This window comes from Rhinopithecus roxellana, chromosome 8 (genome assembly GCF_007565055.1).
Source record: "Rhinopithecus roxellana isolate Shanxi Qingling chromosome 8, ASM756505v1, whole genome shotgun sequence".
In the NCBI taxonomy this organism is placed as follows: Eukaryota; Metazoa; Chordata; class Mammalia; order Primates; family Cercopithecidae; genus Rhinopithecus; species Rhinopithecus roxellana.
In genome coordinates, this window is record NC_044556.1 from 30737731 (window position 1) to 30881909 (window position 144179).

Consider the following 144179-nt stretch of genomic DNA (forward strand, 5'->3'; position numbering starts at 1 on the left):
TTGAGTAAATCCCTGCAACTTCACCTCTGTGGCTGACTGGAGCTATAGGCACACTTCTTCCAACGCAGCTGAAAAACGGGTACAAATTCGGTTAAGAATTTGCAGATATGATAGCGGAAAGATGAAGGAGGCCCATAAGATGGCTTCCATGTCTTCAGTGAAGAATGAAGCATGTGGTAAAAGTGAGGATGTAAGGATGTGAAGGAGAGAGGATCAGAAAGACAGGATGTGAGGACCAGAAGTTTGAAGGGATTTGAAGAAGGTATAGCATCATTTTTATGGAGACTAGGAGACTATGTTACCAGAGAAACTGGGCACTATGAGCACCAATTTGCAATCACGATTTTTTAGGATATCAATTCGTGGAACTTGCAGTGCATCAAGTAGCTCACAATTGAGCACACTGATCTTATGTAGCTTTAGTGGACCATTACATCAGAACCTTTTGTCAGAGTATACCAGCCTCCACTATGCTATAACATGCAGTTATTCTAATCTACAATCCCAGAGGCTCTGTGCCGATCTATTCCTCTTAGTGTACAGAGTTTAGGCATTAGGAGCCGAACAACAGAGGGATCCAGGATCCTGATGACTATGGAAACTTCATGTCATCCTGGATTACATAGGTTTATGTGTGACAGAAATAAACTCGGATTGGACCTTAAGCCACTAGTATTTCAGGTTTTCTCCACCACCCCCAGCTGATTGTAAATCTAACTAATAAAAAGCTCCAATGAATAAAGTACAACTATTCAGAGTAACAGATCACCACAAAAATGCCCATGTTAAACCACAGTGAAAACCCTATCAATATAGGGTTTGAAACTGTTAATTAAATTGAAGTGAAAATAACTTTCACATTTATATGAAATCAAGAGATTAGAAATATCTGTTTTACTAACTTTTATAAGTCCACATAGTAATGATATTTACGAAATAAAAAACTTTGTAAAAATGATAAATGAAGACAGCAATAATTGTGCAAATTACCTCAGCGTTTCATTTAGCCAACATTTATTGAGTATATACACAGTGCTACACAGTATGTTGGCTGCTAGGGATATGAATATAAAATAGTCTGTAACTTCCATTAAGGAGCTAACAGAGACGTAAACAGATAACTTTCTCTCTGTTTATTTTCAGTATGGTTTTTTATTTATGAACAGATTTTACAGATTTAGCAAATGGACAAAAAAATATTTTTTTAGCCTTGGAAAAGGTACCAATTTTGGTGGGGAAAAAGGCTAAATGTAATTTGTCTCACTGATCAGTAGAGGGTGATAGAACATCAAAATGGCAGCTTAAGAATGCCTTCAGACCACATGGTAAGTATTTTTCTATTGACAATTCATTCAATTAATATTTTTCCATAAACTCAATGACATATTTAACTATGAATATAAAAGTACATGAGGAAATTATAAATAAAATGCACTCATAATTTGGAAAAAGCAAGGTGAAAAAAAGAGCAATTTTCACTTATTCCTGTTTTACTCATTATTCTTTATTACATTTTTTTCCTCCATGTTACAATATCAGGAAAGCTCATCAACCAAGGAAATACATTGCATCAGTTTTTTCTCATAAGTGTTACAAATACAGGTTGTCTTATTGGTATCTTTCACGTTAAGGGTCAAGTTAATGAAAGCCAATGTGATGGGTGCATGGCGACAGCTATGGCTGTTGACAAAAAGAATGATAAAAATCTTTATATCTGTGGGTAGCATCTTTTTGAAGCATGAAATTTAATAACCCTCATTTATGCCATTCTTTTGACAGTAATATTTCATATATAATATTCACATGATAAAACTTTAAAATGCAACTACAGCAAAGTGGCGTTTCCTCATCAGAATATATTTTGTTTAAAATTATTGTGAAAGTGCCTCTTATTTATGTTATTATAGTATATTTTCTACAAAAAGAGAAAGTGGTTTTTCTTCATCCGAATATATTTTGCTTACAATTATTGTGAAAGTGCCTCTTATTTATGTCATTATAGACAATTAACTCTCCCTTTTCAAGGGTATAAATTAGCAGTTATTTGTGGAGAACACACTAGGTGCTCAATTTATGTATGTTGAGAGGAAGAGATTTTTGAAACTTTGAGTTAGGCTAGTATGCTGTTTTAGTTTCCTAGGACTGACTTAACAAATTACTAGAAACTGGGTGGCTTAAAACAATAAGAATTTAGTCTCTCACAGTTCAGGAGGCCAGAAGACCAAAATCAAAGTTTTGGCAGGGTTGGTTCCTTCCAGAGGTTCTAAGGGAAAATCTGTTCCCTGCTTCATTCCTGGTTGCCAGCAATCCTTGGCATTCCTTGGCTTGTGGCTGCATCACTCTAGTTTCTGCCTCCACCATACATGGCATTCTCTGTGGGTGTCTGTGAGTTTTTTTACATATACTTTAAGCTCTGGGATACATGTGCAGAATGTGCAGGTTTGTTACATAGGTATACATGTGCCATGGTGGTTTGCTGCACTTACCAACCCATCATCTAAGTTTTAAGCGCTGCAAGCATTAGGTATTTCTCCTAATGCTACCCCTATCCCTTGCCCCTACCCGCTGACGGGCCCTAGTATGTAATGTTCCCCTCCCTGTGTCCATGTGTTCTCATTGTTCAACTCCCACTTATGAGTGAGAACATGTGGTGTTTGGTTTTCTGTTCCTATGTTAGTTTGCTGAGAATGATGGTTTCCAGCTTCATCCATGTCCCTGCAAAGAACACGAACTCATTCTTTTTTATGGCTGCAAAGTATTCCACGGTGTATATGTGCCACATTTTCTTTATCCAGTCTATCACTGATGGGCATTTGGGTTGGTTCCAAGTCTTTGCTATTGTAAATAGTCTTGCAATAAACATACATGTGCATGTGTCTTCATACTAGAATCATTTATAATCCTTTGGGTATATACCCAGTAATGGGATTGCTGGGTCAAATGGCATTTCTGGTTCTAGATCCTTGAGGAATTGCCATACTGTCTTCCACAGTGGTGGAACTAATTTATACTCCCACCAACAGTGTAAAAGCATTCCTATTCTCTATATCCTCTGCACCATCTGTTGTTTCCTCACTTTTTAATGATCATTATTCTAACTGGCATGAGATGGTATCTCATTGTGGTTTTGATTTGCATTTCTCTAATGACCAGGGATGATGATTTTTTTTTCATATGTTTGTTGGCCACATGAATGTCTTCTTTTGAGAAGTGTCTGTTCATATTCTTTGCCCACTTTTTGATGGGGTTGTTTGTCTTTTTCTTATAAATATGTTGAAGTTCCTTGTAGATTCTGGATATTAGCCCTTGGTCAGATGGATAGATTGCAAAAATTTTCTCCCATTCTGTAGGTTGCCTGTTCACTTTGATGATAGTTTCTTTTGCTGTGCAGAAGCTCTTTAATTTAATTAATCCCATTTGTCAATTTTGGCTTTTGTTGCCATTGCTTTTGGTGTTTTAGTCATGAAGTCTTTGCCAGTGCCTATGTCCTGAATGGTATTGCCTAGGTTTTCTTCTAGGGTTTTTATGGTTTTAGGCCTTACGTTTAAGTCTTTAATCCATCTCAAGTTAATTTTCATATAAGGTGTAAGGAAGGGGTCCAGTTTCAGTTTTCTTCATATGGCTAGCCAGTTTTCCCAACACCATTTATTAAATAGGGAATCCTTTTTCCATTGCTTGTTTTTGTCAGGTTTGTCAAAGATCAGATGGTTGCAGATGTGTGGTGTTATTTCTGAGGCCTCTGTTCTGTTCCATTGGTCTATATATCTGTTTTAGTACCAGTACCATGCTGTTTTGGTTACTATAGCCTTGCAGTATAGTTTGAAGTCAGATACTGTGATGCCTCCACCTTTGTTCCTCTGATTTAGGTTTCTCCTGGCTATACAGGCTCCTGTTTGGTTCCATGTGAAATTTGAAGTAGTTTTTTCTAATTCTGTGAAGAAAGTCAATGATAGCTTGATGGGAACAACATTGAATCTATATATTACTTTGGGAAGTATGGCCATTTTCACTATATTGATTCTTCCTATCCATGAGCATGGAATGTGTTTCCATTTGTTTATGTCCTCTCTTATTTCCTTGAGCAATGGTTTGTAGTTCTACTTAAAGAGGTCCTTCACATCCCTTGTAAGTTGGATTCCAAGGTATTTTGTTCTCTTGGTAGCGATTGTGAATGGGAGTTCACTCACGATTTGGCTCTCTGTTTGTCTATTATTGGTGTTTCGGCATGCTTGTGAATTTTACACATTGATTTTGTATCCTGAGACTTTGCTGAAGTTGCTTATCAGCTTTAAAAGATTTTGGGCTGAGACAATGGGGTTTTCTAAATATACAATCATGTCATCTGTAAACAGAGACAATTTAACTTCTTATCTTCCTGTTTAAATATGCTTTATTTCTTTCTCTTGCCTGATTGCCCTGGCCAGAACTTCCAATACTTTGTTCAATAAGAGTGGTAAGAGAGGGCCTCCTTGTCTTGTGCTGGTTTTCAAAAAGAATGCTTCCAGTTTTTGCCCATTCAATATGATATTGGCTGTGGGTTTGTCATAAATAGTTCCTATTATTTTGAGGTATGTTCCACCAATACCTAGTTTATTGAGTGTTTTTAGCATGAAGGGCTCTTGAATTTTATCGAAGGCCTTTTCTGCATCTATTGAAATAATCATGTGGTTTTTGTCATTGGTTCTGTTTAAGCGATAGATTACGTTTATTGATTTGTGTATGTTGAACCAGACTTGCATCTCAGTAATGAAGCTAATGAAGCTGACTTAATCATGGCGGATAAGCTTTTTGATGTGCTGCTGGATTCAGTTTGCCAGTATTTTATTGAGGATTTTCATAACGATGTTCATCAGGGATATTGGCCTGAAATTTTCTTTTTTTGTTGTGTCTCTGCCAGGTTTTGGCATCAGGATGATGCTGGCCTCATAAAATGAGTTACGGGGGAGTCCATCTTTTTCTATTGTTTGGGATACTTTCAGAAGGAATGGTATCAGCTCTTCTTTGTACTTCTTGTAGAATTCGGCTGTGAATCCATCTGGTCCTGGACTTTTTCTGGTTGGTAGGCTATTAATTACTGCATCAATTTCAGAACTTGCTATTGGTCTATTCAGGGATTCGACTTCTTCCTAGTTAAGACTTGGTAGGGTATATGTGTCCAGGAATTTAACTATTTCTTCTAGATTTTCTAGTTTATTTGCATAGAGGTGTTTACAGTATTCTCTGATGGTAGTTTGTATTTCTGTGGGAAGAGTGGTGACGTCTTGTTTATCATTTTTTATTGTGTCTGTTTGATTCTTCTGTCTTATATTCTTTATTAGTGTGGCTAGTGGTCTATCTATTTTGTTAATCTTTTCAAAAAGTTAGCTGCTGGATCCATTGATTTTTTTGGAGGGTTTTTCATGTCTCTATCTCCTTCAGTTCTGCTCTGATCTCAGGTATTTCTTGCCTTCTGCTAGCCTTCGAATTTGTTTGCTCTTGCTTCTCTAGTTCTTTTAATTGTGATGTTAGGGTGTCAATTTTAGACCTTTCCTGCTTTCTCTTGTGGGCATTTAGTGCTATAAATTTCCCTCTAAACACTGCTTTAGCTGTGTCCCAGAGATTCTGGTACATTGTGTCTTTGTTCTCATTGGTTTCAAATAACTTATATATTTCAGCCTTAATTTCATTATGTACCCAGTAGTCATTCAGGAGCAGCTTGTTCAGTTTCCATGTAGTTGCATGGTTTTGAGTGAGTTTCTTAATCCCGATTACTAATTGGATTGCACTGTGTTCTGAGAGACTGCTTGTTATGATTTCTGTTCCTTTACATTTGCTGAGGAGTGTTTTACTTCCAATTATGTGGTCACTTTTGGAATGAATGCTATGTGGTGCTGAGAAGAATGTATATTCTGTTGATTTGTGGTGGAGAGTTCTGTAGATGTCTATTAGGTCTGCTTGGTCCAGAGCTGAGTTGAAGTCCTGAATATCCTTGTTAATTTTCCGTTTCATTGATCTAATATTGACAGTGGGGTGTTAAAGTCTGCCACTATTATTGTATAGGAGTCTAAGTCTCTTTGTAGGTCTCTAAGAACTTGCTTTATGAATCTGGGTGCTCCTGTATTGGGTGAATATATATTTAGGATAGTTAGCTCTTCTTGGTGCATTGATCCCTTTACCATTATATAATGCCCTTCTTTGTTTTTTTTAATCTTTGTTGGTTTAAAGTCTGTTTTATCAGAGACTAGAATGGCAACCCCTGCCTTTTTTTTTTTTTTCTTTCCATTTGCTTGGTAAATATTCCTCCATCCCTTTATTTTGAGCCTATGTTGGTCTGCACATGAGATGGGTCTCAATAATACAACACACTGATGAGTCCTGACTCTTTATCCGATTTGCCAGTCTGTGTCTTTTAATTGGGGCATTTAGCCCATTTACATTTAAGGTTAATGTTGTTATGTGTGAATTTGATTCTGTCATCATGACGCTAGCTGGCTATTTTGCACATTCACTGATGCAGTTTCTTCGTAGTGTCATTAGTCTTTATATTTTCATATGTTTTTTAGCAGTGGCTGGTACCAATTTGTCCTTTTCATATTTAGTGCTTCCTTCAGGAGCTCTTATAAAGCAGGCCTGGTAGTAATAAAATCCCTCAGCATTTGCTTGTTTGTAAAGGATTTTATTTCTTCTTTGCTTATGAAGCTTAGTTTGGCTGGACATGAAATCCTGGGTTGAAAATTCTTTTCTTTAAGAATATTGTATATTGGCCCCCAACTCTCTTCTGGCTTGTAGGCTTTCTGCAGAGAGATTCACTGTTGGTCTGATGGGCTTCCCTTTATGGATAACCTGATCTTTCTCTCCGGCTGCCCTTAATGTTTTTTCCTTCATTTCAACCTTGGTGAATCTGCCTATTATGTGTCTTGGGGTTGCTCTTCTTAAAGAGTATCTTAGTGGTGGTGTCTGTATTTCGGGAATTTGAATGTTGGCCTCTCTTGCTAGGTTGGGGAAGTTCTCCTGGATAATATCCTGAAGTGTGTTTTCCAACTTGGTTCCATTCTCCCTGTCAGTTTCAGGTACACCAATCAATCGTAGGTTTGGTCTTTTCACATAGTCCCAAATTTCTCGGAGGCTTTGTTTGTTCCTTTTCAGTCTTTTTAATCTAATCTTGTCTTCATGCTTTATTTCATGAAGTTGATCTTCAATCTCTGATATCCTTTCTTCTGCTTGATCAATTTGGCTATTGATACTTGTGTATGCTTCACGAAGTTCTCATGCTGTGTTTTTCAGCTCCGTTGGGTCATTTATGTTCTTCTCTAAACTGGTTATTCTAGTTAGCAGTTCCTGTAACCTCCTATCGAAGTTCTTAGCTTCCTTGCATTGGGTTAGAATATGCTCCTTTACCTAGGAGGAGTTTATTATTACCCACCTTCTGAAACCTCCTTCAGTCAATTCATCAAACTCATTCCCTGTCCAGTTTTGTTCCCTTGCTGGCAAGGAGTTCTGATCCTTTGGAGAAGAGGCATTCTGGTTTTCGGAATTTTCAGCATTTTTGTGTGGTTTTTCCTCATCTTCGTGGATTTATCTACCTCTGATCTTTGATGATGATGACTTTTGGATGGGGTTTTTGCTTGGGTGTCTTTTTTATTGATATTGATATTATTGCTTTCTGTTTGTTAGTTTCCCTTTTTAACAGTCAGGCCCCTCTTCTCCAGGTATGCTGGAGTTTGCTGGAGATCCACCCCAGACCCTGTTTGCCTTGGTAACACCAGCAGAAGCTGCAGAACAGCAAAGATTGCTGCCTGCTTCTTCCTCTGGAAGCTTCATTCCAGAGGGTCAACCAACAGATGCCAGCCAGAGCTCTCCTGTATGAGGTGTCTGTTGACCCTTGCTGGGAGGTGTCCCCCAGTCAGGAGGCAAGGGGGTCAGGGACCCACTTGAGGAGGCAGTCTGTCCCTTAGCAGAGCTCGAGCACTGTGCTGGGATTTCCACTGCTCTCTTCAGAGCCTGCAGGTAGGAACGTTTACATCTTCTGAAGCTGCGCCCATAGCTGCCCCTTCCCCCAGGTGCTCTGTCCAAGGGAGAGGGGAGTTTTATCTATAAGGCCCTGACTGGGGCTGCTGCCTTTCTTTCAGAGGTGCCCAGAGAGGAGGAATCTAGAGAGGCGGTCTGGCTACAGTGGCTTTGCCACACTGCAGTGGGCTCTGCCCAGTCTGCACTTTCCAGCAGCTTTGTTTACACTGTGAGGAGAAAACCACCTACTCAAGTGTCAGTGATGGTGGATGCTCCTCCCCACATCAAGCTTGAGTGTCCCAGGTTGACTTCAGACTGCTGTGCTGGCAGCGAGAATTTCCAGCCAGTGGATCTTAGATTGCTGGGCTCCATGGGGTGGGACCAGCTAAGCAAGACCACTTGGCTCCCTGGCTTCAGCCCCCTTTCCAGGGGAGTGAATGGTTCTCTCTCACTGGTGTTCCAGGTGCCACTCAGGTACCAAAGAAAACTCCTGCAGCTAGCTCAGTGTCTGCTCGAGTGGCCACCCAGTTTTGTGCATGAAACCCAGGACCCTCATGGTGTAGGTACCTGAGGGAATCTCCTGGTCTGTGGGTTGTAAAAACCATGGGGAAAATGTAGTATCTGGACCGAATAGCACCATCTCTCATGGCACAGTCTGTCACTGCTTCCCTTGGATAGGTGAGGGAGTTCCTCAAACCACCCCCTGCACTTTCCGGGTGAGGCAACACCCCACCCTGCTTCAGCTCACCCTCCGTGGGCTGCACTCACTGTCTAACCAGTCCCAGTGAGATGAACCGGGTACCTCGGTTGGAAATGCAGAAGTCACCCACCTTCTGCATTAGTCTCACTGGGAGTTGCAAACCAGACCTGTTCGTATTCAGCCATCTTGCCCAGAACCCCTGTCTGTGTCTTTATATAGCCTTCTTATAAGGATACCAGTCATGGATTTAGGGCCCACTCTAACCTAATATGACCACATCTTAATGAATTATATCTGCAAAGACCCTATTTCCAAATAAGTTCACATTCTGAGGTTCCAGATGAATATGAATTTGGGGGGACATTGTTCAACCCAGTAGAAATATAGTAATGGTATTTAGTATGTCTTCAAATAAATTGTAAAAAGGAAGAAAATTCCTTTATGGAAATATAATATGAATACTGAATATGTTATATTTAGAATAGACACATCCCAAAGTACATTCAACTGAGTCTTTTTATTTTATTTTACATTATTTTTACATTTATGTATATTTATGCTTACATTTTAAATATTTATATTTATACCTTGCCTTGTTCTATGAGGGTTTTGGGGTGTCTTACAACAAAAAGACTTAGTTTATAATATACGTAGCATAAAATGTATGCTGCTCATTGTCAATAGTGTATAGTTTTTATTAACACTATAAAATTAGAGATTCAGTAATAAAGGAAGATACAGTAAAATCCTTACTATACGTGCAGTCTAAAAAGTTTAATCACATAAAATCCATGTCTACATTATTGCAAAGTTAAAAAAAAACCGCTCAATTAGTCTTCCAGTTAATGCGTGCTTTATTTGTTTTCATTTATGATCTGTGTAAGAAATAGACCAATTATTACAAAATATATAGCATACACTGAGTTGAGAAAGCCCCAAATTATCACAAAGTAGTCACTTCCTGACTCTTCACCACGCAGAACATAATACCTTTAGCTGGTCTTCATTTGAGAATTGCACCCAGGTAAAGAAGAGGAGCCAATTGCCAGTTGAATTCCATCTGAATTTACATTATCTCAGAGACATTATCACAGTTTTAACACAGTCAAGACCAGAGAATGCTGAAATAGAGATGATAGAGGGAAATACAGTCTGTTGCACAATTCTCATTATCAGAAAAAAGAGAATGCATCAGCTCCTTTGGAAAGGCCAAGCTTTGCTATGAGTTGTTTAAAAATGTCTTGCTGAGTGATGAAGGGAGTAGATAATGTCCTTTTAAAATTGCTAAAGTAATTGCAAAATCAGCTTTAAAAGACTGCTTCTTATCAATTGTTTTGTTATAGTGGAGGCCATAATGCTAAAACACAACTTGGTCAAGGCAGTTATGGGAAGGGCCAAGATAACACAAGCCAATGTTCCAGCTTATTCCAAGAATACAAGTTAAAGTAACTGGATTGTAACTAAAACAAACACGTTTCAAACTCACCTCCCCAAATATCACCTTCCCACCTAGGCATTTGTTAGGTATGGGATAGTAGACTCTACCTTCCTGTGCTCACTGATAAGAACACAGAAAGCCAATATTCAGAGCTGCTAAAATCTATACATGCTTTAAAAACAAGTGAACTGACAGATAAATTACATATTTCTTTAAATTTTACATGTGGGGGTACATGTTCCAGTTTGTCACATGAATATATTATGTAGTGGTAATGTTTGGGTTTCTAATGAACCAACCAGCAATAGTGAATATTGTACCCAATAGGTAATTTTTGAGCCCTCATCCTCCTCCCATTATCCCCTTTTTTGTAGTGCTCAGTGTCTGTTATTTCCATTTTTATGTCCCTGTGTTCCTATTGTATAGTTCTCACTTACAAGTGAAAACATGCATAATTTGATTTTCTGTTTCAGAGTTATTTCACTTATGGCCTCCAGTTCCATCCATGTTGCTGCAGATGACATGATTTTATTCATTTTTATGGTTGCATAGTATTCTAATATATATATTAGATATATATGACATATTCTATATGTCATATATATAAATATGACATATTATAAATATATATGTCTCATATATATGACATTTTCTTTACCCAATCAACCATTGATGTACACTTGACTTTCCTATTGTGAATAGTGCTATGATAAACATATGAGTGCAGGTCTTTTTGATATAACAATTTCTTTTCCTTTGGGTAGATACCCTACAGATTGCTGAGTTCAATGACAGTTCTATGTTTAGCTCTTTGAGAAATCTCTATACTGTTTTCCACAAGAGCTGTACTAATTTTTATTTCCATCAATCGTGTATAAGCATTCCCTTTTCTCTGCATCCTTGCCAACATCTGTTATTTTTTGACTTTTTAATAATAGCCATTCTGACTGATGTGACATGGTTTCTCATTTGTTGTTTACTTTGCATTTCGCTGATGATTCATGATGTTGAACATTTTTTCAGTTTGTTTCACGTTTGTTGGCTACTTTGTATTTTGAGAAATGTCTGTTCTCGTCCTTTGCCCACTTTTTTATGGGGTTGCTTTTTTCTTGTTGATTTGTTTGGGTTCCTTATAGATTCTGGATATCAGTCCTTTGTTGAATGCATAGTAAGTAAACATTTTTTCCCTATATTAGTCTGTTCTCACACTGCTACAAAAAACTGCCCAAGACTTATAAAGGAAACAGGTTCAATTGACTCATAGTTCCACGTGACTGGGAGGCCTCAGGAAACTTATAATCATGGCAGATGGGGAGGCAAACATGTCCTTCTGTACAAGGCAGCAGGAGAGAGAAGTGTGGCACGAAGGAGGAAGAGCCCCTTATAAAACCATCAGACCTTGTGAGAACTCACTCACTATCATGAGAACAGCATGGGGGATACCACCCCCCATGATCTAATCACCTCCCACCTGGTTCCTCCCTTGACACGTGGGGATTATGGGGATTACAATTCGAGATGAGATTTGGGTGGGGACACAGAGCCAAACCATATCACTCCCATTCTGTAGGTTGTCTTAATTTATTCTGTTGTTTCTTTTGCTGTGCAGAAGCTCATTCATTTAATTATTTGTCTATTTTTGTTTTCATTGTATTTGCTTTTGAGTTCTTAGTCATAAATTCTTTGCCTAGACCAATATCCAGAAGAGTTTTTCAAAGTTTTCTGCTAGGATTTTTGTAGTTTCAGATCTTACTTTTAAGCCTTTAATCCATCTTGAGTTAATTTTTATATATAGTTAGAGATAAGGGTCCGGTTTGATTTTTCTGCATGTGGTTAGTCAGTTTTCCCAGCACCATTTATTGAATGGGGAGTCCTTTCTCCATTGTTTATTTCTGTCAACTTTGTTCAAGATCAGATGGTTATAGCTATATGGCTTTATTTCTGGGTTATCTATTATGTTCCATTCATCTGTGTCTATTCTTGCACCAGTATCATGCTGTTTTGGTGACTATAGCCTAGTAGCATAGTTTGAAGTCAGGTAATGTGATGTCTCTGGCTTTATTCTTTTTGCTTAGGATGCTTTTGCTATGTGGGCTCTTTTTTGGTTCCATATGAATTTTAGAATTGTTTAGAAAAGTTACATTTCTAAGACAATGAAATAAAAATGCAGCCTGGGCAACATAGTGAGATCCTGCCTCTACAAAAGAAAAATGAAGTCACTAGCCTGTTAAAATACAACTCTAGACAAATACCTGAATGGTTCCTGCAGGGAAACTTGGGATTTCCTCATGAAAAGGTTCTGGGTAAACTAGTTCAACCATTATGGAAAACAGTATGGCGATTCCTCAAGGATCTAGAACTAGATGTACCATATGACCCAGCCATCCCACTACTGGGTATATACCCAAAGGATTATAAATCATGCTGCTCTAAAGACACATGCACACGTATGTTTATTGCGGCACTATTCACAATAGCAAAGACTTGGAATCAACCCAAATGTCCATCTGTGACAGACTGGATTAAGAAAATGTGGCACATATACACCATGGAATATTATGCAGCCATAAAAAAGGATGAGTTTGCGTCCTTTGTAGGGACATGGATGCAGCTGGAAACCATCATTCTTAGCAAACTATCACAAGAACAGAAAACCAAACACCGCATGTTCTCACTCATAGGTGGGAACTGAACAATGAGATCACTTGGACTCGGGAAGGGGAACATCACACACCGGGGCCTATCAAGGCGGGCGGGGGAGGAATTGCATTGGGAGTTATACCTGATATAAATGATGAATTGAGGGGTGCTGACGAGTTGATGGGTGCAGCACACTAACATGGCACAAGTATACATATGTAACAAACCTGCACGTTAAGCACATGTACCCTAGAACTTAAAGTATAATTAAAAAAAAAAAAAAAGAAAGAAAAGGTTCTGGGGCCTTCAAGTCCAATACAGTAGACCCAGCACAAAGCTTTTTCTTCTCTACCTTCTGAGACCTAAGGATAACATACAGGTTAACTCAGAACAGTAAAGAGAACAGTAAGAGGGTCACCAGTGGATGAGAGTTTAAAACAACGGAAGACAGAAAGAGACTAGAAGTCTATGGCTAGATAAGAGAGAACCAGCAGCCTAGAATGTGCAGGAAGGGATTTTAATGTCAGAGTGGGTCTGTCTCTATGGCAGAAACCCACAAAAGCTGAGCTGGCAGGTGCCTCAGAGGGCAGGGGCAGAGGAGAGGTAAAAATAGAAGGGTTAATTGAAAGTGTGCCTAGTGCACAGTCTACACCAGACACCTACCTACACTCCCAACCCTCCTCTCCCACTCCTAAATACACACAATACCAACTAGTATAGAATCCTGACCACTAAAAAAAAAAAAAAAAAAAGTTTCTTTTCTTGAAAAATTGAGTAAACTGGTTTGTAACACCATTCCTCCCCACAAAAACTAAAAGGCTCCAGCATTCTAACCCTAAAATAAACACGACTAGTGGATAAGTCTATTTTCAAAAGCAATGGCTAGAAGTGAGTGACAAAAATTTGTGTTCCTCATTCCTTACCGTGATGCCTCTTGTGGGAGGTAACTTCCAGGCCAGTGACTATATTTTCCAGCCTCTCTTGCACTCCAATGTAGTCATTTAACTACATGGGATATAAGTAGAAGTGATATGTATCACTTCCAGGCCAGGGCTTTTAAGAAAGTAGATGTGCCTTTGCACTTTCTTTTTTTTTTTTTTTTTTTTTTTTGAGACGGAGTCTCGCTCTGTCACCCAGGCTGGAGTGCAGTGGCCGGATCTCAGCTCACTGCAAGCTCCGCCTCCCGGGTTCACGCCATTCTCCTGCCTCAGCCTCCCAGGTAGCTGGGACTACAGGCGCCGCCACCTCACCTGGCTAGTTTTTTGTAGTTTTTAGTAGAGACGGGGTTTCACCGTGTTAGCCAGGATGGTCTCGATCTCCTGACCTCGCAATCCGCCCGTCTCGGCCTCCCAAAGTGCTAGGATTACAGGCTTGAGCCACCGCGCCCGGCCTGCACTTTCTTATTTACTCTTCTGCCAGCCAGAGGCAGAAGGCACCAAAGCCTGCAGAGATGCTAGTAGTGCCAGGGGAAAGAGCCTGGGTCTCTGAATCACCACATGCAAGAAGCCACCTGCCAATCAAGCACTGGACCACAATACAGATGAGAAACAAACATCTATTATGTAAAGCCATTGAAATTTATATAACTAGCATTACCACAATCAGTTATCCGCACCAATCCCCCCGCCACCCCGGGCCCACCGTCCATGTACACAGAGCTCCCAACTACTGGCAGATATCCCATGGGAAAACAGACTTGTACATATCACAGTAAGAAACTCCTAAAAGTTACTTAGAAGTCTCATTCTGAAATATGATGGACAACTAAAGATCACAAGAAAGAAAACAAGCAACATAAAAGAGAAAGACCAAGATAAACAGTATTCATCCTAACAAAAGAACAGAGATTATCTATGGAATAGAAAAAAATAAATTTGTAATTAGTGATCTCAGAGACATTTGAAAAGATACTGCTTCCAAGAAACTACGACTGGATACTCCTACACCCTATCCTGACTTCACACACACAAACCAAAATAAAAATCCAAAAGAAGAAAGAGTTCTTGGAAATTAAGCATATAATTGCTGACATTTTAAAAATCAGAAGGGTTGAAAGACAGCCTAGAACCTCTCCTACAACATAAAGGAAAAGATGAAAAGAGAAAATGTCAGAAGAAAGATGAAACAAAGAGAATAAATCCAGAAGATCCTATATCCAGGAAATAGAAGTTCCAAAAAGAAAAAAACAAGGAATGAAATATCCTTTAAAGCTATAGTATGTATGTGGGTATACACACACACACACACACACACACATATATATGTGTGTGTGTGTGTGTATGTATGTATATATGTCTCATCAAGAGTTAAAGAAAGATGTAACTATTCCCAGTGAAGGGCGTAAATGAGTGCCAGGCAAAATGAATGAAAAAAAGATCAACTAGACACCACATTATGAAATCTGGGAATATTAAATATTAAGAGATAAGAGATTTTTAAGTTAATTAATTAATTTATTTACTGTGGTAAGAACACATGAGACCTACCTTCTGAAAAAAAATTAAGTTTACAGTACTATTAACTGTAAACACAATGCTATACAGCAGATCTCTAGAACTTAATCATCTTGCATAACTGAACCTTTACACCCACTGGACAGCCCTCTCCATTTCCCCCTCCCTCAGTCCCTGGCAGCTACCATTCTACTCCCTGCCATAGAAATGGACAACTAGCTTATTTCACTTAGCGTAATGTCCTCCAGATTCATCCATGTTGTCACGAATGACTGGATTTCCTTTTTTTATGACTGAATAATATTCCATGTCATGTATATACCAAAGTTTCTTGATCCATTTATCTATCAATGGACATGTAGGTTGTTTCCACATCTAGGTTATTGTGAATAGTGTTGCAATGAACATGGGAAGACTCTAGAGAGGAAGAGAATAAAGGTCACCTACCAAGGAACAATAATACACCAGCATCAAGCTGCTGCTTCTTTTTATTTTTTCTTCCAAGACAGGGTCTTGCTCACCTCAGCCTCCTGCGTAGCTAGGACTACAAGCATGAGCCACAACACCCAGTTTTGGTATTTTTTGTAAAGACAGGATTTTGCCATGTTGCCCAGGCTGGTTGTGAACTCCTGGGCTCAAGTGATCCTTTCACCTCAGTCTCCCAAAGTGCTGGGATTATAGGCGTGAGCCACCGTGCTCGGCCCAAGCTTCTTATTAGTAATACTCCATGCTAAAGACAGTGGAACAATTCCTTCACAGCTCTTAAGGGAAAAAAATGTTTGAATATAGAATGTTGTACTCCACCTAACTATAAATCAATGTGAAGGCATACTAAAGACATTTTCAGATTTTCAAGTACTCAGAAATTTCATCTCCCATCTGTTTTTTCTGATGAAGATACTTTTGGAGATATTCCAGAGAAGTGAAGTGCAAACCAACAAAAAGGAAGATATGGAATACAAGAAAGAGTAGAACTTGCCCAGGAGTAGAATGAAAAGTCATTTCGGAGTGACAGCTGTGCATGGGGTTTACAGAACAATCTAAATCAGAAGAGGGAGTCAGTGGGTCTCAAGTATAACACTGATACTATCTTCAGGAAGAAAAATGAAATGTAGTTTATACAAAAAAATAGAATGACCATGGAAATAGATGGTATCAGTGACATGGCGAAGAAAACATGTTTCTTCTCTCAGCAAGATAAAAGAAAGATAATTGGAAATTCCAGGGAAAAAAAAACAACAAGAATTATATAGAAAAGTCGAGATACAAATATGAAGCCAGCTAAAATGTGGCACAATTTTCAGCAATTTCTGTAATTACAAAAGAGAATTTATTTAATTTAGACTCTAGGATATCCTTCTTCAAAGAGCCCAGAGGTCATGGTCTTAGACCTATAAAAAAGAAAATGTAATTTTGGCACATTATTTGCCTATGCAATGAATATTAATAGTCATAATAACATAAATTGGGGGGTTATGTTGATTTTTAACTCCCAGAATCAAACTAAGCAACACATAAAAAGATGGGTTACAATAAAGAAAGAAGTTAGCATTAACTCTGAAAACAAAAACAGAAGTCTAGGCCAGACCTGATGGCTCATGCCTGGAATCCCAACACTTTGGGAGGCCAGGGTGGGCGGATCACTTGAGCTCAGGAGTTCAAGACCAGCCTGGGCAACATGCTGAAACCTCATCTCTACACAAAATACAAAAATTAGCCAGGCATGGTGGAACTTGCCTGTAGTCCCAGCTATTTGGGAAGCTGAGGCAGGAGGATTGCTTGAGCCCAGGAGTTGGAGGTTGCAGTAAGCCAAGATCATGCCACTGTACTCCAGCCTGGGTAATAGAGCAAGACCCTGTTTCAAAAGAAAAAAATATATATATATACTTGACAGAATATCAAGGTGTAATAGAAGTAGGTGTAAGGGTAGAAGGTGGAAGAAAGGAGAAAAGGGCCAATAGTCTCATCAGCGTATCTCCAGAATGTGACCTCTTCTCACCAACTCCACAAGTACCTCCTGATCAGTACTACCCATATCTCTGTCTTGACAACTGTAAGAGCCTCCCGACTACTCCCCTACCTCCCCATATGCCTTCCTACAGTTCTCAGCATGGAAGCTACACAAATCCACAAGTCAGACCGTGTCACTCCTCTGCTCAAAACCTTGCAATGGCTTCTCATTGTATCCAAAGTAAAAGCAAAAATTCTTTATATTGATCCACATGGCCCTATATCATCTCACCCTGTTATCTCTCTGACCTCATCCTCCACCACGCTGCCCGTTGCTCACTCCATTCTAGCCCTACTAGCCACCTCCAATCCTTGAGTGTGCCAGGCACACTCTTTCCTTGGGGCCTTTGCTGTTGCCTCTGCCTGGAACTCTCTTCCCTAAAATGCTCACATGAATAATATCCTCCCTGCCTTTACGTCTCCTCAAATGTCATCTCTCAGTGAAGCTAAATCTGACCACCTGATTTAAAATTATTATCCCCACTTTCCAGACTCCTGAACTATCTTTTGCTGTCTTACATTTTTTCTATATTGAATGTATCAATGTCTACTATATAATTTCTCTATTTGAACAACCCTACCCCCAACTACCATGTAAGTGCCAATGAGCCTGAGAGCTCTGTTTTGTTCACTGAGCACTTAGAACAGTGCCTGTCACCACAGTTAAGTACACAATAAATAATCATGATTATATAAATATAGCTTGGGAGTCAAGAGGTATTATATATGGCTGATGGGACAAAAACTAGAGGTTTAAGTGTATTATTTAAAGGTATAAAAGCAACCAAGAATAAAACTATAATAATAACTATCAAAAACTAGGAGAGGGTAGCTAAATCCTTGTTTTTATTACAGAGAATAAGTACAACACACAGAAATAAAGTCTTGAAAGATACACACCAAATTACTTGCAGTTGTAACTTTGCAGGAGGCAGTTTAAAGGAATAAAGGGATAAAAATCAGTTATTAAAATTTTAATCTTGGCCAGGCACAGTGGCTCATGCCTATAATCCTGGCACTTTGGGAGGCAGAAGTGGGAGGATCGCTTGAACCCAGGAGTTCAAGACCAGCCTAGGCAACACAGTGAAACCGTGTGTCTACAAAAAATGAAAAAATCAGCCAGGCACAGGGGCACACTCCTGTAGTCCCAGTACCCAGAAGGCCGAGGTGGGAGGATCCATTGAGCTTGGAAGGTCAAGGGTACAGTGAGCCATGGTCACACTACTGCACTCCAGTCTGGGCAACAGAGTAAAACCCTGTCTCAAAAAAAAATGCAATTTTTTTTTTTTTTATCAAAAAAGGGAGGTGGTTTTCCTCTGAAAAGTGGGATTGGGAAGTGTGGCAGACAGCTGTTGTTTTTCAGTATAAACTCCTCAGCACTACCTTATTTTTACTATGTATACATATTACTTTGATGAAAATTAAAAGACAATAAATTTTATTTCTTTTTTTTGCTAATCAGCTGACTTTAGAAAATACATTTTTAAAGAAGCAAAGGAATAAGCAGTTCTAGGTTCACTCTAGTACGTAAACAAATATCCAATAGATTCACCAAAGTACCATACCTCATAACTGAGATGACGTTGGCCTTGGAAATTTTCAAAGCTGATGTTACCAGTTGATCACTATGGCTATAAAAATAAAAGGAGATAAAATAACATTAAACATTTGGTTTTAGGCACTTTAACTCCCTGATATGTACCTGTATGGATTTCAAATTTTTCCTCTATTATCTAAGATAGTCACTGTTTGAAAGCCAAGGCCTCCTCTCCCATCCATCTGTTATCTGCTAGGGGATTAATATAGTATTTTAACATTTGATCTTATTTTCTCCCTTCTGGATCATGTGGATTGGCTTCGCCATTGTATGAGTTTGCCAAAAGCAAGAGAAACATGCCAAACCAAACATCTGTCACTAAACTGCAGATTTATTATTTTTACCTAAAAGAATACTTGCTACATCAAGAATACTGTAGTCATTAAGCCAGATGAGGCCCCAGGCCAGGTGGATGGTGTGACCATGGACACCAAGGTCTCAGAGAACACCCTGCTCTTCCCAATCACAGAGCCGTGAAGGACCCAGCCTTTCCTAGTGGAATGCTGTCAAAAAAGACAACTAAGAGGAAAGTTCTGATGAGGGGATATGCAAGTCTACAAAGAGTTATTTGAGTCACTTTTATAGTTTCCACAAAATTTAAAGAGTGAGACTAAAAATGGCCCTCAGCCACTTATTCATTGGTCAGCCCTAGCATCTAATATAAATGCTCTTCCACAACCCCTAGCAAGCCAGGGGTGGGTGGGTAATAAAGACAGCTTTTGGCAAGACCTCAGGTGAAAGAGAAATTCTGATTCTCAACACTCTATCCCAGGAGGGTAGGGAAGAAAACAGGGAATTAATACCAAAGGACAGTGTTTCTATATCTCCACAGCGTATCTTTAGGATGGGAATCAGGCTGTTACCTAGTTTCAAAGATCAACTTATAATAGCAAAGGTAAGGTGACAAGCCCTTCAAGGTATTTAAAACATAAGTACTAAAATTTTATCCGTACATTTATGTGTGTGCTTTTGAAAAAAAAAAAAGGCCTGTATTGCAGTCCCCACTGTATAAATATATTTTTTACTAAATTTATTAGACATACAACAATTTTAGAAGACATCTGTCAAATACAATAACTTTAGTTTTAGAACTGTTAACATTATGCCATTTGTTTTCTAATAGTGTTTATTATGCAAGGACTGATTGCCTATAATTACCTAGACTCCCCCCACACCATTATCTAAAAGAGTGGGACAAAGGATCAGAAGGTGACCAAGCAAAACAAGTACTTTGTTTTAGAGCCTTTACATTTCAGAAAAATCACTCCCGTGATGCTCAGAGCTTTCAATGCTATTAAACCACAGACTTTTGGCCAGGCACAGTGGCTCATGCCTGTAATTCCAACACTTTGGAAGGCCGAGGCGGGAGGATGGCTTGAGGCCAGAAGTTCAAGACTAGCCTGGCAACATAGAGAGAACCCATCTCTACAATTTAAAAAATGCAAAAATTAGCCAGACATGTGCATATACCGGTAGTCCCAGCTACTCTAGAGGCTGAGGTGGCAGGATCACTTGAGCCCAGGAGCTTGAGGCTGCAGTGAACTATGATTGCATCACTACACTCCAGCCCAGATAACAGTGAGACCCTGTCTCTAAAAAATAAAATAAAATGCATAGTTTTTAAAGCATCAGTAACCAGGAATCTCTATTAAGATTGTATACCATTCTTGTCCTCCTCAACCTCAGTCATCTCAATTCCATCCAGACATCCAAACCGGAACCCTGGGAGCGATTCTTGTCCTCTCCCTCTGCCTCAGTCTCCTTATCAAATCACCCCCCACAAAGCCCTGTTGAATATCATTCTAAAATACATCAGAAGCTTTTTCACGCTCTCTGGTTAAAGGTAGTCCAAGTCAACACTGTCTTACATTGGGGCTTACATTGGGGCTTACAATGCTACAATCAGAATTTTTAAATAAAAATAGTAGCAAACACCTTATAATCCTTATTATGGATCAGGTACCCCTCTAAGTGCTTTAAATGCATTAGCTGATTTATTCTTCTCAATAACCCTATAAAGCATTCTAGCACCACTTTAAGATAAAGAAACTGATGCACAGAGAATTTAACTGACTTTCCCAACATCACACAGCTAGGAAGTGGAGGAGCCAGCTGTCCCCTCCTCACTGACCCTTTGTATTCACACCTGCCATCCTCTGGTCTGATTTCTACACAGCAACCAGTGTGATTGTTTAAACAAGTAACTTGTACAGAACCAGAAACCTTGAAGTGAGAACAGAAAACAACTTCTATTCTTTTCTTCCCGACAGCATGATCAAACCGGCTCTGCAGGACAGGTTCTTTCCTGGTGCCTGGGGCAAGTCCCTCCACATTTTTTTGGCACTCTCAGTTAATACAAATTCTCTTTTAGTCGCAAATAGTCTCATTTCAATAATAAAAATGTCCAGTTCAACGTGTTGGTTGAACTTCTGAACTTCATTACAGTTAATACTTTCTCCCCACCACCAATCCAAACCCCAAACCTGCTTGGGCTGGCAGCCTTTGTGGTGGGGTTGGCTCCTCTCTCCTGGCCTCCTCTTCATTGTCTCAGCCCCTTCAGCCAGCCAAGGTTGGCTGTGGCAGTGGCAGGTGTTTAAAGCTGACTCTTGCTCTCAGGACTTTTTTTTTTTTTTTTAGACTCTGGCCGTTGCAGATGGCCGTGGCAGGTGGCAGGTGTTTAAAGCTGACTCTTGCTCTCAGGACTTTTTTTTTTTAGACAGAGTCTCGCTTTGTCACCCAGGCTGGAGTGCAGTGGCGCATCGGCTCACTGCAAGCTCTGCCTCCTGGGTTCGTGCCATTCTCCTGCCTCAGCCTCCCAAGTAGCTGGGACTACAGGCTCCCGCTACCATGCCCAGCTAATTTTTTGTATTTTTTAGTAGAGATGGGGTTTCACCGTGTCAACCAGGACGGTCTCGATCTCCTTTTTTTTTTTTTTTTAAACGCACCCTAGATAGTCCCTGTAAGTTCCTCTGATTGGAGCTCATTGAAATAGGCAAAGCCTCGACCTTAGCTGGATGCTTACACATCCACTCCAGCCCCACCTTCAGCTTGACACGTGGACTGAATCTGAAGACATCTCCAGCCTCTTTCTGCTAAGGTTGTCTAGTATGGGCAGAAGGTCTCTTAAGCATGATTCCCTTTTAAATGACCACATGTATATATATTCCTGCAAAGGATTTCATACCTTGGAGCTGCCAATGAAACTCTCAATACCAGTTAACTTCCCAAATGCAGATCCTTACTTTGATGACAGTAAGCTATTTACCAAGTATTTCTGTGACCCATGGACTCCACAGGCTACAAATCAAACCTTCCATATGGTCTCCTTGGAGCTTCCCTCACTAGCACACCTGAGGCAAGGTAAAAATACCTGTCCTACCAATCTTTCATGGGGTTGTAGGGAAGACACAATGCCTTGGAGATTCTTTCAATGAGAATTTCCAAATCTCAACTATCTCCTTGGCCTTTTCAATTTTCGTTCCTATATAGCCTTAAGATAGGCAAAGGGGTGAAGATCCACAGAAGTGGTTTCAGCACCTCTTCTATAATTCTGCTATAGATGATCCGACTCACTGCACTTTGAAATGTGGGGGTAATTAGGCCCTCAGCTGCAGTGAGTCAGGAAGAGTCCTATTTTAACATTCTGTTAGAAATACTAACCATATCATGCCTTTCCATTGCCATTAGCATTAAATGATTAAAAAAAACACTAATCATACTATGTCCTTCCACTGCTATTGCTATTAAATGCTAACTCTTTACCATGTTCTATGGAGCACTACATGATATGGGCCTTGCCTACCTGTCTAGCCTTGTTTCATAACTCTCTTTTCCAGGTTGAGCTGCACGGGTCTTCTTGCAGGTCCTTGGATTCTCTAAGCTCTTTCCTACCTCAGGACCTTCATACATGCCTAGAACATTCTTTCTCCTACCACTCTTGTCCTCATTTGTTAGGTCTCAGCTTAAATATTATCTCATAGCAAGGACTTTCCTGAAGTATTATAGCTCTCCACACCCAGCCAACTATTCTCATTCATGTATATTATTTTACTTTACAGCATTTACCACAAATTGTAAATGTGTGATTGTGTATTTTCAAGTTTATGGCCATATGGCCAGAAACTGCTTAACGATTTACCAAATTATTTCTGTTTTCCTCCTGGACATACAGTTGAACTACATATCCCAGCCTCCCTTGCAGTTAGGTACAGCCATCTGACTGTTGTAGTCAATGGAATGTAGGTAGAAAAAGAACACTTCTAGGCCTGGCCTATAAAATCTTGCCATGTCTGATCCCCTATTCTTTTTTTCCATTCACCAACTTAATAGAGAAGATTCAAAAGACCCAGAAGACCATAGAATCACAAGAGGAAAGTGATCTGAGTTAGTGCTTGGAGGGGAGAGTCCAGTATAGTCAAGACATCAGCAGCAGCCTCACTGGACTATTGTTTGAGCAAAAAAACAAACTTTTATTAGGTTAAGTCATTGAATTTTCTCTTATAGTAGTATTCCAGCAAGTAAATTGAAGAAAGAATGACAGAATTAGATTACCACTATATTAAACCCTAATGAATTCACGAATCTAGACAATGATCATCAACGGCTATTATTTGTGATAGGAAGAGGAAGCTTTGAGAATATTCACAGATATTAAATATATTTCATTGCATCCTGGGCTCTCTTTTCTTTCTTTTGTTTTTTCAGTTTTTATTTTAGATTCCAGGGTACACACACAGGTTTGTTAGAAAGGCATATTGCATGATGCTGGGGTTTGGAGTATGATTAAACCCATCACCCAGGAAGTGAGCATAGAACCCAATAGGTATTTTTTCAACCCTTGCCCCCCTCCTTTCCCATTCTTGTATTTCCAAGTGTCTATTGTTCTCCTCTTTATGTCCATGTGTACCCCATGTTTAGCTCCCACTTGTAAGTGAGAACATGTGTTATTTGATTTTCTGTTTCTGCATTACTTCAGCTGCATCCATGTTGCTGTAAAGAACATGGTTTCATTCTTTTTTATGGCTGCATAGTACTCCATGGTATATTAGTATTAATGCCACATTTTCTTTATCCAATCCACTGCTGACGGGCACCTGGGTGGGGTCCATGTCTTTGCTATTGTGAACAGTGCTGCAAGGAACACACAGGTGCATGTGTCTTTTTGGCAGAATGATTTATTTTCCTTTGGGTATAAACTCAGTAATGTGATTGCTTGGTTGAACAGTAGTTCAACTCTTATTTCTTTGAGAAATCTCCAAACTGCTCTCCCCAGAGGCTGAACAAATTTGCGTTCCCAGCAACAATGTAAAAGCATTCCCTTTTTTCCATAGCCCCACCAATATCTGGTATTTTTTGGCATTTTAACCAAGCCCATTCTGACAGGTGTGAGATGGTATCTCATCGTAGATTTGATTTGCATTTCTCTGATATTAGTGATAAGCATTTTTTCATGTTCATTGGCTGCTTGTATATATTTTTTAAGAAGTGTCTGTTCATGTCTTTTGCCCATTTTTAATGGGGTTGTTTTTTGCTTGTTGATTTAAGTTCCTTATAGATTCTGAATGTTAGACCTTTGTCAGATACATAGCTTGCAAATATTTTCTGCCATTCTCTAGGTCGTCTATTTACTCTGTTGTTAGTTTCTCTTGCTATTCAGAAGTTCCTCAGTTTAATTAGGTCCCGCTTGTCAATTTTTGTTTTCATTGCAATTGCTTTTGAGGACTTAGCCATAAATTCTTTGCCAAGGCTGATGTTGAGAAGGATATTTCCTAGGTTTTCTTCTATAATAGTTTCAGGTCTTACATTTAAGTCTTTAATCCATCTTGAGTTAATCTTTGTATATGGTAAGAGATAGGGGTCCAGATTCATTCTTCTGCATATGGACAGCCAGTTATCCCAACACCATTTATTGAATAGAGTCCTTTTCCCATTGCTTACTAGCTGTAGATGTGTGGCTTTATTTCTGGGTTCTCTATTCTGTTCCTTCCATTGGCGATTTTCTATTTTTGTACCAGTATCATGCTTTTTTTAGTTACCATAGCCTTGCAGTACAGTTTGAAGTCAGGTAATGTGATGTCTCTGGCTTTGTTCTTTTTGCTTAGGATGCTTTGGCTATGTGAGCTCTTTTCTGGTTCCATACAAATTTTAGAATAACTTTTTTTATTTCTGTGAAAAATGAAGTTAGTAGTTTGATAGGCATAGTGGACTCTCCTTTCTATTTATATTCACCTCCAGATGATCACATTTGGTCCCAGGCTTTTAATACATCCATCCATTGACAACTTCCACATTTTTATCTCCAGAGCTATTAATTCCAGTGAAGTTCTGGATTTCTATATTCAACTGCCTCCTCAAAGGCTCTACTTGGCTGTCTAAAAATTCCTTAAGTTTAACATGTACACAACAGAACTCTTTATTTCTCTCCAAAAAACCTCCTCCCACAGTCTTCCACATGTGAGCAGATGAATCTAAGCCACCATCATACCTCATCCAGTGACAGCTGATGTCCATATAATGAGTTCTTCACACAACATCTAGGGTGAGTGAACTTTTTAAAATTCAAATCAAATAATGCCACTTCCCTGTTTAAAACCTTTGTACACTCCGATACACTCAAAAAAATTCAAACATTTTTTCATGGCCTCTTGCTTCTTGGCTGCTCTGACTTCATTTTCTACCACACTTTCCATTGCACACTCTTCTCAAATCTTCTTATTGTTCCTTGAAAGAAGCAAGCTCATTCCTGCCTCAGGGCCTTTGTATTTGCTATTTCCCTGCTTGGAACTCTGTTCTACCATCTACTTATGGCTTTGTGCTACACTTCATTCAGACATCCTTGAGAAGGCTTGTCCAATCTATCAAAAATAGCACCTTGCCTCCTCCCACTGTCCCTGCCCTGACTCTTACTCTATTTTATTTTTTTCATTGAAGTTATTACTATTTGATATCATATATTTGCTTCTTTGTTTAAATATCATCTCACTTGCCAGAATGGAAGCTTCATGAATGCAGGAATTTTGTTTGCCTTGTCCATTGCTGTTTCTTCAGTGCATAGAAGAGTCATTACCAATGAGTGGGAACTCAATACATATTTGTTAAATAAACAAATTGATTAATGGATTATAAACAAGTGACCATAAAACCTTCCAAGTTCGACTCAATCACAGTTATGAGCCACATTTAGGAAACCCTGACATACAAGCATTCTGTCATTTATTGACTGGGTAACCTTGGGAGAGATGCCTGATCTCTCTGTGCCTCCGTTTTTTCATCTGTATAATGGAAGAATGATATCATCTGTTTCATAGAGTGCGAGGCTTAAATAAATGAATACATGAAGTTCTTAGACTAGAACAATGCATAGTATAATACATTGTAGGTACTCAATAAATGTTTGCTACATTATTATTATTACAGAATTCCAGATTTTCAGTGTTTTAAGAAAGTAGAGGAGGCCGGGCGCGGTGGCTCAAGCCTGTAATCCCAGCACTTTGGGAGGCCGAGACGGGCGGATCATGAGGTCAGGAGATCGAGACCATCCTGGCTAATACGGTGAAACCCCGTCTCTACTAAAAAATACAAAAAACTAGCTGGGCGACGAGGTGGGCGCCCGTAGTCCCAGCTACTCGGGAGGCTGAGACAGGAGAATGGCGTGAACCCGGGAGGCGGAGCTTGCAGTGAGCTGAGAGCCGGCCACTGCACCACTCCAGTCTGCGTGGCAGAGCAAGACTCCATCTCAAAAAAAAAAAAAAGAAAGTAGAGGAAAGGGCCGTTTTTCACATCAAAGGAATTTTTAAAGTCATAACCAATAAATATGTATTGGTATTTACAAAGCAGACCTTAACTGCATGAGAGGTAAGAAATAACAGAGAAACTCAGAATGAAAGTATTAAAAACCGCTTTCAATTACAAATCAATATGAAATACAAATAATTCTGAAAATATGATGTAGTCATTCAGATTTGACTAACAACCAAAATAAATCAGTTTATACACAACTTTTCAGGAATACACCTACAGGGTAAATTAAAGGACAGCTGAATTCTTCAATACTTAACGTCACTATAATCAGCAAAGACAGATGGAGGAGACCTTTCCTCCTGCCCTTGCCCCCTCTACTCCACATAACCACTATATCCCTCTCTTACTAACAACTTCTATCTTGAAGGCAGCAACATGATTCATACTATAGCCCAGGCTTATCATATTAGGGCAAGACCAAAATACTTAGCCTGAAAACGGGGTTCCACAAATGAAGGTGCTTGATTAGCTAAGCTACATGTTAAGAAATCACTTCTGCACTAAAAGTAAAGCCAAAAATTGAAGCCAAACATTGAATAATTTTGATAAAACTTGCTTTTAAGTAAGTTGTTTCTGCATTTATCTCAGCTTCATTTCCTACACGTCACTGAGAGGAATTTTTCCTCTTTTTATCATCCACAATTATTGTTCTGGCATTTTGTTGTTGTGTTGGTTTGTCTGTTCATTTGCTTTCTTGCTTTACTTGCATCCTGATGTATTAAAAGCATCAGGGTGAGATTCTGCTACAATCTCCTTTGGCCAAACTTACTTGCCAAGCATGCAGCAGTCTTCCTGTTTTCACATAGCAACCTCCCATCTTTTCTTAGTATTTGGAAGCATGCCAAAGCAAGAAAATGATACTGGGTGTCTCAACATACCTTAAGATTTGGCCCTCCTGTCCCTCAAACAACCTAACAAGCAAAACATAGCCTTTTACAGAGCCCACCACAGCTCAGCAAGGCCTACTGCCTCTGTTGATTCCACCTCTGGGAGCAGGCCATAGCTGAACAAAAGGCAGCAGAAACTTCTGCAGACTTAAACATCCCTGTCTGACAACTCTGAAGAGAGCAATGGTTCTCCCAGCATGGCGTATGAGCTCTGAGAACAGACAGACTGCCTCCTAAAATGGGTCCCTAACCCCTGTGTAGCCTAACCGGGAGACACCTCCCAGTAGGGGCCAACTGACACCTCATAAAGGCAGGTTACCCTCTGGGACGAAGCTTCCAGATGAAGAATAAGGCAGCAATATTTGCTGTTCTGCGATATTTGCTGTTCTGTAGCCTCTGCTGGTGATACCCAGGCAAACAGGGTCTGGAGTGGACCTCCAGCAAACTCCAACAGACCTGCAGCTGAGGGACCTGACTGTTAGAAGGAAAACTAACAAACAGAAAGGAATAGCATCAACATCAACAAAAAGGACATCCACCAAAACCCCATCTGTAGGTCACAACATCAAAGACCAAAGGTAGATAAAACCACAAAAATGGGGAGAAACCAGAGCAGAAAAGCTGAAAATTCTGAAAACCAGAGCACCTCTTCTCCTCCAAAGGATTGCAGCTCCTCTCCAGCAACAAAACAAAGCTGGACAGAGAATGACTTTGACAAGTTGACAGAATTAGGCTTCAGAAGGTTGGTAATAACAAACTTTTCTGAGCTAAACAAAGATGTTTGAACCCACTGCAATGAAGCTAAAAACCTTGAAAAAAAAGATTAGACGAATGGCTAACTAGAATAAACAGTGTTAAGAAGACCTTCAATTACCTAATGGAGCTGAAAACCATGGCACGAGAACTATGTGACTCATCCACAAGCTTCAGTAGCCAATTCGATCAAGTGGAAGAAAGAGTATCAGTGATTGAAGATCAAATTAATGAAATAAAGCAAGAAGAGAAGTTTAGAGAAAAAAGTAAAAAGAAATGAACAAAGCCTCCAAGAAATATGGGACTATGTGAAAAGACCAAATCTACATCTGATTGGTGTACCTGAAAATGATGGGGAGAATGGAACCAAGCTGGAAAACACTCTTAAGGATATTATCCAGGAGAGATTCCCCAGCCTAGCAAGGCAGGCCAACATTCACATTCAGAAAAAACAGAGAATACCACAAAGATACTCCTCGAGAAGAGCAACCCCAAGACATGTAATTGTCAGATTCACCAAGGTTGAAATGAAGGAAAAAATGTTAAGGGCAGCCGGAGAGAAAGGTCAGGTTACCCACAAAGGAAAGCCCATCAGATTAACAGTAGAAACTCTATAAGCCAGAAGAGAGTGGGGGCCAATATTCAACATTCTTAAAGAAAAGAATTTTCAACCCAGAATTTCATATCCAGCCAAACTAAGTTTCATAAGTGAAGGAGAAATAAAATCCCTTACGGACAAGCAAATGCTGAGAGATTTTGTCACCACCAGGCCTGCCTTACAAGAGTTCCTAAAGGAAGCACTAAACGTGGAAAGGAACAACTGGTACCAGCCACTGCAAAAACATGCCAAATTGTAAAGACCATCGATGGTAGGAAGAAACTGCATAAACTAATGGGCAAAATAACCAGCTAACATAATGTCAAGATCAAATTCACACATAACAATATTAACCTTAAATGTAAATGGGCTAAATGCCCCAATTAAAAGACACAGACTGGCAAATTGGATAAAGAGTCAAGATCCATCAGTGTGCTGTATTCTGGAGACCCATGTCACATGCAGAGACACACACAGGCTCAAAATAAAGGGATGGAGGAAGATATACCAAGCAAATGGAAAGCAACAAAAAGCAGGGGTTGCAATCCTAGTCTCTGATAAAACAGACTTTACACCAACAAAGATCAAAAGAGACAGAAAGGCCATTAAATAATGGCAAAGGGACCAATTCAACAAGAAAAGCTAACTATCCTAAATATATATGCACCCAACACAGGAGAACCCAGATTCATAAAGTAAGTCCTTAGAGATCTACAAAGAGACTTAGACTCCTATACAATAATAATGGGAGAATTTAACACCCCACTGTCAAGATTAGACAGGTCAATGAGACAGAAGGTTAGCAAGGATATCCAGGACTTGAACTCAGCTCTGCACCAAGTGGACCTAATAGACATCTACAGAACTCTCCACCCCAAATCAACAGAATATACATTCTTCTCAGCACCACACCACACTTATTCCAAAATTGACCACACAGTTGGAAGTAAAACACTCCTCAGCAAATGTAAAAGAACAGAAATCACAACAAACTGTCTCTCAGACCACACTGCAATCAAATTAGAACTCAGGATTAAGAAACTCATTCAAAACCACACAACTACATGGAAACTGAACAACCGGCTTCTGAATGACCACTGGGTAAACCACGAAATGAAGGCAGAAATAAAGATGTTCTTTGAAACCAATGAGAACAAAGACACAATGTACCAGAATTTCTGGGACACTTTAAAAGCCGTGTATAGAGGGAAATTTATAGCACTAGATGCCCACAAGAGAAAGCAGGAAAGGTCTAAAATCGACACCTTAACATCATAATTAAAAGAACTAGAGAAGCAAGAGCAAACAAATACAAAGGCTAGCAGAAGGCAAGAAATACCTAAGATCAGAGCAGAACTGAAGGAGATAGAGAAACAAAAAAAACCCTCAAAAAATCAACGAATCCAGGAGGTGGTTTTTTGAAAAGATCAAGAAAATTTGGTAGACCGCTAGCAAGACTAATAAAGAAGAAAAGAGAGAAGAATCAAACAGATGCAATAAAAAATGATAAAGGGGATATCACCACTGGTTCCACAGAAATACAAACTACCATCAGAGAATAATGTAAACACCTCTACACAAATAAAGTAGAAAATCTAGAAGAAATTGATAAATTCCTGGACACATACACCCTCCCAAGACTAAATGAGGAAGAAGTTGAATCTCTGAATACACCAATAACAGGCTCTGAAATTGAGGCAATAATCAATAGCCTACCAACCAAAAAAAGTCCAGGATCAGACAGATTCACAGTCGAATTCTACCAGAGGTACAAAGAAGAGCTGGTACCATTCCTTCTGAAACTATTCTAATCAATAGAAAAAGAGGGAATCCTCCCTAACTCATTTTATGAGGTCAGCATCATCCTGATACCAAAGCCTGGCAGAGACACAACAAAAGAAGAGAATTTTAGACCAATATCCCTGATGAACATTGGTATGAAAATCCTCCATAAAATACTGGCAAACCGAATCCAGCAGCACATCAAAAAGCTTATCCACCACGATCCAGTCAGCTTTATCCCTGGGATGCAAAGCTGGTTAAACATACACAAATCAATAAAGGTAATCCATCACATAAACAGAATCAATGACAAAAAAACCACATGATTATCTCAATAGATGCAGAAAAAGCCTTTGACAAAATTCAACAGCCCTTCATGCTAAAAAGTCTCAATAAACTAGGTATTGATAGAACATATCTCAAAATAATAAGAGCTATTTATGACAAACCCACAGCCAACATCATACTGAATTGGCAAAAGCTGGAAGCATTCCCTTTGAAAACTGGCACAAGACAGGGATGCCCTCTCTCACCACTCCTATTCAACATAGTGCTGGAAGTTCTGGCCAGGGAAATCAGGCAACCAAAAAAGAGCCCGCATTGCCAAGACAATCCTAAGTAAAAAGAACAAAGCTGGAGGCATCACAGTATCTGACTTCAAACTATACTACAAGGCTATAGTAACCAAAACAGCATGGTACTAGTACCAAAACAGATATAGACCAATGGAACAGAACAGAGGCCTCAGAAATAACACCACACATCCACAACCATCTGATCTTTGACAAACATGACAAAAATAACAAATGGGGAAAGGATTCCCTATTTAATAAATGGTGTTGGGAAAATAGGCTAGCCATACATAGAAAGCTGAAACTGGATCCCCTCCATGCACCTTATACAAAAATTAATTCAAGATGGATTAAAGACTTAAATGTTAGACCTAAAACCATAAAAACCCTAGAAGAAAACTTAGGCAATACCATTCAGGACATAGGCATGGGCAAGGACTTCATGACTAAAACACCAAAATGCGGAGGCGAGCGGAGCCGGAGATGAGACCAGAGGCCAAACTCGGGTTCTGACAAGATGGCCGGGCTGCCCCGCAGGATCATCAAGGAAACCCAGCGTTTGCTGGCAGAACCAGTTCCTGGCATCAAAGCAGAACCAGATGAGAGCAACGCCCGTTATTTTCATGTGGTCATTGCTGGCCCTCAAGATTCTCCCTTTGAGGGAGGGACTTTTAAACTTGAACTATTCCTTCCTGAAGAATACCCAAAGGCAGCCCCTAAAGTACGTTTCATGACCAAAATTTATCATCCTAATGTAGACAACTTGGGAAGAATATGTTTAGATATTTTGAAAGATAAGTGGTCCCCAGCACTGCAGATCCGCACAGTTCTGCTATTGATCCAGGCCTTGTTAAGTGCTCCCAATCCAGATGATCCATTAGCAAATGATGTAGCGGAGCAGTGGAAGACCAACGAAGCCCAAGCCATAGAAACAGCTAGAGCATGGACTAGGCTATATGCCATGAATAATATTTAAATTGATCCGATCATCAAGTGTGCATCACTTCTCCTGTTCTGCCAAGACTTCCTCCTTTTTGTTTGCATTTAATGGACACAGTCTTAGAAACATTACAGAATAAAAAAGCCCAGACATCTTGAGTCCTTTGGTGATTAAATGCACATTAGCAAATCTATGTCTTGTCCTGATTCACTGTCATAAAGCATGAACAGAGGCTAGAAGTATCATCTGGATTGTTGTGAAACGTTTAAAAGCAGTGGCCCCTCCCTGCTTTTATTCATTTCCCCCATCCTGGTTTAAGTATAAAGCACTGTGAATGAAGGTAGTTGTCAGGTTAGCTGCAGGGGTGTGGGTGTTTTTCTTTATTTTATTTTATTTTTTTTGAGGGGGGAGGTAGTTTTATTTTTAATTTTATGGGCTCCTTTCCCCTTTTTTTTGGTGATCTAATTGCATTGGTTAAAAGCAGCTAACCAGGTCTTTAGAATATCCTCTCTAGCCAAGTCTAACTTTATTTAGACGCTGTAGATGGACAAGCTTGATTGTTTGAACCAAAATGGGAACATTAAACAAACATCACAGCCCTCACTAATAACATTGCTGTCAAGTGTAGATTCCCCCCTTCAAAAAAAGCTTGTGACCATTTTGTATGGCTTGTCTGGAAACTTCTGTAAATCTTATGTTTTAGTAAAATATTTTTTGTTATTCTAAAAAAAAAAAAAAAAAAAAAAAACACCAAATGCAACGGCAACAAAAGCCAAAATAGACAAATGGGATCTAATTAAACTAAAGAGCTTCTGCACAGCAAAAGAAATGACCATCAGAGTGAATAGGCAACCTACAGAATGGGAGAACATTTTTGCAATCTACCCATCTAACAAAGGGCTAATATCCAGAATCTACAAAGAACTTAAACAAATTTACAAGAAAAAAAACAACCCCCTCAAAAAGTGGGTGAAGGATATGAACAGACACTTCTCTAAAGAAGACATTTATGCAGCCAACAGACACGTGAAAAAATGCTCATCATCACTGGTCATCAGAGAAATGCAAATCAAAACCACAATGAGATACCATCTCACACCAGTTAGAATGGCGATCATCAAAAAGCCAGGAAACAACAGATGCTGGAGAGGATGTGGAGAAATAGGAATGCTTTTACACTGTTGGTTAGAATGTAAACTAGTTCAACCATTGTGGAAGACAGTGTGGTGATTCCTCAAGGATCTAGAACTAGAAATACCACTTGACCCAGCCATCCCATTACTGGGTATATACCCAAAGGATTATAAATCATGTGACTATAAAGACACATGTACATGTATGTTTATTGCAGCACTACTCACAATAGCAAAGACTTTGAACCAACCCAAATGTCCATCAATGATAGACTGGATTAAGAAAATGTGGCACATATACACCATGGAATACTATACAGCCATAAAAAAGGATGAGTTCATGTGCTTTGCAGGGACATGGATGAAGCTGGAAACCATCATTCTGAACAAACTATCACAAGGACAGAAAACCAAACACCGCATGTTCTCATTCATAGGTGGAAATTGAACAATGAGAATACTTGGACACAGGGCGGGGAACATCACACACCGGGGCCTGTCATAGGGTGGGGGACTGGGGGAGGGATAGCATTAGAAGAAATACCTAATGTAAATGATGAGTTAATGGGTGCAGCAAACCAACAGGGCACATGTATACCTATGTAACAAACCTGCATGTTGTGCAGTTGTGCACATGCACCCTAGAACTTAAAAGTGTACATATATATATATGGCCTTTTAGAAAGATGGCTCTTAAGATATAAAGGAGAGTTAAAAATTAGTAAAGTTAAATATGGCATTATAATTATCATACTAAATAGGCCTACTGCATATTCCTACTGTAATTCTTTTTAGATTGAAAATGAAAAACCATAGATGTGGAGTAAAGTACTGCTTGAGACATTATGTCTTTTATGGACTCACTGGTAATAACAAATCTTCTCTATCCACCTATTGGAGAAAATGCTCCAGTAAAACAATTGTTAAACCCTTAAAAAAATTGTTTTAACCAATTCTGCTGTAACCTGAATGTTCCTTCTTAGAAAGTTTGAATAAAAATTATGCTTTCCAATTGAGAAATTATATTTCATTTTATGACGGTAATTGTCTGCAGGCTATTTGTTTTAAATATATTAACCACATCAGATTTAATCTAGACAGCTCTTCAATTTAAGTGTTCAAAAAGCGTGTAAGCTAAAAGCTTAAATCAAGGCCATCCATGGATGGAAACTTTTTGTTGTTAAAGATAAAGATCTTTTGTGCTATTTTAAGAATCTCCTTGTTGAAATATCTTGAATGCAGTAAGAAAATCTATATACCTCGGACACTTGGCTAAACCAAGGTCAGGTTAAGGTTACAAGAGGGATTTATCCAACTCATCAGAGAACATAAATATACTTAAATAATAAAAGACACAACGTTGAATATAAGTAACCCAGCTACTCAGATTACTATCATAGTGCAAAAATTCAAGATATCTCCAGTGCACTTCACATTTTCATCACTAGCATCAGTTAAAGTTAGTTGAATATATATATACATATTCAACCAGAATGTAAAATATTTTTCTTCCTTACAGAGTATATTTTCTACATCAATCTAAATCTGTTTCTCTTCCTCCTCTTTTATGAAGATGTACAATATTGGAGACATTTTACTTCTTCTTTTCCTTATTCTGTCACTATATGCCATAAGTTGCCAGGTCTTATTGATTCTACTTTTACAATAACCCCTCGTGAGCCCCCTCCTCTCTAATCTCCTGGTAGTATCCTAATTCAGGGCCTCATAGCAACCTATCATCTGCACGGCTGTAATAACTAGCCTAATAACTGGTCCCTGCATTTAGCCTCTCCCTACCCCAACATAACTTAAATACTTCTGCCAGATTAGTTTTCCTAATGAACAACTCTGATTTTTCATCTCCTTGCGCAAACGCCTTACATAAAGTCTAGACTCCCCAGCCTAGCATTTAAAAGCAGGATCTAGCCACAAACTATGTTTAAAATCAGATTTTCCTCTACTTTTTCACAGCTATTTTTTCCTTTGTTTTAACTCACATTCTTCTCCTCCCTAATTTCGTGCTTTCCTGCTTCGGAAATGGCCTTTCCTTCCTTCTCTGCTGTTGCAGATTCTACACTTCCTTCAAGGCTCAAGGTCTAGCTCAGTGCCACATCCCCTGCAAAGCCTTTTCTTAATGTCTCATTTGGAAGTAACTGCTTCCACCTTCAAAGTACTCTGGAGGACATTTTGAAAATGCCTCTTTCTGAACTTTCTTCTGTTTCTTATTTTCTTTACCAACTCCTTAAGAAGACAATCCAACTCTTATTTGCTTTTGTATTCTCTAACTGAATAGCACTCTGATAGTGCAAAATAGCACAGCAATATTTGCATGCTGGTCAACTAAATAAATAATAGTTGAAGAAATAAATATGTGTATATCCAACAAACAAGAGACAACATCGCATCAGTTTTATGTAAAAGAAGACATGATCTAACACATAGAAAACTACTGTACTTGATACTGTAGCTAGACATCAGCAAAAAACAAGTACATTGAAAAGGAATAAATATTTATACCTAGGTAACAGTATAAAAGAATCTTTTCCAAGAAAGATCTCAGAATATTTACCTTAATCAATATATTCTATTGTAAAGCATGTGCATAGTTTTTAATGACCAAATATACCCAATTCTTTCATTTTCACTTTATTTATTACTAATACTAGGAAATGCTGATGATTTGGCTCTAGAAAGTTGAAATAACATTTGAAACATCATCAATTTTAAATATGGCCAAAGTGAACCCAGAATCTGGTAATTCATTTCCTGAAAAATAGAGTTAAAGTTGATGTTTCACTATGAACCTTGGAAATCATCATAAAATTCATTTTTTTTCATGTGTGCCTAATGAAGTGCTTGGTACATAAACACTCACCGAATATTAAATGAATCAATCAATAAATCAACAAGAGTGCTGATAGGAGTGTAGCTACTACCCTCTGAGTGATAATCCTGCACCAATACATTGAGCTGATAAACAGCTGCACAAAAACAGGTGCTCAGTAAATTTTTGTTGAGTTTAATTCATATAATTTTAGAGCTGGCCAGTCACAGTGGTTCATGCCTCTAATCCCAGCACTTTGGGAGGCTGAGGCAGGAGAATCACTTGAAGCCCCAAGTTCAAGACCAGCCTGGGCAATATAGTGAGACCTCCTTCTCTAATTTTAAAAATAGATAGATAGATAGATAGATAGATAGATAGATAGATAGATAGATAGATATGATGGATATCAGGTACATAGAGATTCATAAATACATATAAATGTTAAAATATATATTTGAATGTATAAATTTATATATTTATATATTAAATGTATAAATATATAAATATATATGGATGTATCTACCTCTGTATCTTTTAATATATACAGAGTTCAAGACTATTTATGAATATATTCATAAATACATATGGATATACCTCTGCTATACAATATTTTAATATATAAATAGGTTTAAATATATAAATATATGAATATATATAAATATATATTAAAATATACAGAGATAGATACATATGTACATATGTATATCTATGTATATATTTTAGATAGATCTATCTAAAATATATACATAGATATAGATACACATAGATATGTATATATATCTATCTCTATACATTTTAATATATACTTACATTTATATATTCATATATGTATATATTTAAATATATTTATATATTAGAATATTGGATAGCAGAGGTATATTCATAGACGTTTATGAATATATATCCATTTAAATCTATCTAAATATGTATCTATCTAATATATATATAGATATACATATATAGATATAGATCTGTAGATATATAGATACATATATATCTATAGTTATTTAATTTTAGAGCTGGAGAGGACCTTAGAGATGATATACCTTCTGGTTATTGCTCTCTCCTCTATGAGCACACAGAGCTTTTTGCATATGCTTATTGAAGCACAGGTACCAGCAAGTACTTAGTTTTCTTCAGGTTAACTCCTTCAAGACAAAGATGTTGTGACGTCCTTTCCCACCTAGCCAGATGCTTGCTTGGTAGATTGTAGGCACTTGAATGCTTGCTAAGTGAGTGAATGAGTGTGAGTCTAGACCTCTGCTATCCAATATAGCCATTAGCCACATGTGGCTATTTAAATTAATTAGAATTAAACAAAATTTTAAATTCAGTTATTTAGTCACACCTATTGCATTTCAAGTGTTCAGTCACTACATGTGGCTAGTGACTACCATATTGGACAGAGCAGAGAATATTCCATTATTGCAGAAAGTTCTAATGGACAGTGTTGATCTAGACTATTTCCCTCACTTTGCAGAACAGAATGAGCTCAGGGAAGTTGTCAATTGCTCAAAATTAAACCATCAGAAGCAGAACTAAGATTAAAACTGGGAACTCCTAGATCAATATCCACTGTTGTTGAGTCATACCTCTGATTCATTTCAGAATTCTAACTGTATGTAGCCTTAACTTAAAGCTCCATATGAGCTTATGGTATGATACTAGGGAAAACGTCGTCTTTGTCTTATGATTATCATAGAAGCAATTTTATTTTTGTATTTTACTTGATCAATTTGCATATTTGATAAAAATATACATAACAGGTATAAAAATGTAGCTGGAACTTCTGTACCTCTGGTATAAAAAGAAAAAAATAATGCTAACTTTGAAAATACTTTCCAGGTATCTAGCTAAATAAAATATTATAGTATTCTGGTCTTGTGACAATTTACTTAGAAAATGCATAGCGTAGGCTCTGGTTGAATGTGCTTTCTGCTTGGGTTTTTTAAAAGCATTCCTCTTTGGTTTATTAATTTTTGAAAATTATTTGGATCCAAATCAACAGGTTACTTTTTTCAAAAAACAAAGGGGATTTTTTAAAATTGAAAACAAAGGCCGTATTTCAATACAACATCACCAGATATGTGAGTGCATACCAAAGAACTGCAAGAAAATTGGTTTTAAAAAAGAAAAAAGTACAATGACAGAAAACATGATATAGTGCACCCCTAAGGAGATGGGAACCAGACTAACTGGAAAAAAACACACACCTCCCAACCATTTCCACATACACATATGTACAGGTTATATAAGCAAAGTAAATCAACAAATTACTAAGATTTTCCAGATTTGGAATTTAAGGTGGGTTTGGTTTAAATTCTTAAAAGATTTTCGCAACTGTTTTAGAAAGCATCAGTATTTTCTAAAATGCTCTTTCTTAGAGAAAGAGCCTTATTTTCTACAACTTCCATAAATGTGTGTGTTTATAAAATTAGTATTTAGTATTTCCCAGAAAGAGAAATCCAGTTCTGCCTGGTGGGACAGGAATAATTATATGAGGTCAGGAAGTGATCATCCCCATAGCTATCCTAACATTAGAATGTGAAGGAGGCAAGGAAGGGGGCACAAAATCGGAGTTGAGATCACCTGCATGCTATCAGACTAGGGTTCTTAGGGACATTACAATTGCTCAAAGAACACTTTTTGATCCACTCTAGATATGTCTTGACTGGAAAGAAGTTATTGAATAAATATTGTGGTTTCTGATAGAAAAGTATATAATCTTGTGTTACTTTTAAGAATTACAAAGGCAATTTGCCATCTTTCCATAGAAATTTGAAAATTAGATGAAAAAGAACTAGTTATGAAAGAGATCAAGTTTTAGAATTAAAGGAGGTGCCTCAGAAAGTAACTGGTTCTTTCCTTGAAAGCCTTTATTCTCCTGTCAGACAGACTAGTAATCAAGATGATAAAATGTCAGTACTTAGGTATCAATAGCATCCCTATTCAACCACAGGACAAAGAGAGAAGTTTTTGTTGTTGTTGCTGCTGTTTTTTTTAACTGTCATATTTCCTTTGATGTAAACTAAAAAACTTTTTGCTTGGCTGAGAATGTAATTATTCAAGCTCCTTCTCTGATAATCAATCCTCAACAACTCTAGTCAAGTTTGGTTTTAGGCAATGGAAAATTAAAGCAAGTACTTGATTCAATTTTCTTAGAATACATGCATTTTTAAACAACCCAATATAGCAGTTTTTCCCAAAAATAAATGATGTAAAAAGTCATGGACTCCTGATGTTGATTTAAATTATTGTAATTACAATGTTACCTAAATGTATATTACACATAAAATTAAACATCTTGTAACTTTTATATCATTATAAAACAATATAAATTTATAAATTAAATACAATGTAATGTCCTAAACATACGTATCAAATTAACAATATTTGAATGTTCACTTACTCAGTAAACATTTTTTTGAGGATCTACTCTTTTCTAGGCACACAGTATGTAATTCTAGCTGTTACAACAAACACATCCCAAATTTCAGTGGTTTAAAAGATTAAATGTTTAAGTGAATAAGCCAGTTACAGAAGGACAAATATTGTGTGATTCCATTCATAGAGACTCAAGGTAAAAGAGTGGTTTCCAGGGAATGGGGAGTTATTGTTAAATGGGTACAGAATCTCAGTTTTGCAAGATGAAAACAGTTCTGGAGAAGGATGGTGGTGATGGTTGCACAACAGTGTGACTATACTTAATGCCACAGAACTGTGCACTTAAAAATGGTTAACACGGTCAATTTTATGTCACATGTATTTTTCCGCAATCTTTTAAAATAGTAATGTTTAAAATCACACACAGCAAATTAAATGCTAATTTCTCACTTACCCCACAGACCGATTTCCTGGTTATAAATTGCCAGTAGGGACCCAAGCAGGTGGAAGCTTCTCCATCTTCCACATCTGGCGTCCAGCATCATCCTTGACGTCAACACCCAGCTATCAGATGGGAGAAGAATGAAAGGGTCACATGCAAGAGGTTTTTATGGGCCAGGCCTGGAAGTTACACACATTCTACTGGCTGGAACTCAGTCTTGCAGCAGCACCTAATTACAAGGGAGACTGGAAAAGATAGTGGAACTGTGTACTCAAGAAAACAGGTTTGGTGATGACCTAGTAATCTATGCCATAGTCCATCCATTTGGTCACCAAAAAAAGCCATTTCACTCTTCTTCCCAAATAAACAATACACTCATTATCGTCACCAAATGAGATAACCTAAAATCCACCCAGTCACTGCTTCAAGTTCAAAGTGCAGGATTTCCACGTAATGCACAGAATTCTCCGTCAGATCTGAATATAATTTCCACAATGTCCTGTGACCCAGTTATTCTCAACTAAGAATGATTTTGTCCTCCAGGAGATATTAGGCAATGTCTGAAGATATTTTCGATCGACACAACTGGGAGTGAGGGGGATGATACTGGCAACTAATGGGTATGGGCCAGGGAAACTGCTAAACCTTGTACAATACACAGGACAGCTCCACTGCAAAGAATTGTCCAGTTTAACATTTCAATTAGAGCTGTGGCCTATGAACTGATAAAATATCTTCCCTCACTCACATCCAATATATAGTGATATAACAAATATAGTAAATACTTCCAGGTAGGAAAGGGGGAAAAGTGGGACCCTGGCCCATCACAAAAATGAAATTTTGCAGGGAGGCATTGTGATGGCTCTGAGTTGGCAGTGGGAGCTGTTTCTCAGTTAGATCCTGTTTCCATTCTCTGTGAGGAATCTGCTTATCTGTTGTCCTCTGTGGTCCCTGGCTCTGCCCTCTGGAAATTTCCCCTCTAAGCCCACATTTAAAATGAGTGTTGAGGAACGTGACTTTCTTGAGGAGAGTACAACTTTTAATGCCAGCTCACGATTTCTTTAGCAAAACAGTACCTCAAAAACTGAAATGTCTTTGATCTTTCTGCTTCCAGTCAGTTCCATATGCCAGCAACACTAAGGTTTCCTAGAGATAATTCTCAATCCTGATTATTTCTTTGCTTCTTCACTCCATGCCTCTCTTCCTTTCAATTTAAAGAGGCTTCTTCGAGACCATCAGACTTAAATGTGAAGACCACACCCTAAATATAACCTTTGTTTCATGGCTGAGTCTTAATGGGTCCTTGTTGCTTAAGGCCTTTTTCAATCTTATTTCCTATTCTTTGAGGTATAGAGCAGTTAGTTTTTCCAATCCCTTGAGGCTCCAAATTTCTGTACTGTCTATATTCCTTTTAATTTATGCTTACAAACCTCCTAATTATTGAATGAGTTCATCTTATGTTTCCAATATCTTACTGAAAGCAGTCAACAAATATAACCTACTAACATTCCATTTTTCAACCTCTTATAGAACTAAGGGTTTTATAGGTATCTTACTTTCTTTACAAATTATCGTAGGTATAAGGTTGATGGGAAAGCTTCGCTTCTGCCTTCTGAAGCTTTGCTGAAATGACTGACAATAGACAGATTAATAGGAGAAAAGGCATACAAATTTATTAGTGCACATGGACAGAGTAGTCCTGCAAATATGAGACTCAAAGAAAGACCAGAGGGTTGAGACTTAAATATCCTTTTTGTAGGTGATAGGTAAAGGGGGAGTGTACGAAATTTTAAGGGGTAGTAAATGCTTTTCAAGGGAATTGAATAAGCCTATAAGAACTGTCACACCTCTGGCAGCAAGCAGTCTATTCACTCTACTGTTTTACCTGAGAGTTAAAACACTTAGGATAGGCCTATAAATTCAGATCATTTCAAGAAACATGTATTGAATACCCACTAGGTACTGAGCTATTTAGAAAAGATACAAAGATGATCAGCAAACCACCCCTGCCTTTGAGAAACTTGCATTGTAAGTACTGGAGTAGATACTTAGACCTGCTGCCTCAACATTCATTCCACCATCCTGTCTGAAGAAGTTGGAAAGCTGAAAATTACATTTCTCAGACTCCCTTGACACTCAATTTTTGGGTGCAAATAAGTCCTGTCAAATAAAAGTCCATATGAAAACACAGGTGCAAGTGAAATGGAGGCTCTCTTCTTGCTGCTATGTCACTTGCAAGCAAGATGTGATGACATGTCTGTGGCATTCAGACTCCTGATAGTCTTAACGGGTGTGAGAGCCATTGGTGCTGGCAGCAGCAGTAGCAGTGTTCTAGTGTCAGCTTCCCATCCCAGCTACAGTGTATGTTAGTCAGAATAAACTAGCCTTATGCTGTAGTCACAAGCATCCCCCAAAATCTCAGTGGCTTAATATAATAAAAGTTTCTTTCTCACAGACAAAATGTTTCCTGCAGGTGTGGGCAGTTGCTCTCCATGTGCTGACTTAAGAGATTTGGGCTGCTTCAATCTTGTGGTTGCTACATCTTAACCCAAGGTCTCCTCTATAACTATTGCGGCAGGGAAGAGGTAGTCTAGAGAACTGCCCAAAGGCTTTTACTGTCTCATCCTGGAAGTGACATGTTACTTCTTGCGTTGTATTGGCTAGAACTCATCACAAGGCCCCCACCTAACTGCAAGGGAACTGGGAACTGTAAACTCCCATATGCTCAGAAGTCAAGGAGGACCAGATACTAGTGAATACTAGTAATGTTCACCACAAAGCATGTGACTTTGAATTCAACAGCCTGCTGACCTCAAATCCTCCAGCCCTTCCACAGATTTCAGAAGCAGTGAATTGCTTGGATGAAAGCCCTTTGTTTTTTGTTTGTTTGTTTGTTTTTTAAATATCCAGAGTGGTTTCAGCTTCCTACAGTGAACCCTGCCTGTATCATTTGTGTGCTGGTGGCTTTCCATCCCCTTACCTCCATCCATTCTCTACCTTTCGGTGCCCTACTTTGTGCCCCAGGAGTCTGTCCTCTATGAACAGCATGTTCCAGGCCCCTCTACCCTCTGGCCTTGGTTGGTTTTTGGATCATGGGAGGCACCATCAAGAGATCAGAAAGTAGGAGGTGAGAGAAATCAGGATATGTACCCTTCTTCCTTTCAACTTCTCACCAGACTGTGGGTCCCTTACCCTGTCAACTCTGTGAAGAGTCCTTTCATTAAACTTTCGTCATTTAAACACATTGAACATGATATCTGTTTCCTGTCTTGCCTATGAGTCCTATCAGATGTTTAATAATAAACCATGAGTCTAAAAAAGAGTAACAGACTGTCTCCTATCTTCCATTTTATAAAGTAGAAGAGTTTTATAAAATGCAAATCTGAATATATCATTCCTCTGCTTTAAAACTTCAATGGCTCTTTGTTAACCCCTGTCACTGTACCCGACTCTAAGCTGCAGCCAGACAGAACTAATTTCAGTTCCCTCTGCAACATGGTCTCCTTTCCTCTGAGCCTCTGCACAGGCACTACCTCCTTCCTGGAAACTGCTCCCCACCCATGCTCATTATTCAGGCCTCAGCTCAAAGGCCTGAATTTAGGCTTCAATTACCCCAGAAAGCATTCCATAAACCTACTACTTATCCCTGTTAGATGCTTTTATAGTCTCCCATAGCAGCCTCCATTCACCATCACACACAGAGAGCACTCAGTGTTACATTGTACTGCAACTGCCTGCTTACTTCTCTGTGTCCTTCAGTAGACCATGAGATCTAAGACAGGGACTGCATCTCAGATCCAAAGGACCTATTAAGGTGCTTGGCACCTAATAGACACTCAATAAATATTGGATAGTTTCTGAATGTTATTGAAAAAGCTTGAACTGTCCTCCTCTGGTCACCATTCTCTCTCTCTCTTTTCATTCACTGACAAAAAAGTCAGAAAAATATTAATAAAAATATAATTTTTATTTACCCACCTTACTTTGTCACTATCGTACTTTTCACTATCATCTTTTCACTTACTTTGTCACTTTTCATCTCACTTTGTCACTATCTTTTATGATGACTTCTCTTGCCAAGATTACCAGTGACCTCCTAGACCTTCAATTCAGTAGCTTCTTTTCAGTCCAAATCCTCTGGGACTGCTCTGCAGCACTCTCTCGAAATGATCCTCTATCCTGCATGGATCACGGATCGCCCGCTCGCACTCTCTCTCTCTCTCACTCTGTCTCTCTCTCTCACACACACACACACACACACACGCACACACTTCAGTTGATCTGTTTGCATATCTCTGTTTTTCTCCATTCCTTTATAAGCCCCTATGTCTTATTCATTTGCATCTCTAGCACCCAGCATAGTGCCTGGCACACAACGGAACTTTGTAACTACGAATGTTACATGATTAAAACTCTCTGGGCTTCCAGGCCATCTCTTTCTTCATCTCCTTTTTCTCTTGACTGCTTGTTCTTAGGCACCTTCACGACCTCCTCTTTGTCTACCCTTTAAATATTCTTCAGAGGAACTCATCCTTATCTACCTTTTGGGCTTCAGCTATCAGTGATTACCTCAATTTCCAAATGTGTATTTTCAATTCCCAATGCATTTTTATGAGCTAAGGCTGCCTCTCTCTCTCTACATGTACTGCAAGCAAATCCCATAAAGACTCATTATCTTCCATTCCCAACCTGCCCTCCTCCTGCTTTCAATGTTCAGTCAATGAAATTAACATTCATCCAGCGCTCTAAATGACAAACCTCAAAGTCCCCTAATGCATCTCACTGTCTTTGCCCCCTGTCCTGCAGGGTAAGAAGCTTTATCCATTACCAAATCCCCACCCCTGAACCTGCCTCTGAGTCTTTTTGCCTCTGAGTCTTTATTTTTTTATTTCTTTCTCCTGGAACACCTTACCCCACTTTGTCCCAAATCATTTTCATCCTTTGAAATTCAAAAAACTGATTAATTTCAATTAATTGTTTCTCTGAGTGCTACATAACTTGGTGCTATGTTTTGTTTTTTTAATGATCTATCTAAACATATCTTCCTCACTAGATTGTAAAATTCTTGAGGGCAGTTACTGGCTTTTGGTTATTGGGTCTAGCCAATGATTGACATTTTAGGCAATTTTTTAAATTTTTTATATGAATGAATGAGTAAATGAGTAAACTGAGAAAGAAAATCTTTTCAGTTAAACCCTTTCAGAGATTACTGTGACAGAATCTTAACGAAAATGACAATAATTCAGTTTAAAAACATGAACATCACGTAACCAACTTTATAACATTCATTGTAACAATATATGCATGATTATAGAAGGCAGGTAATTGTTATTCATCTAAGGAGGTTTTTGGGTGTGTGTGTGTGTGTGTGTGTTTTTAAGCCTGCCCTGATGATTTTGTTTTGTGTTTAAGACCGGGTCTCGTTCTGCTGCCCAAGCTACAGTGCAGTGGTGTGATATCAGATGACTGCAAGCTCTGCTTCCCCGGCTCAGGCTAACCTCCCTCCTCAGCCTCCCGAGTAGCTGGGACTACAGGCGCGCGACACCACGCCAGGTTCCCTGCAGAATTTGATTTTAAGCATTTCAGTTCTCAGTATAGACAGACAAATTTTTAAAGGGATGGTATTATTTTAAGTACTTCTTTGCTCTTTTATCTTTTGTCCTGGGTGACAGGAACTAGCTAAGCTATACCCGAAAGAAAGCGCCTGCAGCAGTACGGTGCCTGGGCACTTGATAGGCCCTCAATACATCATTTTCCCTTTTCTTACCTTATCTTCCTTTTATATTTGAAAGCTCGTGAATTTGGAGTACCTAAAGGAAATTTTAGTTTTAGGATTTCAATTTGACCAAAACAACGCTGAGATTTTAATTGCCTCTATTAACCCATGGCTCTCAACCCCAAAGGAAAGAAACTACTGGAGGGGGTGGGGGAGAAAGGAGGCGGTGCAAAAACTCAAAAGAAAGCCGGAGAGGAAGCGGTAGAAGGAAGCTTTCTCTGTCGGGTTTGTCTTTTTTTAACCCCAGAAAGGCGTGACGTGCTAACTGCCGTCGCGGGTTAGAGTCCGCGGCCAAGCCGGCGCCCGCCCACAAAGTCCCCGCCCGTCCTCCCGCTTCCGCCCCGCCGTGCGCTGCAGGCCGCGGCCGCTGGGGGCGCCCCCGACCCCCGAGGCGCTGAGGCGGCGGTTCCTCGAGTCTCGCCTCTCCCGACTCCCAGACGGGAGGCAGCGGCGGCGGAGGCGGCGGCGAGCTGCGCACCGAAAGGACGCTCACCTCTCCGGGCGAGCTGCAGTACGACCGCTCCCCGCGGGCGGTCGGGGTCCGCGCCGCAGCTGCCGCCGCGCTCCGGCCCAGGCTGCCGCGAGAGGCGGCGGCAGCGGCCCCGGCCGCGGCCGGCCTGCGGCGCCCCCCGGCCGCGCCCCCGCGCGCAGCTCGCGGCCCTGGCCATGGGGCTGGGCGGATCCAGGGCTCGGCCAAGCTGAGGCGGCGGCGCCCGGCCGTGCGCCCAGCTTGCAGGCGCCTGGCTCTCACGATGATGAAGAAGAAGAAGTTTAAGTTTAAGGTGGACTTCGAGCTCGAGGAGCTCTCCTCAGTGCCCTTCGTCAATGGGGTCCTCTTCTGCAAGATGCGGCTGCTGGACGGCGGCAGCTTCACCGCCGAGTCCTCCAGGTAACTCGCCTCCCGCGCCTCCTCGCCCGGGTCTGCTTGGCCAGGGCTTGTTGGATAGGCAGCATCTCTCCTTGGCCCATTTGCTCGCCTTTCCCTAGGGACCGCTCTGAAATCAGTCGAATTTACTGATCTGCAAAGTGCTTTGCAAATGGGTTCTTCTCAGCTGGCCTTGGCTCCTGCGCTCCTGACTCCAGATGGTGCCTGGTATCTGCTCTTCCCTCCCAAATCCTCTAGAAATGGGAGCAATGGCCGGAGGGAGAGGATGCTTCTGGTTTCTCTTAAGACATGTCCATATTTGTGAAATGCAAAGTAGAACTTGAGCTGTTAAAAACAAAAATAACACAAACTGCTGGAGTTCCGAGAGCCCAGCTCTGAACAGAAACCTAAGCTTAGCACAATTCTTTCTCCCTTGTAGATTACACGGGGACTTGGCCACCCAGTCTGAGACTGGGGTAGGCCTGGCCGGGCTTGACTTGAGTCAAGTGCTCCTGGCAGACGAGACAACGGTCTGTGCCTCATCAGAGAGCGGCGTCTCCAGTTAGACGCTAATGCTGGATGAATTAGTCTTGAAGCGGCCACTAGTGGATCTCCTTGTGGAGAGCTTAGAGCCAGACGGGTTGCCCAGGCCCAGCCCTCATTTTAAAATGCTCGAGCCCCTGGGCACTCCCAGAGAGAGGCATTAGCAGGTTACAGAATGAAGCTATTAAATAATAGGTGTGGCATTAATAATAGGTGTGGCAGTGTTTCTTGAGTAATTTCAGAGCTACTCACAGGTTGACAGATGTACCCTAAGGTGCTTTCTTTAAATATGTATATAGAGAGAAAACAATTTTTTTAATGAACTTTTGAGTTCCTGAGATCAAGAAGGGTTAAAAGCTAATGTTTATTTTGCCCATATATACTGGTCTTAGACTTTATTTTTGCCCTAAAAATATTCTACTTAAAAAAAATTCAGTCATCCCGTTTATAATGTAAAGAAAATAATGTCACTGGATTGTGGAATTGGGGCCAGAAACTTGTCTTCTGGGCCATATTGAAGGCTATGGAAGCCAGAAAATGCCTAGTTGGCTAAACCAAAGGATATATGAAATTAATAGTTTGCTGAAGACAGTTTTTAAAATTAAACTGTGGTGACACGTCAGTGGATATTCCGCTAAGTATTTTAAACACCTGTTAGAGAAGAATGTAACCTATTTTGGTGCAAAAAAAAAAATATTGGACCGTCCTTTAGTTGTGAAAAAGCCTAAGCCAATTCGTGGAGGTCCTGTTGGTGCAGGTGACAGTCTTACCCTGAGGCCTAGACTGTTTTTCTGCAGGGTCCCACCCCCGATGTCAGGCAGTTAGACTGGCGCTCCTGGGCCAGTGGTGACACCTGGTGGTCAGGGCATTTGTCTACGGGGCTTCCTTCCTACCTCAGTTATGTTGATTTGACTTACTTCCCACAAGTCAGTTATTCTTTTGTTGTAGGCAGTCATTTATTCAGCCAATATATGTTGGCTTCTAAATATATTATCTTATTTAATTCTCACAGCAAGTCTATAAGGTAGGGGTCCCATTTTGTAGATAAATAAACTGAGGCTCAGAAAGCATAACTCACTTTCCTAAGGTCCCCTCAGCTGGTAAGTGCGATGCCAAGATTCTGATCAGGTCTGTGTAACTTCAAACAGGGTGGTGCCAGATAAAGGAGTAAATCGTGTGCCATATATGAAAGTTTCTGAATAGGGAGCTTCCTAATGACTTTAATGAGCAAAAAGTATACTCTGCAAGACTTAGAAATGAGAAAGTTGAGTATCTTGGGTTAAACTCACCCCTTTTTCTTCCAACTAAAATCTGACTTTGATCAGTTTGATTTTAAGTAAGATTAGGAATAGTGCTCTGTATAGCCAAACCACAAAGACATATAGTGTGAGGGAAATGACTCATAATAAGGAGCCTGTGCCTTTGACATTAGGTAGAGATAGTTGCTGTAAAGCTAAGAACAAGGGTTTGGAATGTGGTGGGTCTAAGCTTAAACCCCAGTTCCACTGTGGTAAACCTGGATGGGTTACTTAGAGTCCCAAAACTTCTGTATGTGAAATAGAAACCATCGCTGACATGTGGTGGTGTGAGGATTTAGTGAGACGATGTGCCCAAAACACCTAAACAGTGCTTTAGCATCCAGTTGGCATTTAAAGAGGAGACCAGGAACTTCTCCAAGAAGGCCCAATTGCTTTAGATGTTATATTTGATTCCTTTATCCTAACAACAACAAAATTGTTGGTTTGAGAAGGAGGCCTCATTTTACAAGAAAGAAAGGAAGGAAGGAAGGAAGGAAGGAAGGAAGGAAGGAAGGGAAGGGAAGGAACGAAGGAAGGAAGGAAGGAAGGAAAGAAAGAAAGAAAAGAAAGAAGAAAGAAAGAAAATCTGAAATATCTAAAGGAAGTGAATTATTTCAAAATCACAGAACTTTTAATTAGCGGGTGCCAGTCAAGGCAGTGCATCTCTAATTGAACGCTAGATTTTAACTTTTAAAAAATTGCTCTATGTGCCCCTTAAAAGTCAGGTATAGTTAACACTGTAACATTTCTCCTGTAAAAATATGAAATGAATTACATAGAAAAGAGGTAACATAGCAGGCTCAAGACTGCTATTCTTAGAAAGGCCTATGTACATGGCTGGCCCTTGGCTGGCATCTGGGAGCTTGAATGGTAAATGGTTCCATACATGATATAAAACTTTACCTAAGTGATAAGAGTGACTCACAGTGCCTAGACTATACAGAGTGATTTATGCTAAATTCCGTCTGGAATTTTGGTTCTTGCTAGGCAGCCTGCATGACCGGCCCTAATACGAATTTTGGGCGTTGAGTCTCTTATGAGTTTCCCTGTTAGACAGCACATCACAATTTAATGCTAGGGAAATTAAGTGTGTGATGATTCGACTTTGTATCTTTACATTGTAGTAAATCTTAGCCATGAGTAGGACTGTATGCTGAGTCCTGTGAGTCCTAATGAATCACCATATTCAGGATTAGTCTTGGAGACTCCCCGATGGATGAACCTGTATAAAATAATACTCATCTTGCTACAGAAAAGCCTTAGAGGCACACAGAAAATTACATATATAGATATAGATATAAATAGAGAGACCCAAATATATATAGGTCATATGCATTTGATATATATATATTAATATATTTGGCTTTGTACAACAACTAAACATGCAGATCATTTATTGTTCACCAAATATTAGTTGAGCATTTACCAGGTTTCTATTAATAGCTCTCCATCTGGGATTGTGAGAAGTACAACAAATATAAGGATCCACAAGGGAATTAATTCTAATGAAATTAGATCATAGCTGTATAATTGCTTGACAGTAGAAGACAGTGTGACTTAGTGCCCAATCAATGGATCAGACAATATATGAGTGTTGTTGAAATTCTAAAGCAAAAGGGTTTATTTACAACTGTAATGGTTACTGACAACCACATTGGCATTTCAGTGGAGCACGCTGGGAGGATGAATTTGCATTGACAAAGTGAGGGTGGGAGGACAGCTTGAGCAAGTCATTAATAGGAGTTGATGATAGATCAGCCTGATTGCAGAGCCTTCACGTTAAACAGAAGAAGATCAGATTAGAGAAACACTTTGAATACCATCGTAAAGAGTTTCTTTCTACTCTCTACAAATGAGAGTTGCTTTCTACTGCTCATAGGGTAAAATTAAACCCAAGATTCTTGAACTGACTTGTGTGATTAAAGTGGTGTTTAACCTGGCTGATAGGCTGATGCTATTTGTATTCAAGGTTGGGTGGGGGGAAATTAGAGATAGGGAGACAAATTAGGAAGCTATTAAAATAACCCAAGCAGGAGCTAATGAGAACCTGAACTCGGAGTTGTCTCATATAAGTGACTGATAAATGATAATGTTATGACAGATGCCTTGATGCCACGACAGAAGTAAAGAAGTCAGGAAAATAATTTGTTTTGTTTAAGGGGAATATTGCATATGGTGGTGGAAGATATGGTGGGTTAAGTTGCATGCTTAGCACTCTACATTTGAGGTGACAGTGAGCCTGATGAGTAGTTGGAGGCATTTATTACGGTATGTAGATTTCTTAGATGTTGTCTATTGGAGCCATATAGGACTGCTTACTAAACTTATTTAGAATTTCCTTACATTGTTTTTACCCTTTTAAAGATTATTACTGAAAAAAGGCCAGGCATAGTGGCTCATGCCTGTAAATCCCAGCACTTTGGGAGGCTGAGGCAGGCAGATTCGTTGAGCTCAGGAGTTTGAGACCAGCCTGGGCAACATGGCAAAACCCCATTTCTACAAAAAAATACCAAAAAATTAGCTAGATGTGGTGGTGGGCACCTGTAGTGCCAGCTACTCAGGAGGCTGAGGTAGGAGGATCACTTGAACCCGGGAGGTAGAGGTTGCAGTGAGCCGAGATCACCGCCACTGCACTCCAGCCTGGGCAACAGAGTAAGACCCTATCTCAAAAATAAATAAATAAAAATAAAGATCATTAGTGAAAATTAATTTTAGAATCCAGTTTTTCTCAGTATTGTTTTCAATGAAGAGGTTAGAAAAATATAAAGACTAAAAGGTAATTATTTGTGATAAATGTTATTAAAATTATCAGGGTAAATTGTCAGATTTTTACATGCCATAGTTAATAAAATATTTGGAAAATACATTGTACAATTATAGTGGTCTATTCAACTGAGGCTAAATTGTTGCCTAATAAAATATAGTCATGTATCCCTTAACAATGAGGATCTGTTCTGAGGAGCGCATCCTTAGGCGATTTCATCATTGTGCAAAAGTCATAGAGTGTACTTACACAAACCTAGATGGTATAGTCTACTACGTGCTTAGGCTATGTCGTATAGCCTGTTGCTCTGCCCACATTGTATATTTGGTCTGTTGTTGACCAAAATGTCCTCATGCAGTACATGACTATATTTCTGAAGATGTTTCAAAAGGACAATATTATTTTATTTAAATATTTTCACAGTACTTCCTCTGCAAAAGCATTTAAATCACTTTTGAGGTTTATTAAAACTGTCAGGGCAGGTTTGATTCTGGCCTACTTAAAGGAATAATTGGAAGACATTTTTCCTATATCTTTTAGAATTCCCTAGTTTGCCTTATTTTGTTCATCTTTTTTTGTGCTGATAGCCAAATAGGTTTCTAAGTTTCACATGAGGCTGTGGCAGAAACACATGTGAATTTGGGGAGTGTCCGGGAAGCTGATGAGCACATCTGTGTACTGGACCTTTTACTTTGTAAACAAGCGGAAAGAATTTTATTCTTTTGGCCAGAGTACATCCTTCTGTTTTCAAGATTTTAGTTCACTGCACATTGTGTATTTCTTTTTAGTAAACATTTCTTATTGAAAAAGTGATACAGATTCATGTGGAAATTTTAGAAAATAGAAAGGCAAAAAGAAAGGAACACTTGCAGTGAGCTGAGATCCGGCCACTGCACTCCAGCCTGGGTGACAGAGCGAGACTCCGTCTCAAAAAAAAAAAAAAAAAGAAAGGAACAAAAATTGCCCATAAATGAACCACCCAGGGATAATCACTATTATAAATATTTTAGTATAGAAATGAGCCTTTATTGATCCGTATACATACATGTATACCCACACTCCCCCACACGACTATCACATATCCTTTTTAAGCCAAAATGAGATTATACTATACTTAGTATGGTTTTTTACTTCATATATCTTTTCATATCATTAAATATTCAATTACAAAATTATTTTAATAGATGCATATTATTCTATTGTATGAATTTCCATCATTTATTGAACCAAGTCACTTTTAAAGTCTTTCTCCTTTCCTTTTTTATTAATAGTTTTATAAATAAACTATAATAAACATCCTTATAACCAAGTTTGGTATACATCCATTATTATTTATTTAGGATTAACACTTAGAAATGGAATTATAGAGTCACAGGGCATGCAGATTTTTAAGGGTTTTGATATATATTTTCAACTTGCTCTTCAGTGCATTAAATTGATTTTTTAAGATCAGTAATCACTAACAAGCAGCAAATTATCAAAAGCTACTAGCAGTAGAAAGTACTATCTGACCATATGGCACAGAATTCTTTATACCCTAGATCCAGCGACCCCTCTCCTAGGTATACATTTGAAGGAATTGAAATCAGTATGTTGAAGAGAATTCTGTGCTCTCATTGTCTTTGCAGCACTATTTACAATAGCCAAGTTATTGAAACAGCCTGAGTGTCTGTAAACAGATGGATGGATGAAGAACATGTGGTATATACAATGGAAATTATTCAGCCTTTAAAAAAAAAAAAAGGAAATCATGTCATTTATGACAACATGGATGAACCTGGAGGGCTTTTTTTTTAAAGTGAAATAAGCCAGGCACAGAAAGACAAATACTGCATCATCTCACATATATGTGGGATATAAAAAAGGTGAACTCATAGTGGGTGAGGGAACAGAGAGATGGGGAGGGAACTATTGGTCATAGGGCACAGATGGGATGGATGTGTTCAGATCCGTTGTACAAACTGCTAACTATAGTTAATAACAATGTGTTATACTTGAAAATTGCTAAGAGAATAGATCATAAGTGTTCTCCAACAGCAAAAAAATAAGTGTGTGAGTTGATGGATATGTTAATTGGCTTGATTTAAAATTTTCACAATATATACACATATCAAAACATTACACAGTACACAGTGAGTATATATAATTTTTGTCAACTGTATTTTAATACAGATAAGTAATTAAAATTTAAAAATTTTAATTAAAAAAATTCCTTATACCCTGACCAGAAATGGAGTCATCAATTCACATTATTAAAATACCAGGAATAATAGCAACTGACATTTATTTGAGCACTTTCCCAGTGCATCAGGAACTTTTCTAAGCCTTTACATTTAATCGTCAAGATATTCCTGTGAGGAAGGTGCTATTATTACGTCATTATCATTATTAGTACCCTTGCCATTATTATTGCTGCTATTACTCTCATTTTATACCTGGGGGAACAGAAGCACAAAGAGATGCTGAAAGTTACTCAGCTAGTAAGTGGTAGAGCTAGGAGGCATTCTAGCTCCAAGGACCACTGTTAATCACTAAATTCTACTGCCTTTCAGGCTTTGTGTTGTATGCTTTCTCATTTTTATGTTTTATGAAAGTGGTAGATAAATATATAGATATACTATAACTTTTTCTGAATGTCAGTTTCAGAAAACTGGTTCCAATATGTGACATCATTAAACAGGTTACAAGACCTGGCCCCTTTAGATTTGAGGCAGTTGTATATGAAAGGTCAGTAAAGTGCAGCTGGGCATTTTTATGGGCTCATGCCTGTCATCCCAGCACTTTGGAAGACTGAAGCAGGAGGGCGACTTGAGCCCAGAAATTCAAGAACAGCCTGGGCAACGTAGTGAGACCCTGTCTTTGAAGAAAATTTAAAAATTAGCTGGGTGTCGTGGCATGCACCTGTGTTCCCAGCTACTCAGGGAGAATGAGGTGGGAGAATCGCTTGAGCTTGTGAGATTGACGCTGCAGTGAGCCATGATTGCATCAGTGCACTCCAGCCTGAGTGATGGAGCAGGACTCTGTCTCAAAAAAAAAGAAAAAAGAAAAGAAAAATGGTACTCATTCTACTTTTTTTTTCAAGATGTGGCTTTGTACAACCAAGTTCACAAAATTTAGTCACATTATTGGATAGTCATATCTTATAAAAATAGTATTAATGCCATTTTACACCAGTAAGTTAATATTCACGATTGTGTCACTGAGCCTTACATAGCAGGCATTTTGTAAATATTGAAAGAAAGCAAATATTTGGAGAAAAGATCTGTTGTAGTTTTGCTAAAGATGACACATATACAGAGATCACTAAATTAAATATATAGGGAAAGTATATCCTGTTTTATCTACACAGCTTATGAAAAATTATGTTCAGTTTGAGGTATATGCCTTTGAGGGTTATCAAATGGAAGTCCAAGGAAGGTATTGGGATTCTTAAGAATCTTGAGTTATGCTAATAGCAGAGGACTGGGGTTAGTCTTGAGAGAAGATAATGGTCTTCAAATACTAAAAAATTGACTTGTATGTATGTATATTTTACATTCCTAATTTGATTTGATTCTTACAAAACCCCTTTAATAGAAGTAGAAAACCATTGTCACCTGTTTTTGGTTTAGGATGAATGTCAGGTACTATAACAAGGTATTTTTAAAAAGTAACAAGTGGCTTAACCAAGATAGAAGTTTACTTCTTTTTCATATGAAGTCCAAGCTAGTGTGGTAGCTGTGCTCTGTCCAGTTGTGAGGGGCCTGAACTCTTTTTGTCTTGTTGCTCTCAGGATATTGTTGTCATCCACAGGGGCTAACTTGGCTTACCCCACATCCAAATTCCAGCCACCGGGAAGGAGGAGAGGGGAAGGGGAGGTCGCTTGTGCTCACAGTCCATTGACCAGAACATCAGCACCATGCCACATCCAGCCCCAAGGTTGAGAAATGTAGTCTTTGCTGGGTGCCTATATGCCTAGCAAAACACTCAATTAGAATAAAGGGAGGAGAGGACAGATATCAGGATAATTAGCCTCTGTCATACCGCTCTTTTAGACATGAGAAAGTTGATCCTTAAAAAATAATTTGTTCAAAGTCACATATCAACTAATGAAAGATATTTGAAAAATTGTCCCATAAAGAGGGAATAGACTTATGCTGGGTGCAGCTGAGGAGAGAACTAGGACCAGTGGGGAGATGTTAAAGAAGGCATGTTTCTATTCAGATAATATTAAAACAAGTACGTTAGAACATTCAGGAGAGTACAATAGTGAGTAGGCTACCTCAGTACTACTAACAGTTGAATGACCTCACCCTTTTGTCAGGAATGTTATTCATCATTAGGAGGATGGGTCATCTAGATGATGATGCTGATTATTCTTTTTACAGACAGAGTCTTACTCTGTTGCCCAGGCTAGATAGGCTTGAGTGCAGTGGCACGATCATAGCTCACTGCAGCCTTGAATACCTGGGCTCAAGTGATCCTCTCTCCTCAGCCTCCCAAGTAGCTGGGGCTACAGGTATGTGCCACAGGAACATGCTAAATTTTCTATTTTTGTAGAGATGTGGTCTTGCTATGTTGCCCAGGCTGGTCTCAAATTCCTGGCCTCAAGCAATCCTCCTTCCTCGGCCACCTAAAGTGCTGGGATTACAGGTGTAAGTCACTGTACCTAGCCTCACCTAAATGATTCTTAAGGCCCTTTCTAACTCCAAAATTCTATGATTAAGCTTTCAATTTTGTCTTTTAATACTACTCTTCCTAATCCTTTCATTATAGCTGGGTCTGAACAGCTTATATCAGCCAATTATATATGCATTTGTGTCTCCTTGATATCCTCTCCTTCACCCTTCTTTTAGTCAATCTATATTTCAGCCATTCTTTAAGATCTAAATCAGATATCTTCTCAGTTTTATACGCATACGTGTCCAACCTACAGTCCACCCACTGCTCCTAACATTACTATACATACTGTACCCTTAATTAATGTTCATTACTTGCTGAATGAATGAAAACTTTTCTCACCATCCCACTGTGATTTCACTTCTCACTCAGTTCTTACAGTTCTTGTTGCTACCAGTCATTTCACACCAAATTTACTCTTTCGGTTACCTTCATGAAAAATTACCATACGGTGTACAATTTGCAGTAATAAAAACAAATTCAAGAATAGGTAGAAAGGTAAAAGTGTTTAACTGGGAGTTTTTTTGTGGGGGTGGGGTCAGGGGAAGTGTCATGAAAGAGAATTCCTTAGCAGGGTTTTTTTAAAAGTCTAGCTGGAGGGGAAAACGGAATGATAAAGGGAACAGAAGACACGGTGACATGAAGCAGTGTTGTGTTGAGGGCACAGTGGGTAGAGTGGTGTATAACTGCTGCCACATAGAGGGAGGGAGAGGAAGTGGTCATTTCAAGGAGCCTAGACTTGGTTCTGTGCTGTAGTTTAGGGAGCCAAAAGCAGGGAGTGATATGCAAAGTTAGTGGTTTGGTTTAGGGTTGGAATTGAAGAGAATTCTCATCTGACACATGAACTTAGCTTTCTCAGTAGCAACCAAGAAAGGTAGAGTAAGGGATATGAGGATAATGATGAAAGATCAGAAAAGCTTCCACAAGGAATGGGAGAGGAAGCTGACCAAAGACAAGTCCAAAAGTCCCAACCGAAATTTAAAAACATGAATTTTAATGATGGCAGTATACGCGTTCATGCAGTTTTCTCCAGCAGGGCTTGTACGTTAGGGATAGGAGGCAGTGGGTAGTAGAATTGATTCAGGAGGTTTGGAGGTTTATAGGTATGTGGAAAGGCCTAAGGCAATTGGGAGTACTGGTGAAAAAGGGAATCTAAAGAATCGGTAATGGAGTCCAGATTTCATAAGGAGCAAAACCAGGCCAGGAATAAATAAGGAAAATATGGAACAGTTGGAAGATGAAGGCCTCAGTGATGTTAAAGGAAGATATGTGTGGAAGGAAAGGCGCTATGCAGAATTAGGTGATGAGGAGGGGCTGTGCTCAGAGTGGGATATTAATGCTTGTGATTATTTCAGTAGAGCAGTCCACAGTTGGGTGTTGGTATGGATGTTGCTGAGATGGTGTGAAGAATGGCATAGGGCAAAGAACCCTGAGTCTAGGGCGTGTTGTTTGCATGGTATTAAGATAGCCCGAATTATTGCAGGTGTTGGATTGAAGAGAGAAAGACTGCAAAACAGCTACTTCAGTGTCACATCAACCTGGAAGGGAAGAGTGTGACATAAGCCACACATCATGTGCCTCAAGCTTTTAAGCCCTAAGCTTAAAACTAGAAGAGTTACAGCCTGCATGTGGCAATGAATTGTTCGGAGAGTGCTGGCACTGCCTCTGGACCTGTGGAAGATGGGGGTGGAGAATAAACATCGCCTCTGCTGTAGGGGATACAATACAGCTAGTGTCCTCGTGAGATAGCCGGGTTTCAGTTAGGCAATAAGAGGAGTGTTCTGTGAAGAGGCTGAGAGTATGAGGGTTTGTTTAATCCTGGAACAGAGGTTTCAGGTGGTATCATGGAATGAGTTGGGAGAGAGAGGAGCAAGAGAATGAGTCAGAGTGAGGAAGAACAGAACAGTAGGACAGAGCAGATTGAGGATTTAGGGAGAATAAGTGACCAAGACTTTCATCTTAGATTTTTCGTACAGATTCCAGGAATGAAAGGTATAATTGGAACTGACTGGCCTTAAAATTTTCAGTTTTCAATTAAAAGTGATACAAGACAGTTTCTCTGGCTGCTACTTCTTGGAGTGTAAAAATGAGGTTGCGTTAGGTCCTGCCACCCACCGCCTAGGAAGTTGTGCCTTCTTTTATTGTCTGTCCCTCTTTCTTACTGTCTCACACCCCTCTACTGACAAACTTAATCTTCATCCTCACCAATCTTTTAACTATCATTTCAGAGGATGAACTATTCTTCCTCCTGTTCCTTGCCATTTCTCTGTATCTTTGATCCTATCCTTGTTTACCTTCGTTCACCTTCTCTATGCAATTCTGATACAAACTTCATGAGAAAAATATCTACATTTCCTGTCTCTTAAGCATTCGTGCTCTCCCCTCAATCCTGTACTCTGACTGCTGATCCAGCACTCAACTAAAACTGTTTTTGCTACCAGTCATCCCTGATTGCCATGTCTAGTCAGTATTTTCTCATTTGTACCTTTGTACTCTGTTTGAAACACTCTGAATATTACCTGTTTTTTGAAACTTGACTATCTTGACTTCCATGAATCCTATTCTTCACATCTCTAATTCCTTCTCTGAATTGCTTGAAGGCACTTCTTCTGCCTGCCCTTTTTTTATAGACTTTATTTTCAGAGCAAAATTGAATGGAAAATACACAGAGTTTCCATATGCCCACTGCCTCCTGCTCACATAGCCTCCCCCACTAGCAACATCCTGCACACAGTCATACATTTTTGCCAGTAGAGAACCTACATTGACACGTCATTATCACCCAAAGTTCACAGCCTACATTAGGGTTTACTCTTGGTGTTGTACATTCTAGGGGGTTGGCAAGTATCTAATAACATGTATTCACCAATCTAGTGTCATACAGAATAGTTTCACAGCCCTAAAAATCTTCTGTGTTCCACCTTTTCATTCCTCTTTCTCCTCTAATCCTTGATTTATTTTATTTATTTATTTTTTATTATTATTATTATTATTTTTTTTTTTTTTTTTGAGACGGAGTCTTGCCCTGTCGCCCAGGCTGGAGTGCAGTGGCACGATCTCGGCTCACTGCAACCTCTGCCTTCCGGGTTCAAGCGATTCTCCTGCCTCAGCCTCCCAAGTAGCTGGGATTACAGGAGCACACCACCACACCCAGCTAATTTTTTTGTGTGTCTTTAGTACAGATGGGCTTTCACCATGGTTTTGCCTTTTCCAGAATGTCATATAGTTGGAATCATCCAGTATGTAACTTTTTCATATTGGCTTCTTTTGCTTAGTAATATGCATTTAAGGTTCCTCTTCCTTCATGGCCTCGTAATTCATTTCTTTTTAGCACTGAACAATAGTAATTATCTGGATATACTATGGTCTATCCATTCATCTACATATCTTAGTTGCTTCCAAGTTTTGGCAATTATGAATAAAGTTGCCATACACATGTGTGTGCATGTTTTTGTGTGGACATAAGCTTTCACCTCATTTGGTTAAACACTGAGGAGCATGACTGCTGGGTCATATTAGAAGAGTATTGCCCACCCATCTTTAAAGGCTTTACAGGATCTGTGAGACAAGGAGGGCAATTATTAGGATTCTACTTAGCAAATTTTTTTGAGACTCTGTCTCAAAAAAAAAAAAAGATCAGAAAAGGCAAATGATTTACCCAACATTATACTAGTAGTAAGTGATAGAGCAGGTCTAAAATTCAAGATTCCTGCTGACTCATCCAAGACTTTTTCATTATCTTATGTGACCTCTTTATTACATAACAGAGAAATAGAGTTTAGATTTCTCACCTGGAGGTCCAGGCCAAAAACTTCTACACAATCCTTGAAAAACTACAGTACCTCGTATAGCCTTGGCTGGGAAAGGGAATAGGCTGGAAAAGTAACTATAGTCTTTGCTAGGGCCTTTAGTGATGAGGATATTAGAGTCTCCCATAAATCCAAGAATTTGTTTGTATTTACAATGTATTAGGCCAAGAGTGAAAAGGCAACTCAGAAAATATTTGCAAATCATGTACTTCATAAGGGATTGATATCAAGAACAAAGAACTCCTACAACTCAGTAACAACAAAAACACCAAACAACCCAATAAAAAGTGGACAAAGGACTTGAATAGACATTTCTCCAGAGAAGTTATACAAATGGCCAAAAGCACAAGAAAAGGTACACAACATCACTTATAGGGAAATGCAAATCAAAACCACAGTGAGGTGTCACCTCTCACTCATTAGGATGGCAACTATCAAAAACAAAAAACAAAAACAAAAAAAACAAGTATTGGCAATGATGTGGAAAAATTAGAACCCTTTTGCATTGTTGGGAATGTAAAATGGGGCAGCCATTGTGGAAAACAGTATGGTGGTCCCTCAAAAAACTTTAAAACAGCAATTCTTCTGGATGTATACCCAAAGAATTAAAAGCAGGGACTTAAATATTTGGATACCCATGTTCATAGCAGCATTATTCTAAGTAACTGAAAGGTAGAAGAAAACTAAGTGTCCATCACAGGATGAATGGATAAACAAAATGTGGTATATACATACAGTGGAATATTATTCAGCCTTAAAAAATGAAGGAAATGCCAACACATGCTACAACATGGGTGAAGGTTGAGGACATTATGCTAAATAAGCCAATCACAAAAAAAAAAAAACACAAATACTCTATAATTCTGCTTAAATGAGGTACCAAAAGTAATCAGAGTCATAGAGATAGAAAATAGAATGGTGGTTGCCAGGGGCTGGGGTAGGGAGAAATGAAGAGTGTAATGGATATGGAGTTTTGGTTTTGCAAGATAAAAAGAGGTCTGGAGATTGGATGCACAACAATGTGAATGTGCTTAACACTACTGAACTGTACACTTAAAAATGATTAAGATGGGCCGGGCGTGGTGGCTCATGCCTGTAATCCCAGCACTTTGGGAGTCCAAGGCGGGCGGATCGCCTCAGGTCTGGAGTTCAAGACCAGCCTGGCCAACATGGTGAAACCCCATCTCTACTAAAAATACAGAAATTAGTTGGGCGGTGGTGGGCGCCTGTAATCCCAGCTATTTGGGAGGCTGAGGGAGGAGAGCCGCTTGAACCCAGGAGGCAGAGGTTGCAGTGAGCCAAGATCACACCACTGCACTCCAGCCTGGACGCCAAAAGCTAGACTTCGTCTCAAACAAAAAGGGGGTGGAGGGTTAAATGGTCAATTTTATGAGTATTTTACCACAATTTTTTAAATGAATAAATATTTCACCCCCCCCAAATTTTTATTAAGCCAAACCAATTATTTGTACATTAATATATTCAACTAATATAGACTTGTATTTAAAAAAAAGTTTTCTGTTTTTTAAACTTCATAATTTAGGAACATTTTGTTATGAATTTTTCTGCAGTAGCAATGATGAGTTCATGCAATCATTCTACTAACTAATGTGATTTAGTAGAATATACACATATGGGCTTAAACAGTAATTGATTTTTATTTAACAGTTTTAGAAAAATCCCTCTGTCAGATGATAACTGTTTACCATCAGAGGAATTGCCAGACTGTTTTTCAAAGAGGCTACACTGCGAAATGCTTTCCTGATGAAGATTCAGGGTTGCTATAGCACTCTTTAAAGTGGTTTTTCACAATAAGTACAAGTCAAAATGTTATTAGAGTCAAAATGTCTGACATTCTATTATCCCATTTTCCCCTTCCTGGTTAAGTCCTACTAATCCTTTAAAGCTCATAGATGCCATCTCTTCTAAGGAGTCTTCTCAGCTAAAATTAATAGCTCCGTTCCTTCTGGGAACTTTCAGGGATTGGTGGGACTTAAACAGAAAAGGGAAACAGTTACCATATGACTCAGCAATTCCACTCCTAGGTGGAATGAAATTCTGTATTCAAGAGAAAAGAAAATATGTCACACAAAAATGTGTACATGAATTTTCTTAGCACCATTGTTCATAACAGCCAAAAAGTGGAAACAACCCCAGTGTCCATCAACTGATGAATGGATAAATGAAACGTGATATATCCATAGCATGGAATGTTACTCAGCGATAAGATGAAATGAAGTACTGCTAGATGCAACAACATGGATGAAGCTTGAAAACATCATGATCAGTAAGGAAGCCAGTCACAAAAAAACACATATTCTATGATTCAATTGATATAAAACATCTGGAATAAGCAAAATCTACAGAGACAGAAAGTAGATTAGTGGTTGGCTAGGACTGAGGGACTGGAGAGAAATGGGCAGTGACTGCTAGTGGATATGAGGTTTCTTTTGGAGGTGATGAAAATGTTCTAAAATTGACTGTGGCGATGGTGTCACAAACTGAATATACTAAAAGCAATGGATTTGTACACTTAAAATGAGATACGATATGTGGATGATGTATGTGAATTATATCTCAATAAAGCAGGCTTTTCCATTTTAATGTTATTTGTTTTGTGTATGTGTGTGTGTGAGATGGAGGTGTCATTATTTGCCCAGACTGTTCTCAAACTCCTGGGTTCAAGCAATCTGCTCGCCTCAGCTTCCCAAGTGGCTGGGACCACATGCACGCACCACTGTGCCTGGCTCCTAATAAAGCTTTTTTAAAAAAGCATTTTTTGACAAAATTCCCCTAAACTAATACAATTCCTGGGCAAATTCATTTTTTAATTTAGCAAATACCTGCCTAGGTAATATATTGTTTTATTCTGCTTCTATACTGAGTAGCTGAGACTATAGGTGGATGCCACCACCCCCAGATAATTTTTCATTTTTCTGTTGAGACAAGGTCTTGCTATGTTGCCTGGGCTGGTCTCGAGCACTTGGCCTCAAGCCATCCTCTCACCTAAGCCTCCCAAAGTGCTGAGATTACAAAGTGTGAGCCACCGTGCCTGGCTCAGTGCTATTTTTCCAACAGCATAAGCTCACTTCGTATCTCTAGGCCACTTTTTGGTAGTTTTCACAGCATTTCAAACTTTCTCATTATTGTTATAGCTCTTGTGATGATCTGTGATTAGTGATCTTTGATGTTACTGTTGTAATTGTTTTGGGGAGCCATGAACTGCACCCAGAGAAGGTGGTAAACTTAGTAAGTGTTGTGTGTGCTCTGACTGCTCTACTCACTGGCCATTCCCTCACCTCTCTTCCCCTTCTGAGACCTCCCTATTCCCCGAGACAAAAGAATATTAAAATTAGGCTAATTAACCCTACAGTGGCCTCTAAATGTTCAAGTGAAAGGAAGAGTTGCACATCTCTCACTTTAATTCAAAAGCTAGCAATGATTAGGCTTAGTGAGGAAGGCATGTCAAAAGCTGAGATAGGCCAAGAGCTAGGCCTCTTGCACCAAACATTTAGCCAAGCTGTGAATGCAAAGGAAAAGTTCTTGAAGGAAATTAAAAGTGCTACTCTAGTGAACACATGAATGATAAGAAAGTGAAATAGCCTTATTGCTGATATGGAGAAAATTTTAGTGGTTGGACAGAAGGTCACACCAGCCACAATATTTCCTTAAACCAAAACCTACTCCCTGACTCTCCTCAATTCTGTGAAGTCTAAAAGGTGAGGGAAATGCAAAAGAAAAGTTTGAAGCTGGCATAGGTTGATTCACGGGATTTAAGGAAAGAAGCCATTTCCATAACATAAAAGTGCAAGGGGAAGCAGCAAATGCTAAAGTAAAAGCGCAGCAACTTATCCAGAAGATCTTGCTAAGATCTTTGATGAAGGGGGCTATGCTAAACAACAGCTTTTCAATGTAGACAAAACAGCCTTCTATTGGAAGGAGATGCCATCTAAGACTTTCATAGCTAGAGAGAAGTCAGTGCCTGGCTTCAGAACTTCAAATGACAGGCTCACTCTCTTGTTAGGAGCTAATGCAACTAGTGACTTTCAGTTGAAGTCAGTGGTCACTTATCAGTGTGAAAATCCTAGGGCCCTTAAGAATGATGCTAAGTCTACTCTGCCTGTGCTCTATAAGTGGAAGAACAAAGCCTGGATGACAGCACATCTATTTACAGCATAGTTTACTGAATATTTTAAGCCCACTGTTGAGACCTACTGCTCAGGAAAAAAAAAAAAAGATTCCTTTCAAAATACTACTGCTCGTTGGCAGTACACCTAGTCCCCAAGAGCTCTAATGAACATGTATAAGGTAAATACTGTTTTCACACCTGCTAAAACAACATCCATTCTGCAGCCCGTGGGTCAAAAAGTAATTTCAACTTTCAAGTCTTGTTATTTAAGAAATACATTTTGTAAGGCTGTTGCTGCCTTAGATAGTGATTCCTCTGATGGACCTGAAAAAATTAAATTGAAAACCTTCTGGAAAGGATTTACCATTCTAGATGCCATTAAGCATGTTTGTGATTTATGGGAGGAGGTCAAAATACCAACATTAACGGAGTTTGGAAGAAGTTGATTTCAGCCCTCATGGATGACTTTGAGGGGTTCAAGACTTCACTGGCTGCAGATGTGGTGAAAATAGCAAGGGAACAAGAATTAGAATTGGAGCCTGAAGATGTGACTGAATTGCTGCAATCTCATGATAAAACTTGAATGGACAATGAGGTGCTTCTCTACATATGAGCAAACAACGTGGTTTATTGAGATGGTATCTATTCCTAGTGAAGATATTGTAAAAATTGTTAAACTCACAGCAAAGGATTTAGAATAGTTCATAAACCATAAACTTAGTTAATAAAGCAGCAGGGTTTGAGAGGATTTTTAATTTTGAGAGAAGTTTTACTGTGGGTAAAATCCTGTCAAACATCACATGCTACAGAGAAATATTTTATGAAAGGAAGTCAATTGATGCAGCAAACTTCCTTGTTCTCTTATTTTAAGAAATTGCCACAGCCACCCCAACCCTTAACAACCACCACCCTGTCAGTCAGCAACCATCAACATCGAGGTTTGCTACCAAAAAAAGATTACTACTCACTTAAAGCTGAGATGGTTGTTGGCATTTTTTAGCAATAAAGTATTTTTAAATTAAGGTATATACATTTTTTAGACGTAATGCTGTTATACACTTAATAGACTACAATATAGTATAGACATAACTTTTTTATGCACTGGGAAACCAGAAAATTAATGTGACTCACTTTATTGTGATATTTGCTTCATTGGGGTGGTCTGGAAGCGAGCCCATAATATCCCTGACCTATGCCTGTATTCCAGGCCATTGAACTATTTATATTATTCTTCACTGCAATTTTTTTATATTATGAGATTTTTTTTGGTGTTTATTATCTTATCTGCACAAAGTATAAAGATTGTAATATCTATCCTAATTTGTATTAATCTGCCATAATATATATGATGGCTATAATTTTTATTAAATTCAGTTTTTCAGGACTAGATTTTACATATCTAAATTCTGTTAAGAATTTTTAATTTTTTGTGGCAATTTATAGTCAAGAGCAAATGCTATCATGTCATTTTAGCCAGTGAGTTTTATGTTTGTTATTACTACCAATAATAATCATCATGGATTGGATAAAAGACTTACAGAATTTTTTTCTTTCTTAAGCAAATCCAAGAGAGAATTTTGAGCATTGCCCTCCAGCTCTGTAGCAGGGTTTAGGCAGCATATTCAGGATAGAAATGTCCTGCTTTGGGGTAGGACAGAAACAGACTTGAAAAGCACATGGAAAGATACATTGCAGAGAATATAGTGGCTGAGTGGGGGAGCAGAGTAGAGCATATTTGGGGGATACAGTGAAGGACAAGACTGGAAAAGTCCATTGGGAACCAGAATTTGGCAGGCCTTGGATGCTATCACATGAAGGCCTTGGATGCTATCACATGAAGATTGGATTTTATTCTCTAAGTAATATGATTTGAATCCCCACACACACACTTTTTCCTGATCAGCATACAAAATGTAGAAAATACATAAAATTAGAAGAAAATGTTGCCTATCAGAGGTAATCACTGCTAATATCTTGGAATATAGCTTTCCAGTTTCTTGGAGTTGGTGTTTTACACAGTTGAAACCACATCACATACATAATTTTTTATCCTGCTTTTTTTTTTTTTTTTTTTTTTTTTTGCTGAGACAGGATCTCACTCTGTCATCCAGACTGGAGTGCAGTTGCACAGTCATAGCTCACTGCACCCTTGTCCTCCCTGGGCTTAGGTGATCCTCCTGAGTAGCTAAGACTACAGGTGCACACCACCACACCTGCTAATACTGTATTTTTTGTAGAGATGGAGTTTCGCCACGTTGCCCAGGCTGAACTCCTGAGCTCAAGCAATCCACCTACCTTGGCCTCCCAAAGTGCTGGGATAGGAATGAGCCATTGTGTCCAACCCTCCTGCTTTTTTTTTTTTTAAACTGAACACTGTAATATAAGCATGTCCCATGTTACTAAAAACTTTAGTATATTTATTTCAATAATACTATACATATTCTTTCATGGATGCAGTGTGAATTAAGTAACGGTTCTTCTGTTTTGGTTATTACTGTTGTTTCCTGTGTATTCCCTTTATTGCTAATTCTGAACTGTTTCCCTTAAACATTTGAGTATAAGAAGCAAGGTATATGACAGTATGTGGTAGGTGGCTGAAAATTTAAGTCTGAAAACCGACATAAACTGTTAGGATTGCAGAATAGTTAGGGTTGCAGACCTAGATTTTAAGAAAATCCACCAGGACAAGATAATAAAGCCAAGGATAGTATGCAGAACAAAACACAAGGGCCAGAGGACAGAACCTTGGTAGAAAAGACCTAATTGGGGCCAATGAGACCAAACAATGGGGAGGTATGTGGTATCGCAGAAGCTAACTATGGAAAGTACGTTAGAGGAGAGGGTGTTCAGCTCTGCCATAGTGTGGAGAGATGGGGTAATATGAGAGATGCTCTGTTTATTTGGCAATCAGCAAAGCTAACTATGGAAAGTACATTAGAGGAGAGGGTGTTCAGCTCTGCCATAGTGTGGAGAGATGGGATAATATGAGAGATGCTGTGTTTATTTGGCAATCAGCAAGTCTTCAGTGAATTCTGAGAGAAAAGTTTCAATGGAGTTGTAGGAGCAGAAACCAGGTTTTAAGGGGTTAGAGAGTGAGCAGGTGGTGAAGGAGCAGAAGCATGGAGTGTAACTTCTTTTGGAAGCCTTGTTAATGAAGAAAATGAGAAAAATGCAATTGGGTAAAAGAGACAAGAATAAACAGCAATATTTTATTTATTTTTAGGAGAGGGACTTGAACTTGATTATATGTTGAGGCAAAGGATTACTGTAAATGAAAATAGTGATACAAATATTAAAAACAAACTCATGATTGAGAGTCTGTATGCTTTCTTAAAAAAATATTTTTTTTCTGTCTTAAAACCTGATTACTAGTTTAAGAAGAAATTCCCAGGCTTTTCCTAATCAAATGCTATTTCCAAGCATTGTGGCTTAAAAACTGGCTTATACCCGAGACTTATTTTATCTTACTGAAATGAGGAACTACCCATAGTATTGATTTTGGGCTTTGCATGTTTGCTTTGTTTTATTTAAGTGAGTCATCGCTAGCATAGCATGAGAATAAACGCATTTAGTGACATTTTATTTCTAGTTAACATGTTCTGTATTTCCTTATTCACAGATTGCAACCACTTTTCAATGGCAATTTCTGAGAATTCTCTAGTGCTGGTGTCTAAATATAAAGTTATTAACAGTTTATCTTCTGTTATTACCTTTTTGAGGCCAGTTCAGGTTACCATAAGGTTTTGTATTGTTAAAATATCACCTCTCTATACCATCCAAGGCATCTTTATGGTTAAGAAATGACTTACAGGAAGTGCACCTGAGTATCTTATGTGGGCAGTTCTGTGGACATCACTATTTCCTTTATGTTTGAGGCAGAAAACAGTCTTAGAAATAGCCTCAGGAAGTAGTTATAAAAGATTATTCATAATCCTTCCAAAAAAAGGTAATTCGTTGCAAGATTTTGCTTTAAGCTAAATTAATAATCTCTTACAAGCAATCATAAATTACTTTTATAATTTCTGTTAATGGAAAAGTAAACATAATCATCAGACTAGTAATACAGATAATATGCATTTGTAATTATACACAATTGAAAACTGTAACTTCCGTCATTATGCTAATCAAGTGTAAGCCTTCCTGAAGCAACTAGGAACTCAGTAATAACTGCAACATTAGCTCTTACTTGCTCATTCAAGAAACTGAAAATTATTACCAACTGGTAGTAAGTCAAAATGAATTCAAAAGCTATTTTTGCTAAGATAACTTATATAAACCCTAGCTGCCACATGACTCTCTGCTGGTACTGTATTGGCTTCAAAGGAACATCAATCCAGCATTCAAAATAATTAAGAAGCTATTGGCCTCTTTTTCCGGCTGGAACCATGGAGGGTGCAGAAGAGAAGAAGAAGAAGGTTCCTGCTGTACCAGAAACCCTTAAGAAAAAGCGAAGGAATTTCGCAGAGCTGAAGATCAAGTGCCTGAGAAAGAAGTTTGCCCAAAAGATGCTTCGAAAGGCAAGGAGGAAGCTTATCTATGAAAAAGCAAAGCACTATCACAAGGAATATAGGCAGATGTATAGAACTGAGATTCGAATGGCGAGGATGGCAAGAAAAGCTGGCAACTTCTATGTACCTGCTGAACCCAAATTGGCGTTTGTCATCAGGATCAGAGGTATCAATGGCGTGAGCCCAAAGGTCCGAAAGGTATTTGCAGCTTCTTCGCCTTCGTCAAATCTTCAGTGGAACCTTTGTGAAGCTCAACAAGGCTTCGATTAACATGCTGAGGATTGTAGAACCATATATTGCATGGGGGTACCCCAATCTGAAGTCAGTAAATGAGCTAATCTACAAGCGTGGTTATGGCAAAATCAATAAGAAGCGAATTGCTTTGACAGATAACGCTATGATTGCTCGATCTCTTGGTAAATATGGCATCATCTGCATGGAAGATCTGATTCATGAGATCTATGGAAAACGCTTCAAAGAGGCAAATAACTTCCTGTGGCCCTTCAAATTATCTTCTCCACGAGGTGGAATGAAGAAAAAGACCACCCATTTTGTAGAAGGTGGAGATGCTGGCAACAGGGAGGACCAGATCAACAGGCTTATTAGAAGAATGAACTAAGGTGTCTACCATGATTATTTTTCGAGTCTCGTCAGCTTAATAAACAGTACCTGCTCTCAAAATGAAAAAAAAAAAAAAGAAGCTATTGAACTGTTTGTTAGAGTTTCTGTGTGAGGAGTGGTGTCAGATAAGTCAAGTAACACAATGTAAGGCATAAACATGAAGTCTGTTTACACTGGCTGTGATCAATATCAGCAGGAGATACCTTAGCAGGTCTGTGCCACTCAAGGAATGTCCCAGCATGTATGCTTACTACAGTCCTTTTATATACAGCCATCTATAATCTCATCCTTTCACCAATGCATATGATCCCTTCCATCTCCCCAGACCTTCCTTCAAAGTAGAGCTATATTAATAGTAGGCTGTGCTGCTGTGCCTTTGATTATAAGTTACTTCATCTGCATAATTTCTGAATTATTGTAATATCATTAGTATAAGGATAAGCAAAACAACCAGAGCAGAGCCTTCATGGTACAGTTTGTACTAACTCTTTGTGCTGTTTTGTCATACCCTGGCCATGTCGTTGGCTCATTTCACTCTTGATCAGAAGAATGTAAACACCCTGCCATCTCCTTACCTATATTTCCAAGTATGTCTTAGTGACCCAAACATATTCTTTTGAACTTACTGCTTAATATTCCTGTTCCAGAAAACTGATACATTTTCTTCCTCTGATATTATAGAGTTCCCTTTTGATAATTATACTTCTGAAAATACCAACAGAGGAATACTTTCATAATATGTGGCAATATTTTTCACAGTACTGGAGGATGGCAAAATTCATAATAATACATAGCAGAAATTGCATTAAACTCCTATTTCCCTTACTCTCAGTAGCTTTCATTTGCAAGGAAGCTACTCCAGACATGCATGCAGAAGACTCCAGGAGTTTATAGGAACCAAAGAATCATTTTACCCAAGGACTCAGGAAATGCATCATAGGAAGAGCTTTTGAGCAATGTCTTGAATTATAACACTTGGTGGTTTACGCAGTGGGGTGTGTGTGTCTGTGTGTGTGTGTGTAATGCCATTTAATTTAGTGAGTTTTTATAAGCATTTTAGATTCAGACAACATATGTTTACCAATTTGTACCTGACTATAAAACATTTTATAAGAGGAAATTTATGCAGAGGAAAATAATTACAAATTACTTTCACCATCCATTCAGTGTTGAAATTAAACTTGAGCTCAGATCTGCTGAGTCTAAAATTTGTTCCCTCCTCTTTTTACCATGTGGGTGAGGCTTTATACTAGGAAAGGATAAGAAGACATTTGGGAGGGCATCCTAAAGGATGGGAAAGCCAAGAAGGCAGACATGCAGGTGCATAGTGCCAGGGCAGAAAATAGTGAAGAACTGTAGGGGCGCAAATTTGAGAGGCTGAAGGGAGAAGACTGAATACTAGCTGAAGAGTTTGGTTTTTCATGTACGTACATAAGAAGCCATAAGTTTATTGATCTGGAAACTGGCTGATTGGATCTGTAATTGAAGAAACTGTTTACAGCTATTATTTTCCCACACCTTTTTAGAATATTTAGAAAGAATAAAAAGTCTTTTTGTTCAAAAGTAAAGTCTTTTTGGAAGAACAAGTAACCTATACTAATTTGATTTCTTGCCTTTTCTTTTTCCTATACAACACCAATGTACCTTTTCCTCTTTCTTAAGATCTAACTTGTAATTCATTTTTCATTTCTTCAGGTGTTTTATTCAGAAAGGGTACTTGGGTGATAGTTTTTTGCCTAAGAGTTATCTTTCTTTTTCCTTCCTACACAATGCTTAGTTTGGGCTGGTTATAGAATACATAGTTCACATCAACTTCTGGGTTTTGTGAAGTTATTTATTCCCTGTGTCCTTGTTTTTTAAGAATTTTGGAGAACATATTTTCATCTCTATGTGCATAATCTGATTTTGAATAGACTATTTTTTAGAGCAGTTTTAGCATCACAGAGAAATTGAGTGGAAGGTACAGAAATGTCTCCTATACCCTCTGTCCCCACATACACACAGTATCCCCAGCTATTAATATTCCTAACCAGAGTGGTGCATTTGTTAACGTTGATGAACCTTCCTTGACACAGCATCATCTAAAGTACTTTAAAGTCTACATTAGGCTTCCCACTTGGTGTTGCCCATTCCGTGTTTTGACAAATGTATAATGACCTGTATCCACCATCATAGCATCATACAGAGAAGTTTCACTGCCCTAAAATTCCTCTGTGCTCCACTTGTTCATCCCTCCTACTCCCAACCCCTGGCAATCACTGATTCTTTTACTATCTGTAGTTTTGCCTTTTCCAGTATGTCATAGTTCATAAGCTAATTTTAATTTCCTATATCCTGGCAGGATTTTTACTTCATTGGTAGGAACATTTTGTGTAGTTTTCATCAAATTTCCCGGGCTATGATGTGTATTCTGGAATTTTCAGTATGAAGTCTTTCCTTAAATTAATCTAGGAATATTTTTTCTCCTGTTATTTCATTTTTATTATGTCCTCTACATCTGTGTTGTTCTTTCTAGAAAGTGGAGAATTTGTATAGTTAGAGCAAAATAAATTCTGTGAGTTTGACTTTTTTAGGTTCCACATATAAGTGAGATTATGTGATATTTGTCTTTCTGTACCTAGGTTATTTCACTTAGCATAATATCCTCCAGGTTTATCTATGTTGTCACAAATGGCAGGATTTCCTTCTTTTTTAAGGCTAAATAATATTCCATTGTATGTATATACACCCCACATTTTCTTTATCCAGTCATCTGTTAATGGATATTTATGTTGTTTCCATATTTTATCTCTTGTGAATAATAATGAAATGAACATGGGGGTGCAGATATCTCTTCAAAAGACTAATTTCCTTTGGATATATTACAGATGTGGAATTGCTAGGTTATATCATGGCTCTATTTTTTATTTTTTGAGGAACATCCATACTGCTTTCCAAATTGTACCAGCTGACATTCTCACCAGCAGTGTGCAAGGGTTACCTTTTCTCCATATCCTCACCAACACTTTATCTTTTGTCTTTTTGATAATATCCATTGTAATTGATAGGAAGTGTTAACTCCTTGCGGTTTTGATTTGTATTTCTCTGATGATTAATTGAGCATCTTTTCACATACTTATTGGCCATTTGTATGTCTTCTTTTTTTATTGAAAATTGACAGTTTGTAATTGTGTAAGTTATGGTATAAAAAGAGATGTCATAATTTATGAGTTTGTGTGGTAACATTTGAAATTTACTCTCTTAGTGTTTGTCTTCTTTTGAGAAATCTCTATTCGGGTCCTAACCCATTTTTTAATCAGGTTATTTGATTTTTGTTTTTTTTTTTTTTTTTTTTGCTATTGAGTTGTTTGAGTTTCTTATATATTTGAGATATTAACCCCTTATCAGCTATATGGTTTGTAAATATTTTCTCCCCTCTGTAGGGGACATATGTTTTTTAATGAAATTTTTCATCGAGACATCTGTCAGTCACTGAATAAAAACCCTGCATGAAGCTATAAGATTTTTTGTAATATAGAAGATTATAAACAAGTATTCATTTGAGGACCTACTGTGTGCCAATTAGTGCTGTATTTTTATATGAAATTTCTCATAAGAACAGTTCTAGACAATGAACAGTTGTCTGCTGACAAACTTCTCTGCATTAAAGCTCACTCTTTTCTTTTTGTCTCCTCATGATGGAAGAGGAGCCTCTTCTCCTGTTCAGGGCCAGTCCCCCCAGCTGTCACCTGGATCACGTCCTCTCTGGCATTCTCAGGGATAGACCTCCTCTGGCACTGTTACTCATACCCTCTCAAATCTTTTCTCCTCACCGTTAGTGCTGACAGGTTCTTTACTATCAGCACTAAACTATTCTTAAGTCTCTTCTTACATGTTAAAATGAAATCCTCCCTTTATGCATATCCCCATTTCGCTGCCACCCTAATTTTCTCCACTTTATTACTAAAATATTTGAAATGTCTGTGTTCCCTGTCTCCACTCTTCATAGTAATCTGGCTTCCATCCCTCCTTTTACTGAAACTACACTTGCTAGTGTTATTAGTGAATTCTTTATTGCTATTTTTTTTTAAAGCCTTTATCTTACCTGATCTCTCTGCCACATTTGATAGTTCAATTCTTTCTTTAAAGGTTTTCCCCTTGGCTTTGGTGACAACGTAATCTCCTTTGCTTCTCCCACTGTTGACGTGTTAGCCTCCTTTGCCTGTACCCCTTCTTCTCCTATACCCTAAGTGTTCATGTTCCTTGGAGTTCCAAACTCTGCCTTCTTCCCTTTCTCCTCTACCCACTCTCCCTGAATGGCCTCATCCATTCCTATAGCTTCAGTGACTATTTACTTGCTGAGTTCTTTTGTCCTTTTTTTTTTTTTTTTTTTTTTTTTTGAGACATGGTCTCGCTCTGTCACCCAGGCTGGAGTGCAGTGATGCAGTCACAGCTCACTGCAGCCTCAAACTCCCAGGCTTAAGCAGTCCTCCCACCTCAGCCTCCCAAATAGCTAGGATTATAGGTTTGAGCCATCATGTGCAGCCAGTCTTGTATATTTGTATTTTCAGCCCTGACCACCTTTGAGTTCTAGGTCTGTGTATCTGTCTGCCTCCTAGACATTTCCAAATAGGGGACCCACAGGCTGCTCAACCTCAAAATGTCCAAAACTGGATTATCATTTCCCTCACTCCCTAATCCCACTAGCAAAATGAATGAGTAAATAAATAAGAAATAAATAAAACAAAATATTCTTGTGTCCAATTCTTCCCGATGAATTGATGTTACTTTTCACCCATTTACTCAAGCCAAAAATATCTCTGATGTATGAGATGTTCATTTATCCTTAGTGTTGTAATTAAAAGTTACAATTTTATAGATCTGATTTATCCTTGGAGTATTAAAATACTTGTTTTTGCCTCTGTTCTCACAGGTTTCTTTTTTCTCAAGAGTCTGTATCTTTTAAGAAGTAGAAATCTTCATTAACATTGAAAAAAAACTTTCCTTATAAATTTGACCATTTCACTCTGGTGGGCAAATTCAGGTGGACTATATACATCCTTTATAATAACTTGCAACATTTATTACTGAGATACACTGTAAGCCAGGCACTGTTCTAAACTCTGTGTGTAATAATTCATTTGGTTTCCCCAGATTCCCATGAGTTGTACGTATTGTTACATCCTGTTTCACAGAGGAGAAAATGCAGCATACAGACAGAGAGGTTAGGAACGTGTCCAGAGTGACAGTTGGCAGAGAGCAGAGGCAGGATTTGAACACAAGCAGCCTGGCTCTGGATCTAAGCTCTTAACCTCCATGCAATACTATCTGGCAGACGGTTTGCATTCTTCATAGCAGTTTCTTATCACTGTTTTTTAAAAAGTTAAAAATACACAGAATTACCAAGACATGGCATAATTTTAAATGTGTACCTAGGGTATACATATGCAGGTTATTCTGAGAATAAGTAATGCATTTTGCTGGTACAGTAATTAGTCACAAAAAATGGATCCATAATTTTGCTTTTATATTACTTTTATTTTTTAAAGACTTTCTAGATTTTCTTCGACTCCTTTGAAACACAAGGCCATCGTAACATTATCTTCTTCTGAGTCCTCTGCTTATTTTATGTCAGCAGCTGTATCACTTTATCTTAGAAATACTTGGGTTTTCACAGGATCAACACAAATCATATTCTGTTGCTTTGTTTCTGGAAAGTGGTTAAGCAACTGTATAAAAGTCATAGGAAATTAATGACTCACATAACGGAAAGCATTTACTAATGTGACTTTTGTCTCCGATGCCAAGTAGTCTGAGTTTGTTTCCCTGGTAACCCATCAGTATAACAAATGGTCGCAAAGTAACTTTGCTACTTTTTTGGTTGTTTCGTTTGGACAGCTTTCTGACAGCTGTGTATGTGCCTGTATGTACACATTAAAGATTATCACACACAAAAAATGTCTGAGTAATTGCCTTAGTTGCACAAACAAAACTCTTTTTTAGAGAGATTGTTTTAAGAATCCAAGGCTATGATTTCGATGTTACAAAACTATAAAGGTTACTTAACATATCTTTCTACTTCAGTTCCTATTAAGAAAGGGTACAGTCAGCAATTTTTAAGCCCATACATTTAAAAAATTCATTTATAATATTTGTTTATTTGAAATATATCAATCATAGAAGACTCTGCCAGAAACAAGGCAGAGAGAAAGGGAAATGAGGGCGCTGTCTTGGGAGACTGAAGACTGAGTGAATGATGGAAGAAGTGGAGGCAGCCAGCTCTTCCCCACCCTGCCCCTGGGAACAGTGCTGTAGGGTAAGGAAAAGAGGACGCTGAGAAGGGAACCAAGGCAGGCCTGGTCATTTGGGACACCAAGTTGCAGAGAAATTTCTAGAGGAGGTAATGACAAAACTAGGTGAGTTAGAATTAAACTGGTGAGTGCGGGAAGTTGAAAGGAGAGTGGATGGAATAGAAGGGAAAGAAAAAATCATGAACAAAGGCATACAAATGAGAAATAGTGTAAAGTAAATGGGAATGAGAAACAGTATGAGACAGAAAGAAAGGGTCAAGAGATAAGACTAAAGACAGGCAGGGCCTTAATCATAAAGAGGCCACATTAAGGAGGTTGAACCTAATCCTATAAGAGGAAGCAGTGAAGGATTTTAAACAGAAATGACATTTTCAAGTTTGTATTTTTAAAAGACTTCTCTGGTACCAATGAGGAAAATAGATCTGTGTGGGGACCATTAAGGAGACTGTTGCCATGCTTGAGGGAAACGATATTGAGAGTCTGAATTGTAGTGGCGCTAGACACAGGAAAGGGCTTAATTTACAAAGAGTTAGGAAGTAACACAGGCAAGAATTGGTAGCTGGAATCAGTCATTTATGGCCCATGCATGACTTCAGTTATTCATTTGGTCAACAAATCTTTATTGTTTACTGTGTTTGGCAAATGATTAGTATTATGGTGCGGTACTCTTTCCCACCTTCATCATTTCTGGGTTTCTTCTCCATTAAGGAGTCTTTGTTTGCACATCATGAGGTAGTTAATAGACAAGTGCACATTGCACAGCTCTAGTTCATCCCAACCTGATCTCTTGTCTTGGCTTATTTGACTTTCTTACATAAGAACCTGTTTCAGAGTCCTAGCACATTTGTCAGTCTACTACTTGGGAGGCAGTATCTATGTGTTTGGATAGGGGCTTATTGCCTGGGAAGTGATTCAGAGTTTATTTGTGTCTTCATTGGGTGGGACTCTACAGGTCATGAAAAATATGTACAATAAGTTCCAATGTATTTCATCCATATACTTAATCATAAATGAGGGGAACAGGACTCTGGAATGGACCACCTACAACAATGTGAATAACATTTGAACTTTACAGATATCTTGGAAATGGTAAGACTTAGTCTATGTCAGTTAGGATTTAGTTCAGCTGCATATAACAAAACCCAAAATAAGCATTTTAAATAATAAGATTTAAGAAGTTTGGGCCGGGTATGGTGGCTTGGCCAGGCACGGTGGCTCACGCCTGTAATCCCAGCACTTCGAGAGGCCAAGGTGGGTGGGTCACTTGAGCCTAGGTGTTTGAGACGAGCCTGGCCAACATGGTGAATCTCTGTCTCTACAAAAAATACGAAAATTAGCCAGGCATGGTGGCGCACACCTGTAGTCCCAGCTACTTGGGAGACTGAGACAGGAAATTTGCCTGAACCTGAGAGGTGGAGTTTGCAGTGAGCTGAGATTGCACCACTGCACTCAGCCTGTGTGACAGAGTGAGACTTTGTCTCAGTAAATAAATAAATAAATAAATAAATAAATAAATAAATAAATAAATAAAGGAGTTTGGAGGGAGACAGTCCAGGGCTACATGTTTATTAGAGACCCACCTTCCTTCTGGCTCTGCACCATCATCACGTGGCTTTTCCTGAGGGTAACCTCGCGGTCCAAAATGGCTGTTGAGAATCTAATCATCGTCATGACAGTTTTCCAAGCAGAGGAAAGAATAAAAGGTAAAAGGGTACGTTTCAACTATCCCTCTTTTACTTTGCCTTTCCAGAAGTTATACCCAATAACCTCCATTTATATCTCATTAGCTTGTACTCCATCCCATGCCTACCCTGTAGCTGCAAGGGAGGGCGGGACAATGCAGTCTTTTAACTGGACATATTGCCAGTTTGAGTAAAATCAGGGTTCTCCTTTTAAGGAAGAAGAGAGACTGCATATTGGATAAGCCACTGATAATCTTTGCCACATACATTCCTGGGCAAACCATTTGACTAGTCAAGCTGCTAGCTTACTTACTAGCCTGCTGGGAAATACCATGATAAACAGATATCAGAGACCTAAAGCCTTACCTAGAGGCTAGGACTACTAGGTGAGTTCACCAGTTAACATGTAGATATATGAATCTGAGGACTAAAGAAGAAGACTTAGTTTTGTTCGTTTGTTTGTTTTCTTTTGTTTATTTTTGTTGTTGTTGTTGTTGTTTGAGATAAAGCCTCACTTGTTGCCCAGGCTAGAGTGTACTGGCACAATCTCGGCTCACTGCAACCTTCTGGGCTCAAGCAGTCCTCCCACCTCAGCCACCCGAGAAGCTGGGACTCCAGGCATACACCACCACACTCGACTAATTGTTATATTTTTTTGTAGAGATGAAGTTTCGCCATATTGCTCAGGCTGGTCTCGAACTCCTGAGCTCAAGCAATCCGCCTGCCTTGGTCTCCCAAAGTGCTGAGATTACAGGCATGAGCCACCGCGCGCAGCCTGAAGACTTAGATTTTTAAGTTCTCAGTACACACATGATACTTAAATCCATCAGAGTAAAAAAAAATGAGAAAGCCAAGGATAGAAGCTTGGTGGACATCAACATTTTAAGGAGACAGAGGAACAAGAAACTGCAAAGAAATAGTCACATAACTAGCAAGGACAAGAATATTACAAGAATTTATAGAAGGGTCAAGTATGATACTAAAAAAATTACCCTTGGATTTGGCAATTAGTTACACACTGGTGAGCAGTTTCAATGAAATTGTGGGGGTTAGAAGCGTGATTAAGAGGGACTGAAAAGTAACTGGGAGGTGAGGAGATGGAAAATGTCTATACTGTAGAGACAGTTCTTCAAATTTCAGTTCCAACCTTTCCTGCTGAGTGACCTTTGACAAGTCACATAATTTCTGGGTATCTTAGTTCCTTTATCTATAAAATGGAGTTAGTAGTACCCACCCCATATAGTTGCTTTGAGGATTTAGTAGTTAATATGTGTAATTTTTAATATGTGTATTTACAGCAAGGCCTGTAATAATAAGCACTCAATAATAAGCACTCAATAAATGCTGTCATCGTTATCCTTAGTATCATCATCTTCAGGGAGCTTGGACCTGAAGGCAGAGTGATAGTAAGTAGATGAGGACATGGAATTGTGGGAAGTTAAGATTAGAAGACGCGTGCTGTATGAGAACCAGTTCTCTATCTCTATTTTACACTGTAATTCTAATTACCTGCCCGTATTTAGAATGCTGTGCTGAAGAAGTTTTTATTTTAACGAAGTTATAAATACAAATAATTTAGAGTCTAAGTCCTACAAGGCATATTATGGAACAGCACAGTCCCCAACCACCAACCTCTTTCTCACATGGCCCAACAGGGAAGGAGCCAGGAGAATAAATACATCAGCTTCCCTCTCCTCCTGCCCTCTATCCTTGCAGTGTTTGTCGCTTTAGCACAATTGGAGGTAGAGGCCAAGGGAGCCTGATTGATGTAGTTCATAAGACTGGCCTGCTGGACCACAGAGAAGGATAGATTGAATCTGGAATGACAAAATATCAAGCCCAGTAGTTTGAATTTCCACGAGCACTTTAATTTCCTGTATGCTTTTTTTTTTTAAATATAGCATCCTATTCCTGTATAGTAGATGCAGTTTCTTTTTTATATCACTCAGAATTTTTTTTCTTCTTCAAGCACAGGCTCTGTTTTGTTCAAGTTGCTATTTTTCTCTTCTTTTTTTTTTTTTTCTTTTCTCTTTAAGACTGAGCCTTGCTCTGTCACCCAGACTGGAGTGCAGTGTGGCATACTCATGGCTCACTACAGCCTTGAACTCTTGGGCTCAAGTGATCCTTCTGCCTCAACCTTTCAAGTAGCTGGGACTACAGGTGCACGCCACCATACCCAGCTAAGTTTTAAATTTTTTATTGAAACAGGGTCTCCTGTTGTTGCCTAGGCTGGTCTCAAACTCCTGGCTCAAGTGACCCTTCCACCTTAGCCTTCGAAAGTGCTGGAAATACAGGCATGAGCCCCTGCAACCAGCCAAGTTAGTTTTTTTCTATTCATCTGGTTTCTTTCTTATTAAGAGACTTTCCTCACTTATCTGCCCATATTTAACTGTGAAGCACTAAAAGTTGATTAGGAGCTTTGTGTATGTGGCGGGTGCTTGTCATCTCAGATTTTTATTGTAATCTGATTTGACTGGCTATGTCATTGGGAACCCTCAACATCCGTCTCATGAAATCTTTTCTTTGAGGCTGGTTGGATTCCCCAGAGAATATTCTTCCCACATCTTGAAGAACAGGTGCCTGGTTCTGGCATTGTGAGAAGCCAGGTTAGGGGAAGAAGGTTGGAAGTCTCGGCATTAAGTCATCTTTCATTACCCCAGCCAGCATGCCTTTGTGCTCTTTGTGCCATTTCTGATACTTGCCCTCACTTCAGGCTGTCCAGAGATCCTTCTGTTTCATCTTATCAGGGGAATACATCTCAGTCATCTGCAGGAGTCAGGGAAGGAGAAGTCTGCAGTCTATTTCTAAAACAGCTTTTGATCAATCCTCTGCCATGTCCTCCTTCATTCGACTTCAAAACCTGTTTAAGTTTCCTGCTCTTGGCTTTTACTATTACCAGTGTAAGGTTCAAATTTCCTCAGTATGCTAAATTAGTTATCACTTGTCTGTCTGTGGCCACTTATTTTTGTCTCTAGTTCTCTTTGTGTCTGTGAGATAATGCCTTTACTTGTTTTTATTTTAGTAGGTTTGGGGAGGGAGCAGAGGCTAATACATGCAATTAACCTGCCATGTTTAACTATAAATTTGTATATAATTTTGTAAGAAAAGTAAGAGTTTTTTGTAAATGTTATTTATTGATATCTGATCATATATCAGTGGTCTCAGTGACAGCAACAACCAAGCGCCTTGTTGCTCAGTGGACCCTGAAGGGTCCAGGACATCAATGTTTCTATCTATATCTCCTTGTTGGGAGCACCAGACACCATAGCTGATGGCTCCAGCAAGTCTTGAGGCCAAGAGATGTTGGGAGAGAAGCAATAATAAAAAATTTTAGGCCGGACACAGTGGCTCACGCGTGTAATCCCAACAATTTGGGAGATCGAGATGGCCAGATCGCTTGAGGCCAGGAGATTGAGACCAGCCTGGCCAACATGGTGAAACCCCGTCTCTACAAAAATACAAACATTAGCCAGGTGTAGTGGTGCACACCTGTAATCCCAGCTACTATTCAGGAGGCTGAGGCATGGGAATTGCTTGAGCCCAGGAAGCGGAGGGTGCAGTGAGCCAAGATCACACCACTGCACTCTAGCCTGGGCAACAGAGCAAGACTCTGTGTCCAAGAAAAAAAAAAAAAAAATCTGGATTTTTTTCTTGCTTATTTTTATTACTATTCACGGTTTTTTAAATGTATTTATTTTTGAGTGTACAGGTTAGCAACTGCCCTCCTTACCAAGGAGTCCTCCAGCTGCCTGACAATTACCTCCAGGTCCATCCTTTGTCAAATAACACTCATCTCGCCTGCATTGTGACTGTACCGATAAATTATACCCTGCCTGGATTTCAAGGGAGATTCCACCGTGAACCCACACATACATTCTTCATATCATGATTCCTTAAATCACTTAAGGGTTCCTAAGGAAAAAAATGGCCAAAGTTATCATAGTAGAACTGATGGTAAAATGGATGCCCTCCTCTCCCATTTGTGTGTCTGTTTAGTATGTAAAAGTAAACACTCATACACATATGACACACAAATACACACTTGATTTTTAAATTATGTTTGGTTTTTTTGTAATTCCTGTTCTTGGATTTCTGTGTATTGACGGAGAAATCAGAAAAACCAGGCCAAGTGGCTCACGCCTGTAATCCTAGCACTTTGGGAGGCTGAGCCAGGAGGATCGCTTGAGCCCAGGAGTTTGAGACCAGCCTGGATAACATAGGAAGACCCATCTTTACCAAAAAATACAAAAATTAGTCAAGTTTAGTGGTGCATGCCTATGGTCCCAGCTACTTGGGAGGCTGAGGTGGGAAGATCTATTTGACCTGAGAGATCAAGGCTGCAGTGAGTTGTGACCGCACCACTGCACTCCAGGCTGGGTGACAGAGTGAGACCTTGTCTCAAAAACAACAACAACAACAAAAAATAACTGATAGATCCTAATAAAAATCTATTTTATTCCCTGAGGCAGCTATAAGTTTGACTGCCTGTCACATTCACCACAGCGGTTTTCCTGTCTGTAAGCCTTTATCTAAATTTTCAACTCACCTCTCAGTCCTATCACTCCATAGACATTACTTATTACTCCCCTAAGAAAATCGAAACTATTCAACCTGGGCTCTCTTGCCATTCTCTTTTGCTTTCTTTAGTTTTCTCTTTATTTCATCCGTTATCTTTGTCTCCTTCCTATGTTAGAGGAATGGTTTTCTTTTTCTTAGGCTGAGCACCCCCCCACCCCCCACACGATAGCAGAGAGAACAGTATGTACAAAGGCCTGGGAGCTTGAAAGAGCAAAGTTGTGGAAATATACAGATTTTCCTTTGTGGGCAAGTGGGCTTTAGAGTTAAATAGGCCTGGTTTGAATGCCAGTTCTTCTCTACCGCCTCCTACTTAAACGACTTTGAGTTCATTTCTCTCATCACACTTCATTTTCCTTATCTTTAAAGTGATGAGGCTCACGCTTATAATCTCAGCACTTTGGGAGGCCGAGGCACGTGGATTACCTGAGGTTAGGAGTTCGAGACCAGCCTGGACAACATGGCCAAACCCCGTCTCTTAAAAACACACAAAAAAATTAGCCTGGCGTGGTGGCAGGCACCTATAATCCCAGCTACTCAGGAGGCTGAGTGAGGCAGGAGAATAGCTTGAATCCAGGAGGCAGAGGTTGCAGTGAGTGGAGATCACATCACTGCACTCCAGTCTGGGTGACAGAGCAAGATTCCGTCTCAAAATAAATAAATAAATAAAGTGAAGAAAATGCCAGCTACCTCACAAGGTTATTAGGAGGTTTCATAGCATATGGTAAGCTCTCAATAAATGGTAGCTGTTCTTGCTGTTATGGCTGGAGTAAAACTATGACAGTAGTTCCTCTTAAAATAAGGATTTGCTTATTCCTAGAATAAGCATTTGTTCATATTTATGCCTCTTGCATTAACTATGAATATAAGCCCTACAAGGTCAGGAACTCTGTCCTCATCTTTATGTTTTAAACACGTACCACATGCGCAACATATAAAGTAAATGTACATTATGTGTTGAATGAATGAATGGTGTAGCCTAATATATATTGATTGAATTTATAAAGTAAATTCACTTTTTTCCAGCTTCCTGTGGATAATTAAAACCTTCCAAAGACTTTCAGATCACATTGTTAGGAATTTGCTTCCTTCCTGTTACACTGTTTACGAATACTGGCTTCTAGCACATTACTTTTGCATGTTAGACTTGAGTGAAAGTATGGGTGTGCTTTTTAACATGTCATCAATAATAGTTAATTAATTGCTTCTTTTTTTCTTTCCTTCAGGGAGGTGGTACAAGCAAACTGTGTTCGCTGGAGAAAGAAGTTTTCATTTATGTGCAAAATGAGCGCAAGTGCTGCCACAGGCATCCTAGATCCTTGTATCTACAGAGTGTCTGTGAGGAAGGTATAAAAATAGCCTATTACTTCTTCCCTTTCAGGAACCATAATTAGTTCCATAGTCACTAGCTTGCTTTGTTTAGCTCTGCTTTATCTTTTTCATTAGAACTGTATATGCAGCTTCACTTCACACTTGCTGTAGTAATTAAAATACCATGGCAAATATGATGAAGAATCTGAGGTTATAAATTACAATTATTATTCAAGAATCTTCATCTCACTATACATATAAGTATTAATCTTATTTGTATTAGTTTGGGGACTATATATATCTATATCCACTATTTGTTAAATACCTAGTTTTTACTGGGCATTGTTCTGGGAACTTTATGTGTAATATATCCAATAACCCTGAAATTAGGTGTTATTTTCTCCATTTTCAGGAAAACCAGCGCTCTGAGAAGTTACTTGCCCAAATTTACATAGTTAATAAATGGCAAAGTAGAGACTCAGAGTTTTCTGATTCCAAGTCTGTTTTCTTTCCTGTATATTGTCTTTCCCAGTGTTAGGTTGAAGCAAATTACCAATAATCTAAAAAAAATGGTAATTTCATATGGTTCAACTTTGTGTGTGTGTGTGTGTGTGTGTGTGTGTGTGTGTGTGTGTGTATGTATGCGTATGTTTTACTTGCCAAAATAATACATATAATGGTCAAAAATTAAATAGAGAAGAAGGATTTAGAATGAAAGCAAGTCTCTGGCCTTGCTCTTTTCCACGCCAGTTCTGCGTCCTTCTGTATCAGAATACCATTGCCATGGTATTTTAAGTATTATATAAAATATTTAATGTGATATACCAAATAGTATTTTAAGTATTATATAAAAGAAGCCATAAAAGAAAAATTAGTAAACTCAACCATATAAACACTTTATGCATTGCAAAATATAACATAAACAAAGTCTTAAATTGGGGAAAATAGTCACAAATTGTGACAAAGGATGACTTTCCTTAGTATGGAAAGAGTACCTTCAAATAAATTAATTTTAAAAATCAACAGCCCTTTAGAAAAATAGGCAAGGGGCAGAATAAACACTTCACAAAAAAACTATAAATAGCTTTTAAACATAAAAATATGCTGAATCTGACACAAATTAAAACTACAAATTAGATACCATTTTTTACCTATAAAGTTGACAAGAATAAGGCCGGGCGCGGTGGCTCAAGCCTGTAATCCCAGCACTTTGGGAGGCCGAGGCGGGTGGATCACGAGGTCAGGAGATCGAGACCCTCCTGGCTAACACGGTGAAACCCCGTCTCTACTAAAAATACAAAAAACTATCCGGGCGCGGTGGCAGGCGCCTGTAGTCCCAGCTACTTGGAGGCTGAGGCGGGAGAATGGCGGGAACCCGGGAGGCGGAGCTTGCAGTGAGCAGAGATCGCGCCACTGCACTCCAGCCTGGGCGACACAGCGAGACTCCGTCTCAAAAAAAAAAAAAAAAAAAAAAAAAAAAGTTGACAAAAATAAAAAAGTTTGATAGTGCACTCTGTTGCCTAGGACACAGGGAAGCAATCAGTAACCAGCCAACGGTACTGTTCCAGGCACTGAGAGGACAGTGGTGAACTGGAATGAGTTTCTGCCCCCAAGGACTTTACTTTCTGGATGGAGTTGGGGGAGGTGTGATAGGAAAGACAGAGACCGTAAACATGTAGCCAAATAAGATTATTTGAGGTCATGATAAGTTTTATGTGTAGGAAACAATTCAGTAATGGAGAATAGCTTGGGCAAAGGAGATTATTTTAGAGAACTGAGGCAGGAGTCAATGAAGACTTCTCTGAAAGGTAACATTTGAAGAAGAGGCGAGCATGTAAAGGTCTAGGGAAAGGCCATTCTAAAGGAGTAGGACCTGAAAGCAAGAAGTCCCTGTATTAGTTTCCTAGGACTGCTGTAACTAAATAGCACACTCTGGTGGCTTTAAACAACAGAAACTTATTGTCTGAGTTATGGACAACAGAAGTTCAAAGTCAAGGTGTCAGCAGGGCCATGCTCCCTCTGGAGGTGCTGGGGGAGAAACTCACACCTCTTGCCTAACGTCCAGCAGCCTCAGGCATTCATTCCTTGACTTGTGGATACATTATTCCATTCACATGATTGTTTTCTCCCTTTGTGTCTTCACATCATTTTCCCTCTGTGCATGTCTGTTTCTCTGTCAAAATTTCCTGTTTTTATAAGGATACCAGTCATATCGGATTAGGACCTCATTTTAACTTGAGTACCTGTATGAAGACCCTATTTCTGGCCAGGCATGGTGGCTCACACCTGTAATCCTTGAAGTTTGGGAGGCTGAGGCAGGCAGATTGCTTGAGCCCAGGATTTCAAGACCAGCCTGGGTCACATGGAGAAATCCCATCTCCACAAAGAATACAAAAATTAATCAGGTATGGTGGCATGCACTTGTAGTCCCTGCTACTTGTGAGGCAGAGGTGGGAGGATCGCCTGAGCCCAGAAGGCTACAGTGAGCCGTGATCATGCCACTATACTCCAGCCTGGATAACACAGAGCCATACCCTGTCTCAAAAAAAAAAAAAAAAAAAAAAAAAAAAAAAAACAGACCCTACTTCCAAATAAGGTAACATTCTGAAGCAAGGACTTCATGTCTTTTTTTGGATTAGGGAGACGGGGGACATAATTCAACCCATACTAGGCCCTACAGTATAATAAACATGGAGATTATTTTAATACTTCTGAAATTAATGGACTAACTTGTTGCAGACCACTGCTCCCTCTAAGAACTATTAGAAAAGCTAGACAGAATATCCAGAACAGCTGCTTGAAGGCATCAGAAGCTACTGAGGTAGTCAGGACTTGAGGGGCTTAGAATCCATAGAGAAGGGAAGCATAGAGATAAGCCTGACATTTGGCATTGCCTTTACCCTCAAAGCATTTTTTGATTTGCAAGTAGCGGCAAAGAAGCTGCGCACAAAAGAATGAGCAGTGAAGACACTAAGTTGAGATTGCAGCAATCTTACAGGTCTAAAGGAACAAAAACTGGAATCTGGGGACCACCAGGGAGGAGGGGCCTTGGTAAACACCTCAGGCTTTCAGTTGGGACTCACTCTCTAAGAGTTTCAACCTACTAGGAAGAGTGTAATACATACAGATCAGCCTTACAAAGACTGAAACCCAGCCTCCAGTCAGCTCAATCCCTTCTTAGATGAAGGTGATCTGCCTCTTCCTTACTACTTGCTGAAAGCAAATGTATACCTTCTCCTATATCACATCACTCTGAACCTCAAATTATTTCTTCAAGTTTTCATACACAGTTATCAAGCATATAAAGAGACATGACTACATGACCAAAAATCAAAAGGAAGAGTATATGATAAAAAGAGACCTATGGAAGATACAGATTTTGGAAAGATCAAAGACAAACTTTTACAATAACTATAATTAGTGAACAAGATGGAGAATTTCATCAGAGAGCTAAAATTGTTTAAAAAAAACAGCAAATTCTAAAACTGAAAAGTACATTAACTAAAATTTAAAGCTAAGTAAACGAATAAAACTTCAACAGATGGATTTAACAGCAGGTTTACCATAACTGAAGAGAGCATTGGTAAATTGGAAAATAAGACAGAAGAAAATATTCAGGCGAAATCACAGAGAGAACAAGGGTGGAATACACAAGAAAGAAGGTAAGACATGTAGGAGACAGTGGAAAGGTCTAACTGTATAAGCCCTGGGAGGAGAGACAAGTGAGTGTGGCTGAGAATCTTCTAAAACTGATCAAAGATATCAAACCACAGATTCAGAAGTACTGTGAACCCTATGCAGTGTAAACAGCAAGTCTGGCATGTTTAAATGACAAGACCAGCCTAGGTGCGGTGTGGGAAACAGAGAGGCAAAGTTCTTGGTAGTGGGATTGGATGCACTAGATCAGGCCGGGCCTTATGAAAAGGTTAGATCTAATTATAATTGGAAGTATTGGAGGATTTTAATAAGGAGAGAAATCATCTTCTGTAAGATCACTTTTGCTGCTGTGTTAGATAAATCACAGAAACCACTTAGGTGTTTTTTGATAATTGAAGGGAGAAGTGCTTATGTTTTGATATAGAGTTACAACATATAAATGGTCATTATTGTGCAGCCAGATATCCAACTAAAAATAGAGGATTCTGTTACTATGGAGTGGGGGGAAATGGATGATTGGGATATGACTAGCATTCTTTCTACAGAGGTTGAGTGAAGGAATAGGTCCAGCAAATGAGAGTGAGGAGTTGCCAGTGAGGTAGGAATAAAACCAGGCAATTGTGGTACTGTGGAAGTTCAGCAAAGAAAATGATGCAACAAAGGAGGTGGAGTGGCCAAGCCTGTCACCTACCACTGAGATGTTGAATAAGATGAAGACCAGGAGCCTTTGGCTTTAACAAAATGAAGATCATTGGTAATCTTAAGAGCTATTACAAAGGGCTGAGCACACCTATAATCACACCTATAATCCCATCAATTTGGGAGGCCGAGGAATGAGGACTGCTTAAGACCAGAAGTTTGAGACAAAACTAGGCAACATGGCAAGATCCCATCTCTCCAAAAAAAAAAAAAAGAAAAAAAAAAAATTAGTTGGGTGGGGTGGCATGCACCTGTAGGCTTAGCTACTCAGAAGACTGAGGTGGGAGGATCTCCTGAGCCCAGGAGTTTGAGGTTTCACTGAGCTATGGTCATCCCACTGCACTCCAGCCTGGTTGACAGAGAGAGACCCTGTCTCTAAGAAATAAAATAAATAAAAAATGAAAAAGAACTATTGCAGAGGGAAAATAAGGATGAAAGCCCAATTGGATTGGGTTGAGTAGAGAGTAGGATATAGCAAATATAGATAAGTCTTTTGATGAGTTTGGCTGTAGAGGGGAGCAAATAAAAGAATTAGCTAGCAGAAACAAGGATCATCTGGAGAGAATTTTGTTTTCTTAAGGAAAGGCACTAGTAAAGAATATGACAGTCACCTAATGAAAATGGGATCATTCATAATGGGGTAGACGTAGTAGCATGGCCACACCTGAAATCAGTGAAGCAGGGAAGGGGAGGAACAGCAAATATTCATGAATGATAATAGAGTTTATCATAGATTGTTCCTTAACATATTTGTATTCACCGCTTGAAAGATGGAAATGATAGATAATGCATTATGTATCTGATTTATGCAAAAAAGATGAGACAACACCATCCAGCAGATGCATTTTTAAAAGTAGGTAGGGAGTGGGGAATGTGCTCTAATAATAATGACAAAGACATATATACAAACACATACCATGTGCTAGGGATTGTCCTGAGTGTTTTACACTTAATTCTCACAGCTGTATGAAAACAAATCTAAAGATTTGACAAATTTATGTACAGTGACATATTTTAAGTTAAAAAAGACACATATCTATTTTTTTTTATTATTTTCACTTTGGTCAACCTTGTTCACCTTAGGTAAGAGGGTTTGTACTATACTAAATGTACACTTTTACATGCATAGAGTATCTCTTCAGTGATTCATAAAAACTGGTTGTCCCTGGGGGGTGGTTTCAAGTCCTGTTGAAATCTTTCTATACTATATTAGTATGCTTAACTGAGTAAATAATTTAACCTTTCTTTGGTGATTCAGGTTTTTGCAGTGAGTCCACAACACTTTTTGACCATTTCTTCAGCAAATAGATAAAATATTAGCTTATGTTCTCACCATTTGTCTCATTTAGATTAAAGTGAAATGCTAAATAAAAATTCTGGTCATTTGGGGGGCTTGTGGGAGTCTAAATAGTTGGATTTAAGATCATCAGAATTTTACTGTCTATGATATTTTCCAGCATATATATGTCTACTTCAGAATTATTTGACATATTTATTTTTAAATCTTTTATTATATGATATCCTTACAGTATTTTATGTCTTTGGCAGGAATTAAAAGGTGGAAAAGCTTATGCAAAGGTAAGCAGATGTTCTTTAACTGCTTTGGAACATGTAATGTTGCTTATTGCTATTTATAGGCTTAAAAATTAAATTGTTTACTCTTCTAATATCTGTTCAAGCTTGTCTCTTTTTATATGAAGCAACTTGGAGATTGAACAGTTGGATCTAACAGTAAATTATAGGCATATTCTTTCTAAATGCTGATTATGGGATGTTATTCTTTAGATTCAGCCTCCCTGCTAGAGGATGATCTCTAGTTTGCATTAAGCCATAGCATGTGATAATCCAAAGGATCTCACCTGGGAAGTGTGGCCAGGCCCACCTCCCCCCACTGTAAGAGGACCTGTCCTTTTTGCTGTCTTAGCACTCTGTGTATACATGATAAGTACTGCTGGTTTTTACTTTTGCTAGCTCTGTGGAATTACTAGTGGATGTGCTCACCTGTTTGCTGACTAGAAGGATTTAGTAACAACATTACCAGAAACTCACATAGTCCTTTTTTACTTCCAGTCTCTGTGAATGGTACCTCCATCAATCCAGTCACCTGAACTGAGAGATTGTACACTAGTCTTTTTTTTCCCTAACTTTTTAAATTTGGTTTTTTTATTTTTGTAGACATGGGGTCTTGCTATGTTACCCAGGCTGGTCTCAAACTCCTGGCCTCAAGTGATCCTCCTGCCTTGGCCTCCCAAAGTGCTGAGATTACAGGCATTAACCACCTTGCCTGGCCCCTGTACATTAGTTTTAACCTCCATATTTACTGAACACCCTAAATCTAGTTGGTTGCAATGCCAGGATGTTCTTTGTTAAAGTCATAGAAAACCTTCCTCAACTAGAGATTTTTTTAATATTACAAAACAAGGAGATGTGAGATAGACTTGCTCCAGAACTGGTCAATCCACTGACTGAAAAACATCATCAAGAACTCGTTATTTTTCTCTTTCCATTCTGCCATTCTCTATGTGACGACTTTGTTCTTGGCCAGCTCCCCTTCTGGACACCAGGTGGCTGGCTGCTTAATTTTAAGTCAACACATTCACATATGACAAAAATCCAGCTGCTTCTCCCTGTATTACATTTTTTTGAGTGAGGAAACATTTTCTAGATGACCCTCAGAGGGTTTTCCCATGCCTTTCATTGGCTGGAACTGGATTATATGCCCACCCTAAACTGGTTGTGGGCAATCGGAATGGATTGCCATGGTTAGCTTAAACTAATCACAGTCTAACACTGAGCTAGGGTTTGGGTTTCCTTCCTTGTACACATGGATGAACTGAGACTGGACACCTGAATAAAACCAGGGTTTTGTGACTGGGCGTGGTGGCTCATGCCTGTAATCCCAGCACTTTGGAAGGCCATGGTGGGAGATCATTTGAGCCCAGGCATTCGTGACCATCCTGGACAACATGGTGAGACCCTGTCTCAGTAAATAATTAATTAACTAATTAAAAATAAATCAAGGCTTTGCTATCAAGGAATAGGAGGGCATTGATTCTGGGCTAGGCAGACAACAAGGTCTGCTGTAGTTGACCTGTCCTCTTCATTTTTCCTCTCTAAAAAGGTCTTGAAACCATACCTTCTCTCCATTCCCAGGGCCACTGCCTCAGGTTATGCCTTCATTATTTTTTATTTACAGCCTGCAGTGGCCTTCTATCTAGTCTCTCTGTCTCTGTTATCTCCCTCTATCCTCCATATTATTGCCAAAGTAATCTTTCTAAAATTAAAACGTGATCATATCATTCCCCCATTTTAAGTCCTTTAGCAACTATTCATTGTTTATAAAGGAAAATGAAAATTTCTTAACCTGGCGTGTAAGACACATCTGGTCATCTCTACTGTCATCTGCACATTAACACACACATACACACTCATACACTCATCCTTATGCCTCACACATACCACCCTCACAAACCTCCTGGAGTATCCCATGCTATCTTATCCTTTTGCTTTGTAACTTGATGTCTTTTCCTACCATTTTTATATTTCTCCCTCCTCTTGTCCTGTCAACTCATGTATCATTAAAGACTTAGCTTAGTCATCCCTCCCCACTGAGAACTTTTCTTTTCCTCTGTTTCTTGTAACTGTGTCTTCCTCTATCACAGTACTTGCACACTGCATTAAGGAATCTGTTCACTTTTCTGTCCTCCCCTATTAAACTATAAGAGTAGGAATGACTTCCATATTACCTGCAGTGTAGATGCTGAAGATTATTTCATGAATGAATTAATATCTGTGACAAATACAGCTAGTGTTTATGTATATATGCCGTTTCATGAGACAGTTACTCAGTGAAGCCAAAGAAAAAGTCGTAAGGAAACAGAGACTTTCTAATTCTTCACTAGAATGTAAGCTCTTTGAAGGCAGAGTAGATGTCCTGTTCATCACTGTTTCCCAGTGTCTACAACTGGGCCTGTCATATAAAAGATGCTTGATAATATTGACTTCACTCATTAGTAACTGTTAGCCTGAAATATCACATTGACATGCCCCACCTTTTAATATACTTTCTTAATAGGGGCTGTCTTAGTTAGTTTGGGATGCTATAGCAGATTACCATAGATTAGGTGATTTAAACAACATTTATTTCCCACAGTTCTGGAGGCTGGGAAGTCCAGGATCAAGGTGCTGGTGAATCCAGTGTGGTGAGGGCCTGCTTTCTGCTTTGCAGATGTCTGTCATCTCGTGGTGTCCTCAAATGGCAGAGAGCAGAGAAAAAGGAAGCAAGCTCTCTGTGTCTTTTTAAAAGGGCATTAATCCATTCTTGAGGACTCCACTCTCGTGACCTAATTACCCCTCATAGGCCCTGCCACCTAATACCACCCTTTCGGGGGTTAGGGTTTCAACGTAGGAATTTTGGGGGAACATAAACATGCAGGCCTAAGAGGCACTGATCAGATTCTCCCCTTTTTTAACTTATCGACATTGTAATATACCAACATTACAACAGTAGATGGTAAGCCAAAGGGCTGTTCTTTTATTCAACAAATATTTATTAAGTGCCAGACGCTGTTCTTGGTACTGTTCTAAGTACTGGAGATACAGCAGTGAACAAGACAGACAAAAACCCCTGCATTTGTGGAGCTTACATGCTAATGGGAGTAGGGGTCGTTGGAGGGACAGACAATAAGCAAATATGAAATATGTGTGTATATGATGTGATGATAACTACTAAGGAGAAAAATAGAGCAGGTAAGGGGAGGAAGGTGGTGACTACAGGGTAAGGGAGGGAAGAGGGATGTGATATAGGATGGTCAGGGAAGGCCCCTTTAGAGAGATGACTTTTGAACATTGACCTGAATAGAGTAAAGGAGAAAGCTATAAGAAAATCTGAGAGACAGCATTTCCGGCAAAAGAACAGTAAGTGCTAAAGGCCTTGAAGTGATCTTGGCATTTTCAAGAAACAGGACATTGTGGCTGCCAGAGTAAATGGGGAAAAGGAGGAAATGAAGTTGGTCAGGTAGCCAGGCACAGAGCAATAGGAGACTGCAGAGAAAACTCTTTCAAGAGGAACGAGATCATGTCCTTTTCAGGGACATTGATGGAGCTGGAATCCATTATCCTCAGCAAACTTATGCAGGAACAGAAAATCAAACACTGCATGTTCTCACTTATAAGTGCAAGCTGAACAAATGTGATCACGTGGACACAGGGAGGGGATTAGCACACACTGGGGCCTGTCGGGAGGGGGCAAGAGCATCAGGAAAAATAGCTATTGCATGCTGGGCTTAATACCTAGGTGATGGGTTGATAGGTGCAGTAAATCACCATGGCAAACTATGCGATAAACATGCATGTCCTGTACATATACCCTGGAACTTGAAATAAAATAAAATTAAATTTAAAAAACTCTTACAAGAAGTTTTGCTGTAAAGAGGGAAGAAAAAAAAAAAGATTCAATAGCCTGGAGAGAGATGTAGGGTGAGGTTTTGTTTTGTTTTCTTTTGTTCATTAAACTAGGAGAAAATCCAGCATGTTTGTGTGCTTTTGGGAATGATCCAGCAGAGAAGGGAAATTTTAGAATGCACAAGAGCAGAAAGAATAACTGAAGTGATTAACTTGAGTGGGCAAAAGGAGAGTGGTTGACCTCAGACAGTACTGTAAGTGGGAAAGCAAGTATGTGGGCACAGATGCAGGTAGGTGAGTGGATGTCACTGGCAGTAAAAGCTTATGGAAGTTAAGTGCTCTTTTGATTGCTTTAATTTTCTGATTGAAATAAGCAGTAAGGTCATCAGCAGAAAGTGAGGATGAGAAAGCAGTGTTGGAGGGTCAAGGAGAAGGATAATGTATGAAACAGGGTGCACTGATAATGTGTGATCAGTCATGTGAGTCTTCACATGCCCAGTTGGATATGGCTTTGTCCTGGACATATCCAGGTTTTTCTGCTGATGTTTTGCCCCTCCAAGAGAGGCAGTAAGACAGCTGGGCGCTGTGGCTCATGCCTGTAATCCCAGCACTTTGGGAGGCTAAGGCGGGTGGATCACGAGGTCAGGAGATCGAGACCATCCTGACTAACATGCTGAAATCCCGTCTCTACTGAAAATACAAAAAAAAAAAATTAGCCAGGCATGGAAAATACAAAAAAAAAAAAAATTAGCCAGGCATGGTAGCGGGCGCCTGTAGTCCCAGCTACTCAGGAGGCTGAGGCAGGAGAATGGCGTGAAGCTGGGAGGCGGAACTTGCAGTGAGCCAAGATGATGCCACTGCACTCTAGCCTGGGCGACAGAGTGAGACTCCATCTCAAAAAAAAAAAGAAAAAGGGAGACAATAAGACTAGAGTAACCATGTGCGAATTAGGTGGGTATTACTGCTGCTTGATGTGTGTTTGACTTACTGCATTTGCGGCTTGTCCTTCAACTGCTCTCTGGGTTCTTATTCTTCATTCTTTTTGTATCATTTAAAAGCTGTTAAAATAATGCTCCAGCCTGCAATTAAAATATTCATCTCGAATGCAATTTGTATGTGCCCACTGTGTGTTTTAAAACCCTAAGGCAAACAACTTAGAATCACACCAGTTTTTGAAATGTATAATACTGTGAAATGTATAATACTTTTTATTGTGTATTTATGGAAACATGCTTAATAAATTGCAACTCAATTCATTTTTTGTTGTTAATAAAAAGACTGTATATACACTTAGTCATGTAGACTTAGCTTGCTCAAAAAATGATATAATGATAAAATGGGGTTGATTTGTTGTACCACATGGAAATGAGAAACAGGGTTGAGCAACATCAGAGGAAAGACTATTCGGCAACCTTTGGCAGCTGCAGAAAATGGGGACTGAACCTGGGCAGTAATAACAAGAAGGAACAGGTTTGAGCTGAACTTCTGCACAGCAGCAGAGAGGGCTGATGTGGGGCAGAGCTCTGAGAAAGGGATGAATTAGGTGTCATAAAGAGAGATTCAGTTCAAGGATGATCAGCAAGAAGACACTGGTACCAAAGAAAATAGGTGATTCACTTAAGTCACTCCAGTTCTTGCATGGGGAGTGAAAACTTAATAACCTGCAACTATCTGCCTTCACCACTGGTTAACTTGGCATAGAGCCTGACCCAGAATAGGGAGAGGAGAGTCTAATCATTCTTTTCTATGTGTATGCAAATTATCACTCTTGGTTTGCTAGTATTTCCCACAGGGTGGTATGAATACCATTACTTGCAATGATTTTAGCTGTTTGATACATATTATTTTTACTTTAACAGTAATATATATTTTTAATGTATATAGAAAAAATATATTTACTGCATCAATTCTGATTTCAGAGATCCTGTTGCTGAAGATAAGAATAAATAAATAAATTCATATAAAAGGTGAACCAATTTAAAAACACAAAGCAAATAGTAGAACAGGTATTAAGTTGTCAAAAATTACAAATAAATGAAGCTGGAGAAAACCTGTCTAGGGTATGGGTTGAATATTTATTTTAAGGAGCATATGATAGAAGCCTACTAGATAGTCTATTAATATAATTCTCTTTCTTTTCATAGCTGGGATTTGCAGATCTAAACCTGGCAGAGTTTGCTGGATCAGGAAATACCACTCGCCGCTGTTTACTGGAAGGCTATGATACCAAAAATACAAGACAGGATAATTCCATTCTTAAAGTAAGCATGTTTCAGGATTTACTTGTCAAGAAATAGGATTATCTGCCTTTAATAAGCATATGTATATATTGTCAAGGACAAGATGTGAATCACTGCTGATATGATAAACTGACCATACCACTGAAGTATTCATCACCTAGGGAAAAACCCCATCTAAGTCACAAAAGCAGTGAAAAGTAACAAACGTTCACCTTCATGGTCCTAAGGTGTTTTTCTTTGATGTTTTGAGCATTCAGAGAATACATACACCACTACAACATAAGAGCTCATTGGGAGGAAGGAGCATGATGAATTAATGAATACCTTAAAATGTCTGTAGCTCCCATAAGGTGATTTACAGAGCAGCTGTGATAGGTACATAGAAGCCACTGGGTTCTCTTGTAAACTAGTGAAGTGACAGATGGAACCCACTTCTGGGCATCTGCCCGGCTTTTTCTAAGTACCATCAGGAGCCATGTACTCTAGTAATGAGTGCGAATGTATACTTCATAGAGTTAATTGTAGTATTAAATGAGATTAATTGAGAAAATATTTGTAAAGTACTTTGCACCTAGGAAACCCCATTAGGTAAACCTTTTGCAGTGTTTCAGTTAAGTTACCCCATGATCGTAAGTTATCTAATAAGGAAGGAAAATAATTCTGAATAAAAACTGGGTGTTCAGAAGTTAGTGAAGCAAAGAATTACCTTATACTCTACAGTTTTCAAACTTTTTTTTGCAGCAAATCTTAAGCTCTGCACATATGAAAATGTGTAAAATGGTTGTTATAGCCAGTCCAATGCATAAAATGGTTTTTGTAATCCTCACACGAATTTAGCAGCTGGAAAGAAAGGTGGGACAGCGAGTTGATATGGGAAGGAAAATGTTCAGAAGACAAGGAAGAAATTAGAAAAGTATCACAGTATAAACTTCTGTATACATCATGTTGATTGTATAGCTTTGTGGTTTTATAACTCTAAAAAGTTTTCAAAGCACTTGCCCATATCTCCATGAGATGAACAGGGTTAGAGAGATGAGGATAGATTGTTATTCACATTTTATAGATGAAGAGCTGAGACTAAAGTATCTCACAAAAGTAGTCAGTGGCAGAGCTGGGACCACAGCGCATATCTTCTGCTGCCTGGTCAGGGGTCTTATTTCCTCATATTTCTTATATGAAAAGATGGATAATTCTCTGAATGACAGTGTTTTCATTGGAAATTGAAATAACTTTTTAATTTCAGACCCTCACGTTCCTAAGAGCCAACTCATGGAGTAGTTTCCTTCTGGCTTCCCATTCATCCTTCCACACCATCTGTCCCACTTTGTCCTACCAAAAAAAAACATACTTTTTGAAGATTACACCATTCAGTCATAACACTCTCTCCTTTCCTAATCTCTGCCATCTCCTGACCCCTTAGGTACCTTCTCACTCCTATCCATTGATGACTTAGCTCGTGGCTCACAGTTTTTCTCTATATCTCTTCTCAGGTCATCATTTTTCCATGGCTTCACCATCTGTGTGGGCGAGCTAGCCTTGTGCACTATCTTATCTGTATTTTCTTTCCTGATAGCTGATCATCTATGAGTCTAAGGCTTCTCAGCTACTTAAACTCCCTATCTCCAGCAATATTTTCCTCCTCATCATCTCAGTTCCTACTCCCATGGTCACACTCTAGAGTCTAGATCTTTTTACTCCTAGAAACTTCACCCCCCAAAAAAATTTCAATTTAAAGTTTTCTTCCTCCTACACTGTTTCCAGTCCTCTTAGTCTCCTACTCACTTAGCTGTCTTTAACCTTACCACTTTCCCACTATCCATCAGCCCTGACTTGCTTCCACTTCCCTCTTTATCCAGCTTAAATTTCATGGTCCATAAGGCCAAGAGTTCAAGACAAATCTGGGCAACATAGTGAGAACCCCATCTCTTAAAAAAAAAAATACTCCTGGCTCCTCTGTCCCTGTCTCCCTGCATTGTCTGAATAATCCCCAACTTTTGTTGAACTCAGTTATTAAATATCTATCCTTGCATGCTGAAGAGAGTCACACAACCAGACTAGCTGTCATTACTGAAGCCGTGCTCACTGCCATCTGGCAGTAATACTCTACTTCCTTCATATGCTTCCTTTCTCAATTTTAGATATTCTGTCTCATACCTTTTTTCTCCTCGTCTCCCAACACACTATTCTTGCTCTCAGATACTGGCCTTGCCTTTTCCTATTGAGAAAACAGAAGCCATTAAACTCAAATTCCTTCATCTTCCCATCACAGACTTTACCTGCCTCTCTTGCCTTATCCTTTTTGTCTCCTGTTGCAATGGATGGCATGTCCCCTCTCCTGTTAGAAGTCAGCCCTTCCTCTTGGCTTCTGGAATCCAAAGCTTGCCTAACCAAGAGCTTTACCCCTTAGATTATCCCCTCTTCTCATCATCTCTACCTCAAGTGAACCATCCTCATCAACATATAAAGAAACAGCTCCACTATCTCCCATATTTATTTAAAAAAAAGGACAAAAATTAATCTCTCATCTTCTCCAACTACTGTCTCACATCTCTGTTCTAGTTCACTATTCAGTTCCTTAAAAGCTGTATGTGCCACCTCCATCTCCTTTCTGAGACATCCATGATATTCAACAGTGCAGTTTTGATGGAGTTGGAAAGCAGACCTCAGGGTTCTATGAAAGAAGAGATGATGAGGAAATCAGTGCACAAGGATAGATTTGCCATTTAAAGAGGAAAAGAATAGTCATGGAGGTGCTGGGGTGAGGAGATAGGAATGAAATAAGGTTATATAAGATACATGTCAGCCATTAGCTGGAGAACATACAACAATGTACATATCATTTTATTCATTAAGATTATGAATTTTGCTATGTGCAACCCTGGGATCACATCTCAGCTCTGCCCTTTACTAGTTGTCTGGTTTTTAAAATATCATTTAATCTCCTGAGGTTAAAATGAAAATATTGTTCTCTTATAGGAATACTGAAAATTAAAGGAAATAATGCATATTAAATACATAGCTTGTGCCTGGCACATAATGAATTCTCAAATCATGATTGTTGTTAATGTTGTTGTTACTATTACCATTATCATTATTATTCCCATAAGAACATAAAGAGGTCCTATGACTGACTATTAAAGGTAGTCAGCAACTAGAGAATAGCAGCATCTTAGAAAGTATTAGAAAAGCTTTAAATCCTGACTGGGCACAGTGGCTCACACCTATAATCCTAGCACTTTGGGAGGCCAAGGCGGTAGGATCACTTGAGGCCAGGAGTTCAAGATCAGCTTGGACAACATAAGCAAGGCCCCATCTCTACAAAGGAAAAAAAAAAAAGAAAAGAATTCGCCAGGCGTGGCATGCACCTATAGTCCCAGCTACTCAGAAGGCTGAGACAGGAGGATCATCAGCCCAGGAGTTTAAGACTGCAGTGATCTGTGATAGCACCACTGCACTTCAGCCTGGGTGACAGCAAGACCTTATCTCAAGAATTAAAAAAAACAAAAAAAAAACTTTAAATTCTGATCTAAAGCTGGAACAAAGGCCAGAAGCTTTTTACTCTTAGAAGCCACCAGCCAGCATCCCTTGAAACATCAATGTGGCAACTTGAAGGAAAACATTACCAGACACTTAGGCACCACAGGAATTTGGGAGTAAAGACAGATAGATTAGCGTGGCCACACACCCACAGGATTATTACTGGTGAATTATTATTGCTATTTGTTTCCATTATTTCCGTTCTGATTTTTGCGGTTTTGAGGTTTTGAATGTTAAAAATTATTTTAATCTATATGGAGCAGTAATTTAATATTGAATATAACCCACTTCTTTTTTTTTTTTAATAGAGACAGGGTCTTGCTCTGTTGCCCAGGCTGGAGTACAGTGGCATGACCATAGCTCACTATAACCTGAAACTCCTGGGCTCAAACAATCCTCCTGCCTTAGCCTCCCATGGATATAACCCAATTCAACAATCATTTTATTTAATGCTTTCCCAATAGAAAATATCGGACTAGGTGCTGTGAAGGAAGCATTTTATAATTTTTTATAATCGTGATGTTTCTTGCTTTATGTTTAGGTTTTGATCAGTATGCAACTGATGTCTGGTGACCCATGTTTTAAAACGTAAGTTGATACCCAATAAGTGGATTATGTATCTAAAAGTATAAGACAGATTTATTTGTTTAAATTTTTACATTAATATTTTGTAGTGCTTATGGGAAAATACCAGTTAAGAGATAGTTTCTTCCATGGAAGACTGACTTGACCCTCTTAGAAGTTATGTTTACCTATTACCAAATGAATTCTCCATACTCTAAATTATTAATGCTATAGGTCTTTTATCATCTTCAGGTTTTGGGTAAAATTATATAAACAAAAATTTTTAATACAGCTCCTGTGAACATATTCATTTCTTCAGTAAATACCTATTAAGTGCCTTACCAGGTGTTAAGCCATATTCTAGATACTAGAGAAACAGCAATGAACAAAATAGGTTAAGTCCTTGCCATCCTGGAGCTTATATTCTAAGAGGAAAATGGACAATAAGCTAACAAGTAAATACATAATACACCGATGGTCATAAGCGCTTTGGAGAAAAAGGATGGGAGGGCCATCGTGAAGAGAAGTGTCGCTATTCCATATATAGTAGTCAAGGGAGGCCCCCCCTTGTAAAGATGATATTTGAGTAGAGACCTGAAGGAGGTGGGAAGGAAGTCACATCGGCATTAGGGGAAAGAGTATTTGAGGTAGAGGAAACGAGGACAAAGACCTTGAGGGAGAAGTGTTCTTGGCACGTTCAAGTAGCTGCCTGGAGAGCAGCAGGTCTAAAGCAGGGTGAATAAAGTGGCGGGTGATAGGAGATGAGGTCAGATGATAAGGAGTCTTGTGGCCATTATAAAAAGGACTGCCACTCACACTCTGAGTGAGATAGAAAAGCTATTGGAGGTTTTGAGCAGAGGAGTAGAATTATCTGACTTGTGGCTGCTGGATAGGGAATAGACAATCTGTAGGAGTAACAAAGTGGACAGGGACACAAATAAGTAGATAAAAGGCTATTTCAGTAATCCAAGGTTTTGAGCCTGAGTAACTGGACAAATGGTGCTTTCATTTGTTGAGATGAGATAACAAGTTCGGAGTTTGGATGTTAGACATTTTAAATTTGAGGTCCCTATTTAACATCCAGCAGGGCATGTCAAGTAGGCAGTTGGACAGATCAACTAGAGTCCAATAGGGAGATCTGGGCAGGAGATAGAAGTGTGGAAATTATTACATCATCCATATACAGGTGGTAATTAAAGCCATAAGACTTGAATAAATGACTAGAGGGAACGAGTAGAAATGGAAAAGGACCAGAGACTGAGGTGGGGACACCCCAGCGTGTTAGAGGTCAGGGAGCCTGGGAAGAAGAAGGAGCAAAGAAACCACGAGTGTGATTGGAGGAGGAAAGCAAAGCAGAGTCCTGTCCTGAAAACCAAATGAAGAAATGGCCTCAGAAAGGCAGGAGTAAACACCTGCATCACACGCTGCTGTAGTGGGTTTCAGAAAATGAGGACTGACGATTGACCCTTGGAATTTGCAGTGCAGAGACTGTTGATGACTTTGGCAGGCACTTTGGTAGAATGCCCTTAGACTAAAGCCTTTTGAGCGTGGGTTAAAGAGAGTCTGGGAGGAGAAAAATTGGAGACAGTGAGTATAAACAGTTCTTATGAGGGGTTTTGCTATAAAAAAGGAACAGAAAAATGGAGTCATAAGTAAAGAGAGGATTTGGAGTAGGGCAGGTTTTATTCATTTTTAAGATGGAAGATGGTATAGCATATTTGAGTACCAATAGTATTGGCTCAACAAGAGGGAGAAACTGATGATCCAGAAAAGGGACTGTTGCTGGAACAGCATCCTTGCATTGTTGGAAGGGAGGAAGGCTGAGAACATAGCTACTGATGCAGGTAGAGGAGAAATGGAAGCATATAGAAGTTCTTTTCTAATTGCTTCTGATTTCTTAGTGCAGTAGGAAACAAGGTGCTCATTGAAGAGCAAGGACAGGGAAGATAGAGGAAGGGGTTTGAAGAAAGGAGAAGGTGTGCAGAAATCTCACAGAGTGTGAGCATGAACGGAACAGGAAATGCAGGATTGCTTCTCAGCAGCCTTGAGGACACTTAATGATTAAAAATGAAAGTTTGTTGATATCATTGAAATATCAGAAAAATACACATAGAAAACTAAAGAAAACATTACCTCCCTGTATATCAACTTCATGTTTTTAATAGCTGTAACTTAGAAAGCAACACCTGGCCGGGCACAGTGGCTCATGCCTGTAATCCCAGTACTTTGGCCGGCTGAGGCACGAGGATCACTCTACAAAAAAATACAAAAATCAGGTGTGGTGATGCACGCCTGTGGTCCCAGCTACTTGGGAGGCTAAGGGGAGGATTGCTTGAGCCTGGGAAGTGGAGGTTGCAGTGAGCTGAGATTGCACCACTATACTCCAGCCTGGGCGACAGAGCAAGCCCCTATTTCAAAAAAAAAAAGAATCAGTTCTTGATTAAAACCACACATCTTCCTATAACTTAGCCTTCCTATGCTGTCCTCTCAGAAACCATGGTTTCCTGACTCCTTTGTTTTCTGCTTTCTTGGGATTAAACCAATTTTGCTGTACTATTTTTGGTGTCTCGGGTAACAGTTTGTTTTTCTAGTGGAGTAAGATTTAGGGTAAAATAAGAAAATGAGCAGCAAAACTTAGTAGAAGAAAATAAATTGATCATTCCTTCTCATGAACTTTTTATGGATATTCCCTTTCTTGCCCTTTCTCTGCCCTTTTCTCTCTCTACTTAAACTCACACATTGAAGAACTTGAAAATAGATCATCTAATGTTTTATATTATCTCCATAAATTTAATTCTGACAATCTGGAGTTTATATTTACAGAGAAAGACTTTTGTAATTCATAAAAATAAGCAGACATTCCCTAATTCCAAATACATGAAAGTATTTTTCAAGAATCAAACCCTCAACAGTTTTTCTTTTCTCTTTTAAATTGTTCAAATGTCATTGAAAAAGGGGAAATTCTAACACATTCATATACTTGCACATACTGAATATGTACTGAATAGAAAAAACATTTTAGCTACTGATGTAAAAAGTAAATTCATTTTATCAGGTTATATTTAAATATATATCAAATATGTAAAATCACATTACTTTACAGCTAAAAAGAATGTTGGAAGTTGTCTAATCCAGTGATTTTTTTTTCAGACTATTTAGCTACAAAATCCTGTGTTCAAATATAATATGAAGCCAGGCACGGTGGCTTATGCCTGTAATCCCACACTTTGGGAGGCCAAGGCAGGTGGGTCACTTGAGCCCAGGAGTTCACAACCAGCCTGGGCAACATGGTGAAACCCTGTGCGTACCAAAAATTAAATTAAAAAATTAGCCAGGCATGGTGGTGCACCTGTAGTCCCAGCTACTCAGGAGTCTGAGGTGGGAGGATCACTTGAGCCCAGGAAGCAGAGGTTGCAGTGAGCCAAGATCATGCCACTGCACTCCAGGCTGGGTGACAGAGCAAGACCTGTCTCAAAAAATAAAGCAAATATATTATGAATCCTAGTATATAAAATTTTACTCTATGTCCCCTCCAACTTAGGTAAGATAAGAATAAATTTTCTACTGAGCACTCTCCCCCATCTGTTTCTACAAGACCCTAAAAGATATCATGAAACCAGTTTTAAAAGTGTTGCTGTAATCCAAATTCTTATTGTACAGATGAGGAAACTGAGGCACAGAGCAATCGAGTGACTTTACTGAGTATCTTTTTCCAGAATGAAGATGTAAATAACTGCTGGAGGGCTTCATTCTACTGTTCTCTGCTTTTGTCTATCTTTAAATTTTTCATGATATAAATTTTTTTAATTTACTTGAGAAACAAGAGTACAGCAGATCCTTAGTCTCAAGTTTAAATCCTAGTTTTAATATTTTCTGAGCAGAAGATCTGTAACATAGATTGTATAATTCTTCTGAAGCACCAATTTTGTACTATAAGACCAGAATTTATGAAGACAGCTGGTAAGTCAGCCTAACCACCTACCCTAAACTTTATTTCATAGTTCTCTACAACTCATCAAATATCCACCAACTCTCGTAAAAGAATGAAACTCACTCTGAAAAGTGCTGATAAAGAAAAAAGATATTTTAAGAGAGAAAAAAAGATATTTTAAGAGAGAAATTGTATACTCTGCTGGCATATGGGAATCTGGTGGCAAAGCAGATCTGGGGTGATATAAGTCTCTTGAATAGCACGGTTCTGACGTGTTCATATTCCGAAAGGAAGGAAATTATCATTTGTGAAAATGATTTCATGAATGTTACTGTCTCTCAATTCTTAAAACAACTCTGTAATGTAAATATTATCCATATATTTGAGTGAAGACATCGAGACTAGGAGGTTAAGGAATTATTTCTTTCAGGGTCCCAGGATGCAGTCATTCATTCAGTACATGTGTATTGATTGCCTGCCACATGCCAAGACTTAACAAGCTAGAAAAGACCAGCCCCTGCTCTGAAGGGATTCACTGATTATGTGGGAGACAGGCACACAGCATACAATGTCACTGGGGCACACAGGATAGGATCCCTAGCCACAGTTCCTTAGAAGCCAGGGAAATCTTTACTGAGAAGGGGATGCTGAGCTAAGTTTAAGGGATGACTAGGAATTTACTAAGCACAGGAGGTAGGTAGGGACACCCCAGGACAGAAAACAGTTTGCACAAGTTTATGCCATCATTACAGGGCATTGAGTATTTAAGAAGTGTCAAGTAGGTAATATTGTCATTTTATGAGGTCATTTTTCACACATTCTTAACATTACTATAATGCAATCAAATTAATCCCATCTCTTTTTCTATACTTGATCTACATTAAGTGATTTCAGATGACGGATGTAAAAGCATTTTCAGAACAAAAGAGGTAATAGAACAAAAACTGGCACATGGCAAGCACTCAGTGATTATTTATTCAACAAGACTGAGTTGTCCAGGGAGCTAAGAGAGCTGCCAAGGCCCAGCTAAGATTTTGGATTCTAAATTTGCTTTACTATCAGTCCCCATAGCCAGTGAATTTTCTCCATAGTGCTTAGTTGCCCCAGTAATAGAGCAGTTAGTACAGATGGCAGATATTATCAAGGGTTGCAGTTCTTCAGCTTGAGACCACAGAACAAGGGGTGCCAAATTGAAGGTGTTGCTTAAAGAGTTGTGGCTGTGGAGTCAGGCTGGAAGGGAGAATGGAGCCAGAGGGGAATAGAGAGGGAAGGGGCCAATGTTTGGGAGGGCTGAGGGCTGGAAAACAGGTGTAAGACAGAGGGGATAGAGACACTGTAATCAGGTCACCTGTGAAAGAAACTGGCATTAAAAAGGTAAGAATTTTTAGACATGCAGGCATGAGTCAGCTGTCAATGATTAATGACTATGACTATAGGCTCCGTTCTTTGTGTTTCTTCTTTATATTAGTTTTTCCCATGAAATATTTAATGCAGCATGTTTTGTTTTGTTTTGTTTTGTTTTTCCACAAAGCTATTTTACATTATTTGAAAATACGGGCCGGGCATGGTGGCTCATGCCTGTAATCCCAACACTTTGGGAGGCCGGGGTGGGCAGATCACCTGAGGCCAGGAGTTCGAGACCAGCCTGGCCAGCATGGTGAAACTTTGTCTCTAATAAAAATACAAAAATTAGCCAGGCATGGTGACGGGCACCTCCCAGCTACTCGGGAGGCTGAGGCAGGAGAATCACTTCAACCCAGGAGGCAGAGGCTGCAGTGAGCCAAGATCGGGCCATTGCACTCCAGCCTGGGAAACAAGAGCGAAAGTCCGTCTCAAAAAAAAAAGAAAAAAGAAAATACAGCTGTTGTTGGTAATCCAAGAGGCAGGTCTAGGCCAGACTGCAAATTCTAAGGGATTTGAGTTTTATGCCAAAGAAGCTATTTAAATAAGAGAGTAACATGTTCAGAGGCATGTTTCAGAAAGACCACAATGACAGTAGCATGGAGTAGAGGTTGACAGACCAGCAAGGAGACCCTTGCAGTCAGCCAGGAGAAAGGTACAAAGGCCAAAACTCAAGTAATTAGTGAAGATGGAAACGAGATGATAAGTAGGAAAAATACTAAATGAGGATCTGGGATTTGGAAATTGATTGGATATGGGAAAATGTTATTAGGAAGGAGGCAGAGGTGATATCCATAATTCTAGTTTTGGTGACTTTTTGGATTACAATGACATTTACAGAGAGAGTAAAAGAAGAAAGCAGGTTTTGGGAAACATGAGTTTACTTGGGTATATATTGAGTTTCATATATATGAGTTTCAAGGACAAATACTTGAAAGTGTCTCAATAGGATATCTAAGTCTAGAATTTAGGAGATCCTAGGCTGGAAATAGTCAATAAATGCAGTAGATTTAATAGCAATCTTAAATGTCTCTATCCCCAAGAATCCAAGTAGCCTGCGAACTCCATTAAGATAACAGGGTAAGAATTTAAGAATTGCCATAAAGCAGGTCAGCTTCATTATTCCTTCAGCCACCTCCCCGTTTTATCTCAGGTCACCAAGGGATAGTTTCTAGGAAGATGTGGTTTTCCTCTGCAATATCAGCCTCAAAAGGTTAGGGATTGGCTGGGCGTGGTAGCTCATACCTGTAATCCCAGGACTTCAGGAGGTCAAGGTGGGAGGATCACTTGAGGCCAAGAGTTAGAGACCAGCCTGGGCAACATAACAAGACCCTGTCTCTACCAAAAAAAAAAAAAAAAAAAGTTTTTGTAAGGTTAGGGGTGTTTTCTAATAAAAATCCCTATGATAAAAAGAAAACACAATGGGATGACAACAGTCAACAATAATTTATTGTACATTTTAAAATAACTGAAAGAGTCTGGGTGCCATGGCTCACATCTGTCATCCCAGCACTTTGAGAGGCTGAGGCATATGGATTGCTTGAACCCAGGAGTTCAAGACCAGCCTGGACAACATAGGGAGACCCCCCATCTCTACAAAAAAGATTTAAAGTCTCTACTAAATATATAAAAAAAAAAAAAAAAGCCAGGCATGGTTCTGTGTGCCTATAGTCCCCACTAATTGGGGAACTAAGGCAGAAGGATTACTTGAGCTGGAGAAGTGGAGGCTGCAGTGAGCCGTGATTGCACCACTACACTCCAACCTGGATGATAAAGTGAGACCCTGTCTCAAAATAAATAAGTAAAAAATAAGAGTATAGTTGGACTGTTTGTAAGAAAGGATAAATGCTTGAGGTGATGGATACCCCATTTACCCTAATGTGATTATCATGCATGGCATGCCTGTATCAAAATATCTCATGTAACCCATAAATATATATACCTACTATGTATCTACAAAAATAAAAAAATAAAAAATAAATTTTTTTTGAAACAGAGTCTTGCTGTTGCCCAGGCTGGAGTGCAATGGCGCGATCTCGGCTCACTGCAACCTCTGCCTCCTGGGTTCAAGCGATTCTCCTGCCTCAGCCTCCTGTGTAGCTGGAATTACAGATGCACGCCACCATGCCTGGCTAATTTTTGTATTTTTAGTTGAGACTGGGTTTCACCATGTTGGCCAGGCTGGTCTGGAACTCCTGACCTCAGGTGATCCACCTGCCTTGGCCTCCCAAAGTGCTGGGATTACAGGCGTGAGCCACTGCACGTGGCCAAAATTTTTTAAAGAAAAAAAAACTGTTAGAAATTAAAGTTACCCCTCCTTGCTTCACAGCTTTTACGTGGAATAGGAGTTTGAATTAACCAATGAAAATAGATCCATTACTACTCCCAGAGAATCCAATCCAAAAAGCAAATCTAAACAACTGGGCCTCTCTGTAGACTCTCCCTGGGCAGATGAACTGTTTACAGAGATGAAGGTAGAAGATAAAACCCTGGATACTATTCAAGAAGCGAGTGGAGCCAGCCAGGGAGCACAGGCTCTGAAGCAGGAGGCATGAGGCATTCTCCTCCCAACCTGATCCAAAAGGGCTTGGCGCTGCCTTCCTCAGCTGAAAGGTGCCGTCCTGAGTTGACAGTTAGAGCAACACTCCCTTGACCAGTGCCGGGTTCACACTGACAGAGGGCTCTCTTTTTAGGACTCTATGGAGACAATGCCCTTTTCTTGTTATGTAAAAAAAATCCTTTTTCTCTTACGAATTTTATTCAAGTTTGAAAAGATGCTTATACGTTATCTGCTGATCTTTATGACTTTCACCCTCAAAGGGGTAACATTACCCAGCAGTTTATGCCAGGGCTTCCTCAGCTTACCAATCAATGACTGTTGCAAACTTTGAGGCTCCCCTGCAACTCCAGTTTGCAAATGTTTTTTTACAGGCCTCCCTCCACTTCAATGTCTATACCAATTGCTGGCGAATCTGAATCTTTGCAAGAAGATAGAAAAGGTGGAGAGACTCTCAAAGTGCATCTTGGAATAGCAGGTATGGATGTGTGGCTTACTGGTTTTGTAATTTGAGAGAGACTACTTGATGCCCTAAAAATTTTCAAAGCCCTTCCAGATTTAAAATTGTGTGGGTATTTGACTTGAAACAGGCCAATAAGAATCAGCAGTTTTAATTATTTAATTCTTGGTTGATCCAGTGCTTTATTTAGTCTAAAGTATTGTGCTCTGACAGATTAAAAACTAGATGTTACAACGACACACTCCGGTCATCACTGTATGCATCTATTCCCCACAGGTACAACAGAATACTACAGGATTTTTTCCATTTTTCCCATTCCATTACCCTGCAACTTCTGTAAAGCAACTTCTGCCTCTCAGGTGTTGCTCCTCTTCCATGAATCGCTTTCCCTCTGTCAGTGGTTCTCAAGCCCTAGTGTGCATCAGAGTCACCTGGAGGGCTTGTGAAAACACAGGTTGCTGGCGCAGCAGCCAGAGTGTTTGATTCAGTAGATCTGGCTTAGAGCCTGAAGTTTTTTATTACTAAGGCATTCCCACAAGACCCTGATGCTGCTAGTCCCTGACCACACCTTGAGATCCACATTTCCAGGCACACTTCTGGCAGCAGTCAGAATCTGCTCCAGAAGTAAAAGCGTGGTGGGGAAAATGTCAAGGTCACAGGAGGAAAAGGACTTAGGAGCTTCCTTCTGTCTTCAGTATTACGGGAACAGGATGTATTGTTTGAAAGAAGGGAAAGAAAGGTGAAGTGATATAATTAACACTTTCACTACCTTTTAAAATATGCAAATATATGATTTCTTATAAATAATAGTGACTCTGAAATGTCCTGTTTTGGGATCAGTGGATCTTTTGGGAACTTGTAACCATTCCATTAGCTCCTTCTCTTCAGCATGTAAATATTCTGAATTCTTTCTCATATTGAAAAAATAAAAACAAAAACTCCTTAGCCCTGCATCCTTCTCTATCTACTGCTCTCCCTTAGGCTGCAGCAGGCGGGCACATGCGCTCACATGCTCTGTGTCTTTCCCCGCCCTGCCCCAAATATATAGAGAGACCTCTCTCTCTCTCTGTGTGTGTGTGTGTGTGTGTGGAGAGAGAGAGAGAGAGAGAGAGAGAGATCAGCAAGAGATGATATATGTACCACACACTTCTTATAGCCAAAATTCTACAAAGAATATACTGTCCATTTATTCCTGAACACATTAGCCATCTGGTTTCCATCGTCTGCCCTCTCTTGATGCTATCCCCAGATACATGATTGTCAACTCCTGTGGACATTTGTTCTGGTCTCATCTGATGGCCAGTTATTCTTTCTTGACGCTTTCTCTTCCCTTGGCTCCTCTCTGACCTTTCCTTTTCTAGCTTCTTAGAGGCTTCTTCATCTTCCTCCAACTTCCCTTTACATATTGATGTTTCACAGGGTTTGGTCCCCTCACTTCCTTGAGCAATGTCATCTACACCCTTGGCTTTATCTGTCACATAAATGTAAACATGATTGTTTGATGTAAATGTGATCAAATGCTTTGGGGAAAGGTCCACTTCATACCAAATGTTACACTGAAATCCATCTGTTTCTCTTTCTCCCCAGCCAGACTCTTAAGTTTTTCATGATCAGGTCTTATTGATCTCTGTATCCCCAGCAGAAGGCCGGGGACAAAGTAGATGTTGAGTGACTGTTGAATAGGCATCCTTAGGTGTCTAATTCCACATATCTAGCACAAGTCCTCCTACCTTTTCCTCCTGTCTTTTCTACCTCAGTTTTCCTGACACAAACTTCTGCTTTGTTATTGAGTCCTGTTATTTTTGCCTATGAAACATCTCTCACTCTCAGCCGGATTATTATGAAAACCTTCACTCATGCCCCTTTATCCTGTTGCCAAAGTGTTCTTCCCAAAATGTAGATCTGATCATGTCACACCCTTCCTTGAAGTCACTGAACTGTTTCCTTCTTTAAACTCATAGAAGGTCCTTCATGAACAGGCATCTACTCATCTTTCCAGCCTCTTTTCCCTCAGTTGTTATACTACACTACCCTATATGCCAACTTTCCCAAACAATCTGCTTTCCTACAAACAAGGCATGCTCTTCCTTGTGCCTTTTCTTGCTCATCTAGCTCAGGAGTTCCCAAACATTGCTCAAGTCCTGGGGTTAACCTCCTCTGTGAGGTCTTTCTCCCATTACCAGGTTGTGTCAGATGCACTGTCCTTTGGAGCTCTTAACAGCTGCCTTTTGGTGCTTGTATTTTTGTACTTACCACATTGTGTAAGTTTTGCTTCTACCTCTAAACTCTAAACATGTATTTTGTCTTACTTATTTTGTACTTCCTATACCTTGTACAGTATTAGGCACCTGACTTGGTAAAATATTAATCAATATTGATTGAATGAATAAATTTTGAAAACCAGAAGATATGTGGATGACTTAAGATCTGAGCCAAACCCAGAAGTAAAGAGCGCTGCATAACTCTTGATATGAACTAACTTTTTGGATTCAGATTTTACTGCATGTTTGGGTTTGGACCACTGTAGAGATGCTTGGGCCACTTACACTCTGTCCAGAAATGAGAAACCTTTGCAGAAGGACCAGGTTACTCCAGTAGCTTCCTTGTTTGCAGCATTTGTTGGTCCAAGTGCATGCAGTATCATTTATAGAATGGTTGCTATAATAGCTATGTTACTCAGTTGCTTTCCTTCTGCTTCTATGTTAAAAACAGTTCTTGTTTCCAAATATGATTGTGCCCTAGGGAAAATGGTCACAGTTCTGCATTCTCTGGAAGAAGCCTGGTTCTGAAAATATATAATTGGCACCTGGAATATACACATGATCAGAAACTATTAGAAATGGCTTTGACACTGCCTTTTGTACATTTACTTTGAATCTGAATACTATAATCACTTTCTTAAGAACTTTTATTCTCAGTGCAACATCCCATGCTGTGTTGCTTTAAGCCACAGACATTGCCCAAATTATAGCCTAGCACTAGCAACACTAACATTAAAGTAATAGAGTACTCTAGCTTGTTGTTGTGATGGATTTTTAAGGAAGCAGTATTTGCTTAGAAACCACACTAAAACCTACCAATTTTGTGAATATTTATAAGAATACATCAGGCTGGGCGCGGTGGCTCAAGCCTGTAATCCCAGCACTTTGGGAGGCCGAGACGGGCAGATCACGAGTTCAGGAGATCAAGACCATCCTGGCTAACATGGCGAAACCCCGTCTCTACTAAAAGATACAAAAAAACTAGCCGGGCGAGGTGGCGGGCGCCTGTAGTCCCAGCTACTCGGGAGGCTGAGGCAGGAGAATGGCGTAAACCCGGGAGGCGGAGCTTGCAGTGAGCTGAGATCCAGCCACTGCACTCCAGCCTGGGCGACAGAGCGAGACTCCGTCTCAAAAAAAAAAAAAAAAAAAAAAAAAAAAGAATACATCAGAGTCGTTTTTATTGGAGAATACTGAACACTAAAACTATAGCAGTTTTAAGATAGAGTGCTGTTAAATGTTTTGAAAAACAGAAGTTTATTGCATGGACTGAACTAATAAGGACTGAAATAATTTTTTTAATGTTATGAAAAACATAATACTAAGGTATTTAAATACTTTGTATTTCTTGCAATACAGTTATTTCCATTGTACTGACTTAAAAGGATGTCTCTCATTTTGTAGCTTATTGTTTTGATAATGAACTTGGCAGAGTTTATAAAGTCTGCAGATTAGAATACAAGTTGACTGTTAACATTTTGGCAATAAGAATGACATCATGTTATGACATATTACAGATCTTTCAGCAAAGAGTGCCTCTGTTCCAGACGAACTTGGTGCCTGTGGACATTCTAGAACATCAAGCTATGCAAGCCAGCAGTCAAAAGTATCAGGTAGAGGCTAACAGTGAAGTTGAATTCCTTATTGTTCCAAAGGGACTTGAAACTGCTGTGGTGTGGGGGAAGGATGTCAGATTGCAGTGTTTGATATGAGTATGATATCCAAGGTGATTTTCTCTGACAGGGTATAGCACATGTCACTCCCGGTCATCTAGTTTCTCTGAGCTCTGCCACAGAAGAAATACCTCAGTGGGAAGCACATCAACAGGAGTTGAAAGTATTCTAGAGCCATGTGATGAAATCGAGCAGAAAATCACTGAGCCAAATCTTGATACAGCTGATAAAGAAGATACAGCTTCAGAAAAACTCAACAGGTATCCTTTTAGTTTAAAGAATAAATTTTAATTTTAAAAAAACTTTGTTTTCATAACAATAAAAAGGAAAAAAAATGTAATTCTTTTCAAAGATGCCCAGTGAAACAAGATTCTGTAGAATCTCAGCTGAAGCGAGTTGATGACACCAGGGTGGATGCAGATGACATTGTGGAGAAAATATTACAAAGTCAAGACTTCAGCCTTGATTCCAGTGCCGAAGGTGTGTAGATAACTGTTAAGCTTAGATTCCTGTAATCCAGGTTTTTGTAATCTGTGTAGTCAGCAGTAAAGAGGCTCAGAACATCATGATATGACTGTTGCGTATTTGTATAGTAAATTTCATGTCCATAAAAATCTCAAGATAACTTTATAACTCATTTATTAATGAGAATGATTGTTGAATTTAGAAAAAGAACACATTTTAGTTAAAAGTGATCAATTTTAAATAAAACATGTATTGTGTTTTTAATTATGCCCAGATGTCTACAACGTTCGTATACCTAATGATAGGTATCTACATCTGCTTTTGTTATAAGTGCTTTAAGCCACTGTTGTAATTTGGAGGTGGTCTTAGAACAATAGTGAATAATGGAATCCTTCATTCCCTCCTTAGAATTTTCACTGATACTGAAAATTTGTATGCCACCAGTTTGAAAGATATAATTACTCATGTTGATGTGAATAGAAAGCACTTAACAATGGACTTATTTTCATTATGTAGCTGGGTGTAAAGAGAAATAATTAAACCTTACTTATGGAAATTTGTAGGAAGAGCTATCTCCATTACTCAGCTAAAAGAAAAAGAGCTTTAGAAAAGTTGGTGAGAAATAACCTTTAGAGTATCTTTTAAATTGCCTATTTTAAAACGTGTATGTAACTTTGGTTTTTACGTTGTTTATTTCTTTAATAAACTGAATTGTAAAATATGGATTATTATAATATCAATACTATTTGACAATAGTCTAATAATTGTGCATGTAACAAGCATTTTAAATGTGTATTGCAGAAGAAGGACTAAGGCTATTTGTGGGTCCTGGGGGAAGTACAACCTTTGGCAGTCATCATCTTCCAAATAGGTAAGTAGTACAAATAGTGTCTTATTAAAATATAGACTAATTTTTTTTTTAATCATGAGTAGAGGATGATGGTTGCAAAGTTTGTATTAGGCTGAAGCTAGGAAACACAGTAGTAGTTACATAAGAAGAGTTACAGCTCTTAGCGTAGCTCTCAGTTTCCTTTATTCTGGATATGTTTGACATATTTTATAAATTAGTTTTTAATTTCCTTAGAAGTATTTTTAAAGTGTATTAGTCAAGGACCAGTAGACCATCGGGAAAGTTGCAATATAAAAGGACATTTAGAAAAGAGTTCTTAGTCTTTTAAAACATTAATTTTTTATTAATTTATTTTCTAGAGACAATGCTGTTTCCCAAGCTGGAATGCAGTGGTGCAATCATAGATCACCGTAGCCTCAAACTCCTCAGCTCAAGTGATCCCCCTGCCTTAGCCTCTTGAGTAGCTGGGACCATAGGCATGCGCCACTGTGCATCACTAGTCTGATATTTTAGGAAGAGCAAAGCAAAATTATATTTTCAGTCAATGGTCTTATCTTTTCTGAGCAGTTACACAGCCACTGAGCAACTTAGGCGCTGTTAAACTTTCTTTACTCTCCTTTTCTCCACCCCACTGCCATACATATTAAGAAAAGTTCTGAAAACCAAATACCATTTTGCTGGTTATTCAGATGCAGATGAAGAAAACTCACCTGCCAAACTTACCGCTGATTATCAGCACTGCAGCAGATAACAGTGAGCACAGACACTGAGGACAGTGTAGGAATTCTGATCACTCCCTTGCTCCTTACAACCTGCTCCCCACACTTCTGTGCACCCCTAATTCCATTCCATGTCATATTTATGTAGAGTCCCTGCAAAACTACAGAGTGAGTCACAGTTTCAGGGGGGAGCCCCTTGGACCAAGACAGTTATTTTATTCTCTCTTGCTCAAAACCTAAAAGAATTTGCATTGGCCGGGCGCGGTGGCTCAAGCCTGTAATCCCAGCACTTTGGGAGGCCGAGACGGGCGGATCACGAGGTCAGGAGATCGAGACCATCCTGGCTAACACGGTGAAACCCCGTCTCTACTAAAAACACAAAAAAACTAGCTGGGCGAGGTGGCGGGCGCCTGCAGTCCCAGCTACTCGGGAGGCTGAGGCAGGAGAATGGCTAAACCCAGGAGGCGGAGCTTGCAGTGAGCTGAGATCCTGCCACTGCACTCCAGCCTGGGCGACAGAGCAAGACTCCGTCTCAAAAAAAAAAAAAAAATAGACTAACAGCAAAAACCTACATCAACAATTAACTACAATCAGATATCATAGATAGGTAAGAGAGAGACATATAAAGCTACTTCCAGGGAGTAATGTGAAAAAGGATTTACAGAAGATATAACACTATTTAGATCTTTGATTGACTCATCTGCTCATTAAATTCAGTAACTGTTTCTTGGGCCAATTTCTGGGTGAGAATGCAAGTAGAAAAGACCCAGCTCTTACCCTCTGCTGGCTTATAGTCTAGCACATGGGGCTGGCAGGCTATAGACCATAGGCCAAATTGGCCCACTGCCTGTATGTAGCAACTATAGGTAGCATTGAGCATTTATTAGTTATGTGCCAGGCACAGGTACATATATTTTTTTTTATCCAATTCTTACATAGTATCTTTCAGTGCTCACAACATACTACAATTAGTTTGGTGTTTTTTTAATGGAAACAAAGATACAAAGAAGTACTTTTAGGCTGGATGTGGTGGCTCACACCTGTAATCCCAGCACTGTGGGAGGCTGAGGCGGGTGGATCACTTGAGATCAGGAGTTCAAGACCAGCCTGGCCAACATGGCAAAATCAAATCTGGAATTCTCCAGCCATTGTTTTCCCCAACCCCTCCTTCTGTTATTCTGATCTACAAATTCTAGTCCCCAGCCCCTCTGAGCTTTGACCTCTGACTCCTCCCCTCAGAGAGACCAGCAGGCTGTGTTTGGGGTCTTCCTCTCTACACTGCAGGCTCGGAGGATCCTGAAGGAAACTGCTTCAGGCAGCTAGCTGGGGCGGTTGTCAGGCTCTCTTCATTTATTTCTTGTTTCTTGGGACCACAGTCCTGCACTGCCTGTTGTCTAGTATGTGCAAACTGTCATTTCACTTATTCTATCCAGTTTTCTAATTATATAAGGCAGGAGGGAAAGTCTGGTTCCTGTTACTTCATCATGGCCAGAGGCAGAACATTTTTTAAAGGGCATCTAAAAGCCAGTGTGCCGTGCTGCCCACCATGGTTTCTTCAAATTCTGATTTTCTGTAGGTATGAATGGGTGCTCACTGGCATTCTGTTGAGGAAGTTCCTATTTCTTCTGTAGAATGAATCTGTGAGAAAAGGAGTTTCTGGGCAGTCAACTGAGAAGTCCAGCTAAGTCCATGGTGGGCTAGTAATCACTACTACCTTACTTCTGTTGTTTAGAATTTCCTCTTAAAATGTCATTAAGGGAGACACTAGTCATGGTGGTTGCTTCTGGGCTTACTAAACTCAGGCACACTCAGGGTGAAATGACCAGTAGTAAGGTATACCCTGACATCTTGATAAATTGGGAAATGGGTACCTGGTGATAACTTTAGGCAGTAATGGGCCAGGCATAGTGGCTCATGCCTGTAATCCAGCACTTTGGAAGGCTGAGTTAGGAGGATTGCTTGAGCCCAGGAGTTCTGGTTGCAGTGAGCTTCAATCACGCCACTGCACTTCCATCTGGGCAACAGAATGAAACCCTGTCATGAAAACGCCACAATATTATGACAGCTGAAGACCATCACCATTAACTCAGTGTGAGTCCTGATGCACTGCCAGAGTCAACATATGCTCTTGGATGAGACCGATTTTAGAATGGATAGATAAACATGTTTGAAGAACATTTCTTGCCAACGTTTGTTGATTGGTCAAGAATTGGGGAATTGTAAGATTATTTTGGGAATAAGTGCAAGAGAATCAGGATCTAGACTAATCCAGTGTATTAATTATAAACATTTAATATTTCACATAGTTTCTATCCATGATGCCTTTAAACCTTGTGGAAATCAGATCTAGTAGAAAAATACCTAATGACCCATCTCTCCAGGGACGAGGTTACTTGGAACAGTTTCAAACACTACAGCTCAAAATTTTGAAGTTTTTTTCCTCTACTGTTTTAGGGTAGGGTCTGGAGCTTATGAACAAGTTGTGATCAAACGCTAGAAGTCAAGCCGGTGAAAACATTTCCCTGTGGATTTAAGATGTGAGTAGTTGATGTATCAAGGCATTTTATTCAAGCACTTAATAGAAAATGAACCTCAACTATCAAGAGGAAAGTCAATGCTGATTTCTTCTCTGGAAGGACCCACCACTATCCTGTACCAGCCACCAAAGGGGAACATCTGCATGGCAATCTCCAGGCACCGTGCTGCTGTGTGCCTTGGAAGCACCTGGCTTCTGTGGTCACTGCACATGATAATGAAAAGCCTGCTTTGTCTTTCAGAACACCCCAGTGGAGAAAACAGCATTATACACATCGGAGTATCATTTTAGGATTCAAGTGTAAAAATCTGTGATCAAGGTGCTCAATAGATTTGGGCTCTATGGTTTGGTTTTTTAGTTTGAGAGACAGTACATGAATATAACTTAAACCCTATAGATTTTGTCAAGATAGTCATAATTCCTGTTCTGAAAATCTTCCCTATTACACTACCTACAGCATTGTATAAAGTGTGGGTGTTCATGCTTTGGGAAAATGTTAGACTACAATTGAAACATGTGATGTGCTTATTCATAATTCTCAATGTATCAGTCATAAATGAAATAACAAGTGCATTTCAGTCTGAGATACGTGAATGGATGTAATGCCATTTTTATGCAGTATATATTATTAATTGTCATTAATATTAGATGAGCTGCAGAATCACCCCCAAGCACTACATAAAAGACTCAAAATAAGTTTAACACCCACTGTGTTAGGCACCCTAACAGAAGAGCTGTCTTAACTCACTGAATGTTAAGGTCTGCTGGTTTCAGGAGTCAAAATGTAGAAAAAGAGGAGAATTGTAATATGGTCAGAAACAGAGAAGCCTTTTCCATGTAAATTCAGACTTACCTGAGGCTAACAGTTTTCCAAAGTGGTGGTGGGTAGCAGCATGACAGCTGCTTGCCGTGACTGATGTGGACTGGTAGGTTTCCATTTTAGCTCTCTGTAGGTACTATTTTCTTCTCCACTGTGTCAAAAGTTAGTTGTTTTGAGGCAAGAGTAGAATATAACATACATCAAATATAGCTTTTAAAATAAGAATACCTGGTTTGGATCCAGTTGAGCAGCACAGCAGATAAACCTTAGAGTTTTTCTGTTCTTACATGACAGTTTCCATGTGGAAAGATCAAACTTTCTGGAATCACTGTTAGTCAAGAAAAATGTAGAATCTGTATAACCAGTAATTCCCCAATTCTTACTTTCAAAGTCATACCCAGGAAAGATAATATGTCAGAATAGAATGACTTTGGTCTAGGTGTTTTCACGTTGGCAAAAATAAGGAGGAAATTATATTATTTTAATATCCAAATTTAAAGGTTTGGAAAATTTTGAATAGTTAATATTAGGACTTTTGTTGCTGTTTTTTATACTTCAAGGATTGGGTATTCTGCATTGATCCAATACTATATTAACCAAGAGGTTCTGGAATTTTTTAAAAGATGATACCCTGTTTTATATTTTGAATGTAGAGAGACTCTGAGAGAGAGAATGTTCTGAGTTATTATACTTTTTATTTTTTAAGATTTATTTTTAAGGATAAAACAATGACCTGAACATTTTAGCCTAACCAAGGGACTTAAGTGGTAAAGACTTGCATTCTGTCTTCACGTGAACTGATCCATTCGTTATATATTATGGGAAAAATCAAAGAAAGTTTTTTATAGAGATATGAAGATATTATTTAGAGAGATATTTATTATGACATTTTTTAAAAACGTATTTTTCTATTTTCAAAATATTATTTCTAGGCTATATTTTTATTGGTGCTGTGCAGATGATTTTGCAGTTTTGAAAATGATAAAACTAGATTGTAAGTGGGGTTCAGTGAGAACATTCATCAGACATGTAAGAGGTCCTGCAGTCAGGGCGGTGCCCATCTTACTCATCCTTGGCTGCCCTTGGTTCGACACCTCTCTATACAAGGCTGGTTCTCAGTATTTTAAATGGTACAGAATTCTTTTTAAAAAGTAGAGAGATTTTGAAAAGCATAAAAATCATGCCTTTATAATCTTAGCAGCCATCAGATACATCTTGATTTATGTAGTAGTAAATATAACAAATATTTTAATAAATAGAAACACTGATTAGGAAGAAAAAAGAACTAATGTCTATGTCTTCTGTAGTCAGCAAAAGTCTGGATCCGTTTTATTCCATTTTGTGTTCCATTGGCACACTTTGTATTCAAATTTCAGTGCAGTCCTTTCAAAATACTCGCTAAGGGTTGCCTAAGTGTCTGCCTTACTCTCTGATTTTCCTTTTCTAAGAGCATGGTTAAAAACATCTTAACCATGTTAGCCATTGAAAAAAATCTGTTTATTAAATAACAAGTCCACTTCTGTTTATGTTTTGAGTTTAGAAAATTTGACTTGAAAATTTAGATTATTAGTAAATGTATTTTTAAATATTAAAGTCAAATTTCAAATCACCCAGTGTTGAAGAATTTGCAGATGTATACTTTTTCTAATTATATCCTAGAGAAAAAGACTAATGGTATTTTAAAGCTGTGTATTTGTGATGAGATAAAGAAGAGTCTTAAATGTCTTGTTTGGGAGAATGCACAGGCCAGTCAGGAGACCCACCTCCTGTGCCGTGAGCTGCTCACTGAGACCCCACAGGTCATGAAGGCTAGTAAAGGGCAGAGAAGGCCTTGGGCCATCAGTTTACACTTGAATGGTTGACTCCCCTTTGTGGTGTTTTTGAAGGCTGCTTATACCAACAGCTAATGTGGATTAGTGCTTATGATCTTGAAAAAGTCTTGACCAAGAGTCCTAAACTCCACCACTCCACCATCCCATTCCAGCTTAACACTATCAGAAAAATATCCAAACTCTGGATTCTTTTTTCTTTTTTACTTTTTTTTTTTTTCCTTTTTTAAGAGAGACAGGGTCTTGCTCGGTCACCTAAGGCTGGAGTGTAGTGGCGCAATCGTTGCTCACTATAGCCTCCAACTCCCAGGCTCAAATAATCCTCCCACCTTGGCCTCCCAAAGTGTTAGGATTACAGGCATGAGCCACTATCCCCAGCCTAATTTCTTTTGTATATGCTTTTTTTACAAAACTGTGAGCCACGGAGGTTGACCACTTAGCCAATTGGTTGCTAGAAGGGAGAAAACACATCTCCAGCTAGCCTCCAGACAAAACATACTCAAATTCAAACAGCAGTTAGTTTTAATTAACATACAGAGGTAATTTTAGGCTTTCAGATTTGTATGCTGACTAGAACACTTTGCAAGCTGAAGCTGACATTATTATCAAATACTTCATTTAAGTACATACTCCGAAGCATCAGGCTTCCAGTATATGTAGCAACACTCTGAGAGACAAACTGGGCTCATATGATGGGGTTGCATTTTATTTTCTTAACAGGTCTTTAAATTGGGCAGTTCTGAAATTCTGTTTGGTCACTTCTAGATGGTACGTCATGTGAATACAACCAAGTACTGTAGTTGAAATTGTGTTGTGCCACTACTCATATGTTGTTTTAGGTACTATGCATAATGTTAATAGCTGAGATGTTGAAGAATTTGAAGTCTAAAATATAAAAGATAAATATACCTATATTAATCCTATGTTAAGATGCTCTGGAAATAAAGGCCTTATTCCCTTACATATGCGATTTTTGTAAGATAATATATACACAGTGTATTTTAAACGTTTGTGTGGGTGGTCCATGTAGTTACTTCCCATACGACAAAGCTGACAAAATTTTTAATTTACACAATGTATTCTGCATTTTCAAATGTTTATCTTATATATATAGCAAAGAAATTATCTTACTGATATGCATTGACCAAATCCCATGGAGAAAAGACATTTAGATACATCTCATTTGAGGCTCCCCTTCCTCTCATGTGTTTGATTTTTTGGAAGATGACACGATGTGTGGGTAACCATGCAAATGTTCATGAATAACTTTATTGAAGTGATTCCATCAGTATTCTGTTCTAATACTTGGAGAATGATCTTCATATTTATATATTTTATTTCTTTGTTTCAACTATACAGTGATAATCCAGGAAATGTTTCCTTTTTTTTTTTTTTTTTTTTACAAAAACTGATTTTTTATTTGTAAAATGTTTGTAATAATGTAAAGGTGAACATGTTCAATAAAAATCGTATATTAAAAGTTTAGATGTTCTTTATCTTTTAAAATATCAGTTAAGATTCCATCAGAAAATTGTGCCAAGGTAAGAAAACAGAAATGAAAGGACGAAAATAACTTATCCCTGAGGGTTTATTTATTTATTACCAGGGAGCATGGGACAGATTTGAACGCCCCTGTGGCGGACTTCTCTTTGAACCCTGGGGCAGCCCATGCAATGGCATGGACCTGGGCTTTGGGTGAGACAAACCTGAGTCTGAATACAAACTCCCCTCTGAACCTGGCCTCAAACTCCTGAGCTCAAGTGATCCTCCCACCTTGACCTCCCAAAGTGCTAGGATTGCAGGTGTGAGCCCATGCGCCTGGCCTGAACCTATTTTCTAATCTAGGATGGACATAACACCAACACTCTATTGGGTTGTAATGAAAGACATGGGCATTGTTGTTAAGAGTATGCTACTTTCTAGGCACTCAGTGGTCCGTCAAGCCAAAATTTGCCTTTGTATAGCATCTGTACACATATACTCATTTCTAGTGTTGGACATACAGATGCTTATTAAATGTGCCACTATTAGTGTATACCCAAAAGAAAGGAAATAAGTATATTGAAGAGATATCTGCAATTTTATGTTTATTGCAGCATTATTCACAATACCCAAGGTTTGGAAGCAACCTAAGTGTCCATCAACACTTAGATGAATTCATAGAGAAAATGTGGTATATAAACGCAGTAGAGTACTATTCAGCAATAAAAAAGAATGAGATCCTGTCATTTGCAACAAACATGGATGGAACTGGAGACCATTATGTTAAGTGAAATAGGCCAGGCACAGAAAGACAAACTTCACATGTTCTTACTTATTTGTGGGAACTAGAAATTAAAATAATTGAGCTCACGGAGATAGAGAGTAAAAGGATAGTTACCCAGAGGCTGGGAAGGGTAGTTGGGGGGTAGAGTGTGGGAGGTGGGCATGGCTAATGGGTACAAAAAAGAATGAATAAGACGTAGCATTTGCCAGCAAAAAAGGGTGACTATAGTCAAAAATAATGTAATTGTACATTTTAAAAGTATAATTGGGCCGGGTGCAGTGGCTCACGCCTGTAATCCCAGCCCTTTGGGAGGCCAAGGCAGGCGGATCACTGGAGGTCAGGAGTTCGAGACTAGCCTGACCAACATGTCGAGACTAGCCTGACCAACATTTTTAGTAGAGATGACCAACCCCATCTCTACTAAAAATACAAAAATTAGTCGGGTGTGGTGGTACACTTCTGTAATCCCAGCTACTCAGGAGGCTGAGGCAGGAGAATCGCTTGAACCCAGGAGACAGAGGTTGCAGTGAGCCGAGATGGCACCATTGCACTCCAGCCTGGGCAACAGACAGAGCAAGACTCCGTCTCAAAAAAAAAAAAAAAAAATGTATAATTGGATTGTTTGTAACACAAAGGATAAATGCTTGAAGTAACAGATACCCCATTTACCCTGATATGATTATTACACATTACATGCCTATATCAAAATATCTTATAAACCCCCCATAAATATATACACCTACTATGTACCCACAACAATTTTTTCACTATTAAAGATCATCACTTAACAAATGGTATTTAGTGTCACCTATGTCCTCATACAGACTGTTCTATTCCCTTAGACCAGAATGTCCTCAGAGAGCAAAAACAATGCCAACAGTGTCCCTCTGCTGATACTCAACTTATAATAGCAATTTAATATTAATAAAGAACTATGGTTTAATGTCAGTTTGAACCCAGATTCTTCTCTGCAGATTGTCAGGGCCTCCCTGGACAGTGCAGATGTAAAAAGGTTATGTGACTAAAGAGAAAGCACCCTGTCTCTTGTCAGGAGAGAGTAGGGTATGGACACTCTATGGGAAACCCTCCACACTCCTCCCCAGTACAGAGGATCACCCAGAATAACTTTGTACCAGATCACAGCAGAACCTGGCAGGACTCTGATCTGCCCACATCTCCAGCATGGAATTCTCAGACCCAGCCTTGTTTCAACTTGGCCCACCTTTCTTCAATACCTGGTGATTTTCTTCCTCTTTCTCTGTCTGTCCTTCCCTTTCTCTTTCACCTGTTTTCACTTCTTCGCTTCCTGTACCTATGCATCACTTATCATAGCAGCACATAATGAAATATTTCCTTCCATTTGTATGATAGGTAGGAAATCACTGGTGGAGTTAATCCATTCCACATTATACAAAGTGTAACAAAAAATTAAGAAACCTTAGGCCGGGTGCAGTGGTTCACGCCTGTAATCCCAGCACTTTGTGAGGCCGAGGTGGGTAGATACCTGAGGTCAGGAGTTGGTGGCCAGTCTGACCAACATGGTGAAACCCCATCTCTACTAAAAATACAAAAAAAAAAAATAGCTGGGCATGGTGGTGGGTGCCTGTAATCCCAGCTACTTGGGAGGCTGAGGCAGGAGAATCGCTTTAACCTAGGAGGCAGAAGTTGCAGTGAGCTGAGATCATGCCATTGCACTCCAGCCTAGGCGACAGAGTGAGACTCTGTTTAAAAAATAAAAAATAAAAAAATTAAGAAACCTAAACAGGCATAAATTTAGACATTCCCTGGGTCAGTGATCTCTATTCCATGTGAACCTATTTAATAGGAAATGTCAGAAAATTTCCCAAATGATCATGTTTAGACCTCCTTCCCATGCATTTATTACCCAGCTAGGTTGAGGTATCACCTCAACCATTTCTTAAGAAATTGACTTCACTGCAGATCTTCAAACCATTTCAACACTGTTTTTCCTTAGTGTATGCATTGCAGAAAACCTCAAACCTCTGCAGAAAGTTGTCATGCCTAAGATTTTTGGCATCTTTTTTTTTTTAATCTTATGTTGGGGAATCCTTAAAGCGAGTATGTGCAGCCACTTAAAATGGGAAAAGTGTGCCACCTTCTGGCCTTAAACGTCTGATGATTCAGTTCAAGTCTACCTGTCTCAAGTGATCCTGTCTGCTCTTATTTCACATATATTTCATGAAATTTACACCAAAGGAAAAACACATTTTGTATCTTTTCAGTAACTTTTAAAATTTGAAATAATTTCAACAGACTTTGAAGCATTGCACATTTTGCTTAAATAAAGTAAAATTGTTTCCTTTGGTGTGGGATTAATGAAAAATTCTGTAAGTACAGTTCCATGAAGATTTCTACCCAAAGGCACTGCTTGGGCAGCATGGTAAAGAACATATTTACAAGGCCAGGCGGGACACAGCAGTGAGAACACACAGAGCCTGTTCAGTGAAAGCAAAGGCTCTGATGGGTCAAGGGTGATGTGTGGGAGCAGGGAGTCGTGTTGTTGGGTAAGACAATAAAATCAGATCACAGCTTAATCTGACTAATTATAGCTTGAGTCTAGCATGCAGGATGAAGTGGAAGCAGGTAGAAAGAAATGAGATCATTTCAGCAATGGAGGCAAAAGTGTGCAGGCAGAGTATATACAATTCAGCAGGAACATTAAGAACCCAACAGAGAAATAGAGGACATGAATTGTTAACTTTCAAGATAAAAGGTATATAACACATGCTGCTGGCTTCAAAAGCTTGTATTTTACATTTACTATACACATTTCTGACTGCCAGCTTTTAGCAGCTTGCTAGACCTCAGCAATATTCCCAGCTGTCCCCTTTGTCTAGATATCGCCAAGGATGTGCATTATATATGTGAAAGGAAAATATCTTGGTCCCCTAAAATCACTAAGCTGAAAGGAAAATTCAAACTGGAAACTGCTCAGGGCAAACCTGCCTCCCATTCATCCCCCTGCTCACTGAGATAGATGCATATCTGATTGCCTCCTTTGGAAAGGCTTATCAGATACTCAATGCAACCATTTGTCTCTCTTCTACCTGTGCCCTGGAAGCCCCCTCCTTGCTTTGAATTGTCCCCGCCTTTCTGGATGGAACCAATGTACATCTTACATATATTGATTGATGTCTCATGTCTCCCTAAAATGTATAAAAACCAAGCTGTGCCCCGACCACCTGGCGAACATGTCGTCAGGACCTCCTGAGACCATGTCATGGGAGCGCATCCTCAACCTTGGCAAAATAAACTTTCTTAATTAACTGAGACCTGTCTCAAATTTTAAGAGGTTCACATATGTAATGATAAGTCATGTTTGCCGTAGTTAGCACCTAGCATTCTCCATGAAGGCAGAAACCCATGGTTCTCAGTCTTCAAAAGACCACATTGCCACTGCTGACGCTGCTCAGTCCCTGACTTCCTGTCAACTGCTCCACACACAGTCTCCGCAGGACCAGGCATAACGAGATAAAGATTTATAATGTTCTTGGCACCCAAACTCTAGTTGAGGAAATTGGCTTTATTTGGAGCTCTCCCTTGATAATCACTGGCAGAACTGAGGACTGAGAACACTTGAAGGAGTTGAACTGCTGGGCATGCAGTGGAGCGGGAGGTTGGCAGTCACAGGAGAGGCGGGGAGAGGGTGGGGCAAGCGAGGGCAGCTGGGGAAGGTGAGCTGGGAGCTGCTGCCGGGTGAGGAGGAGGGTAAGGTGGGACATGTTTGAGAAGCCTCAGGGCAGCATAGAAGGAGCTGAGATTCACATCTCACTTGTATGGAACTGAACTTGAAGGCAGGCAGTGCTGGGATAACTTAAGCTTTTAGGAAATCATAGAAGTCTCAGAGTTTTGGAGTTACCCAGACTATGGAAATAGAAGTTGGAGGCAAATTATATTCAGATCTCAAGGGCCAGGGAGGTTTCAATACCTGGTAGTGCAGATTTCCTATCTAGTCTGGGAGGTGGGCAGTGGCAGTGAGAACTTTCTCTCGAGACTGCAGATTAAACTCTGTCTCCTGCTGAACCCATTTGTTTTCATACTGTCTGTGGTGGCTTTGACTCAAGCAGAGTTGAATAGTTGTGATAGAGACTGGATCACCTGCAAAGATTTACTGTCTAGCCCCAAAAGCATGTTTGGCAACCCCTGACCTCAAGTATTAATGAGTCTTTCAGTGTGCAAAGAAAGGCCTGTATCCAGTCTAGGGGAAAGACACACTTCTCAAGAACGTAGGTACAGAAGTTGTAGAGAGAGCGGGAAGGCCATGGGAAAGAGTGGCTCCAGCCCCCATGGCAGTCATGGACACTTAAAATATTTCCATGTGGGGGCTCCAGTGATTAGGCTCGAACAAAATTAACTGATTAACTTTCAAGAAAGATCGGAGAAAGAGCTGGTCTTGGCTAGAAACCTTGGCTCTACCACAGAAGACCAATGATGAGAAGGGAACTCTAGAGTGAAAACTGCGGAGGTCTAGAAAGGTGAGGACAGACAGAGGGCCTTTGAGAGCAGGAATAGGGTGGGGCTACAAATCTCTTGTTCATGAGCACCTTTGAGCATTCATGGGGGAAGTCTGATAGCAGTATTAGAAATTCACGGAAAAAACAGCTGGTTTACCAATGTAATGTGATTAAAAGATGGTTCTCATCAGAATCCCTTCATTCTCTCCCCCCTCACCAAATCCCCTTCCTATCTGCTTAATTATTAACCCTTGGAAACTCAGCTTGGGAATTACTCCCCCAGCCCTCTCCCAGGCACCAACTCTGCGTCAGCATAGCCCCCATTCCAGACTGGTCAGGATGTCCCCGCTGTGGCACAGATGGTTATTTGCCACAATGTTTCTTCTCCCCTTGTTCCTTGGCAGACCAAGTGGACACATGACCTCCCGGAATAAAAACTACATTTCCCAGCTGATACGGTTTGGATGTGTCCCCATTCAAACCTCATGTCAAACTGTAATCCCTGATGTTGAAGGTGGGGCCTGGTGGGAAGTGATCATGGGAGTTGATCCTTTGTGAATGGTTTAGCACCATCCCCTTGGTGCTGTTCTAATCACAGAGTCCTCCCAAGATCTGTTTAAAAGTTTTTAGCACCACCCCCTCACTCTGTCTTGCTCCTGCTCCCACCATGTGAGACACCTCGCCCCGAACCAACCCTTTGCCTTCTGCCATTATTGGAAGTTTCCTGAGGCCTCCCCAGAAGCACAAGCCACTATGCTTCCTGTACAGTCTGCGGAACCATGAGCCAATAAACCTCTTTTCTTTATTACCCAGTCTCTGCTATTTCTTTACAGCAATGCAAGAATAGACTAATACATCAGCTTCCCTTTGTGCGGCCTGAAGACTTCCTTCTGATCAACAGGAAGTAAGTAGTCGTGTTGCATAACAACCCACAGTAAGCCTTACCAGACAGCTTGTGTGTGCCCTTTGTCCCTTCTCTTCTTTCTGCTGTTTTAGAATATGAAAATGGTAGCCAGAGCTCAAATCTCTGTTCCTGGGTGGCATGCTAAGTAGCCACAACATGCAAGATGGATGTCTGGGTCCCTAAAGTGGCAGAGCTCCCATGCCTGGGGCTTACCTCTGGACTCCTGTGCCTAGCCTCTCATTTAAACTACTGTTTTCCCCCATGAGGTGAAGCTATGTTTCTTTCTCCCATTAGTACTACCACCTCAATTCCATCCTGAGAATAGGGTACTCAAAAAACACTCCCAGCATTTTGGGAAGCTGAGGCAGGCGGATCACTTGAGCCGAGAAGTTCAAGACCAGTCTGGGCGACATAGTGAGACCCTATCTCTACAAATTTTTAATTAGCTGGGCATGGTGGTACATGCCAGTAGTTCAAGCTACTGCTGGGGAGAAGGTGAGGTGAGAGGATTACTTTAGCCCAGAGGCTGAGGCTATAGTGAGCCGTGATTATGCCACTGCACTCCAGCCTGGGTAATAGAACAAGACCCTGTCTCAAAAAAAGAACAACAACAAAAAAAACATGGACAGCAATTACCTCATGAAGAGGCTTCTATGCCCTCCAACCGCCTGCATTGCTGTTTCATCAATGTTCTAGGCTAAATACTACACAGGTTAGAATTTGGCATAAAGGAGACAGAGAATCCCAGAAAAATTTTAAAGCTACTCTTACTTACCCCAAGGAAAAGGTTTTGAACACTATATTTGATAACTTTCTCTTAAATTTTTAATATCACAATTGATATGGTTTGTATTTCTGTCCTTGCCCAAATCTCATGTCAAATTGTAATCCCCAATGTTGATGGAGCAGGCTGGTGGGAGGTGACTGGGTCACGAGGGTGGATTTCCCCCCTTGCTATTCTTGTTGTTAAACCTGGTTATTTAGAAGTGTGTAGACCTCCCCAAGCTCTCTTCCTCTGGCTCTAACTGTGTAACACGTGCCTGCTTCCCCTTCGAAGGCCTTCCACCAAGACTGGAAGTTTCCTGAGGCCTCCCCAGCTTCCCATATGCTTCCTGTGCAGTCTGCAGAGCTGGAAGTCAATGAAACCTCTTTTCTTTATAAATTACCCAGTCTCAGGTAGTTCTTCACAGCAATGTGAGAACAGACTAACAACAATCAACTCATGGCTCTAACACAAAAAATATAGGTAAGTTCAAAATTAACATATTACCACATCCAACTTTTTTATTCTTGAGAAAACAAAAAAGTCCAAGATCAAAGGAAAGCACCTGTTTTTAGTTAAACCCTAATATCTTTCTCAGGGCTTACTGCAGTCTGGCCATATGTCAAGCAGGTCTGTCCAATGGCTTGGAACACAGACTTTTGCAGTGAAATTTTAAAAACATTACTTGAATTAGGATTACACACACAAAAAAAAACCTAAATTCTAAATGAGCACAACTATCACTAAGACCCTGAAATTTCAGGAAATAAACATGGTTCAAAACTCAAACTGTTCATCAAAATAATTACACAGGTCAGCCACCACTGCAGAACCATCACTGCTCAGAGGAATTGAGTCAGCAATGACGGATCTCATCATCTCTTCATTAGCACATAATCGGTTCAACCTGGGATAAGCAAGGAGTCTCTGCAGAGGTACGAAAAATTTATCTCCAACACAGAAGGGTTTGGGAGAGTTCTCGATCTTGGCCTTCTCAACCTCTGTGAAGACTGGTCCAAAGCATGAGACAGGGGCCTTTGAGCCACCAATGTCTTTGGGCTTATCACCCCGTTCCCCATCCTGTTCTTTCCGCCTTGGCAGATGGCTCACTCTTAAGCTTTCCACTTGTTGGGACACCTCATTAACCAACACAAGTTTAAAGAATCTTTCCTGCTGTAAGCTCGGGTATGAGGTGGTAAAAACCTGAAGGGAAAAAACAAAACACTTATATGGAAAATGCATGGAAAACTTTTCAAAGCCATCAATAACTTTTTTGCCATGTAAGAATAAATGTACATATTGAATATATGTCAGATCCTACTAATCGTAAATGCCTCAATTATAATGGGAATCTAATTACTGACACACAGACATTAACTATCTCATTTGCTTTCTAATGCTAATGCCCAATGTCTCCCAGCCAGGTTTCTACCAAGTCACATGAACCCAGTATTTCTACTTGATATTATAGGGGAAAGGGCAAAAAAACGAAAAATGGTTCTTTTAAAAGAGAAAATGTGGGTAAATGCAGTGGCTCACACCTGTAATCTCAGCATTTTAGGAAGGTGGGGCAGGAGGATTGCTTGAGGATGGAAGATCAAGACCAGCCTGGGCAACATAGTGAGACCCTGTCTCAACAACAACAAAAAAAAATGCTGAGCATGGTGGTGCACGCCTGTAGTCCTAGCTACTTGGGAGGCTCAAGTGGGAGGATCACTTGTGCCCAGGAATTCAAGGTTACAGTGAGCCATGATTGTGCCAGTGCACTCCAGCCTGGGTGACAGAACAAGCCCCCTAATTAAATAAATTTTTAAAGAGGGGGAGGATGTGTTTCTTCTTCTTCTCTTTAAACCAAAAAGGTCTGAGAAGTTTGTAGGCTCAAAGAGTAATGTCCTAAGCCAAGCCGGGGAGAAACTGCTGCTGGCTTTCCTTTTTACTACTGATAATCCTAACAGATTACAAAAAGAGATTGCTGAAGTATTGCTTTGAAGTATTCTGGGTGTTTTTTTGTAGAGACTGAGATCTCACTATGTTGTCCAGGCTCCACTCGAACTCCTGGGTTCAAGCAATCTTTCTGCCTTGGCCTCCCAAAGTGCTAGGATCACTGATGTGAGCCACTGTACCCAGCTACTTTGAAGTATTCTAAGACAACCCCAGCAATCATTCCCTTAAACATGCCTTGAAACACACCAAAGGGCCAGGCAGTGTCAAAGGATACCGTAGGCTAACTCGGACAGAAGTCATGGGGCCTGAAGAATTCTCCTAGGTTGAACCACAAAGCAAGGTCATTGATACTCATCTCTAGTTTGGGGATTCTTACTCCCCAAAAAAGTTCACCATCCTAATGTACCTTTAGCCCTGATAGATATCTCACAAAGAATACTCACAGCTTTATAAACATGCTGATCATGCTGCTCTGAAACACATGCTTCTGTTGCCTTTCCTCCGTTTTTATGGAAGATTCCTATCTGGGTACAGTATCCAACATTTTCAGCTCCAGCTGGTGGTTCCCCAACACCAGTAAACTCCACAGAGTAATCATAGCGATTTGCCACATATAAAGCCCTGAAACCAAAATGAGGACAGCAGTCATTTTTGTAAATGTAGAGCTACTGTTAAATAAGGAACCATTTCTGGTCAGCAGTATAACAGAACATGAAAAATACATTTAATGTAAATACTTCTAAGTTACAAATTCCTAATTTATTTCAATGAGAAGTCAAGGCAAGAATATAGTGTCAGTTTCCAATTTACCCTAAGAATATGGAAGAGGAAAGGAACATCATGGGCAGGGTATAGGGGTGGACAAGGAGACCACAAGGGCTCAACCCAACTACCCATTTGGGTTTGCAGTAACACCAGAAAACATGACTAAGCCTCAGGAGATACCCCAGGGAGCGGCATGAGGCTCATTCTCACTGCCCCAAACCTTCCCTCTGTTTTGTTCCTCATCTCCATGCCAGTACTACAGATGCCTTCACATAAAAGGTGCCCAGTGACTATACCTCCTCCCTTTCCACACTTGCCCAAATGCAATGGTTCCTTTGTGATCTTATTACCTACTAAGTCACATGTTGGAATCAATTTTATTGGAAGAAAGTAAAAAACAATTTAGGTAATGTATGTATATCAATATTTATTTCCTAAGATTTTAAACTCCAACAGGATCCCAAATAAACAAAAACCCTTCTGAACTTACCAGGTCTGAAACTCCATTCTGGTCCACTCAAATTTATGATCCGAATCTCTTAAGGTCACTGATGGAAACAGGGGATTGAATTCAGAGTTTGGTGTGCTGATGACAATCATGGATGGAGACAGGTACCCAAATACCACTTCAGGAAATCTGGCCAGATCACCTGAATCCAAATGTTCTATTCTAAAACGATCAATGAGAAAGACATAATAAAATTTAGCTTCACTTGCACATATTTTTCTAATTGATTTATCAAAAACAATTTCCATCTGCATATCGATTTCTCCCTTCTTTGAATATGTCATAATGCTTACATGACCTAAGAACAATTCTTCAGGCCGGCACAGGGGCTCACGCCTGTAATCCCAACACTTTGGAAGGCCAACGTAGATGGATCACCCGAGGTCAAGAGTTAAAGACCAGCCTGGCCAACATGATGAAACCCTGTCTCTACTAAAAATACAAAATTTTGCTGGGTGTGGTAGCGCACACCAGTGATCCCAGCTACTCGGGAGGCTGAGGCAGGAGAATTGCTTGAACCCAGAAGGCAGAGGTTGCAGCAAGCCGAGATTGCACCATTGCTCTCCAGCCTGGGCGACAAGCAAAACTCAGTCAAGAGAGAAAGAGAGAAAAGAGTGTGGGGAGAGAGAGAGTGTGGGGAGACAAGGAGTGAGAGAGAGTGAGAGAGAGTGAGAGAGAGAGAGGGAGAGAGGGAGGGAGAGAGGGAGGGAGAGAGGGAGGGAGAGAGGGAGGGAGAGAGGGAGGGAGAGAGAGGGAGGGAGAGAGGGAGGGAGAGAGGGAGGGGGGAGAGAGGGAGGGGGAGAGGGGAGGGAGGAAGAGGGGGAGAGAGAGGGGGAGAGAGAGGGGGAGAGAGGGGGAGGGGGGGAGAGGGGGGAGAGAGGGGGGAGAGGGGGGGAGAGGGGGGGAGGGGGGGAGGGAGGAGGGAGAGGGAGGAGGGAGGAGAGAGGGAGGGAGAGAGGGGGAGAGGGGGGAGAGGGGGGAGAGGGGGAGAGGGGGGAGAGGGGGGGAGGGGGGGGAGGGGGGAGGGGGGAGGGAGGGAGAGGGAGGGAGGGAGGGAGGGAGAGAGGGAGAGAGAGGGGGGGGAGAGGGGGGGAGGGGGGGAGAGGGGGGGGAGAGGGGGGGAGGGGGGGGAGGGGGGGGAGGGGGGGGGAGGGAGAGGGAGGGAGGGAGAGGGAGGGAGGGAGGGAGGAGAGAGGAGGGAGAGAGGGAGAGAGAGAGGGAGAGAGAGAGGGAGAGAGAGAGGGGGAGAGAGGGGGAGAGAGGGAGAGAGAGGAGAGGAGAGAGGAGAGAGGGAGAGAGGAGAGAGAGGGAGAGAGAGGGAGGGAGAGAGAGAGGAGAGAGAGAGAGAGAGAGAGAGAGAGAGAGAGAGAGAGAGAGAGAGAGAGAGAGAGAGAGAGAGAGAGACTTGTCGCCCAGGCTGGAGTGCAATAGCATGATTTCAGCTCACTGCAACCTCCACCTCCTGGGTTCAAGTGATTCTCCTGCCTCAGCCTCCCAAGTACCTGAGATTACAGGCACCCACCACCACCCCTAGCTAATTTTTGTATTTTTAGTAGAGATGGGGTTTCATCATGTTGGCCAGGCTAGTTAGTCTTCAACTCCTGACCTCAGGTGATCTGCCTACCTCAGCCTCCCAAAGTTCTGAGATTAGAGGCATGAGCCACCACGCCCAGCACAGAGGGAAATTTGTAAAAGCAAAACATACACACACTCTTAAACCTACGACCTACCCAGTAATCCCAATCACAAGTGAAGTGAAGTTTATCTTTGCACAAAACCTGTATGTGAATATTTATAATTGTTCTATTCATAATCACTCCAATGGGAAACAATCCAAATATCTTTAAATGGGTAAAGAATGAAAGGTGGAGCTTCCATACAATGGAATACTACTCAGAAATTATGAGGGACCAACTACTGACACACAGAAGAACTTAGATAACTCTCAAAGCCATCACAAAGTGAATGAAGATTGTCTCAAACGTTACAAACTGTGGCCAGGCACGGTGGCTGGGAGGCCGAGGTGGGTGGATCATGAGGTCAGGAGTTCAAGACCAGCCCATCTGTACTCAAAATACCCCATCTGTACTCAAAATACAAAAGTTAGCCAGACGCGGTGGCACACTCCTGTAATCCCAGCTACTCAGGAGGCTGAGGCTGGAGAATGGCTTGAACCCGGGAGGGAGGGGCTGTGGTGAGCCGAGGTTGCACCCTGCACTCCATGCACTCCATGCACTCCAGCCTGGGCGACAGAGCAAGACTGCATCTCAAAAAAAAAAAAGGTTACAAACTGTATGATTCTATTGTCATATATTCTCAAAAGGACAAAACTATAGTGATGGAAAATAAAGGAAGATGATGGCAAAGGAGTAGTACAAAATAGATGTTTGGGGTGATGGGCTGTTCTGTACCCTGACCATAGTGATGGCTACATTAAACTATGTGTGTTCAAATTCACACAACTATACCACCTAAAAATCATCAATTTTACATGTTATTTTTTAAGTCATTAAAAATAAAGTCAAACAACAAAGTGGGGGTAAATATCTGCTATGTGTATCATATTAACTGGGCTAATTTCCCTAACATAAAAAGAAAGCATATGAATTAGTAAGAAAAATATTAACAATCCAATAAGAAAAATTCATTAAAAAAACACATAGTTCAGAGAAGTGCTCTGAACTCTGGAACAGGTGAAAATGTGATACAGGAAAAATATAAGTTGAAAGTATACTGAGATTACTTTCCTCCTAGCAGACTGTCAAAGATCAAGTAGGAAAAGACAACACTGGAAAAGTCATATGGTGAAGGGGTAGGAAAATAAACCCTCCTACATAAGCAATAGGCGTGTGAATCAGTACCACTCCTAAGAAAGGCAGTTTGGCAAGGACTTCTGTGGTGGATGCTGCTAGCTGTCCACCAGATTCTACTCTATTCTTCCTCCATAGTAAGAGTTGTCACAGGCATATGGCTGCCTGTTTACAGGATCCATTTCCAGCCTCCTTTGCAGCCAGGTGTGACCACAAGCCTAAGTTCTCACAAACAGAGGGTGAATGGAAGAGATGTTTTCCCCTTCTGGGTCTTAAAATATTTAGCATACATGCCTCTGTGATTTTCCCCTCTCCTATTAACCAGGAGAATATGTCTGCGACACAGCTATGACCACAGATAGGTTTAACACTCCAGGGGACGGTAGAACAAGACACAGGAATTTGGTTCCTAGTGACTTCAACGAGCCAAGTCACTGCCATTCTTGGACTAGTACGTTATTGGTCCATAATGTGAATGTGAAATGGTGCAGCTGTTACAGAAACAATATAAAACAGTACGGTAGTTCCTCAAAAAAATTAAAAATAGAATTACCATATGATCCAGCATTTCCATTCTGGATATATACCCAAAATAATTGAAAGCAGAGCACAAATGGATATTTGTATACCATGTTCAGAACAGCGTTTTTTACAATAGCCAAAAAGTGGAAGCAACCCAAGTACCTATCAACAGATAAACAGCCTATGGCATACACATATAACATGGGCGATTCAGCCTTAAAAAGAAGGAATTTCTGACACATGCTACAGCATATGGGTGAACCTTGAAGATATTGTGAGAGGTGGCAAAAGCCACTCACAAAAGTACAAATAATGCCTGATTCCACTGATCGAGACAGAAAATAGAATGGTGGCTACTGGGAGGCAGGAACAGGGAGTTGTTAACAGGTTGGTAATTGTTTGGGTTTTGCAAGACAAAAAGTTCTGTGGATGGATGGTAGTGTGGCAGCATGACAATGTTAATGTATTTAATGCCACTGAACTGTACACTTAAAATGGTGGACATGGAAAATTCTGGTTATGTGTATTTTACCACAATAAAAATAAAAATAATTGAAGAGGTACACGGGAAACTGAAACACTCACTTCAAGAAGGACAAACTGGATATACTTAAGTACAAATGATGAGACCAAAATACCTACGAGTAGATTTTCTTATTGCCAGTTGCCGTTCTAAACTTGATATATGGCTCCTTTGTTCTTCATTCAATTTTGTTTCCTATAACTAGTATGTTCCAGGCAATAGAAAATACAAAAAAAATACAAAGTAAACTCTCTGCTTTGGAGGAGCAGTACATATTACTAAAAATTAGAAATCAGGCCAGGCACAGTGGCTCATACCTGTAATCCCAGCACTTGGGGAGGCCGAGGCAGGCAGACCACATGATGCCAGGAGTTCGAGACCAGTCCGGCTAACATAGCGAAACCCCATCTCTACTAAAAATACAAAAATTAGCTGGGCATGGTGGCACGTGCCTGTAATCCCAGCTACTCAGGTGGCTGAGGCAAGAGAATCACTTGAACCTGGGAGGTGGAGGTTGCAGTAAGCCAAGATCGTGCCACCACACTCCAGCCTGGGTGACGGAGCGAGACCCTGTCTCAAAATACATAAATGCATACATACAAACACAAATAAAAATGAGAAATCAACCTGAACACACAACCAGGCAAACTGACCACAGAGCAAGCCCTTTAACTATTAAAAGTCATTAAGAAGCTCCTATCTTAGGTTCCTAAATACCAATCCCCATTTAAAGGAAACAGAGCTCCTTTGAGAAATAAGTTATTCTAGGACCAGAGAAGGAAGAGTAGGAGGGAGGCCTGGTACATCTGGGATGTCAAAGAGTACTTACAAAAATGAGACCTATCTCAAGACTCAGGAGCCAGCTCAATGGGGCCCCCATTAGCCAACCCTGGGACAAGAAAATAAGTGCAGTAATAAATCATAAACCATCAAAAAGTAAGAATTCATGAGTTCACTTACTGATAAATAAATAAGTGGGGAGAGGGCAGGCTCTTGCTCCTGGTAAAATGCCAAGGGTTGACTGGTAAATGTCTAGAGGTAGTACTGGAATCACAGTAAACATCATTTGCCTCCACTGTCATAAAGATTGGATCAGACAAGAATCACTGATGATGCTAAATCTAGGGGGAAATACGAATGTGTGACAAAGTATCTACATATTGAGATCTACATATCTCAATATGTCTCCCTATTAGTCGTGAGAGAAAAAGGCAAAATCAAAACAGCAATTACACAGTGGAGCAAACACCTTGACCGGGGAGCAGGAGAAGGGGAATCAAAATTAGTATCATCAAGGAGGGACAGATGGACATTATGTGCTTCCAGATGGGAGGCCATGAGAAAGACCCAAATAACCTCTGGGCATTCTGCAGTATTCCAAAGATGCATAAGCTGAATCTAATCAATGGGAGCCCAAAATAAAAAAATATTCTTATTTAAAAATGGGGGACAGGGGACTGGTTACCTAATACCCCTTGCCTTGGAAATAAGCTGAACTGTACATATTTATAGGATGCAGAGTGATAGTTTGATACATGTAGACAATGTGTAATGATCAAGTCACAGCAATGATCTCCATCACCTCAAACATTTATTTCTTCATGCTACGAACATTCAAAATCCTCTTCTAGCTCTTTAAAAATACACAACTGTTAACTATATTCACCCTACAGTGCTATAGAACAATAAAACTTATTCCTCCTATCTAGCTGTAGTTTTGTATCCATTAATCAATCACTCCCTAGCCTCTCCTCCCTGCTACCCTTCCCAGCCAATAATAATTCTACTCTACACTTAAATTTAAGCTCATTTTTTAGGTTCCCAGATATGAGAACATGTGGTATTTATCTTTCTATGCCCGACTTATTTCGCTTAATGCCCTCCAGGTTCATCCATGACAATTTCATTCCCTTTTACAGCTGAATAGTATTCCATTGTGCATATATCCTTTTTTTTTTTTTTTTTTTTGAGACGGAGTTTTGCTCGTTGCCCAGGCTGGAGTGCAATGGTGCAATCTCAGCTCACTGCAACCTCCACCTCCCAGGTTCAAGTGAGTCTCCTGCCTCAGTCTCCCAAGAAGCTGAGATTACAGGCACCCACCATCACGCCCAGCTAATTGTTTTGTATTTTTCTAGAGATGGGGTTTCACCATGTTGGCCAGGCTGGTCTTGAACTCCTGACCTCAGGTGATCCACCTGCCTCGGCCTCCCAAAGTGCTGGGATTACAGGCGTGAGCCACCACGCCCAGCCTAAATACCACATTTTCTTTATCCATTCATCTACTGAGGGACATTTAGGTAGATTCCATATCCTGGCTACTGTGCTGTAATAAACACTGGGGTGCAGATCTCTCTTCAATATAACTGATTTCTTTCCTTTGGATAAATATGCAGTAATGGGATTGCTAGATCACATGGCAGTTCTATTTTCAGTTTTTTGAAAAACCTCCACACTGTTTTCCATAACGGCTGTACTAATTTACATCCACACCAATTTATATGAGTTCCCTTTCTCTGCATCCTTGCCAGCATTTATTGTCTTTTTATAAAAACAGCCATTCTAAATGGGATGAGATATCTCACTATGGTTTTGAGTCACATTTCCCTGATGATTAGTGATGTTGAGCATTTTTTCATCTACTTGTTAACCATCTGTATGTCTTTTGAGAAATGTCTCTTCAGGTCCTTTGCCCATTTTTTAATTATTTGGGGTTATTTTTTGCAGTTGAGATTCTTGTATATTCTAGATATTAATCCCTCGATGAATACTTTGCAAGTATTTTCTCCCATTCTATAGGTTCTCTTCACTCTATTCTTTGCTGTGCAGAAACATGTCAGTTTCGTATAGTCCCATTTGTGTATTTCTGTTTGTAGCCTGTGCTTTTATAGTCTTACTCAAAATCTTTGCCTAGATCAATGTCCTGAAGCATTTCCTGTTTTCTTCTAGTACTTTTATAGTTTTGGATCTGCAATTAACTCTTTAATCCATCTTGAGTTGATGTTTGTATCAAGTGAGAGATAGGGGTCTAATTTCACTCTGCATAGGGATATGGAGTTTTCCCAGTACCATTTATCAAAAAGGGTGTCCTTTTGCCAACGTATGTTCTTGGTGTCTTTGTTGAAATCAGTTGGCTGTAAATGCATGGATTTATTTCTGGGTTCTCTCTATTCTGTTCCATTGGTCTATGTCTCTGTTTTTATACCAGGGCCACGATATTTTTATTGCTACTGCTTTGTAGTATATTTTCAAGTCAAGTAGTGTGAGGCCTCCAACTTTTAAACTGAATTTTTCAGTAGAGGCAAAGGGCCATGGGTACACCCTTAATTGATTCAGGGAAAAAAAAAAAAAAAAAACTCTAAAGGGAGATGGAGGAGGGGGAAACAGAAGAGGGAGGGTGCAATGTACAAATTATTTAAAAAGTGAGGAAGATGTTAACATCTGGATAAGGGGGGTATAGGTATTCTTGGTACTATGTATTTATTGCAATTTTTATCTGTATACTTGAAATTTCTAAGTAAAATGCTGGAAAAGCAGAGTAAAAAGATATTCCCAACCAAAGAGCAGTTTTCCTTACAATAATCAAGACGTAAATATTTAGGACACTAAGATCACTGAGACTTATTCAGGTTTTGCAAATGAACAGTTATACAGTATATCAGTTTAAAACTTACAATTCAATACACGTTATCAAGTCAAATCCAAGCAAACGAGAGTCTCTCTCCACGACGGAGCCATGATACAATGTGATGGTCAAATTCAGATCCCGAGGTTTCAGAAAATCCCCCATGAAAGGAGCTAACGAATCCCTGCAAAATAATTATTGAAGAAACTTTCTGAACACAATCTATTTGAAAATTCTCACCAGCTACAGAACTCAGATCTTCTGACAATTATCTTCTACCTCTATTGATATAAGTCTGCCATGGCCTGTTTTCTTTGTCTTGATATATTAAACACCAGGTCATGGGGAAACTTCCTCTCACAATGGGAAGTTACTGGCCAATGAAAAAAAGACTTTGAATATTTAATATTGTTATATTGTTTTCATTTGTAATACTTTTGGTTTTCCAGTTTACTTTGATTCAGTGATTTTGAGATTTTTGTTCTTTAGAAAAAGAATATTCTTCAAGCAATCTGTGGAAATCTAATGTATATATACTATATGCACAAGAGATAGGAGAAATGCTATGGTTCAAAATGGAGGTGGTGGCCTGGAGCCTTGGCCTCAGTGTTCTGGGGCATTTTAAATTCTCTGCTATAAATTATCATAGTGTCCAGCATTAAAGTGATGAGATTCTGCTATCTGAATTTTAGTTTGCAATGCTTTGACTATTATAATCATTTAATTGAGGCTATACTTTAAGTTGGTAGCAATAAAATGCAGGTATTTTTAGTGTTATGGCAAAGCCTGATTATTCGGTGAGATGAAAATCCCTAATAGCCCCAATCTTTTAAAACAAGTATAAAATCAACACTTTCTCTAAACTCAGTTAATAATGCCATTAGTTTTAGATTAATGCATAATTCTTTCAGAAAGTAGGTATTACCCTCTCCATCGTAATTTATCCTCATTAATATCTACTCCAACAAGCAATTCAATGCATGGATTGACTTTTAGCAGCCTTAAGAGTGAAGTATCGCCACATCCCAGGTCTGCAACCTGTAGATGAGACAGAACGTTATTTCAAAGACATTTAGAGCCAGAGAAGCATGACCAAAAACTTTTTTTTTTTTTTTGAGGAGAGAGGGGAGTATATATCAGTAATAAAATAATAAAAGGATCTTTTTGGCAGAAGATTCTACACACACACACACACACACACACACACACACACACACACAAATTAACCTGAGACTTTATAAGCCCACAGGCAAATTTCTATTTGATCATAGTAAAATAGAAAGGTCCATTCCTATTCCAGAACAACTGTTACTGTCTATATTGAACTAATGGGAAACAATTAGGTACACAGTTTTCCCATTCAGAATCAGAATTTGGAGTCTTAAATATTCTCAGCATATTTCAGCAAACAAAGCTTTCTAAAACTTTGCTTTCACCCCTCACACATTTATTTGATTAAACAATTACCTCAAACCATCTGAAATTCCATACTGAACTTTGAGCTGCCAAAAAGCCAATTTTAGATGATTTACCTGAATACACATGCATAGATGGCTACAAAGATATAAACTAATACCTGCGCCTTTGTGTGCAAATGTAGTAACAGTAGTGGTGCAGTTAAGGGAAACCTTCACACACAGGAATCTTCACTAAGTCTTCAATATCAAGCAGAAAAAGAAAGCTTTCATCTAGAAATTCACCTTATCCGCATCTAATTCACATCCAATTCATTAGTATAGTAACCAGGTATGGATGTATGTATGTAGATTGTATGCAATTATGACTTTCCTCTGAAGTTAACTGAGTAGGCTCATTATGATCTAATTTTCTTTTTGAGACGAGATCTTGCTCTGTTGCCCAGGCTGGAGTGCAGGTGGTAACAGCTCACTGCAGCCTCAATTCCTTGGGCTCAAGGGATCCTCCCACCTCGCCTCCTGAGTAGCTGGGACTACAGGCACGCACCACCATGCCCAGCTAATTTTATTTTTTGTAGACACAGGGTCTCACTATGGTGCCAGGTTGGTCTCAAGCTATCCACCTGCCTCAGCCTCCCAAAGTGCTGGAATTACAGGTGTAAATGGGCCATCGCACTCGACCCATTATCATCTAATTTTGAAAGAACCACAATACCTGTGGCTACAATACCAGTTTGCCCGATATTCTAACTAAATGCTCTAGAAATACGGTACCTACAAGACCATATCCAACTACGAAATCTCAAGATTTTCTTCATATTTGAACCTGACAATGCTGAATTCTATGTGAGCTCTGTGTTTCTGGTATCTGCTAAAGAAATCCACCTATGCTTTGTGTTCCAGGAAAGGGCTCACCGCAAAGAACCAAAGAACGACCCTCCTCCATAAAACTTAAGATTCCTTGTGTTTCCATTCTTTGCCTCAAATGATTTTCATGAATACTTGTCCCCACTGATCAATGGGAAGAAAATTCCTTTTTTAACCATACTTTATTCAAACTTTCCTTCTTCCCCAGGGCCCTGAACTTTAGCCTGAGGAAAGAGCCCCTCCTTAAGGCTCCCCATTCTACTGTCCTTTCAAACCAACCTTTCATCCCACCTCCCTAGTTTCTAGCTTTGTTCACTTCTCCAGTAAAAGAAAAACCTCTTTTGCTTAACTCTTAAGACACTTGCAGATCTTGTGGTTATGGCATTCTCCCTATTGCAGTAATCCCTGTGAAAAGTCTCTCCATACTAATCCATTTGACAAAACACTTCATAAGACTAGTCTACTAGTCTTAATAATTAAATGTTTGGAAAGAGAAATACCTACCTTCTTAGGCTCATGTTGATCCACTAAATTTTTAACGAACTGGTACCGCTGTCTGTATAGTGGAGGTTTAAACTGAATTGCTGTCTCCCTGGGAACTTCTTCAAAATTACCGTCAACCACACTACTGCACTAAAGTTCACAAACAAAAAAAGACAGGTTCTAAATCACGCATGACTTCAGAAATTAAATAAGGGGCAAATAAAAAAAAAAAACCCTTTATTTCCCCCAATCACTTTGAAAAACACACTGGCCTTCACATACCCCTTGTCCTAAAATCATTAGGTAGCACTGCATTTCCTCCACAGTTCATCTAAGCATCCTCATGCCTTTTAATAAGTGAGAATCTGGTTCTATGCGCCCTATAGCTTAGTTTCAGCTGAAGGGAACATTACTAATGAACGTATTCAATAAAAACAATTAGAAGCCAAGCGCAGTGGCTCAAGCCTGTAATCCCAGCACTTTGGGAGGACGAGACGGGCGGATCACGAGGTCAGGAGATCGAGACTATCCTGGCTAACACGGTGAAAACCCCGTCTCTACTAAAAAATACAAAAAACTAACTGGGCGAGGTGGCGGGCGCCTGTAGTCCCAGCTACACGGAAGGCTGAGGCAGGAGAATGCCGTAAACCTGGGAAGCGGAGCTTGCAGTGAGCTGAGATCCAGCCACTGCACTCCAGCCCGGGCGACAGAGCAAGACGCCGTCTCAAAAAAAAAAAAAAAAGGAAACAATTAGAAGACTCCTAACCACAAGGGACATTTTATGAAGTGAGTTGCCAAAGCCTGTGGTCCAAGTAGGCAGGAGGCTGGAAAATATTTATAATGACTGAAAATATATAGATATATAATGTATATATCTATATTTTTTTTTCTTTCCTTCCCCAAGACAGAGTCTTGCTCTGTCACCCAGGCTGGAGTGCAGTGGCGCGATCTCAGCTCAACGCAACCTCTGCCTCCCTCCAGGTGCAACCAATTCTCCTGCCTCAGCCTCCCAAGTAGCCGGGATTACATTACAGACACGTGCCACTATGCCTGGCTAATTTTTGTATTTAGTGTTGGGCAGGCTCTTCCTGAACTCCTGATCTTGTGATCCGCCCGCCTCCCAAAGTGCTGGGATTATAGGCGTGAGTCACCACACCTGGCCAACACTCTCTCTTGTTAAGTAAGACCCCTGGCCAACACTCTCTTTTTAAGAGAGGTGGGGTCTCACTATGTTGCCCAGGCTAATTTAAAATTCCTAGGCTCAAGCAATCCTCCTGCCTCGGCCTCCTGAGTAGTTGGGCATCTGTAGGAACATTCCACCACACCAGCAAAAGACTCTTTCCTTGACCAAACTTTAGTCAGGTTCCTCTGAGTCATCTTAAATAGACCTCAAACCTGGCCCCAATCCTATCTTTGGGCTGCCTAACCCAGTTTTAGTAAGAATATTTCTAAGTCACTTTAGACAGAATCTTCTACTCCTGCTATCTGATCACCCTATGTGGTCAAATTCTTCATCCTCGCAATGTTCTTATCGCAACAGTCCTCAGTAAAGTCAGACTAATTTTTTCTTTAACATGACCCCAAGAAAAAAACAGGATTTATAAGATTAATCTGTAACAGCTGTTACTGTTCCTACACAGCAGTATTATAAAAGTAGTCCAAAGGGTATTTGATATCTGGTGTAGCACTGTTCAATAGATAAATACAAGTAGGCAACTTTCTTGTAGCCCAATAATTGGAATTATAATTGGAATTAGAATATTTAACCCAATATATCGAAAATATAATTTCCACATAAAATCAATATAAAAGTGAGATTTTAGATTCTTGTTTTTCATTGTCTCAAAATCCAGTGTGCTATATATTTTGTACTTCTGCATCTCAGTTCCAAAAGTTTCATCAGAAATACTTGTTGTATTCGATTTAAAAACTTTACATTTAAAATATACATTCACGTATCCAAGTTATTCCATACTTTTTTCCAATAATGTAATCAAATATCCATTTTTAAACTTAAAATTAAAAATGAAGTTATGAGACCGGGTGGTCAGCGCTGCAGTAAGCCGTGACTGGGCCAGTGCATTCCAGCCTGGGCCACAGAGCAAGACCCTGTCTTTAAAAAAAAAAAAAAAAGAAAGTTAAAGTTCAGTTCCTCAGTTCCACTAGCCACGTTTCAAATGCCCACTTGCCATGTGTTGCTACTGGACAGCAGGGAGCTACACCCTAGATACTCCCAATGTGGTTTCCAAACCAGTGGCATCTTCACCTAGAAACTTTAGAAACACAAAAGCGTGGGCCTCACCCGTCTTAGACCTCCTTAAACAGAATCTGCAGCTTAACAAAATCCTGGGTGATCCATATGCACGATCACACTGGGGAAACACTATTTAGAATGTTTTTAAAATAGATTTTGCTACTTTAACAGCTGGTGATAAAAATAAAAACATTTATTTTACTTACATACACCAAGTGTGACTCTTTCATCTATGTATATACCCTTGTTTACCTCAACCAACACCCCAGGAAATGCTAGGACTTAAACGTGATCAATTTTGCTTGCAATTATCTCACAATACATCCAGGTGATAATTCTTAAGAGTCAAATACACAGCTAAAAAGGGTGGCATTACCTGTAGGTTATTTTCTGCCATTTTGTTTCCAAGTTTTGTTGAAACAAAAATGAAGATTTATCTTTCAGGCTCTATTTGAGAGAATCAACACTGACTCAGCTGTAATAAATACAAAACCGTTTTTGTAAAGAGTTGCCTGAAGGAAATAGCTGCTTAGTTCAGTAGGGAAGAAGGAAAGCCTCTTTCTTACTCCTCACTGCAATATATAATTTAAATAGAACGCTTAAAAGTAAATAATGATTTCACCTCTGGGTATTCAAAAAAGAGAAAAAAAACACGAAAGCAGGACTGGACCAGATATTTATACACCGAGGTTCATAGCCGCATTATTCACAGCAGCCAATCTGTGGATTAAATGTGGACTACCATTTAATCTACAGTATCCAGTATTTTTTCAGACATTCGCAAACAGGCTCAGAAAGCGTGGCTTTTCACTATCTCAAACCCTACTAAGAACAAAAACACTCATCCTTTCCCTTTACTATCATTAGTAGTTCAATTAGATACAAACGGAGCAATCTTGGGAGTTCTGCCCATTTCATTGCTAAGACCCTCAACTTCAAATTTTTTCAAGAATTTTTCCACACGTCGTCAAAATGAAATTTCGAGGGGGAAAAAAGTGTCCTTGATAATAAACTAGAGATGCTCCAACATCTGTCCAATTCTCTCACGAACATGAATTTAAATTTTGGTTCTCTTTTGCACATGTGTCTCCAACAACTAGACTTTAGTCTCGAATCTAGGCAGCATGTTAGTCACCAACTTGTATCACGAAACCCTACTCACTGAAGCCAACGCTTCTGTCTTTGTAATGGCCGTCGCTTCCATCACCTTGCGGTAAGAAACATGCCCAACCGAAAAAGCAAAGCTCGGCGCCGTGCCGCCGGCGTCCTCAACTCAGAGACGCCCTGACGCCCGCGCACGCGCGGCCTCGCTGCGTGACGCTACCGCCGCGGCTACGCCAGCGCCTACACCTGCGCCTGGGCTTCCTCGCGGGGCTCGCCAACCTCGTGCGCTCTCACGGTCGGCCTTGAGTCCCGGGAGTCCCATGGTGCGCCGAGCTCTGTCCCTCTAGGCTCTCGGCTCCGAAGCGTCGGTTTTGCCTCTGGTAACGGCCGCTGTGGCGTATGCCCGGAAGCCATTTTCAAGGTCCTCGTCCGAACCTTGGCGAGGACCCCTGTGCCCACCGCGCCGTTGACCCCGCTAGCGTGCGGCTGCGACACGGCACGGCAGCTATTGGCGGAGGCCGCCGACTCCGAGCATGTGTCCGCAGACCGCGAGCCGAGAGGCGTCTTGGGCGGCTGTTGGGTTCGT

At 39.7% G+C, this 144179-nt stretch overlaps 3 protein-coding genes and 1 pseudogene across 4 annotated transcripts; 3 read left to right on the forward strand and 1 right to left on the reverse strand.

Moving 5' to 3' along the window:
- The first annotated feature begins 31690 nt into the window (after positions 1 to 31690).
- On the forward strand, positions 31691 to 32879 carry LOC115899269 (ubiquitin-conjugating enzyme E2 N-like). The gene has a single exon (XM_030937065.1). The coding sequence runs from the start codon at positions 31734 to 31736 to the stop codon at positions 32190 to 32192; it is 459 nt and encodes a 152-aa protein (XP_030792925.1). The 5' UTR covers positions 31691 to 31733; the 3' UTR covers positions 32193 to 32879.
- A 13507-nt stretch (positions 32880 to 46386) lies between these two features.
- On the forward strand, positions 46387 to 119853 carry FAM102B (family with sequence similarity 102 member B). The gene is made up of 11 exons (XM_010372999.2): positions 46387 to 46604; positions 82685 to 82805; positions 88674 to 88703; positions 94673 to 94789; positions 98847 to 98893; positions 107133 to 107236; positions 110994 to 111089; positions 111220 to 111409; positions 111502 to 111629; positions 112416 to 112485; positions 115638 to 119853. The coding sequence occupies exons 1-11, from the start codon at positions 46468 to 46470 to the stop codon at positions 115678 to 115680; spliced, it is 1083 nt and encodes a 360-aa protein (XP_010371301.1). The 5' UTR covers positions 46387 to 46467; the 3' UTR covers positions 115681 to 119853.
- On the forward strand, positions 68168 to 68987 carry LOC104669872 (annotated as a pseudogene). The gene has a single exon (XR_749051.2). The product of XR_749051.2 is annotated as a 60S ribosomal protein L7 pseudogene (transcript).
- Positions 119854 to 127271: 7418 nt separating the features above from the next.
- On the reverse strand, positions 127272 to 143782 carry HENMT1 (HEN methyltransferase 1). The gene is made up of 8 exons (XM_010372980.2): positions 143652 to 143782; positions 142866 to 142964; positions 140257 to 140385; positions 138396 to 138508; positions 137520 to 137654; positions 129976 to 130155; positions 129164 to 129341; positions 127272 to 127979 (listed from the first exon to the last, which is right to left on the reverse strand). Exons 2-8 carry the CDS (start codon positions 142884 to 142886, stop codon positions 127554 to 127556), a joined length of 1182 nt encoding a protein of 393 aa, XP_010371282.1. The 5' UTR covers positions 142887 to 142964; positions 143652 to 143782; the 3' UTR covers positions 127272 to 127553.
- Positions 143783 to 144179: the final 397 nt, after the last annotated feature.

Bases quoted from the DNA above. Each gene is read 5' to 3' on its own strand.
- FAM102B (XM_010372999.2), top strand. From the start codon at position 46,468: ATGATGAAGAAGAAGAAGTTTAAGTTTAAGGTGGACTTCGAGCTCGAG. The intron at 94,790-98,846 runs GTAAGCATGTTT...CTTTATGTTTAG, and splicing joins AGGATAATTCCATTCTTAAA to GTTTTGATCAGTATGCAACT. The intron at 111,410-111,501 runs GTATCCTTTTAG...TTCTTTTCAAAG, and splicing joins GCTTCAGAAAAACTCAACAG to ATGCCCAGTGAAACAAGATT.
- HENMT1 (XM_010372980.2), bottom strand. From the start codon at position 142,886: ATGGCAGAAAATAACCTACAG. The intron at 138,509-140,256 runs GTAGGTATTTCT...TCTCATCTACAG, and splicing joins ATCAACATGAGCCTAAGAAG to GTTGCAGACCTGGGATGTGG. The intron at 127,980-129,163 runs GTGAGTATTCTT...TTTTCCCTTCAG, and splicing joins ATCAGCATGTTTATAAAGCT to GTTTTTACCACCTCATACCC.
- LOC115899269 (XM_030937065.1), top strand. From the start codon at position 31,734: ATGGCCGGGCTGCCCCGCAGGATCATCAAGGAAACCCAGCGTTTGCTG.